This window comes from Aristolochia californica, unplaced genomic scaffold, assembly GCF_029961685.1.
Source record: "Aristolochia californica isolate CCGP_79_NKW_82.1479 unplaced genomic scaffold, dmAriCali1.0.hap1 SCAF_12, whole genome shotgun sequence".
Lineage (NCBI taxonomy): Eukaryota > Viridiplantae > Streptophyta > Magnoliopsida > Piperales > Aristolochiaceae > Aristolochia > Aristolochia californica.
Window position 1 is genome coordinate 18,291,007 of NW_027181793.1, and position 119,105 is coordinate 18,410,111.

Consider the following 119,105-nt stretch of genomic DNA (forward strand, 5'->3'; position numbering starts at 1 on the left):
AAAATAATATTATACGATATGATGATGGGTCAATGGGTGGTAAAATCCAATTGAACTAGGATTAGTAGAACCTACCACTACAAGAAAATTAATTTTTGTGGGAAAAATACATTTTATGTCCCAAAAATATAAACTATTGTTGGTGAAAAATATTTTATGAAAATATAATTTTTATAAAAAATTAATATCACCAACAAAAACTTTGATCGTTGAAATAAGGAAAGGAGACATTTCTACTAGAAACTATTTTTTCCTAGTAAATATTTTCCTTTTGCTACTCGGAAACAAATATGTCCTGTAGAAAAGTAACTTTTGACGAAGATACATTTCTCGCCATACAAGATAGGATAATTAACGATATAATGTGAATTTACTACTTAATATTTTTATTTATATAAAAAATTATAACTATTCAGAAGCAAAATATAAATTTTGCTAGCAATAGTTAATTTTAAGGGTGAAAGGTTTTTTGCTAAGAAATTCTTTATGTTTTTATTTTTTGAATTTTATCTTACAAATATGCATTAGTAAAATAATATGTATTTGTGAAAACATGTTTGAATGCAAAATATGTCATAAAACTTCAAGTTTGCGTTGTACCTCAAGTTTTGGAAGGAGTGATTTGCTCTCTTAAATAGACTGAGTTTCTGACATTTCTCAGTGATTCCTAAAACTCTAGTATTCAAATTTTCTTTATCTTCTAAGGGTGCTTCTTCAAGAATTCTTGACTTTCTATGAAGCTTGAGGTATTTGAGAAACTCGTATCAAATAAATGCTTTAAACCTTAAAATTAATTTTTCTTAAAGGAAAAATATTTGAAATACTAGATTTGCAATTGTTAGCTCAATTAAGTTTTGTTACCATCAAAATCAAGAAGGGAGTCAACACCTTGTTTTCTATAACAATAGATTCTTGATTTATGTGAGGTTTCCATGCAACGACCAACACTTCTTGACCAGATGGTTATTAAATCCACAATAACAACAAATCTGAGGAATAGATGAGTCTTTAGTGGCATCTTCAAAATTCTGGCCTCTACCTTTGCCTCTTGACATTATTTTTGCATCAGCCTCTCCTTGAAGTGAATTGTTCTCTACCTAGAGAAATCATAGTAGAAGACTACAACATTTGTCTTTGGTTGTTGTGACTTGCTTGGAATACAAAGCATGGTAGCACATATATCATGAAAGGTGAACTTTATAGTGGAACTTAGATTTTTTGTTTTGGCAACATCAATATATGGCTAAAGGTTGGCTAGACAAATAACTCCAATTAATTCTTCCCTTGCCTTTCTTGAATAACAATGTCTGTGGAATATCGCTGAGCTAACTTCCACTCTTGAAAAAAGCCTTTGAACTGAGCAAAATACTCATTTAAGTTATCTAAATGCTTGGTGTTATACATGATCTAGATACACGATAAAATCTTTGAAGATGTCAGTGCTAGAATAAAGTATGGAACATGTATCCCATATGATGTTAGTGGTTTCAAGATGAACCACATTGTTTGCCATGTATTCTTCCATATTATCGACAAACCAATTAATCATTAAAGTGTCTTCTATGAGTCACTTTTTGTAGCTAATATCTTCTTCATTAATTGAAGGAGGTGACTGACATGGTTAAGTGATCATCCAAGTCACGTGTGATGAGAAATCTCATGATAGATTGAGACCAACACAAATAATTGGAGACACCTTTTAAAGGAATACTAGTAATTTTCAAATAATCATGTTTGCAAAATCATAGGAATAATGGGAACTCTCAGCCATGATCGAAACTTAACCTTGAGGAGTTCAATTGACAACAAGGAAACAAGTTTATGTAGGCACAATTGCAAGTAGGAGAATGAGGTCTATGCTGAATTCAATGGGTGGAATTACCAAACCCTAAAATAGGGTTTTAGCCCAAAAAATAAAAACGGAATCTCTCAACTAGGAGGAGATTTGAATTGTCCTCCAAGAGTAGTTCTTTGAAAATTGAATGGCTTTCCAAAGAGACCCAAAATGCTGATTTTAGCATAAGTTAGAGAAGAAGACGAAAAAGTGTTTTTTTTTTTAGTATGAAGATACCTCACATGAATGGAGAAAGAAAACAACCATATACATTGCTCAAATCAATGAATAAATTTATAGATAGTAGATAAATTTTTTGAAAACAATAAAAAAACTTCTAGTTTGGTAGGGAATCTTACGAATAGGCCTTCAAACTTGTTGGAGAGAAATAATTGAGCATTTATTGGAAGACCATAAATTTAAAAAAGGTTTGTAGATTTGAAATTCCAAATTTACCATTTTAGAGAGAAAAGGATAAATTTTCCCATCTCTCATCTTCTCTCAAATCTCTTGGGATTCCTTCCTAAATCAAGCTCCATTGTACTTTACTCTATGCTCAAAGGATTGGAAGTTTGGATATCTCTGGGAGAATGTTATCTCTCCTATCAGGAGTAAGGTTTTCTTTTACTTTGTTTATTTTTACTTTCTCACCTTAGAGGTATTCTATAACCTCAATGTAGATGGGAAGAGCATAATCTAGTTGTACAAAGTCTTTTGGGAGAGATTTATCTTGTGTAATTGGGCATCACACTTGGCTTAAAGAGAACTCGATTCTTTTTTGCATGTATTTCAGCTAATAGAGCTTATTAATAAAATTTTCTCGAACAAGGGTTCAAGGGGGGTGATTACCATTAGGGGAACATCGAAAACCAAAAATCATTATCTCCTTGTGTTATGTGCTTATGTCGTATATTTCATACATTAATTTTACACTTAAGTAATTCTATATTCTCAATTGTCCCCCTCTTGAGAAGCCACATGGGCCAACAAGAACACGGTTTACTAAAACTTTTCTTGGTTGAAGAAGAAATTTCTCAAACACTTGTGTAGGCTGATTTGAAAAATTCTGCATATATGGCTTGTATGGCTGAGATCACCTTCTGAACTTTGCATGAAAATTTTGAACAACTTTAGAACTTAAAACCTAGAATCCCTATTCTGATACCATATTAGATTCTAGAGCTTAATCCATTGTAGAGGCTAGCGATAAGAAGATAAGAGAGAAGGAGAATTAAAAAGAAGTGAGAAGAAGAGAGAAAGAGAGAATGAGTGTGGAAGAGGAGAGAGGGAACAAGATAAAACTCAAAGGCTTGAGAGAGAGAGAACTTCCCCCCTTTAGTTTTAGCTTCTACGATTTAATTTTAATTTGTACTTGAATTGTTCTTAGTGTCCATGTTTGTTCATGACTGGAGATAGGGAGAGAGGGAGAGGAAGAAAGATTCAAATAGAGAGATCAATAATGAGAGAAGGGAGACAAGGAGAGGCACAAATTAACCAATTATCCAAATATATATACGAGTAATTCAGTAATTGTATGTGAGTGCTTGTATATTTGACATAAAATGTGATTTCAAGGTCCCTTTGTTAAGAATTTTGTTTTACATTGTAATGATTGTATTGGCTTAAGGGGGAAGTATGTGGAGCTTATAATAAACTAGGAATGCCAAGAATATGAAGAGAAAGTCAAAAGATTTTGGCAAATTTTCAAGAATTTCCTTTGAAAAGTATAGATTTGGAAGAATGTGTGCCATAATAGGTGTTAAAAGCTGTGATTATAAGTTTCCTAGACAACAATAATTTCTCAATGAATGCTTTACAATAAGTTTGGGAGCCTATGTATAAGTTTCCTAGACAAAATAGCCATTATTAGACCATTTACAAAAAAAACTATGCAAATGGTTGATCGATCGATGAAAAATATGATTGATCAAACGAGCTCCAATAGATATATTTTACCCTTATGGTTGATCATGCTTGATAAGTTGATCGATCAGGGTCATAGGTTGATGAATCAACCTTTATACATTGGCCTAGTAGGATTTTGGTTGATCAATCATGCCTGAATAGGTTGATAGATCATACTTTATAGCTTCTACCTATAAAATCTATATGATCGATCACATCCAAAGGGGTTGATTGATCACGTTTTATAAACCTACTTATTTGCACACTGGTTGATGGATCATGCCAACAAGGGTTAAAGGATTAAGATTTACGTAGATGGCTGCTACCAAGGTATGATCAATCATGCCTTATAAAGGTTGATCGATCATGTTGTTTTTCAGTGTATTCTATTAAGTTCACAACATGATTTAGGCTATTGCTAATGGATTTTCTAAAACATCTATATCCTTTTAAAAAAAACATGGTTTTAGAAAACAAATTCATGTCCTAATGTTCCAGTGCATATTTGTGTTTGAAAATTAGAACTTGGCTAGCTATCCACTTACATAGCTAGAATTTTTGAGATTTTTCTAATATGCCTAAACTCTAGGTCTTCAATTCTTCATTTTTCTCCAAGGTGTCTTTTCAATGTAACTTTACTCTTCATTTTGGCTTTGAGGTCTTTATGTTGAATTTTTTGATTCTTCCTGATAAACCTTATAGATGTATCACTTAAATATAAAGCATTTCAAATGTTATAACTTGCAAATTTACCAACTTACTTAGCTTAAGTTTTATTATCATAAAATCCAGGCATGAGTCAACCTAGGTCTATACATTTTTTATAGGTTTATTTGTGTATGATTATGTATTTTTTATAATTTGATGGTTTTGTAAATTTTAACTTATTTTTATTATTATTCCATTTATTTACCCAAATGGACATTCTATCATTCGATAAATAGGTAAATAAATGGTATATTAAACAACTTATTGTATACCAGTACTGCGATTTACCACTACACGATGTATAATTGAAATTATGAACGAAATAGCTTGTTTCGTGCCATTTATACCATTTACATCCCTACTGATAACAACAAAAAGGAGGAAAAGTATTAAGGTGAACAACATTAATTCACATGGAAAAATTTTGATTTGGGGGTAGTCTGGTGATTTATGAAAATTTAGAGTAAATTTTCTAAATGCTTATTTCCGAAATTTTTAACACGAATCATAAAGTTCATTGATTTAAACTAAAATTTTGTCATCATAAAGAAAAGGAAGAGATTGTGATGTGTAGGGCCTCTAAGTCTTATGATAACTAAAGATAGCTTGCAATCAAACTATGATTTGTGACAAATGTTTGGCAAAGAAAAAGGAAAATCCTCAAAGCCAATTCAAGTATTTAAAACTTTAAATTGAAGAAGAGTAAACAAAACAAGGCATAATAGGTAGGTAGTGTGGTCAATAAAAGGTATCAATTAGAGCGTGCTATGAGAGTTAATCTTGATGAACTTCCTTGACACATTAGAATCCAAATTCTTAAGGCTTACAAGAATTAAGAGTCCAAAGCAATGAAAGAAAAGAAGGCACGAAGATTCCAAGGCTCTTTATGCCTTTCCTGCTTTGGTTTCAATCGTGTAAGAATAGTTGCAGGTGGTTAGAAGCAAAAGGAATTTGAAGCTGGTCAAGTTAATTAAAGGGATCAAAGAGAAACCCAAGTAAGGAAAGTATGTTTTGTCCAATTCCTTTTCTAGAGGCAATCTCAATTCCTCCCCTTTCTCTGACCAGGTGACCCTGTTTAGAGCCCTCCCCACCCTAACTATATTTCACAAAAGTGAAGACTTTAAAAGTCGTTTTATCTTTCTAAAACTTCAAAAGGGGAGGAATCCTTTTTTGTACAGTCAAAATTAATAGATTATATTGACGGGGAATCATGTTTTGCTACCTTCAATTCGGTTTCTTTCATCCTTTTACGCGTTTCCATTGTCGCTTCCGCCGGTCCGCGTCCTCTCTCGTATAAATGTTCCCTGTGGGTCTTAACTCCCAGCGAACGAAACAAGAACCTGCCTGCTCTATTGCTCCTCTAACAGGGCTGTTTCAGGCTTTCCGGTGCGTGGCAACTGTAGACGCCGACGCTTTTCCCCGAGAAATCTTGTTACTGTAAACCAGCCTGCGATCGGTCCGCCTCTTGCTCGGTTCTTCTCTACTCTCTCTGCGCGTCTCCTGTTTCTTCGTCCTGTGTGTGTAAAACAAGAGTCAGCGGGCGCCCGTGGGTCAGCGGAAGGGACAGAAATGGCCGCCAAGGCTCTGATGCTAGTGTGTGCCCTGATGCTTTCTCTGAATTTCTCCCCGTCCTGCTCCCAGCAGCAACAGCTCACGGGCAAGAAACTACCGCACTCCATTTCTTCTTCCACAGCTATCTTCAAAGTCAACGGCAATGTGTATCCTCAGGGGTAATTGGTCATCGTCTCCGCAAGAATTTTTATGATTCTGTTTTAATTCAGGGGGGGATTCTATCTTCCTCGTCGGGAGTTTTTAACATGATTCGGGGTTCTTTGAGAAGAATGATCTTGGGTTTTACATTAATCGATGAATTTTTCCGTGAAATTTAGGATGTACTATGTCATTGTCTACATCGGTGATCCTCCGAAACCTTACTACCTCGACATCGACACTGGTAGTGATCTTACTTGGCTCCAATGCGATGCCCCCTGCATCAGCTGTACCCCGGTCGGTCTCTCTTTCCATCTCCCTCTCTCTTCACTCTTGTCCTCCTTTTCTCTCCATTTCTAATTCCTCTATTTGCTCTTCAGGGGCTTCCGCACCCACTCTACAAACCCAGTAAGCGGAACATCGTGCTGTGCAAGGATATGGCCTGTAAAACTCTGCACTCTCAGCACCCTTATCCCTGCTACAGGGATGATGACCAATGTGATTACCAGATCGAGTATGCAGACCACGCGTCCTCCCTAGGAGTCCTCGTCCGAGATCACTTCCTCCTTCAATTGGCTAATGGGTCAATCAGCAGACCATATCTTGCTCTCGGGTAAGACAGAAACAATCGCAGCTTTTTCGGCACCAAAATCCTCAATGTTTGGTCATTATATTCAATATTCGATGTCTGCAGATGTGGCTACGATCAGAGAAGCTCCACATCCGGCTCTCATGCCCCACTGGATGGAGTTCTTGGGGTGGGATTTGGCAAATCAAGTATGGCTTCACAACTCAGTGGTCATGGCGTGACAAGGAATGTGTTTGCTCACTGTTTTGGACCCAAGGGAGGGTATCTATTCTTTGGCGATGAGCTTATCCCTCGAGGAGTAACCTGGACACCATTGACTCGCAATACGTAGTAAGCATTTGCTTTTGTTTCTCATGCTTCAAATATTCTTTTTAATGGCTGATAACTCGATCTTTGCTTCTGCCAGTGGACATTCTGCTCCAGGTCCTGCAAATCTCATTCTCGGGAGATCCTCAAATAGCGTGAAAGATCTTACCGTTGTCTTCGACAGTGGAAGCTCCTACACTTATTTCTCCGTGCGGGCTTATCAGCCAGTCGTTTCCGCTGTAAGTGAAAACTGAGAAGAAAATTCTCACTTCGTAATCGACCCTCGCTAATGCTTCACCGTTTCGCATGTTTTCAGGTGGCGAAAGGGCTCTCTGGAAAATTTAAAGAAGCATTGGGTGATAAAACTCTCCCATTGTGTTGGACAGGCCCAAAACAGTTCAAGAGTGTGGTGGAGATCAAGAAGTACGCCAAACTGTTGCCGTTAGTGTTCAGTTTCGGGAAGAAGCAACAGCTCGAGATCCCTCCTGAAAGCTACCTGATTGTCTCGGTAAGCACCAACCTCAAGTGAAACAGACGAAAGTGAGAAAAATGAATGTAGTTTGAAAATATTCTTTTCTCAGGGTAAAGGCAATGTCTGCTTGGGAATCCTTAACGGGACAGAAATGGGTCTGAACGATCTGAACATCATCGGAGGTAACATTTTTTCTTAATCTTTGGATTATTCTGTGGCATTATGAACAAAAAAAATAAAAATAAAAATTTGACTGGTTCTTTTTGTGGTGTTGACAGATGTATCTATGCAAAATCTGATAGTTATATATGATAATGAAAACCGGCAGATTGGATGGGTTCCAGCAGACTGTGACAGGCTTCCTAAGTCCAGCCCTGCTCTCTTCTGATTTACTTCCTTTTTAGTGCAGTGGAAGCATCAATTCTCACACAGCCAATATTTTGTTTATTCAACAGCGCCGAGGAGTCTATATTCTACAACAATGGAAGTGATGATGAGAGTTTCCTCCAAGGATTATCTCGGCCATATCCATCAAGATGGGGAACTTGTAATTAATAATTGCAAATGAATGTGGGAGGCACATAATTCCTCTCCACAATACTGTAATATACAATACCTACCTACATAAAATTGCATTTTATATATATCCCTGATGTTAGAATTTTTTTTCTTCCAATTCTTGGTTCTTTACAATGTTGAAAGATGTTGGGGGAACAGGAAAAAACAAGCAGATATGAATGCCTTCATCAATAACTACATGTTAGAAAATTAATGTGCTGCCAATGGAATGCTCCACAGATGGGTGTTAATCACTGTACAAAATTCATGTGGAATACAATCTGTTGATGTATACGTACCTCAGGCACCGAACAGATATTTCTCTCTGGGTGAATGTGTATATGTTGATCAGACATTAACTTCGAAAGCCTTCAATTTTTTTACTGGAAAACTGCAACACCAAATGATGAAACCAAAAATAAGCAGAATCCAAGGTGATTATGGTTAGCACATAATCTGAATGATTTCAACTAAGAATTTCTTAAAATTCTATTAACAATTGAACGCAGATATGATGTGTGTGTGTATGAGAGAGGGAGAGAACATTCATAGAACTACCATCTCATGCTTACCGATCAATTCAACTTTGTTTTGAAAATGAATACAAGTATTTTCTTACATCAATTCAATCATTTTACTTCCTATTAACTCTACCCAAAAAGCTATGCTTATTTGGTGGAAAGCCAAGGTCATTTAACCCCGTATTTTTTCATGCATTGAAAAGAGACATTTTTTTTGTTTTTGTTTTAGAACAGTGAAAACAAATGTACAGTCTTCGCATTAGAAAAAATTGTAAGACAAACTACGCCAGAAGAAACAGAGCAAGAGATAGAATGTCTCCTAGAGGTCAAAACAAGACGGCACAAGAATGAAGATGGGTTTGAAGTCTAAAGCATATTATACAGTTATGAATATTTACGAAAAAAACACATTCTTAACGTGAAGAACAATATTTGAAGAGATTAATGAAGACAATTTCAATGGAAGGTTAATGTAAATTTCAAAACACAAAGTAGACAGAAGAATTCATATCCGGATATAACCTTTGCATGACAGATCTTAGTTATTGCCTCAACATGAAGGTTCTGCAGCGCCTCGAGAGTTGTAATATCCAGGCAAGAGAGATCCTCACCCTAGAAAACAAACATATTAAAAGATTCAAAAGTAAATCAAGAGAACCAACTAAAAAGAAAAAAAGAGAAACAATTGAGAAGTGAGCATATATATCTGACCTTTATTCTAGAAATCAATGTCTGCAGATCCTTAGCAACAAAGTTGTCCAGATGTGCACTTTCTTCTCCTTTGATGTTCCTTGTAGTGTTGCTATTACATATGCTTGTCTGAGAAATGGACAATGACTTTGCCTCTTGAAAGTTCTCTTCAGAGACATTTTCTACTTTCCTCATTTTTGCGATAAGAACCCACAAGTTAGCAAGTTCATTCTCCAAATCTTGTTCACGTCCTTTAGCAGCTTCTATTGTTTCCAGTAGCTCTTCTAGTCGTTCCGTCTTCCCTAATAACTCAGCCTCCAAAGAAGCTTCTCTCTCGCATTTCACAATAAGCTCTTTTTGCAACTCCCGAATCAAAATGCCATCTTGTGGTTTTCCATCAAAAGAGGGTGATCTATGTGAACAATTATTTTTGCTACTAGCCCTTTCTTTTGCCGCAGCCAAGTCACCAGTTAATTTTGCATTTTGATATGAAAGTTTCGTTACTTCTCCAGCCAGATTGTTCAGCTCAACTGCAGCAGCAGCAGCTAACTCCTTAGCATAAGATGCTTCTTCGGCAAGCTTTAGGCTGTGAATTTGAAGCCCATCTTTTTCCTCAATCAATCTCACATGCTCTTGCCTCAAATTCTCAATTTCAGCAGCCTAAGAAAGGACATGATATTACAAGGAAATCAGATATGCACAGTAGAAGGATTTACATTGGAAAGTTCCCTAATTTCCCAGTAGGACCACATGTAGCCATGTCACAATTATCCTACCATTCCATGTGAAATGCCACCAAGCAATGCAATTGATCTCCAAAGCGAGACATTATCAATGGTGATGGGACCCACCCAACAGGCCCCACACTAAAATAGTGGAACCATGACTCTGTTATGAGTATACTATTTTTCTATGCTGCCCACCATGTACGTTCCTCGTCAATAAATAGGACATATTAGCAAATGATGGTACATCTACTGCACAGCATGTTATGAGCCTTCAACAATGGATACACAGACCAACATTAAGCAGCACTTAGATAAGGTGATTACTAGATAGATTTACAAGTTTCATAAGACTAACAGATGCAATATTTTAGTGTGCACCTTTAGGTAGGTTAATATTAGCTGACCAAGACTGTTGAACTCATACACCCAAATTGAAGAAAAATTATAATAAGCTTGACAATAAGCTCAGATCCAGCCCAAATCTGAATGACCTGCACCTGTTCTTGGGGAGCTTGAACATCACCTAGACTGACAGCATCCTGAATCTAATTCTGCCTGTTGGAAATTTATTTGGACATGACCTAAGCATAGGAGCGTCCAACCCAGATCTTCCCATTTCAAGGCCTAATACGAATGTAAAATCATAGGAGGTAGGCTAGAATATGATGATTTCATTACATATATTTCATTTTTATTCCTTTTTTTGTTGTTAAAACTAAATTTCAAACTTTTCCAATTTTATATTAAGTAGAGATTTTAGTGATTTAGCATACTTTGTCTTAACTATAACAATAAACATACTGTTACTTTATCTTCATTATTATTTTATTTCCTTGTTACTTTGTTAGCATAACTTCAATGGTCCATCCTTGTGTAATGAAATCTTATTCTCTGATTCAGAGTTAACTATTAACTGTTCAAAAAGAAAGATTATGCTTTTCTCCTCCTGTCACTTCATCGGCAATTCTTCTCAGCAACCTTAAGTTTTTCAAGGGGCATTCATGACTCTTCAATCTTGAAGTGATGCAAAGAACTCTGAAATACTTAAAAGGAGCACCTGATAAATGGCTATTGTACAAATCCCATGTACATCATGAGATTATGGGCTTTTTAAATATAGATTATGCAGATCAAAGGTGGATATAAAATCAACTAGAGGCCAGTTTATGATCATTGGAGGTAGCTCAGTTAGTTGGAAGAGTAAGACCTAGACTGTGATTGCCTATTCCAGTGCTTAACAAAATATAGACAACTGACCCACATGACAAGTGACCTCATGTGAGTAAGATCAGCCTTCATGGATTTTGTTTTTGAGATTTAAGGATCCTATGGTAATGGTATGTGACAACCAAACATCAATTTTTATTGTCAGTAATCTAGTGTCCCATGAGAGAGCTACAGAGAATGAAGTGGATTGTCAATTACTATGCAGTGATAAGTCGAAGGATAGTAACACCTTGCAATGTCGGCTGATCATTTTAGAGATATTTGTGAGTAGGTTTTGTCTCAAGATTCTTACTCTTATCTTATTTTGATACTAACAAACGTTTCAGAACTGATTGAAAAAGAGACTAAGTTCATTCAAAAGAAGCAACTTATAAGTTGCTCGAATAAGATTTTCTTGTTCGACCAACATTTGAATAGCAGATACTCAGCCAAGAAAAATTGATCAATCAAAGATAATTTGGTTGACCAAAAAAATTGAAAGCAAAACTATCAGAAAGAAACTTGACTGATACACATTTGGGTGTTTGAACAACATATGTTCTGAAGTGGAAGAAAGGTGATCGATCAACTTTTTCTTGGTCGATCAAATCAGGCCAGAAATGTCGAAGAAGAAGATTTCAAGCCTCCATTCAAAAATCGTAGATCTCCAGATAATTTAGGAGGGTTAGTCAACTTGAAGTAGGAGATGAACTTCAGCCGCATTACTCAGTTCATCTAGTGGAGCACTGGACCAAGTCATCTCAATGACTCAAATGAAGCTGAACATCATCTCCACGTTATAATTTATGGAATCTGGTTTCCGCCCAAAATTGCCAATCATCCAGATGAATTAAAAGCCAGGGTTCAAACCCTCAACGTTTTTTTTTTTTGTCCCCTCTCTCGTTCTCTTCTCATTTTCATTTTTTTCTCCCTCTCTCCCGCACCACCTCTCTCGTCTCCCTGCACCCCTGAGGTCTTTGCTCCCTCTCTTATCTCAGATTCGCTCTCCAGCCTCCGTCTCTCGGTCTCTTCTCATTTTCATTTTTTTGGCCCTCTCCTGCACCCCCTCTCTCATCTTCCTATGCCTTCGAGGTCTCTGTTCCCTCTCTTCTCTCAAACTCGCTCTCCGGCCTCCCTTTCTCGCTTCTCCCTCTTTCTTATCCCTCTCGGGCTCCCTCTCTTCTCTCTCTCTTCTCCCTCTCTTCTCCCTTTTGGCCTCCCACTCCCTTCTCCCTCTCTCTATTCTCTTTTCCCCCAAAATACCTTCCGATTTCATTCGATTTCCCCCATTTCGATTTTGATTTTCTTCAATTTTGACATTTGGGCATCGATTGCTTAATTTCTACTTCGATTAGGCATCAATTTCCCCATTCGGCTTCGATTTCACCCTTCGGCTTTGGTTTTCCCCAAATTTCAGAAGGAATGACTAAACCCTAATTTTTTTTCATTAAATTAGTGTTGTATTTGATTTAATTTTAGTTTCAATGCCTAGTTTGGGGTTATTTGTGCATAATTGTGGGATTTAGTGTCTAAATTCTTGATTAGGGTTAGGGTTTGTTTTTAGGGTTTGGTGCTCGGTATTTAAGGGTTCTAGAATTAGGGTTTAGGGTGATTAATATTTTCTTTAGGACATTTTGGTAAGACCGCTTGAAAATAGCCTGATTGGCCATAGTATCCTTGCTGTAATTTTGATTATATTTTTTCTCTAAATTTAACGCAACACAACTAGATATGCCAGCTAAACCTTCATACACTTCAATGTACTTGATAACTAATTTAAATTTCATTAGGTATCATGAATGCCATTGGAATGCAAAATCCTGTACAAGTTTGTTCTGTTATTTTGCAAATTGCTGTTGGTCTTGGGACTTGCCTTGAACTGATCTTATTAAAAGCTTGATTACGATAAATATGTATATGAAAATTTCACCTTACTACTTGCCTGCATCACAATTAGATTGCTAAGGTTGTTTGTCCCCTCAAGCACCTCATTTTCTCTCATTAGCAGGCCTCATTAGCATTCGTCGATTTTAAAGTAAAAAATGTTTACAAACAACTTGCTTTCGTTTTTGCAGGGAAATTTCTTTGCCGGTTTTGCATTAGGATGGAGCGTTACAACATTTTATGGAATATGTGCATATCCATTCGATACCCTCCAGAGAAGAATGATGCTCACTTCTGGCCAGCCATGCAAATATCAGAACGCGTATCATGCCCTCCAGGAAATTGTTTCCCGTGAAGGTCCGGCTGCATTGTTTAAAGGAATTATTGCAAACATACTATCAGGGATGGCTGGTGCTGGAGTCCTGACAGGATATGATCAGCTGCATCGCATTGCTTCCGGATTTGGCTATGGTTTTGATCAATCCCTCAGAGGTTTGAAATGACAAGAGTGAAGTTCCTTGTCTGCACATTTGTTTCTAAATTGCTTCCTGCAAACTGAGGGTGGGCTATGAGGCATTGAGCCTCTGTATACATAAGCCGTCACTGGCTCCTATCAAATGTAAATATGGCTTTATATTTTAGTTGTTACATGGAGTAAAATTCGATGCATTTATGTGATGGTCACATGGGTCTGGAATTCGTCTTCTGTGCTATTTCCTTTTTGTGTGTTATGAGCTGACTATCAAAGGAAACTTTTAACTAATAGTTTGTCATTCTTATAATCATTCTCCATGCTCGGTTCTTCATTGGATCTCAGCCGGTTTAAGAGGTGGACACTAATTCCCAAATTTCAACTTTTCTTATGCACTCGGTTCATGTTAGCCAAATTCTTCTTTGGATAAGAGTCTCCAAGATACATGCTTTGCGATATTAAAATTTGGAGTTAGAGGACTATATAGGGGATTTGGGGTTTCAATTACTGGAATCACCATTTACAGGGGACTATAAACAGTAATCATTAACTAATATAACATATAATTCAATTAATTAGTATATTAATATATTTTAGTTATATAGTAAATTAATTATTCGTGTAGTAATAATGTTTGTTTTACCTAATTTAATGTTTAAGTATTATATTTTAATTAAGTATACTACTTTAATTATATTGTTTTACTAGTAGGCTAGGCGCAAGCGGCATTGAAACCAATCCGATATGAACTGGCCCTGAGCTGGTGGCATGCTGAAGGAGACCACGGCAGCACAGAGAAGGCGATCAAGACCATGGCGAATCAGGTTTGGAGGGATTGAAATGGTCTCATGATTTTGTAGGGGGAAGGGATTTGAGTTTTGTGGAGCTAGGGATGAAGGGGAGAGAGTAGGGGTTGGGACTGATTTCTTGGCCAGGGGATCTATTGGGTTGGGAGTGGGGCAAGGGTTGGTGGGGGCAGTTTTTTGGGTTGTTGGGTTTGGGAGAAAGGGGGCAAAAGGTGGAAAAGGGGGGTCGTCTGGTCGAGGAGGGTATGTGCTGGGCGGTGATGGGGAGGGAAGAAAATGGCGGATGGCGCGGGCTAGCTGACTCTAGCCGAAGCCGGAGTTGGTTGTTTTTGGGATGGTTATATGGGCCATGGTTGTGGAGTCTCTGTGTTGCGAAATTTTTCATTCAGCGCGGTTCCCTCGGCAGATGGTACGAAAATAGTACCTCCAGGGCCCGGACCAGAGTTTTCTGGTTCTAGACGACGTCCTCGGATCTTCATTAGTTGCTGCCGAGAAGGCAGTGCGGAAAGTAGCGCCAACCAACAGAAGAAAAGTGATGAAGGCACGGCACTCTCCTGTTTTTACTGCAATACAGACATTTTCGGCATTTCGAAGGTTCACCCGAGTGACCGTGATAGCCGTAGGGCCAAAAACGAAGTGCAATGGAGTCGCAGAGCCGCAAGGAGATCATCTTCTTCGGCTCCGGCAGTGAACAATGGTCCAGCCGGAGGCGTCGCCATCGTCATAGGTCGCTGGACCTCTGCTCAAGCTGTCCTCTCTGATATCACTCTTGGAAACACCAGAGGAGGGATGGAGAGGGGGTCGTATGGCGACAGGAGTCCCTCGGGCTTCCTCTGTGAAAGTTGCAGGTCGTCACCTGCTGCGGGAAGAGCAGGAGAGAAGTATTTCGACCTTTGGGTCATCGGAGGTGAGGGTCCCGATCAGAAAGAGTTTCTGATCGGAAGCTGCGGTTAGGCCTACCTCTTTGTCTCCCCGAAAGATCTCGGGTAGATCTGTTTCGACGAGCAGCAGGAGTGCTCGTCGACTCATCGCGACGATTTGCTGGCCATTGTCATGCCGGCTCGCCGACCTGCTGGTTCATGAGCCCCGTCGTCTTCCCGTCGCCTCTCCCTTCTCTCTTGTTCCTCTCGTAGTGTCTCTCGTTGCTCCTCTTGTCGCGACATTCGAATTTTTCCTATCTTTGCCGGCCTGGTCCAAACACAAATATTTGGTGCTTTGACTTTTAAATTTTGATCTATACATAGCATTTGCTGTTGGATGTGTGTTGCTCATTTTCAAATCCTCATACAATCAGTCGACATCGGATTTCGTGGGATATCTTGTGACATTGCAAGTCATTGAAGTGTTTCTCATCTCTCCTCTCACTCTAAAATTTGCTGGGAACTCTTCAAAGTACTGTTTGTTTTAAAATCATCAATCTTTAGATCGCTTTGAGCTGCTTGATAAATTGGTTGGCACAGCTGAACACTGGATTGTAAATTTTCTGTTTCTGAAATGTAAAATCTGCCTATAGTAGAGGCATAAACTCGTAATCTATGGATGAGCCTTGTGTAGGTAAATCAAAGTTACTGTAAACTTTGAAGTTGTGAGTATTGTGAGTGGGAACTTATATAGAGAAGGCATTAGTTGCATAGGGAAAAGTTGTAACTTGCCTTGTGTAGCCAAGGAGTGATTGAGAAAGGTTTGTATAGGTCTTGTCATTTGGCCCATGTGGCCAGAAGCTGTCATTAGGCTTGTATAGCCTAGTGTGGGGTGGTAAAGCCCCTTTGTGGGTATTGTTGTAACCTGGCTTGTCCAAGTAAAGGGAATAAAGGAAGGTTTGTGTAGTGTATATTTATGTAATTTCGCTTTTGTGGCCTTAAGTTGTAACTGTCACTAAGCATTTATAGATAGTGAGTCAATGCCAAAGTGCAAAGCACTTTGAGAGTGGATTAACAATCCAAGGTTGGGTTGCAAACCACTATAAAAATTATTGTGTTCATTTGTTTGGATTGATTGCTTGTTTTAATATGCCTCTGTACATATAGCATTCCATAAACCTTAAGAAAAGAAGTTGAAAATTTGCCACTAGATACACAAACACATTCAACCCCCAACCTCCCTCTCTGTATGTTTCTATCATCAGGACCTACAATATGATGTGTGAGTTTATGGGATTTTGCAACAAGCTGGAGTTTATGGTCCATCTTGAGGGGTAATGTGTGAAAATACAAGGTAATTTGGTTAAGTTCAGTATGTTATGGCAGTTTCCTCTCTTCCCAATAGGTGTATATTGGGTATTAGATCATGTCAAGTAATTGTAGTTAGATGATCCCTTTATTACCAATTTTTGTTGAGAAAGAGGCAATTCTCTAAAAAATAAAGAGAGGAAGAGGGACTATTCTGCCCCTTTGTATTAATTACACTTATGATAATGAAAAGTGGAGGTCAACTTTGGCCTCTAATGACACTGCCTCTCTTGATGGCAGTTCTCTCATCTCTTGCTCTCCTTTCCATCTTCTCTCCATCTAAATCAATCTATTTCAGATTTCTACAATTCATGCAGTCTCCTTATGATGAAACTCAAAACATCCATTTGCAAGAGATTCTCCACCAGTTACTAAATAATTGTACCCAGAATTTATAAGTACCTGTGTAACAAGATGAGAGTTTGCTGAAGGGTCAATAAAGCATCCCATCTCTTCAGGTGTAAATACTCCTGACACGACTCTTCTTAATGTATCACCATCACCAGGGGTACCCTCAGATGAATCTAAGCCATTCATCCATCCTCTATTTGTTTGTGATGCACAGTTCTCATTCTCTGTGCTTCGTCTGATTGAGAAGGAACTAAGTTGCTCCCTTAGTAGAAGAATTGTTTCCTGCATCTCCGCATTTTCGGATATCTGTACAATAGGAAAAGGGTCAGCATCTGATACATTATACTAACTGAACAGAAAACCAGAATCTTGTAAAGTCATTTTTTTTTTTTGAAAAAAAAAAAAGATTTTCTCACACCTTCATCTGAAGTTGCTCCTGAAGTATTCTATTATCTGCAGTCTTAATCTACAAGGCACACCACATAAAGCACAAAAACATAAAATAAAAAATGGCCCACATCATAAAGACAACCTCAAAAAATTATTCGTAAGCAAAAGATGCATACCTCAAGCTCAAAAGTTTTCTCATTTAACTGTGAAGTAAGTTTTGAGAGTGCCTAAAGAAACAAATCACGCATCAACCAAAATAGTACCAATTCATATACTTGCATGAAAACATGCTAGTTTTAAACCTTAGAATCCTGAGCATACCAGCTACCTTCCGTGTGCCTTGGGGCATGCTCTATCTCAACATAACAATGAACAGTAAAACCTAACTATGCAACTGACACAGTAGCTACCTGAGACATTTCCAGTCTATTAGAAGAGCGTGGGGTCACTTCAATAGACCCAATCATCCGCTGTTCAAGCGCACGCATTTGAAGCTTCTTTTCCCTGATTTCCTCCTTAAGCTTCTGCCTTTGTGCCTATTCCAAATATAGGGCAACCAAAATTAGAAGTTACTAGAAATTGATCAAACAGAGTGGAAATGACTTTGATGCAACTGTTGACATGCCTGAAGAAGTGAATCCTCAGGATTTTTCATTGCTTGCTCAGATAGACGTTTTAAAGAACTGGTGCATAATGCAACCTCCCCTGCTAACAACTTCACCTGCTCCCCAAGAAGGTCCATTTGATCTGTAATGGTGGTTCCCGTCTAGCCAAAAAAAGACCAGGAAAGACAGAAAACAGAAATGGTCACTGAATGCTTTCCTAACTAAGCACATTTAGCATCGCAAGGATTTTCCTTTTGTATATGCAACGTCATTCTCTTACCCAGTTAGTATATCAATGTTGATTGCAGGAGGATTCCTTAATGTTAACAATGACCATAAAACTTATATAGGGACTCGTACAAATCAAAGGAAGGGTGATTTATATAGTCAACTCCAGTATAGCTAGAAGAAGGGTACGGTGATCATCAATTGACAGGCCATTTAACTCATAACATTACATAAAGTTCAATTATCACAAGGAAAACAACTCATATCACAATAATCAAAGATATTCCAAACACATGCAAAAGAACAATGGAGGATGATTCAACATCAAGAATAATGTATGATACAACGATTAGTATTTGGCTATCCAGACTACCAGAGCTTATGATTTTCATTAAGAAGCTCAAGAGGCAAATACATTCTCTTATTTAAAGGCCTCACCACCGGCCAGTTTGAATACAGACAGTAAATATGTCTGGCCATAACTCCTTTGTGATTGTTGGTTTCAAATTGTCAAGTCTTAAGCACTTATAGAAATCATATATCTTTTTTTAATTTTGAAAATGTTGACATCATTAAGGTTGAATGGCCAAGACAGCAAAGAAAGCTGGCTGAGGGGTGAGCACAACAATGAGGCATTGATGATCTACCCCTGAGCTAAATTGTCAGCAAGACCATTAGCACTGTTTACATGAGTCCATTTACAAACAACATTAGTTGCTAGATTACAAAACTCATAACAAGCTTTCCAGTGACTCAAAGGAGGCCGAATAGACTTCATGCACCAGCTAATACTGCCTTGAAAATCTATGACCTGATAAAAGTTTCCCGTCAAAATTATAGAGTTTGCTCCAAAACAGGAGCGTAATTACACTAATATATATTGATTGACAGACAAAGGTATTTATATTGGCCTCAAACCAGAAAGAAACCCAAGAAAACAAAAAGTTCTTGTTCTCAAAAGGAAAACAAAATCACTCCTGAACCTAAACATCAAATACATTTATTAACATAGACCAATTCTAAGACAACCCTCAACAGATTAGGGTACAGTTGATGGATAAGTCATAACAGCATGCAGTAGAAACACATTACAAGATTTTGAAGCAAAAAAATAAAATTAAGATTCGTAATATTGCTAGTTTTTATCAAGATTTTTTGGCTGCATACCATTAGGAGTGCCAATTCTATGGCAGGTCAGTTAGCTCATGCTGAGTATCCCTGTTGGTTTTGGCTGTGGGAGATCAGATTACTCTAGCTGATCACATGTGATGTATTTTATTTTGTTTTTTCTTTTATTCTCACTGTTTTCAAGAAAAAGAAATGGTATTAAGAAGTAAAGTTTTAAACTCAGCAACTCACAGGTGGCAGCCGATGACCTCCAATACTAGCACTGAATAGCTCACCCGCTTGAGTTCTCTCAGGAAAGGAATCAACTACTGAAGGTGATTCCTCACCTCTTCTACTCACCGATTTCCTCCGTCCATCCTTCAGGTCAGCAAATTTTGACTGAGATGCAGGAGACCCACTAGTAGAACTCTCAGCGTCACCTGATACTAGTAGATGATCCGGCTTCTGCATTGCAGTGGCACATGTCAAGCAATTTCCAATAACCACAACAAATGAATGCCATGACATATTTCATAGAGTTACTGTTTTATACAAGCATATTGGTCCCAGTAAACCTTACTCCCTCCCAAATTATCAAGAACAGACTAGAAGAACAAATATTGGGCAAAAACACACGCTTCCACAATTATCTAATTCAAAAGAGTATGTACACACATCATGCTTTTTGTGACAACAAACTAAGTGTACAAGTTCCTGATCAACTTCAAACAACTCAAACTGCAAGCTCAACACAGTAAGTATGCATTTTTACTAACAATTTAATATATTAATCATAAAGGTTCCTCATTTGTATGTCAGAAGTTAGACAAGGAAATGTATCCATCAGGAAAAAGAATGAGAAAGGAAAAAACAGAAGGAAAGGGAAAATTAGTAATGCGCACCCTCAGCTTAAACCATCCAAGCATTCCACGCCTGCGCATTTTTTTGTCATCTTTAATAGAGTCATCTAGATAGGAAGCATCAGATCTTCCATCTGCTATGAAGTCTGAATCGAGACTTGCAAGATCATCATCAATTACAGTCTCACGTTTTCTATCAGGTAAATAAGCAAGCTGCATCAACAGGGACAATTCAGGGATAGGTTAAAATTTTATTGTTTCATAAGTGGTGTCATTAACTTCCACCCACAAATAAAAGGCATCTTCCAAAACTTGCCAATCAATAATAAATTACAATGACAAAGAAAACGAATATGTACCTCATCTTCTCCAAAGGAGTGCCTCCTCCTATGATTAGCCTTCTCATGAATACTGGGAGGCAAAGAGTTCTTTGAAGAGACTAATATAAGCTTTGTCAACCGTTGGATTCTTCCCATCAAAGCAGCTTTTTCTTGCTCCTCTTCTTCCAATCTAGATTGCAATTTGACTTGACCAGCTTCCAGCTTTAAATGCAAAAAAAGTATGTTACAGATCATTAAATGTTTGTCCAAAAACCAAAGGTATCATCAAGCTGGAACGACAATGATCAAATAGCTTTTGATGCCAGAATTAGCACAATGTTACTAGATGGACGTAAAAGTAAATATTCACTTATCATGACACAGAGAAATCCTTTAAGGAAAACAGCCAGAACAAAATATGGAGCAGCCATTATCCTATAAAAAAGTAAAAATAGAAACAAAAACAACAGTACATAATACCTAGTTTATTTAGATAATGAGTCCTGTTTAGACGAGAAATTGTATCCTGTAAGTAACTTGAATCCTACTCAAATTAGGATCTCTTTACGTAACAAAGATTTTATAAAAAAAAAAAAAAGTGCAGAGTCAACAAGGTTGATGTCCTCTCTTCTGAATTATCTCTTTATCTCTCTTCTCTTTTTCATTGTTCTACCTCTAACTCTCTCTCTCTCTCAGCCTGTTCTTCTCTACTATGGAAATCTAGAACACAACATCAGAAATAGTAGGCGTGAGCAAAATTGGAGAATTACATACATTGTTACAAGCCTAACTGCTCTGCATGATTTCTTTATAATTAATATACATCTCTAGTTGGATGTGTGAGGGAACTTCTGACCTTATTCTACGTTCAAAAGTTACATTCCTAACTTGCTACTAATGATAGCTTAGTGCTGAGAGGCTCAGTAGCACAAGAGAGTTGAAGTAGTTTCACATTTCTCAAGTAGACCAATGAGTGCAGGAGGTTAATAATAGTTGTAACACACATTTAGCTCTGGAAGTTTATGGTCCCCATGGAACATGATAGCTGTGAGATACTAAAAACAGAGACACTTAAGATGGTACAAATAAAAGGCTTTGATACATTTGCATGCATAAAAAGAAACACCTGAAGCTTCAAATTAACCAGATCTTCCTCATTACATGGAACCTGATATGGCTTATCCATAATACCCTGCCTTAATTGTTGGAGCTCTTGTTTTAAGGTAGAAATTTCCCTCTGGTACTTCTTTATAAGAGATTTCTCATCCATAATCTGAACATGGACAACAAACATTAGTTTTGGAAGAGAGCTGCTTTCACAGATTCAAATATGTAAATTTGAGCAATAAAGAAATTAAGAGAAGAGAGACAAGGAAGAATAGAGAGAGGAGAAAGGTAGAAGAAAACTGGGGGGAGAGCAGCAGCTGTCAGACATCCAGTAGATCCCTAATCTCTTTTTATTATATCACTTAAATGAATGTGACAACTAAAAGGACAGAAATGCCCTTACTACATGCATTTGCTGTGTATACAGCCACACAACACCAAAAACGAAATACAAAATATAACCAGATTGATGTACCACTATCTTATGATCTTCCTAATCAATAGAGTTTATGAATATATATATATATGTGTGTGTGTGTGTGTGTGTGTGTGTAATTACCAAAATACACTTGTTTCATATTTTCTTACAAAATAAGCAATGAAATTACAAACTTGACCTTATTTTGAGAAGCTTTGATTTCCATGTGCTTGCTCCTATGCGCAAATTTCAATGTATTATGTGTCTCTTCACTATTGCTTGAGGCAGGTGTAACAGTGCATATAAGCTGGAAAGTGTGTCCAACAGTTCTTTCACATAAGAAATCCATAAAACCCAATTATAGTAAAAAAAACAGAATCAAAATAAATAAATAAATAAATAAATAAATCACAAAACTCACAGAAACCCTTCCATGACCACTGAGAGATGACTGGAGCAAACGGGTGAGTTTTGAGTCCCTGTAAGGAATATGTGTAGCCTTACCATCTGTCAGCTTAGCAATCACCTGCAAACAGAAATGGTGAGTAAAAGCAAAAATTTCTAAATATGCTTGAAATCACCTTGCAGAAATAACGAAATAATCCTAGTAACTTAGACACATGTTCAAAGATGAGGAAAGAAAAATAGAGAGAGAGACGAAGCTCGAGCCCTAATGATTGAGCACTTCCCCATTATCAGAGATGATTCCAAAGCCAGGAAACATTGGTCCTTGGGTGTCTAACCCATTGAGATTCCATCCAATCAAACACAAATTACCAAATGTTTAGATGAGGATCTCGCAAACAGACTCATCTTTGATCCATTAAGAGGGTGATCCCCCATCAGGAGCTAATTTTAAATACTCTTAATAAATAGATGTTGAACTATGTAGAGGCAAATTGGTCATTTTATTATGTATATGTTACCCTTCATAGGTTAGATGTCTTTATGAGTATTAGATTCAGTTAGGTACACTTTTTACTTAAATCAGAGCTGTAACTATTGAGTTATAAGGTATGCAGAAATCAGGGGACTACTCATGTTATGTTTTTAAGAGAGTAAATAAAAAAGAGCTAGGGGGTCAACTTTTCCCTCTGCCTCAGATAATGCAGCTTTTACTCTCTCCTCTTCTTCTCTCTTGCTCCTGGGAAGAGAGTTAGGGGGGCTAATCATGATCTAGACCTTCCTATTGCTTCTGCGAAGGTTGTCCTTTCATGCACCCAACACCTGCTAGCGCAACACGCCTCATTTGATTCCTTGTCTTCTTCAAGTTCGTGCACTGTCTTTGTCCTTGTGCCCTGTTCTCATTTTATACAAAGGCATTGGCTTCCCCACATTGGAAGCAAGCCACATTATTATCTCAAGGTACATGGACACTATGATAAACTATCAGTGCTACAGTAATGGGTTACCATTGGGTGTACATAATGAAGTATAATGCAAATGGGTCTAGTGAATGATGAAAGCACAACTGGGGTTGTAGGATTGCACCCACAACTACAATGTTGATGTTTTTGGAACTTTCTCGTCTATGGCCCACGAGTGTGTGTATTTTGATATTTGTGGCAATAAGTAAGGGGTGGTCATTGTTTCAACTTAATATTAAAAATACATTTTTATATGGTGACTTGTAGGAAGAAGTGTACATGGAGCAAACTCTAGGCAATGTTGCTTAAGGTTAGAACAGTAAAGTGTCGATTGAAAAAGGCTATCTAAAGCCTTAAACAGAATCTAAGAGTATGGTTTAATACATTCAACAGAATTATCATGTCTTTTGGGTGTTCTAAGAGTCATTGTGACCATTTCTTGTTTGTGATGAAGAGGCCATTTGGGGTTGTGATCTTGATAGTATTCATAGATGATATTGTCTTGTTAGGAACTGATGCAATCCCTTAATTATTTCCTCGTTATTGCGGTGGCTAGACGCAAGGTTGAAATTGTTTTGTCACAAAAAAAGTGTCACTGATATGTTACAGGAATATAGTTTACCGGGAGCCAAACTAGTGGACACCCGTGCGAGTAAATCCAACTCTTTATGATGATGATAGTCCAGTGGATCAAGATAAGAGAATGTACAGAAGACTAGTGAGTAAGATTGCAACTGGGACTCAACCAGATATTACATTTGATGTGAGTGTGGTCAACTAGTTTATGGAGAAAGTAAGGTATTTAGAGGCTGCTCAAAGAATTCTAACATATCTAAAGAGGGCACCATAAGGCTTACTATATAAGCCACATGATCTGAAAAAGGAGTAATATAGAAGATTACAGATAGAGAAAGTGAGGGAGAGAAGAAGGGGAACAAAAATGAGAGAAGAGAAACAGAAATGTTCATGCTTGAACCCCATCTTCTTATATTCACATGAATAAAAGCCAATTACAAATATGCCCCTATTCACTTACACTTCACTTAAACTCTTATATCTCCCAATATACATACTCAAATTCATCAAATTTGAACTAGAGATAGACCAAAACATGCTGAACAATATATATCTACTCTGGAGATTACAACTAATATAAAATGACAAAACTACCTTTCAGTTGATTTTCTAACACTCCCTCTCAAGTTGGAACATATATATCCTAGTCTTAGCTTGCATAAAAGATTCAAACTCACGTTTACCCAATGATTTAATAAACACATCCACCAATTGGTCATTAGACGTAACATAGGGAGTGACAACTTCCTTCGTTACTGTATCTTGAATGAAGTGACAATCCACTTTAGTATATTTAGTTCTTTCATGGAATACCAGATTTCCTATAACGAATATGGCTACCTCATTGTCAGAGTACATATTCATAGGCTCCTCCCTCTATAGATCAAACTCTCTAACTATAGATCTTACCCACATCAATTCACTAATAGTATGAGCTATAGCTCTATACTTAACTTCAACACTAGATCTGGCTACAACGTTTTGCTACTTGCTCTTCTTGCTAACCAAATCACCTCCCAAGAACACAATAGCTAGTAGTAGACTTTCTATCAAGTTTTAACCCTGCATAATTGGCATCCAAAAAGGCTTCTATTTTCAAATGATCATGAGATTTAAAGAAAAAACATCTTTCCAGGCGACTCCTTCGAATATCTCAATATTCTCTGTGTAGCCACCATGCGAACCTTACGTGGGCAGTCCATAAACTGACTTAAAACACTAAGAGCAAAGGAGATGTCAGTGTTAGGAATAAGACACCCTAATTCAATACTAACAAGAGCAATAATAATCACAAAAGAAGAAATAATCAAGCACAAAAAACACAAGATTTATATAGGTTCACCTCAAGGTGAGACTACATCTTGTCTTCCGCCGCTACAATAATTCATTATGATGATGAAATAGTACAAAAGAAATCACACACACTCTAAGTGTTTTTCTCTAACCACTCTCTACAACAATTGATGATCCTCGATAATAACCCTAATAGCGACACCTACAAATATAAAGAGAAAACTAGGGCACCCTAAATACAAGTGTGAAATCCCCAAACTATCCTTAATGAAACAACAATTAATATATCGTGGACCGCGTGTCAACTCTAAGGCGTTAATTAGACTCCACAACTTAACAGTCAGGACTAGTGACTGTGGCATATATGAGTGTTCCAACTAATTGACAATACACTATCTTGTCATTAAGTTCATCACTATATTCATTATGAAGATCATGCTCAACCTCTATAAGGGTCTCCACTGGTTTAGCACCCAACAAACCATATTCTTGTAATATGTCTGTGACATACTTCCTTTATGTCAATACTAGACTACCCTTCTAGCTACCTAAATGCCCATAAAATATTTTAGGGAACCCAAGTCTTTGGTCTGAAAGTGTTTGGCCAAATGAGTTTTAACCTCCTCAATGTCTTTCCCACTACTGCCAGATACGAGCAAAATTACAATACTAGACTGACGCTTCATGATAAGAAAGGGAAATGGTCACAGTGACTCTAGAAAGGCCGATAGACATAACTATCTGATTGAATTTCTCAAACCATGCTCAAGGGCTTTGTTTAAGATCACATTTGGCCTTCTTAAGCATGCGTACCTTGCTCATATTCCTTTGAGCAACATATCTAGGAGGTTGCTCCATACAAATTTCTTCATTTAGGTCTCCATACACGAAGACATTTTTAATATCAAGTTGAGACAACAACCACACTTGGTTCATAGCCTCAAAGATCAAAATCCGTGTAGAGGACAATTTGGCAACATAGGGAAAAACCTCAAACACGTTAACACCATATGTCTAAGTGTACCCCTTGGCTACCAACCAAGCCTTGTATGTCTCAATGAACCCATCTACCTTATATTTCACAGTATACACCCAACCACTGTAGCATCAAAAGGTCAATCACATAATACCCAGGTGCTTCTGTCCAGAAGAGCCACCATCTCAACATCCATGGCCTACTTCCACTACGGAGATGAGAGAGCATCCTACACAAAATAAGGAATAGTGCAAGAAGATAGTGACAAAACAAACTGTTTGTACCGGTTTGACAGTGAATGAAAGAAAACAAAATTGGACAGGGTATACCATGTACCTATAAGCACACCTTTCCGAAGCACAATAGGAAGGTGCAAATCACTTACCTCAGAATCAGCAAGCAAGGAGGATTCAAGGCCTAGTGTGAGAGAAGGAACTGGAGTCTAGTGTTGAGCCACACGTTGTCTATGATATACCTGTAGTGGTTCTCTATAGTGGCACCAGATAAAGAAATAGGAACATCTTCCACAAAAGTGGGAAAAACTAATTCTGGAGGGCGAACACCGATCGATGGGAAGACATCACCTCCACAACAACTCACTGTGTCATAGCCGAGTTATGCCCCATCCGCATTCCAACTTACCTCATACAGTTAGCATTGGAACCGGTGACTCATTCACGTCCTTTCCTGCATCTCCCTTAAATTCAAATTCCAATTTCACTTCCCCAAGCCACTCACCTACCCCGTTTGCCAGCCTAAAAATATTAACACAGTCCAGGAGTGCCTGACTGTGCCGTCCCTTGTCTCAGACCCAGATTGTACACTCTGTCAGTAGAACTCCCCTCCCAAGGCCTGCCGCTTCGACTTGCTTTACCCCACCCCGACACTGCTATTACTCCTGTCAGCAGTACTTTCTTTGTCAGCCAACCACAAACAATCTGCAACTCCTCAGTCTCCATTAATTGCAGCCTACCAACCACACTGCCACAACCTGCCACAACCTACTACAACCATTAGCAATTCACTAACGTGTCCTGTAGCTGAACAAAATCCAGAGCTACCCATGGCAAAGACATCAATTAACGCTTGGCATCCGCCAATTAGTCACAAATTAAAGTCGCCTTTCTTCCCAACCACCCCTTCTTCATAATCAAATACTCTGAACAAGGTAGCCACCCCCTTCAACCTACCTTTCAGGAGATTCTCCCCCTCCACCCCTGCACCCCGTTCTTGAACCTGTATGCCACTTCAACTCTGAATCAGCTCATCAACCCCTAGCCTGACTATCCAAAAATTTCATCCGCTCCTCTCCTAGCAACTTATCAAAGACGAAGAAGGAGCCAGACAAGGAGGTTACTGCAGGGGGAATCCAACAATCCACCACAATTCCCAATGGATCCAACAACTAGGCGGATCCTTTTCCTTCTCGACTTGCAAAAAGTTCACCAAAATAGACAAACTTATCTTTTGGTGTATCAGTTCTAGGGAAGGGGGAGACATGAATGTATTATCACTCTTCATTTTGATTATATGTATAAAGGTTGACTCATCTCAGTCAGATAATTCAATGAATCCCTTCTACTCTTATCTTCAGCTTGTACTTTCCTCATCTTTGTTTCTACTGTATTTCTTTTAATTTCTTATTTCTGTCAGCTAGTGAACTTCTTACAAGGTGAACCGGCAGCTCAACAGATAACAGAGGAGCCAAAAATTCACAAAGAAATGCATAATGCATTTCCATGTCTGGAACTAAACCAAGCAGGAAGCTTCTGGTCCCCTTTCTTTTTGGAATTTTGATTACAAATGCACATAACCACTCAATTACCCCCTAGTGAGACTTGAACCCAGGACCCCACTCTAGAAACCCTCCCATGTGGGATGGATGTTTTAATTGTACTGTAAAAGTCAGGACCATAGGATAGCTTTTTTAGGTTTACTGTTTGTTATATGTTTGAAACTTATAAAACTTTCCATAATCACTATCCAGCCAATCCTCGTGCTTTTCGAAAAAAGAAAAAAGTGCAGGTTATAGACTTGAATCACATTCTCACCCACAACTTGAATTTAGGGAGACCATTCAGAGATCATAAATGACCAAGAAACAATGTTATCTCTCACCATGTTCTCGCCTACAATTTGATATTAAGGAGACCAATCAGAGATCATAAACGTCCAAGAAAGAATGTTATCTCTCAATGCAGCATCTATCTGGAATTTCAAACCTATGCCTGGTCTCATCTAGGTAAACAGATCTCAAGAACTTATGAACAAGGTAGCAGATTCCTTGGCTAAGAAGCTTCCAAATGAAACAGACAATGTTCAATCCCCCTAATTGTGCACTTTATCCTTACTTTTATACGGGGCATAGTCCAGAGATTCAACATTTTGTACCTTCTTTGGTCTAGCCACATACACCTTGGAGATATAACAGAAGGGTATTTCTTTCTTTTTCGTTACACCACGCAATTCATATTGTCAAGTAACATTTATTATTAAAAAATAGTAGGACAAAATATCCAGTTCTAGTGTCCCCACAAGGAAGTACAGGACTGGATACACACAATACGATCCTAATGCATTTTACCATAGAGACCATTAAAGACAATCATCAACATCTGTATATAAATTTTGAAGAAATATGGGGAAGAACGAGTTTCCTTACAGTTCCAAGACTCAATAAGCTTTTATTTATGTATGAACCTTCTTTTCTTCGGAGTCCAGTTGTTTCAGTTTTTGAACTTTCAGATCCTGCAAGATCAATTAAGTTCTGCAAAAGAATATTTGGAACAACAAACACAATATCCATAAAAAAAAAGAACGTGAAAAAAATATCAGGGATCTAACTCTGAAAACAAAAATCCTATGTTATCTCCAGGAGAACCTTGCAATATAGGCAGCAGTTGAATAAAAAACACTTACCAACTGAGATAAGGTTACATCTTCCTCCCCTTCGTTTTCACCACACGGACTGATCTCAATAGTCTAAAAATTTAAAAAGTTTCCATTATCAAGTCTGCAATGAAATAGTTAATGTCCAAATAAACAACAAAGAGACCATAAACTTTGCCAACTACATATTTCATGAAAAAGAATGGTAGAAGTGTAGGTTTAGGGCTTGAATGTAAGAGAAAAGAGAAAAACAAGAAGAAGAGAGTGAGAGACAAAGAAAGGTTGCCACAGACAACGTAAAACCCTGTGCTCTTTCTCTTTATATTCCTTCAAAAAGGCTTACAAAATGACAAGTATGCCCCTCTCTCTCAACTACAAAGAATAAATTTTATATTTATAAGTGACAAAAAATGAAATTAAGAACAAAACATGTATACAGGAAAAAAATAAGCTGATTTCATTCTCCCTCTCAGTCTTCTGGTATCAAAATTCCAGAGAATGCAAGATCATCCAATGCAGAGGCGATCTTGTCATGGACAGAATCTACATTCCCGAGAGTGCGGATGATACCTTTAGTTGGTCTATTTTCTGCAACAGTCTTCAACATCTCTTTCAGATGAGCCAAACTGCTGACCCAATCGTCCCTTCTGCTTCACCTACAGTCCCGCTTAGCAATCACAATCATCATTTTCCACCACTTCCAACCACCAAATAATTCAGCTGCAAGGATCTTGAATCAAGGGAAGGGAAGAATGAGACCATAATAGAGGAGTAACCCCCGACTGAGACCTAGATGGCAACCTAACCGCGAAAGAGAAACGGATTTAATTGGAAGCTCCATTGCATATACTTCAGGCCTAGCCATTAACGAAGAAGCTATGGGAACAGTGAAACCTGTGACCGCAGAAAATTCTATTGCAAACGAATCCTAATTATTCATTGGGTGGGATGGCAAAATTGACTAGTAACCAATTGATTTCTTCCGGGAAGTCGTGGGTTAACTCTGCCCTAGGAATGGGGCGAATGACAGATTCTGTCTAGATCGCTGCTTACTCTCTTGTTCTCACTAGAGCATCTTCAACCCAGAAGAATTCAATAAAGCTATTTCCTTCCCCAGACTATGGTTTTGCTGCCGTTGGTCATCTCCCTTGGTCCTCTCTCAAAAGCAGTCGAGAACCAGGTAACCTAGCATCCTCACCTATTGAACCATAGTACCTAGCTTCCCTTCGCTTTGTTCGAACCCGTTGGATCGATATCCAGTGGAACCAGTGGCAGAGACAGTTGGATAGGTACCCCAGAAAAGCTTCAGCTGCTTACCTTGAACCAATTGGAATAGCACTACCCATATAAGTATAGACTAAGACAGATCAAATTGGATTTAACCGGACCGGCCAGCATATGATTTTGCATCAGTAGTTTCAGTTGAAGACCTTGAGGCGAAAAACAAATCATCCAAGGTAAGCTCCTTCCTTACCGACCCCCCTCTCTAAGCCATAATTACATTGCCCGTTGCTTTTTCTGAACTGTCCCAATACACCATCTCTTTGCGCCTCCATCTGGCGGTGGTCGCTGAGGTCCTCTTGTCTGGCTGGGATCGAGATACTATTGCTTCTTGGTTCAAGGAATTGCTCAGGCTTGATTACTGGCTGACTGTTTCCCTGTTGGGCTCCCTCCGATGACACAACCTCTTCCAATCCTCCGAGGACAAAGCTGCTGCCCTCCGTCTTTCCCCGAGCGACCATGCTGGCCTTGCTTCCATATCGGAATGGCTTGCCACTCCCTCCAACAGTTCCTTCGGATAGTGGATCTCAATTTGGGGTTTGCCTACGGAGCTTTGGTCGGAGGACACCTTCAGCCGTATTGTCGGATCCTTCGCCAAGTTGATCAAGCTGGCGGACAACACTGCCAGTAAAGCCAGACTTGACGTAGCCATGCTTTTTATTGCCTCGCCACTACACTGAGAGGGCCCTTCTTTCTCCAAAATCATCGTGAGGACAAATTTCTTTTAGATCAAGATCTGCTTTGACAACATGTCCACTGCCAACTCTTTGGTGTTTCCTCTTATAAGGAGGGAAGTTCGTCCCCGCCGATTCCGACAACCAGCATCGACCGAGTCATTGCTCGACTGAGTCGACCCAACCAGCCCAGCACCTCGATGCCACCTCGAACTCATCAACCTCTCTGCCACACTCCACTTCAAATTCAAACCTGTCGTACCTGAGCCACTCTACAACTCTTGGGTTCCCAGCTGACAAACCTACCAATTCTGTCTACACCCTTGTCACTATGGCTGCCATCCACCTCTCCCTCTCATTCTGTCTTCAACTCTCTCTTCATTGCTTTTTCATGGTATCAGGGCAGTAGATCACATTTGGGAAGACTTTTTGTCAAGTTTTTCATCCTTTTGAAGCAGATGTCTACATAAAGGAAGGATCTTTATCCAGTTTTCAGCTACTAGTTAGTAAAAATCCATATTTTTTCCTTTTCTCTCTGCCATCACCCTAGGTTTATCAGTTCTACTGTTCTAAAAACAGATCCTGATGTTTTAAACTGCCCAAAAGAGATTTTTTTATGCTGATCTTAGGATGCGTACCAACTCTCAGACCTCTCAGTGCTGACATCAACTTCGACATCTGCTGATGTCAGCCCCAGTGTTGCTTTTTTTGCACTGTATCTTCTGGAACGTGATCCTTGCATTGAATTTCTGGATTTTCTGACCTACGCACATCATTTATCTGCCCTAACCGTAATTTCATGTGGTGGTGCTCACTTAAGCTGGTTAATTTGGAAATTTTGGAAGTTTTATTTGATCTGTTTGGTATTCTTATATATCTGATATAGCTGATTCTAGTGAGGTTTACTCTCCATCTAAAGAATCATATAATCCGAACGGTAAAGATATTATCACTATCACCTCTGAAAAGTTGAATGGTAATAATAACCTTACTTGGTCTAGATCTGTTAGAATGTACTTAAAGAGTAAGAAAAAACTGAAATTTATTAGGGATGACCCTCTTGTCCCTCAAGATGATGATTGGGAGGTTGAAGAGAGTCAAGTGATAACTTGGATTGTTAACAACATGGAATATACTATCAAAAATCAGGTTATGAACTTTGAAACTACCAAAGCTATGTGGCTATCTATGGAAGCTCTTTAAGGACAAGCGAGCAATCTTCCAGGGTTTACGAGCAATATACAAATTTCTTCGGCTTAAAAATGGGTAATAGGCCTATGACAAAACATTATGGTTCTTTTCTAAGTATTTGACAGGAGATCAATGTCTTTCGTCCATTCACTACGGATGAATGGGGAATCAGAAAACAGCAAATTCAGCTCTGTTGGAAGATAGGGCCCAAACCCACACGACCAAGGAAGGCCCACATATCTAAGAGTATTATAAGATGGGCCCAAGTCCATAAATAGTAGGACCCACCATGAATACCACGAGCTGGCATCTTTATCACATAAGTTGGAAGATCAAGAAGGACTGACAAAAGCATCTTTATCTTATGGTCATGTCCAAGAAGAGTTTTAATTTGAGTTATGTTTGTCTTTTATCTATATTAAGTTATTTAATTATGCTAGGACTTATCTTTAAGTGTTGCGTTTGGGAGTAATTGGGACAATGGTAGTTTTATTGTAGTTGGACTCTACTACCTTCCTCTGTTATAAATAGAGATTCATGTACTCTGATTATAACAAGTCAATGAAGTATTTCTCTTTTCCATTTATTCAACAAGCTCCTAGTGGCAAAATATCTAGATGTTTTGGGTGCTGAATTTGACAGCATTAGGGCACAAGTTCTAGCCTCTAATGAAGTACCTAACCTCTCTATGACCTTTAATAGATAAAAGCTGAAAAGACCGTTGTGTCTAAAGCTGGAAAAGATACCAAAGTGGGTGAAGCTACTGCCCTTAATACATCAGCTACAACATCTGGTTCCACTGAGACATCCAGAGGACATAGGGACTGGTAGAGGCAGAGGATGAGGACAAGGACGAGGCCGAGGAGATGGCAAATCTGAGTGCTAGCATGTTCACTGCGGATACACAAATCATTACTCAGATAGATGTTGGATAAAGTTTGGTAAACCTGCATGGGCAAACACCATTACACACGAGAGTACAACCCTAGGGTTTGAAACTACAACATCAATCCCACTTGTGCTCCAGATGAATTACAACAATTAATCCAGCAGCATCAACAAATTTATAGCATATGGCATAGATATCTATTCCTTCTACATCCTTGGCTCATACGACTCCTCCCACAGGATCTTGTGACGAGGAAGATGGTTAGATCCGCTCGTGAGAGAGGGGGTATACTATCTGGATAGCCACAACCTAAATAGTACTTTGCATGCACTACACACAACTGATTCACCTTTTCAGTGGCATTTCAAACTTGGTCATCCATCACTAGCAAAACTGATTCAAGTAGTTCTAGACTTTCCATCTAGTATTACCTTTCAATGTGAGACATGTCAACTGGGCAAGCATCACTGGAGTTCCTTTCCTGTTTCATCTCATAAGACAAGTAAACTGTTTGAGCTTGTCCACTCAAATGTATGGGGTCCTTGTCCTGTGACTAGTCAGTTTGGTCATAAGTATTTTATTTCGTTTATTGATGATTTTAGTAGACGTACTTGGATTTATCTCATGTGAGAAAAAATCTGAAGCCCTTGATATATTTCAACTATTTTATAATGAAATAAAGAATCAGTCTGCAACCTCCCCTAACAACAAGAGAATTGAAGAGGGGGGGGGGGGGGGGGGATGCACAAGTTTAGCACACAAATCAGCAGCCGAATTGGCTGATTTAAGTACATGAGACCAAGTACAAGAAATGTTAGTCACAAGGAATTATTCATCAAATTTCTTGTGTATTCACTCCACAATAAAATGGAATTGTTCAACACAAGAATCGTCATTAACTTGAGGTATCTCGCACTATGTTAATTCAAATGAATGTACCTAAGCCATATTGAGGTGATACTATTCTTACTGCATGTTTTATGATATATAGAATGTCGTCTTCTGCTCTTGATGGCAAGATTCCCATTTAGATTTTGTTACCCACTGCACCTTTTTCCCTATATCACCTAGTGTGTTTGGGTGTGTTTGTTTTGCACATATCTTAGATCCCTCCAAGGATAAATTGTCTTCTTGTTCAGTTTTTTTTTTTTTTTTTGAAATAGTGTTGTGTTATATTAACATGCTCATAAGAGCAAGTTACAACTGCTGTATCCTGCTATTGACGCTAATCACCTAGACATAGCAGCATCGCCAAACGCCAATCACGCCAGAAATTCAATATTTTTTTAAATGATGCTGAATTTTATTAAGGCAAAAGCTCAAGAGAGCAAGTTACAAAGGGGTGAAGCCTTCCCAAACAATAAGAGATTGCTGGGAAGTTCCAAATTTTGCCAATTTATCAGCCAAAGAGTTGGCTAATCTAGGAATGAGATTCCAATTCAATGAATAGTTGACACAATGTCAGCAATACAATCAGTGATAGGCTAGTGGCGCCAAGGGGGGGGGAGCTATCTTTTGAACACCAACTGATGACAGTCTTTGAGTCTCTTTCAATAATTAGCTAGAAATTCAATATGAAATTCTGTAACCTTCTAAACAGCAGCGGAAAGCTGCAATGTCGGCAAGATACAAAGCAACAGCGTCAAGCCGAGACTTAGTCCCACTTCCAGTGTGAAATTGGGTTCAAGGCCTATCCCAAAATGACTAGTCACCTTAGGAAACCTCTTCCCCAACTAATAAACTCATGATCTTTGATCTCACTAATCCATGTGAGACTATTCCTTAACACTCCCCCTCATGTGTAGGCACGTGGATAATTTGGGTGGACGCCCTCACGTGTAGGCACATGGATAATTTGGCTAGAAGCCCACATATAGTTGCTTTGATACCATGTTAAATTGGTTCCAAGGCCTATCCCAAAATGACTAGTCACCTTAGAAACCTCTTCCCCAACTAATAAACTCAAGATCTTTGATCTCACTAATCCATGTGGGACTATTCCTTAACTTCCAGAAATAAATCAACAACAGAAACAATCTTTCAAGGATGATAATGGAAATCTGGACTTGTTGGACCGCCAGATTAAGCTCACGTGATCAATCAAATAACATATGAAAAAGGATAGACAACAATAATCACAACTTTCAGCTAAAAACAAATTCGACGGCAATTGCAGCAATAAGCGATGTTCTAGAAGATGCAACACAGTAGAGACAACATGTTATGGACTCCATAGCATCAAGAGTGGCTAACCGGAGAAGAGAAGAGATGGAGTAAACTTGTATTTCAGTACCTTAGGGGTTTAATTGTAATTTGAAGTTCCATAAGGGTCTAATTGTAATTATAGAACCTTTGATGTTTTCCTTGACCTATTTAGGGCGTCAAGTGAGGGAATAGAGACAAGTATTGATCATTAGTCTAAATGAGATCAAGTTCTCTCTCTAAAGAGGCCTAAGGTTGGAGCTCCTTTCAAGGCTCACGTCATTCACCATTGGGCGTTCCAGGTACCCCAAATCCCTCCCTTCTTCGTCATTCAATCTAGAAGCTAGAGGAGATCGCCGGGTGACTCGATCCATGGCTAGAGAGCCTAACATCGTGGTATCAGACAGGACCACCCTTGGTGATTCCTCTTCCCCTGCAGAAATTCGAAATTTTGTGGAAGAAAACCATGCTGATCTACAATCTCAAATCAATGGCCTGGAGGGAAAATTCTAGATGTTCCTGTCACGCATGGAGGAAGGCTTCACCCAGCTTTCAGTCCAGATGGCATCCTCCTCACGTCCAGCAGATCCTCTCAACCCTCATCCAACGCCTCCACCTCCTCCCCTGCGCCAAACACCTCCACCTCCTCCCCTGCGCCAAACACCTCCACCTCGTGGGGGCCTCAATCCAGCACCCCCTACCGTGCCAAGGTACACAAAGCTTGATTTTCCAACGTATGATGGGTCTGGGTCCTCAGACCCTTTAATGTGGTTGCACAATTGTGATCATTTATTTTCCAATCAAGGAACTCTGCCCGAAGGCAAGGTTCAATTAGCCGCCTTCCACATGCTCGATGAAGCGCTTATGTGGTTTCATCAATTCAAAAACGAGTTTGTGGTCTAATATTGGGAATTTTTCAAAGAAAATTGTATGCTACGGTTTGGTCCTCCGCTTCGCAACAACCCGGTTGAGGATTTGGTCAATCTAAAACAGCTTGGCACTATAGAACAATATCAGAAATTGTTCCAAGAAAAACTTGCTCGTGCAAGTCATTTGGTTCGACCTGAACTTTATGTCAATTTGTTCACGGCTGGCCTGGTAGAACCCCTTCGCCTAGAAGTGGAATTGGAAGCCCCCACCTCCCTAGCCCACACCATGAATTTGGCAAGAGCATTGGACACCAAACAACGCCTCTTCCGTGAGTCCTTAAACAAACGTCCCCCTTGGCAACCTCGCCCACAGCCCCCTAGTCCTTATTCCACTCACCCCAGGCCTCCTCCCAACCACCCATCACCACCACCACCACCAGCCTTTACACCTCCACCGGGATTTATCAAACGTCTGACAAAAGCAGAAATTGATCAGAGAAGGGCTCAGGGCCTATGTTTCAATTGTGATGAAAAATTCGTCAAGGGCCATCTATGCAAAAGACTATTTTGGGTAGAAATAGAAGACCCCTCAGAGGATGACTTTCAGGAGGATATGGACCAAACCGAGGAGGAAACACCAGAAATCTCCCTCCATGCCATGACAGGCCTGCAGATCACCAATACCATGCAGGTCCATGCCACCATGAACCATCATCTCCTGCTCGCACTCGTGGACTCAGGCAGCACACATAATTTTATAAGCAGCCAGGCAGCACAACAGTTGGGGTTGTCACTACAGCAGAAATCAGGAATATCAGTCTCAGTGGCTAATGGTGACAAGGTCACCACTGTGGGTTTCGGTTCAGCCGTGCCCTTTACTATTGAAGGTCACTCCTTTGTAGCAGATTTTTTGGTCATACCGCTGGCTGGGTTTGACCTCGTTTTGGGCATTAAATGGCTACAGCAATTGGGACCGATTTTATGGGATTTCCAATCCCTGACCATGAGTTTTAACCAGGACACCCATCCGATCACCCTTCAGGGCAATAGCGCACAGAGGCCATGTAGCCTCCAAACACTTTCGTTGGATCCTTCCCAAGGGGATAACTTAGCTTCGTTGTTGGCCGAATATGCTGATTTATTTTAGGCACCTGCCGACCTTCCTCCTATACGAGAGTGTGATCACAGAATTCGTTTGAAGATGGGCACCGAACCAGTGGTAGTGCGCCCCTACCGCTATCCCCATGTGCAAAAAGATGAGATAGAACGACAATGTCAACAAATGCTACAACAAGGTATTATTCAGCCTAGTCATTTTCCTTTTTCATCCCCGGTATTGCTGGTAAAGAAATCAGATAAATCTTGGCGTTTTTGTGTGGATTACCGTGAACTCAATGCTCGCACCATCAAAGATAAATTTCCAATTCCAATGGTCGATGAATTATTGGATGAGCTACATGGCTCTCAATTATTTACAAAGTTGGACTTGAAATCTGGCTACCACCAGATTCGGGTTTATTCAGAGGATATCGAAAAAAATGCCTTCCGCACCCACCATGGTCACTACGAATTCTTGGTGATGCCATTTGGGCTATCCAATGCCCCGTCCATCTTTCAAGCACTTATGAACCAGGTATTTCGCCCTTTCTTACGGAAGCATGTCTTAGTTTTTTTTGACGATATACTGGTCTATAGCAAAACTTTGGGCAGCACACTTGCATCAATTGCGACAGGTTTTCACAATTCTCCGAGCACACCATTTATTTCTCAACCGTGCCAAATGTGACTTTGCCACATCCGAAGTAGCTTATTTGGGGCATGTGATCTCGGCCTCTGGGGTGAAACCAGACTTCAGCAAGATACAATCGATTATGGATTGGCCCACACCTCACTCCGTTACAGCTTTGAAAGGGTTCCTTGGTCTCGCAGGGTATTATAGAAAATTTATCAAAGAATATGGTCACCTGGCAGCGCCATTGCACAATTTACTGAAGAAGCATGCCTTTCAGTGGTCTCAGTTGGCAGACTCCTCGTTTAACAACTTAAAACAGGCATTAGCGTCAGCACCAGTTCTCCAATTACCCAACTTTGCCGAAAATTTCATCATAGAATGCGATGCATCCGGGGGAGGGATAGGTGCTGTCTTGCAGCAACAGGGTCATCCCATTGCCTATTTCAGTCGCCATCTCGCGCCTCACCATCACAAATTAGCCACGTATGAAAGGGAACTCATCGGTTTGGCCAAAGCCGTGCAGCATTGGAGGCCGTATCTGTGGGGAAGACCTTGTGTGATCCGGACAGACCACTGTAGCCTCAAATACTTATTGGAGCAGCGCCTTACTACATCCCCACAACAACATTGGCTCAGCAAATTAATGGGATTCGATTTTCAGGTGGAATACAAACCGGGTTATCTCAACAGGGCAGCAGACGCTTTGTCCCGCCGAGAACTAGAGGATTCACACTTGCACGCATTGAGCCACCCCAAGTCCCCTTTGCTGGACACAATCCGTAAGGATACTAGCCATCATCCAGATCTCCTTGATTTACAAGCTCAAATCGAAAACCATTCAAAGGACAAGAACTGGACACTACAGGACGGTCTCATTCTATATAAAGGACGCATATATCTTCATCCTTCGTCGGTACTCCTTCCTGCCATTACTGCCTCCTTTCATGATAGTACACATGATGGCCAGCAGAAAACATACTTCCGCCTCAGTCGGGAGTTTTATTGGAGAGGTATGAAGCGGGTCATTGCTGAGTATGTTGCAGCGTGCCAGATCTGTCAGAGGAATAAGTCTGAATCCTTACAACCCGCCGGCTTGCTCCAGCCACTTCAACTTCCTTCACAGGTATGGGCAGATCTCTCAATGGATTTTATCGATGGTCTTCCTCCTTCTGCAGGGAAATCTGTTATTCTTGTTGTGGTAGACCGGTTCTTGAAATATGCCCACTTTATGGCCCTCAGCCATTCGTATACAGCAACACAAGTCGCTCAACTCTTCATAGATAATATTGTCCCTCTCCGTGGCCTTTCGGAGACCATCACCAGCGACCGTGATGCTATCTTCACCAGCAAATTCTGGGGGGAACTATTTAAACTCCATGGCTCTAAGTTAGCTTTTTCTTCAACATACCACCCTCAAACAGACGGCCAGACAGAGGTGATTAACCGCACATTGGCGATGTATTTAAGGTGCTTTGTGGGGGACACGCCCCGACAGTGGGTTCGTTGGTTAGCATGGGCAGAGTATTGTTATAATACCTCATACCACACCGCACTGGGTACTACCCCTTTTCGAGTTGTTTATGGACGCGACCCTCCGCGCCTACTTTCTTATGAACCGGGGTCTTCTCGGGTAGCGGCATTGGACCAAGCATTAGCCGACAGAGATGCAATGCTTGCTCAAGTCCGCTTACAGTTACAACGTTCACAAGCAACTATGAAGCATACTTATGACAAAGGACATCGTCCCCTTTCCTTTGCACCTGGAGAATTTGTTTGGCTCAAACTTCAGCCATACCGCCAACTATCTCTTGCAGCCATCAAACGCCATAAGCTCTCTCCAAAATTTTATGGGCCATTCCAGATCGTGCAACGTATTGGGACTGTGGCGTATCGTTTGAAACTACCACCAGACGCCAAGCTCCATGACGTCTTCCATGTCTCCCTTCTCAAGCCGTTCAAGGGAGACTCACCACTGCTGCATACCCCTTTGCCTCCTCTCAAAGATGGCAGGTCCATGCCCACGCCCGCTCAGATCCTTCAAGCCAGGCGAGTGAACAACGCTTGGGAAGTGCTGGTTCGGTGGACTGACAAAGAATTGATAGAAGCCTCTTGGGAGACACTCGAGTCCTTCCAGACTCTATTTCCCACTTTCGAGCTTGAGGACAAGCTCTTTCTTCAGGAGGGGGGTGATGTTATGGACTCCATAGCATCAAGAGTGGCTAACCGGAGAAGAGAAGAGATGGAGTAAACTTGTATTTCAGTACCTTAGGGGTTTAATTGTAATTTGAAGTTCCATAAGGGTCTAATTGTAATTATAGAACCTTTGATGTTTTCCTTGACCTATTTAGGGCGTCAAGTGAGGGAATAGAGACAAGTATTGATCATTAGTCTAAATGAGATCAGGTTCTCTCTCTAAAGAGGCCTAAGGTTGGAGCTCCTTTCAAGGCTCACGTCATTCACCATTGGGCGTTCCAGGTACCCCAAATCCCTCCCTTCTTCGTCATTCAATCTGGAAGCTAGAGGAGATCGCCGGGTGACTCGATCCATGGCTAGAGAGTCTAACACAACAGCAATAAGAAAACATCCAAAACAACAAGGTTCCTTGATTGAGCAGAGAGCTGAGAGTTGAGAATAGAGAGCAATACCAGGCTGGATGGAGCAGAACACGTCCACTAGACAGAGGGCAATACCGGGCTGGCTTTCATCCAGCGGAGAAGCGGAATTCAAGTGGCAATTTACTATCAGCTATCAGGGGCCCTCGTGATAGTGAGTTGGAAGGAGGAATATATCATGGACGGATCCAGCTGCTGCTTTACAGGCAAAATTTTCCGATGAAGGAGACGTGCTTTATGTTTTTTCAATGGATTATCGAGCAAAGCTGACAGGCAAAAGTTTCAGAATAAAAATTGAACCTTTACTTGAAAAATCAAAGGTTATATAGTTTGGCGAAGAAAACAACGAGACAAAAAAATATTTGTAATTCTAAAAACAAACCATAACTACGAATCCTGAAAATCAAAGCTCTGATACCATGTTGATTTTTTTTTATTTTTTTTTTGAAATGTTGCTGATTTTTATTAAGACAAAAGCTCAAAAGAGCAATTTACAAAGGAGGGAAGCCTTTCCAAACAATGAGAGATTCTGAATTTTGCCAATTTATCAGCCAAAGTGTTGGCAGATCTAGGAATGAGATTCCAATTACAACTGAGTAAAAGATACAATGTCAGCTATACTATCAGTGATGGGCCAGTGGCACCAAGGGGGGAAGCTGTCTTTGGAACACCAACTAATAACTGTCTTCGAGTCGCCTTCAATGATTAACCTGCCATGGAGACGATCCTTGAAGATTTGGAGGCCGAACAACAAAGTACTAACTTCAGCAGTATTAGAATCGGCAATGCCCACCAGACCAGCATAAGAAAGAATAGGGTCTCCATTGTGACCTCTGAACACACCACCTGCTCCAATCGGCCCAGAACATGCAATAACACTACCATCAAAATTCAGTTTAATGCAGTCGCAAGGGAGAGGATCCCAGATGGCCAAACTTGGAGTTCTGCTGGGGCCAGACATGTGAGCGATCAAATTCCAATTTTCCCGCAGGGAAACCCCCAATAGAGTGGCAAAATCCTTCCTTGTATGAAGCCAACTCGAGATGAGACCAATGACATGAGATGAGGCCAATGACAAATCGCCGACGGATGGCATCAATTTTGGAGCAAACGAAGGCCGGACAGTGTATGAATGATAACAGATAATTTGGTAGCCCAGCCAGACAAGACTTGAGGAGAGTGAGACGCCCCGCTATTGATAAGAGTTTACCCCTCCAAATGGCTACCCTCTTTTAAATTTCTCAATGAGGGGCGACCATAGTGACGTCGAAGGCCGAGAATCAAAAAGTGGGAGCCCAAGATATGTAGCCTGCATATTTCCCACAGAGCATCCCAAGTAGTCCGCCATATCCCAAAGCCCAGCTGGATCAATGTGGTAGCCAAGAAAAGTGGTTTTTCCCCAGTTTATGTTCTGACCGGAAGCCAATTCAAATAATCCCAGCATGACACACAATTTTTTTATCTGATCCATAGTACCAACCTTGAAGCAAATAGTATCATCTGCAAACTGGAGAATCGGAATATCAAAGTCCGTGCAATCTGTCGTGGGGAGGAGTCATCCCATGTTCTTGGCCGAGTAGATCAAAGAGGATAGATATTCTGCTACCAAACTGATTCCTATGGTTCCCTTAAAATACCCACAAACTGTTCCGTTGAGAAGGACGGAGTTGCTTGCAGAGGAGATGCAACTTTGGATCTAGAAGCGCCATTTTTCCCAGAATCCCATCTTCCCTAGGAGGGTGTCCAAAGACTTTCCAGTTAACTCTGTCAAATGCCTTTTCGAAGTCAAGCTTGAGGATGAATCTTGGGAGTTTGTGGACCTTGAAATGATGACTAAGTTCATGATATGCCATGGCTGAATCAAGAATGTTTCTTCCCTTAATAAAAACACTTTGGCCATGGTGAATGGCAATAGGGAGGACTGCCCTGAGTTGACTAGCAAGGAGGTGCGCAATCACCTTATATGCACAGGTGGTGAGACTGATTAGCCAGAAGTCGGATGGGAGCTTTGTCCCATCTTTTTTAGGGATGAGGGCGATGAAAGAGGCTCCAATACTCTTATATCTGATGCCATGATGATAAAAGGAGTGGACGGGCCATGCCAGAAATGTCGTCTCTGATGAAGGGCGAGCAATGGCGATAAAATTCCCCGTTGAATCTATCTGGGCCCGGAGCACGATCCAGAGGAAGACCAAGGGCTGCAATTTCAATTTCCAGACTAGAGAAGGGGAGCTCGACGAGATTAGCTGCAGCTGATGGAATAATCTGGAGATTAACCCTTTGGAAGAAGGGGCGGACTAGCTGGTGATTAGAGTAAAAATTTGCCAAAAATTTCACTAGTGAGACAGAAATAAGGGCTCGGTTCGAGGAGGTCTCACTAGTTGACGCTGAGCATGGCAATGCGATTGGCCCTTTTTCGTGCAAAGGCAACTACATGGAAGAATTTAGTATTAGCATCCCCATCAAAGAGCCATTTGAATCTTGCACTTTGTTTCCAGTGCAGTAACTCATTGTAGGCAAAGGACTGCAATTGCCCTTGAAGGGCATACCTCTGAGAGACTTCCGGAGAAGAGAGACCTCTGGCTTCCTCCTTAGAGTCGAGAGCGGCTATCTAAGTAAGGGCATTGGCTCTCACAACCAAGGAAAAGGCATTCTTTTCGGAGGCCCAGGACCGCAGCAGTGGTTTACCGGCAGCCAATCCCACTGCATCCACTGAAGCCGAGCCGGGCTCCTTTAGATGCCACAACTCGCGGATGTATCCAAGGGGAAGAGAAGCCGCCTTGGTTTCTTGGAGAACAACAACATTTGCCTTGGTAGAGGCAAGAAGGTCCCGAATGGAGGCGCGACAAGGCAAGGACGCAATTCCACGAACATTCCAGGAGAGAATAATCATTGATCATTATTCATCTTCTTTGACTCCTCAGATGGATGGTTATCTCCCGAGAGAGGCTCCGTGAAGACGATGCCCATCACCTAGGTAAGTTCTACTATCTAGGTCCAGGTTTTTGGGTCGTATTTGTGTTGTTCTGATTGGAGAGCTGCCACAAACACTTGAGCTCGTTCACCCGGCTCTGGAATGATGAAATCTCCCGTCTCTGGGTTGCAGGGGTATCGAATGGTGGCATTAGGTCCTCGCTGTAGAAGCTATCTTTGTTGACCTCTACCTCGGCACTGGTAGGTGACAACGGGAGGGGGAGAATTATTTTGCCTGTGAGCACGGGGAGCGCGTTCACTACTTCCGGACTTTGCATCGGAGAGGTAATTTTCAGGGTGGGGATTTCTCGGGGGGGGGGGGGGGGGTGAGAAGTTTGTGGAGTGTGGGGGGCTGGAGGGGAGCCACTCTGAGACCTCAATGAAGCCTGAGTTGGTATGGGGTATGAGGGCAAGAGCCGTAGAAGACTCTTGCTGGGTTCCGAAATGAACAAGCCAAGTTTGGGGACAGAGATAGGAGATTCTGGGAGTGTAAGGGAGGTGAAGCTCATCAATCAGCCAGTGAAGAATGCTTGATTTGATGACGTCGAGGGATGTTTGGACGAGAATGGAGCGAGTCAAAATTCTGCACCCGTCATGGAGAAGGTTTGGTGGGATTTGGATGTTTATGTGAGACTAGGGGGTACTGAGGTATGGTTTTGGGGCAAATCAGGAATTTTCGGGGAGGAGGGAGTGCTGTTAGGAGCAGGAGGGGATGTCAGGGGGGTGATTTGGTGGCGTTGGGTTGCGGGGAGGAGAGGTGGGAATCTTACCCTGGCATCACCGGGGAGATTGGCGCGTCTGCTGGATCTAGCGCCGGGGAGAGGCTCTGGAGTGTAGCGGCTAGCACATTCCAGCCAAAACCCAAGTTTGTGGCCTCGGGTATGAACAATCTGGCCAAAACGGAGGTTCCTCTTCTGTGGGTGACCCGACATTCCTGGCAACCACATAAGTCACCGAGAAGAGAAAAATCGAGTCCCGTGACCAGAGTTCATGGGATTTTTCAGTTTCCGTGGTAGCTCTTTGGAATTGAAGCCTGAAGTTGTGGATCGCTTCTACTGGGACGCGGATGAATGAAAGTTTTGATCCGTCGGCTAAGGAGATACGAATCACCGGACCAGATTTTCGGACGACTCTTGCAAGGGTAACTCTGCATTTTCCGTTCCTGAAGCGGAAAAGATTATTTCGCTTCTTTCGGCGAGAGACCGTCGTCCAACAAGCTTCGTAGTCCTCTGTCGGAGCCCCAAAAAATTCGCCGGAACGGATCCGACCGTTCGTGGGTTTTTCTTCCTCGCCATGGAGAGACATTTCTTCCATTTCTTCTTGTTGCAGCATCATTGCGTCTTCTACCGGTGTCGGAAATGCTTGCGGTAGCCTTGCCTGAGTGGCGGTGGTCGTCGGGAGTGGTCCGGTCGCCGGCTGTAGGGACGACGACCGTCGGGGGAGCTCTCTCTCTCATTTTGGGGTTTTGGCACATGTTAGCAATTTCGAAATGATTGGCGCACAATATGATCGCTAACGACGCACGATACGATTGTTAACAGTGCACGTTAAACGAAAAAAATTGCCTAAATCGCTTTGGTACTTAGAAATTGATACACTCATATACCATGTTGATTTTCAGGACTCCATAGATTTAGCTCATGGAGAAAAGGAGAGAGGGACTCATTGGGAAAAAAACAGGAGGAAGAAGAGGTTATGGACTTATTGTCCTAACCCTCCCTCCTAAAAATCAATTTATAGATTAATCAAACTTCAATATTACAATTTTGCCTCTAGAATTTAACCTAACTACATCAATGTCATCTTTATGAGATGACTCTTTATTTACCATCCTGCCATCATTGTATGGACCTTCTCCTTGGTCAATGGGCCTTGAGCCCATCTTCCACATCTATTGGATGTGTGGGTCTTCCTTGGTCTTATGGGCTTTGACCCATCTTCCAACACGGATATGTGGGCCTTCCTTGGTCGTGTGGGCTTGGGCCATCTTCCAACAAAATCTTTGAGCACACTGAGGCCAGACACTGAATAAAAGACATGAGGTAATTGGGCAGCCCTGCCAAGCATGACTTTAATAGGGTAAGTTGACCCACTTTGGATAGGAGCTTGCCCCGCCAAGTGGCAAGTCTCTTCTCGAACTTCTTAATAAGGGGGGACCAAAGTGCAGTAGTGGGTTGAGAATTAAAAGAGGAAGACCCAAGTATGTAGCTGGCGTGTTCTCCAGAGTGCCCCCAAGAAATTAGCCATATCCTAAGCATTGCACCATCAATGTATATATATATATATATATATATATATATATATATATATATATTTAAATATTTATTTATTTAAATAAAAAAGCTCAAACTTCCAGTTTATATTCTGACCCGAAGCCAATTCAAATAGGCCAAGAACAGCCGTTAGTTTCTTGATCTGATCCATGGTTGCCCACACCAAAGCAAATGGTGTCGTCTGCAAACTGAAGAATGGGAATATCAAATGCCTCAAAATCAGCCGTGGGGACGAGCCACCCTAAACCCTTGGCTGAATAAATAAAGGAGAAAAGATATTCCGCCACCATGTTGAAGAGCAAGGGGCACAAGCGGTCCCCTTAATGGATGCTCCGAGTTCTTTTAAAATAGCGGCACACTGTTCCATTAAGAAGCACCGAAAACTGGCAGAGGAGATGCAACTTTGAATCTAGAACCAACACTTGTCACCGAATCCCATTTCTTCCAAAAGAATATCCAAAAGCTTCCAATTAACTCTGTCGAATGGCATTCTCAAAATCTAGTTTGAGAAAAAAACCGGAGACCTTCAAAGTCTTGAAGTGGTGAAGGAGCTCATGACATGCCACAGTTGAATCCAAAATATTCCTCCCTTTAATGAAAGATCTCTGCTCCTGATGAATGGCAACCGAAAGCACCGCTCGGAGACTGTTGGCCAGGAGACGGGCAATCACCTTATAAGTGCGGGACAGTGGTTGAAACTGTGAATCACCTCCTCCTCCACTGTGACTTCGCCTGGAAGATTTGGACCTACATGATTGACAGCATGGGACTCAGCTTCTGCATCCCGCTTGACCTGAGCACCACGTGTCGTTTCTCTTCAGGAACCCGCCTGCCCAGTCTGGGCAAGCTTCTGCTGGCTGCCTACATTGCTTTCGTTCCTTGGTGCCTCTAGAAGGAAAGGAACTCCAGACGGTTTGACTGTACTTTCCGCTTTGGTGCTGAGGTTTCCTTCTGCCACTGGGCTCATATCTACCTAGATCCACACCCGAAAAGAGTTTGCCTACCTCTCTTGTGCCCCGGTCCGCACCAATTGGAAGATTATTGTTCATATGTCTGTCCCCATTACTCCCCGCCGAGTTGCTGTTTGGGAGCCTCCTCCCTCTGGATATTATAAACTAAACTTTGATGGTAGCTCCTTTGGAAACCTGGGTTTGGCTGGGTTTGGTGGGGTGATTTTCGATACAAGGGGCACTACCATCCTCTCTTATTCTGGCCCTCTCGGAATTGCTAACTCAACCACTGCTGAACTTTCTGGTCTCCTTCACGGCTGGCGAATTTTTCAGAACCGCTTCAATTGTCCCCTTATCATAGAGGGAGACTCCAAGATTGTCATCGGATGGTGCTCCACCTCATCTTTCCCCCCATGGCGTCATTGGAGATTTTTCTTGATATTTTGGACATTGTATCCACCATTTCTTGTACTTGGTCTCATGTACTTAGATAAGCCAATTCGACTGCTGATTTGTGCGCTAAATTAGCTCTATCTCCCCCTTCCTTCAATCTCTTGTTGTTAGGAGAGGTCTCCCTTGTTGTATCTTCTCTTTCTTTGAAATAAAATTATCAACATTTAAAAAAAAACATGATAACATAGAGGTAATGATTGTTGTGAATATAATGACGTGGTATTATTATAGATAGAGAGACTTTGTAAAGGAGGAAAATTTTGGGTGCAATCAAGGTTGTCTGGACTTAGTCTAGCCTCCTTTTCCTCTGAATAAATAGGGATAGAGATCCACTTTGGCCACTGACCAACATTGCCTTTCTGAACAACAGTACTCCCAGTTTTCTTCATCCTTCCTTCTCTTCGGCTTGAGATATCTATTTCAGAATTTCACACATTATAAACATTAACACATGAAGGCCCTATTAGTGCCCAGTGTAAGTGAAATGTATTTCACTTACATTGGGTAAAAAGAGCCAAAAGCCGTTAGTGCCCAGCGTAAGTGCAGGGGGAAAATAAAATACAAATGCATTTCACTTTCCCCCGTTTTAGGCATAATGGGAGGGAAAGTGAATTCAGAGGGGTCGAGCTCTGAATTCACTTTCCCTCCCACAATTACATCGGCCTCGGGTTGTCGGGAAGGAAGCTCTATCGAACGAGGGTTTCGGAGAAAAAAAAAATTTCTCTCGCTCGCTCGCGACCTTCGGAGATTTCAATCGCCCTCTGTGCGACTTGTCTCCGGCGCTCGACTCCCTTCCTCTTGCCGTCCCCAGCACCGACGACCTTCGGCGACATCTCTCCCCTCTCTGCAACCTCTCCAGCTCCTCCCTCACTCGCGACCGTCAGCGATTTCAATCGCCCCCTCTACAACCTCTCCCCGGTGCTTGACTCTCTTCCTTTCACCGTCCCCAGCACCGACGACTTCTCTCCCCTCTCTGCAACCTCCGTTATTCGTTCCACTCGTTGAGTGAGGAAGACGAGCTACAGTAACTCAATGCAACGCACGCCATAATTACTATTATTAATTTTTCCTTTTAAATAACCATTTTTATTATTTATGTTCTGTTTTATTTTTTTTATAATCTCGTTTTTCTATTTTTGATTTTATATTCATATTTTGGACTTTTTCATTATGCAATACTTAGTATTTAATTACTTCCCAATTTTATTCTTTAATTATAAAGTATAATTAAAACTAATAATTTATTTTTATTTTCTTTCATTCCTTTTAAAATAATTTTAGCTTTGTTTAATGTTTGGGTCAAGTGGAGTTTCTAAACACTCAACCTAACCTTGAGCCATATTTTTAAGAACTCAACTCTACCCCGAACCTTTAACCTTAAACCCCAACTTCTAATTTGACAAAAAAAAGGCTAAAAAATGGACCTAGATCTACCCTGTTTCCCCATCCTAATTTGACAAATATTTTTTGTGTTGTATTTTTGTATGTACAATTGTAATTTTTTTATATTAAATAGGTGATTGAGTTATATTTGTATTATTTTTATTTTTATTATTACGTTGATGTGTAGTACACTGTGTAGTACGATGTTTGTATAATTATTTCATATTTAGATATTACAAAATTAAAATTTGATTACAATTTTAATAATATAAAAGTAAGTATTTGTTTAATTATTATATTTAATATATTTTATTTATTAACTAATATTAATTTAATTTTCTGAAAGTCAGATAGGTCAAAATATTTTATTTAATAAATAATCTATTTGCACTTTACACCACACTTTCTATTGTGCACACTAACACAAACAAGTACTTTACACTACACTTTACATTGTGCACACTAATACAAACAAGTACTTTACACTGCACTTTCCATTGCGTACACTAACACAAACAAGTACTTTACTTTCCATCTCACTTTCCCTACCCACTTTCCCCCTGCACTTACATTGTGCACTAACCCCCCCGAAATGTCCTTTATTCACTCATTACCTTCTTTTCCATTACCACTTCAAACAAATGCCGGAAGTATTGATCTTTCATATATACTATTACTAAAAGATTTCGCTGTCATAGTAGATAACTTTGTTTCCTTAGTAAAATGACTAGTACGTCATACAATAAGAGCATACTGCAGATGTTTGCAAAGAAATGCATAAAAACGAAAATAAAAAAGTTGATAGATAAAAGAAATGATCACATAAAGCACAGACATCTCTCATGTACCTAACACATTCAAGCTGTTTCACAATGAATATGAGGAAAGCATTAGTATCAAAAGAATAAATAAACATGCACAGCAAGAAGCATCTGAAATTTTCAACAAATAAAAACATCGAGCAACTTAACACTAGAAACTACCGGCATCAAAAGAAAAATGTCATTTAAAGAATCAAGATAAAAGCAATTCATGCTATTTAAATAACAATTAAGGCAGTTACCAATGTGAAAATTGTGTGGCTGCGACTACTGAGTAAATTAAAATTATTAGAACCGACGTGTCTGTGCTCTGCAACCACAAATCCCACATATTAATTAAGATCCTTTTTTTCATTGAAAAAATAAATTATTAAGAAACAAGAAGAGAGACAAAAAGGAGCAAATGAAAGCTGCATAAAGTCACTTACAACAGATTCAAACAAGGAAGGGAAGTTCTTCCTACCATTCTAGGGCCCTACTGGAATTAGTGATTCAGCCGAAGTTGAATTCAAGTTCACAATTTTATTTTTCAAATGGGAATTCAAGACACTATAGCAAGGAGTCAAGCTGTACAGCCAGAGATTCTCAGCTCCAATCATAATTGAGGGTGATTCTGCAATTACAGTCAGCTGGATGAAGGGTCTTCTCCGCCTCTAAGGAGGTTTTTGCATATATTTGATTAAATCTAGGATATTTGTTCATCTCTTAACATAACTGGACTGCATGAGCTGCAAGCTGTTAATAATTATCAGAATTTTGGCCAAGGAGAGGAGTCCCACCAATTTAGCAGTTCAATGCTCCTCTCGTAGTGTACGTTGATTTTTTTCCCCCTCTCTTTGTAAATTCATCATCGATGAAAGCTTACCACTATTTCCAAAAAAACAAAATCCGATCAAACAAAAACAATCTTAACTGTTATGCCTAACGATGATTTTTTATTATTTGAAAATGATAAGAAATTCCATAAAAAGATAAAAAGGAGATACAAAATTTTACAAATAGGCCAAAAGCCTGTAAGTATAAGAAATAGATGGTGACTTACAACCACCCCAATACTAAGAATAACAATGAAAAAAATTAAAAAAGACAAAAAGACAACCAAGTATGGCTCCCAACATGGCGATAGTGTCTCTGAGAGTTGCGACGCTGAGGCCAATGCCTGTGATAGGGAGGACCTTCGTCACAACAGTCCCCCTGTCCTCCGGTGACCGCGCCAATATCCGAGACGGGGAGCATCCACCTCTCGAGAAACATTGACTGATTGATGATGAGACGAAGAAGAAGAAAGACAGATCCACTATTCCAACCACCTTTTCTCAGATTTTGCCGGCGGTGAGGTGACAGAGATGAAGACAATGATCAGAAAACCTTTTTTTCTGATCCAACATCTAGGTTTTCCCCTTCTTTTGACGAGATGCGACGGATCACAAATCTTGGCCCCTCTGCAACGTACCCAAAAAAGACGACGACCAATCATTTGTGCTTAAGCAGCTTTTCCAAGCAAGTTGGCATTGAAACAATGCCAGAGAAGACGAAGATGACCGGTACGAAGATTTATGATGCTCTGGAGCAGCCCCACGATGCAGCCCAGAAGCCTGCGATGCAGTTGACTGTCGATGCACAAGCTGATACTGCTGAAATGGAAAATAGTGAGTGGACATCTGTCGGAAAGAGTAAAGGGCATCGGCTACTTCTCAGTTCAAAAACGGAAATCTTCCGTCACCTTGACAAAGCTCTAGCGACTGTCCGACAGCATCATACTTGTCGTTTTGACCAGTGGCGAAAAAAAAAAAATCCTTTATCAGCATTCCAGTGGTGGCGCTCGACTCATTCTACAAGCTTTTTACTCGGGTAACGACGGAGCCGGTAACTCTCAATGCCTCTCGAGGGCTCTGAACTGGAAATCTTGCTTTCTTCATCTCTGTGACGAGCTCCTGAGGCCGACGCGAATGTAAAATCGTCCAGCATCACGACAATAAGATTATGGCTAGTCTTTTCATACCGGAAGCGACAAATGCCGCGTTTCTCAAATGCCTGAGCACCCAATGAGAGATTGCTGGGAGGTTCCGAATTTTGCCAATTTATTAGCCAAATAATTGGTTGATCTAGGAACGAGGTTCCAATTACAATGAATGGATGACACAATGTCAGCAATACAATTAGTGATTGGCCAGTGGCGCTAAGGAGGTGAGCTTTCTTTTGAACACCAATTGATAGTCTTTGAGTCGCCTTCAATAATTAGTTTGCCATGGAGCCGCTCTTTAAAAATTTGGAGGCCGAATAGAAGAGCACTCACTTCAGAAGTATTTGAACCAGCAATACCACCGGCCTTGCATAGGATAGAATAGGGTCTCCATTGCTGTCTCTGAAAACACCACCAGCTCCAGTCAGCCCAGGACAGACAGCCTAAAGCACCGCCATCAAAATTGAGTTTGATGTAGTCGTAAGGGGGAGGATCCCAGGTGGCCATAACCGGATTCCTACAGGGGCCCACCATGTGCGCTATCAAACTCCAATTTTCTCGAAGGGAGACACCCGATAGAGAAGCAAACTCCTTCCTAGAATGTAGCCAGCTCGAGATAAGGCCCACTGCCTGAGAAGCTATATTATCCGGGTTGCTAGCCTTGGAGTTGAATTTCCGGTTGTTTCGTTCAAACCATATACTCCATGGGACATGCGCAAGGCATGCCAAGAGAATTATCTTGTCCAACTTAGGAAGGCGTATCCCCATAACCATCTCAAAGGTGCCGAAAAGGTCCTGATGTAGCCCCATTTGGAGACCAATCTTCTGAAATATCTTCATCCAAACTTGCCATGAAAAGTCGCAATGTAAGAGTACATGCTGGATTGTCTCGTTGTACACACCACAAAGGGGACAAGTGCGATCGGGGGCGGTGTAACCTCTTTTATGGAGGTTGTCAAAGGTGAGGATTTGTTCCCTGATGGCCATCGACACAAAGAATTTGATTTTATTAGGCGCTGAGAGCTTCCATGCTAGGTTTGCCTTGTGCTCATGCATTTTGTAATCTTGTTTTCTAATGTGAGAGTAGGCGGATGCAACTGTGATTCGGCCATTAATACTGGGTTTCCATGTCAATTTATCAACTACAGGCTCACGAATAGAAGTGTTGCTGAGTCTGGAGAGGAAAGATCAAAAAGTCGTATTTTCCTCATCATTTAATCCCCGGTGAAACGTAAGACTCCATGAGCGATCTCTCCAAGAATCAGCCACTGAGCAAGAGAGGTCCCTCGCCACCCTAGAGAGCCCCGGGAAATCCTTGGAGAGGGGGCGGGGACCGCACCATTCATTTGACCAAAAGAGGAGGGTTCTTCCATTGCCTGTGTAAATGGAAGTTGCATCTCTGAATATTGGGAGGAGCTTTTGAATTGATTTCCATATCGGGGATAGGAGCCGAGTAGTGCCATCCTCCTTCCACCAGGCACCCGAAGGTTGAAGATAGAACCTGACCATATCACCCCATAGGTTGTTATGCTTGATGTTGAAGTTCCAGATCCATTTGAGCAAAAGGGCATTGTTCATCTCCTTCGTAGGCCGAATGCCTAACCACCCCAATTTCGGGGCATGCAAATATCCTTCCAACTCACCTAATAATATTTGAAGGTGTCCACTGATCCTCTCCAAAGAAAACGTCGACGAATGGCGTCAATCCTGTTGCAAACGGAGGCCGGACAGTGCATGAATGATAATAAATAGTTTCGCAGTCCTACCAAACAAGATTTGAGGAGAGTGAGTCGCCCACCAGTAGATAAAAGCTAGCCCCTCCAAGCAGCTAGTCTCTTCTCAAATTTCTCAATAAGGAGGGACCAAAGCGTCGCCGAAGGCCAAGATTCAAAGAGTGGTAGTCCAAGATATGTAGCTGGCAAATTTTCCACTGAGCACCCCAAATAGTTAGCCATGCCCTGAAGCACAGGTGAGTCAATATGATAACCTAGGAGGGTGGTTTTCTTCCAGTTAATGTTCTGACCAGAAGCCAGTTCAAATAGTCCCAATACAACACGCAGCTTCCGGATCTGATCCATAGTACCAACCCCAAAGCAAATTGTATCGTCAGCAAATTGAAGGATCGGCACATCAAAGGCTGCACAATCTGTCGTGGGGAGGAGCCAACCCAAGTTTTTGGCCGAATAGATCAAAGATGATAGGTATTCCGCTACCACATTGAAGAGCAAAGGGGGAAAGGGGGTCTCCCTGCCTGATTCCTCTGGATCCCTAAAAATAACCGCAAACCATTCCGTTGAGAAGAACGCAGTAGCTTGCAGAGGAGATGCAACTTTGAATCCAGAAGCGCCATTTTTCCCCGAATCCCATCTTCCCCAGGAGAGTGTCCAAAAGCTTCCAATTAACTCTGTCAAAAGCTTTCTCAAAATCAAGCTTTAGGATGAATATGGGAAGCTTTAAAGCCTTAAAATGGTGGATGAGCTCGTGACATGGCAAGGCTGAGTCTAATATATTTCTTCCCTTGATAAAAACACTTTGGCCATGATGGATGGCAATAGGGAGAACCGCCCTGAGGCGATTAGCAAGGAGGCGTGCAAGCACCTTGTAAGCACTGGTGGTGAGGCTGATCGGCCGAAAGTCGGAAGGAATTTCTGCCCCTTCTTTTTTTGGGATGAGGGCAATAAACGTAGGTCCGATGCTCCTATATCTAATGTCATGCTGATAGAACGAGTGGACCATGCAGGCAATATCGTCTCTGATGAAGGGCCAGCATCGACAATAGAATTCCCCATTGAAACCATACAGACCCGGAGCACGATCTAAAGGAAGATCCAACGTTGCTTTTTCAATTTCCTTACTGGAGAAAGGGAGCTCGATGAGACTAGCTACGGCCGAAGGAATAGCCTGGAGATGAACCCTTTTGAAGAAAGGGCGAACCAGCTAGCCATCAGAGTATAATTCTGCAAAAAAGTTCACAATTGAGTTTGAAATAAGGGATCGATCCGAGGTACTCTCACCATTGACGCTGAGCGCGGTGATGCGGTTGGCTCTTATCCAAGCAGAGGCGACTACATGGAAGAATTTAGTATTGGCATCCCCCTCAATGAGCCATTTAAATCTTGCATGCTGCTTCCATTGCACGAGCTAACTATGAGTGAAGGACTGCATTTGCCCTTGGAGGGTGTATCTCTGAGTTACTTCTGAGGAAGAGAGGCTTCTAGATTCCTCTTTAGAGTCAAGAGTGGAAATCTGAGAAAGGACAGCGGCTCTCTCGACTGAGGAAGATGCCTTTCTCGCAAAGGGCCATGATCGCAACAACGACTTTAGCATCTTGAGCTTGGTTGGGTAATTCCACTCGGTCGGGCCCGTCACGACCATCCTCTCCCAGAAGGACTGGATAGAGGAGTCAAAAGAAGGGTCCGCCATCCAAGCATTGTTGAACTTGAAAGAGGGGGGGGGCGGGGCAACTCCAGAAGTGGGTATCTACCATAATCGGCCAATGGTCGGAAACAACCCTATTGAGGACTTTGCCTGTGGCATTGCTTTATAACTGAAGCCAGTCGTTGTTGGCTAAGAAGCGGTCAAGCTTGGAGATGACCGGGGGTTGTCTGCCATTTGACCAAATGAAGGCCTTCCCAGATAGGGTAACCTCATTAAGATCCCAACTGCCAATAAAGTCTACAAATAGCCTCATGGAGGTAGTGATTCTCCGAGATGGCGGGGATTTCTAGTGGTAGAAACGGGTAACATTGAAATCTCCTGCAAGCATCAAAGGAATGGGCCACCTTTGACAAGTCCTCAAAAGGTCATCCCAGAAGAGATGTCTCTCATGGTGTCTAGTAGGACCATACACACCCACAAGGCACCAAATGTTCCCCTATCCTGTCTCTCAATTTGATTCCGAGCGAGTAAGTGCCACAGCAGCAATCGATCACCTCAATGGTATTAGTGTCCCACACAATCAGAATGCCGCCAGTCGATCCAATCGCATCCACAAAAATCTATCCAAGCTCCTTATGAGGCCACAAATCACGGATATATCCAAGGGGCAAAGAAGCCGCCTTGGTTTCTTGAAAAATAGCAACATTTGCCTTGGTAGAGGCAAGTAGGTCCCGAATTGCGGCACGACAATGCACGGATCCAATTCCTCGAACATTCCAAGAGATAATGATCATTGATCACTAGTCTTCTTCTTGGACTTCTCAAACAGGTGGTTATCTCCCCTGAGGGGCTCCGTGTACCTTGGCAAGCTCCACTATCTGTGCCCAGGTTTCTGGATCAAATTTTTGTTGTTCAATATGAAGAGCAGCCACATACTTCTGATATCTTTCACCCATCTCTGGAAGGATGAAATCCCTTATCTCTGGATTGTAGGGGTATCTAGAAGTAGCCACTGGGACCATCCTGGAGAAGCTGTCTTGGATGACCTCTATTCCGGCACTGGTAGGTGGCAAGGGGAGGAGGAGGAATTTTGGGGTGGGAATATCTCGGAGGTGGAGAGGGAGAGTTCATTTTTTGAGTGGTGGTTTTAATTGGGGGGGGGGGGGGGGGGGGGGGGGGACACTGTGGTTTTTTTCGGGGGTAATGTGGGAAGGTGAATGACAGCTGTAGGTATTTGGGGGGTGGAATAGATTCCATTAGGGATAATATCTGTCGTGGGTGGATGGTATGAAAGGCTGGAGGGAGGGACAACCAAGGAGGCAACTAGAATAGAGTCTTCGCCAATTGTAAGACTGGCTGGTTCAGGACACATCTTCTAGGGAGAAGAGGTCGGGGTTGCTGCTCTCAATGTGTGGAAGGTTGTGGAGAATCTCTGGATTTAGTTGTAGGACTCGAGGTCATATTTCTGAAATCTTGCATATATGCCAACTCAATACGAATTCAGAATTGGGTATTATCCACCATAATGTACCGGAAGTAACGTCCTTCGCAAGGATGAATAGTATTGATGAGGATCCGAGCTTCATCAAGACGATGTCAGTGCTCAATAAGGGGGTCCAGAGCGATTTTGTCACCAAACTCCGAGATGATGCTCGTGAAGACCTCATTGTGCCATAGTTCCGCAGGGAGGCCGGTGATTGTAGCCCACTGCCAAAATTGACTAGAAGGAGTCTAGGGGAGGCATTCTGATATCCCAATGATGCCCAAGGGGGCGTGGGGGTGTGAGAGCAAGGGCCGCATAAGACTCTTGTTGGGTTTCAAAGTGAACAAGCCAGGAATGGGGGTTGAGGTAGGAAATTCTGGGTGTGTAGGGGAGGTGAAGCTCATCAGTCAGTCATTGAAGGATGCTGGATTTGACGATACTAGAGGTGTGGACTAGGATAGAGCGGGTTAGAGATTGTTGCCTTTTATGGAGTAAGTTGGGAGGGATTTGGATGGTTTGGGATTTTTCTGAAGGAAGAAAGTGTGTAGGAACATGGTGTTCTGAAAAGAGGATCTAAATGGCTGGGTTAGGTCATTTCGAAGGGGCGGGGGGGGGGGGTGAGGAGGGGGAAGGCTTGGGTGGTGCCGCTGGATCTAGGGGCTCCCCATGCCAGAGTCTGCGCCGGAGAGAGGCTCCGGATGGCTTCTTCGAACTCTTTCCAGCCAAATCCCATTTTGGTGGCCTCGGGAATATAGATCTTGGCGAGACTGTTGAACTACGCCAATGGACGACATGGCATTCTCTTTGTCCTCAAAAGGAGCTCACCTACAAGAAGAAAATCGAATCCTGTGTCCAAAGTTCACGGGTTTGGTTAGCTTCGTTCGTGACTCGTTGGAACTAAAGGACGAAGCTTGAAGTGGCTTCCATCGTAACACAGATGAAGAACATCTTCGATCCGACGACAGAGGAGATGCGAATCACTTGTTCGGAGCTCTGGGCAACTTTCTCCACTGTAACTCTGTTTTTTCTGTAGCTGAAACGAAAAGGGGGGTTCCTTTTCTTTTGCCGGGAGATCGTCTTCCAGCTGGCTTCGAAATCTTCCGTAGGAGGTTCCGTTGGCTCGTCGGAGGGAAGATTCAAGGTTTCCGAGCGTCTGGCTTGACCTTTTTTTGGATCGGAATTTCTCTGTCTTCTCGAAAAGTCAACCTCTTTCCGTCGATCGGCGTCGGAGAAGGAGTCGGCATCCTTGCCGAAAATATGCCGTCGAGGGTTCCGGTCACCGGCCGCAGGGACAGTGATCGGAGAAAGATCTGGGCTCATTTTCGAAAAGCGGCGCACGTTAACACATTCAAAACTAACAACGCACATTACGCGTTTCACCGGTGCACGTTACCCTTTAACGTTAATTTCTCTCCGAAATCTCCCAAATCACCTCTCTCACGCTCACTAACGATCTATATTTACTTTTTCAGCTGCAGCATCACTGTATTGTCATCAACAATGCCTGCTTCTGGATTTGTGTTATCTTTGTGGGAATGGATGATTTCATGCATGGTGACTCTGTAAATGAGTCCAATTTCTCAGCTTGTTACCACCAACGGCCACTCCGAGACCCAACTCCACTAAGTCATGACTTGGATCTTGATTATGTCCAGACATGCACTACTGGCTCCCACCCTGAGGTTCTGACAGAGCGCAATCAAGGCCTAAACCCTTCCTTGCAGCAGCTATCGGATCCCCCCAATCGTATCGACAATGTTGCCACCACCCATGGCTTTCTGACAGGGACAGCCATACTTTGTTTCCCCACCACATGCGAAATTTCCTTTGCCCGTAGACAAGACCACCCAACACCTCAATACCCAACAACCACCACATAAATTACCCAAGCAACCCCGTGCAGCCACCTCACCCCATCACCATGCGCCTCTCAGCCTAGACCTATTCCCCTTCTCAGACCCCCTTCTGCAATGTCACCTTTAGCCAATTGTCCCCCTCCTAGGCAACATTTTTTTGGAAACAGTGATGATTTTATTACAAAGAAAAGCAAGAGAATACATCAAGAGAGACCTCCCCTTACAACAAGAGATTGCAGGGAGGGACCCAATTTAGAACATGAATCAGCAGCCGAATTGGCTGATCTAAGAACATGAGACCAAGTACAAGAGGTAGTGGAAACAATGTCCATAATATCAAGAAAAAGCTGCTAGTGATGCCACGGGGGGAAAGTGACAGTGGAGCACCGGCCAATGACGACTTTGGAGTTACCCTCCACAATAAGCGGACCTCTGAAGCGATCTTGGAAAATGCGAAGCCTGTGGAAGAGGCCAAAGTGCTCAGCATTGGTCGAGTCCGCAACACCAAGAGTATGAAATAATAGTTGTGTCTAGATCAAAAGTCACCCCCCCCCAAAAAAAAAAAAAAAAAAAAACCAGCCAACCCCGGATTCCCAAAAGCGCTACCGTCAAAGTTGAGCTTATAATAACTGATGAGGGGAGGCTCCCAAATAGCGACCCGGAGAGACGTAGAGGGAGTGGACACCTCAGCAATAATCTTCCAGTTGGTGTGGAAGGGGCATAGGAGAGGCACTTTTCGAGTGCGAATCCAGGTAGAGATAAGGCCCCTAGCAGTGCAAATCACCTTAATGACAGGTCCCAAAAACCGTATAGAATTCCTCTCCATCCAAAAGCACCAAGGGATGTAAGCGACGTAATCAACTAACAGGAGCTTACCAAGGCTAGGGAGACGAGTGACAGATGAGAAATGGAACATGGTGCTGAGGTCGGGGGGATGCATAAAGTGAGGCCCATGCTATCAATCATAAAAATCTAGACCTGCCACAGTGGAGGAGAATGTAGCTGATAGTCTCAGATTCCACCCTGCAAGGGGGCAAAGAGGGTTGGGAACAATGTTTCCACGCCTAATAAGATTGCCAGTAGTGAGAATCCTATTGCGGCAAGCACTCCTGAGGAAAATTTTCTCCTTTGGAGGAGCCAAGAGCCGCCAAGCAAAAGCAGCTGGGTCAAGGCGGGAGGCTGAGTCCAACCCATAAGATGACGATAGGCTGAGGAGACCGAGAAGCGCCCATTGTCATCAAGAAGCTAGATCAGCCGATTTGTCACCAAAGGATGAACCTTAACACTGCCAAGACCATCAATCATGTCACATGCAAATATGGCCTCCACGTCAGTAAGGCCACGTCTCAGATGGAGATCCCAGGAGCCATTCCCCCATGCATCGGAAACCAAGAGGTCACGACAAGAGGTGATTTGAAGAAGAGCTGGGTGGAAAGAGGCATGAGGACCATTGCCCAACCATTAATCTGTCCAAAAGCGAAGGCTGGAGCCATCCTCAATAAAGAACCGAATAGCATCACAGAATGTGGCAAACAAATGAAACATGACCTTCCAGATAGGTGAGAGGTGATGTCTGCTGCTGTCAGTGATCCATCTATCACCAAAACACCAAAGCTTGGAGGCCACCATAGGCTTCCAGGAGGCTCCGGAGGGGGAGTTGAGTTTCTAGAACCATTTAAAAAGCAAGGTCTGACCCATTTCCTTGGTGCATTTGATCCCAAGACTGCCCAAGGACTTCGGCATACAAACATCATCCCAACTAACAAGAAGGTAACGAAACTCATTACCAGTGCCACACCACAAGAAGTGTCTCTTGATCATGTCAATGCGCTAGCTAATAGAGGCGGGGCAAGGAAAAAATGAGAGAAAATAGTTGGGAATACCGCAAGGCACAAATTGGAGAGTCAGTCTATCTGCCTTAGAGAGCATCCTACCCTTCCAAGTGGAGAGTAGCCGCTTAAGCCGCTCAATGACCGGGGCCCATAATCCCATCTTGGGCCAAAAATCAGTAAGTGGAAGGCCCAGGTAGTGAGAGAGGGTAACTGCAACCGAGCATCCCAGAGTGTCTGCCATGTGCTGAAGCAGGGAAGGGTTAATATGGTATCCCATGATGGTCGTCTTTCCCTAGTTAACCTTCTGACCAGAAGTGATCTCAAATAGCCCAAGAACGGCCTTAATGTTATGAATTTGATCAAGCGTGCCAACACCGAAGCAGATAGTGTCGTTCACAAACTAGAGCAAGGGAATATCAAAACAACTCTGGTCAGAAACGGCCTCGAGCCAACTGATACTACGAGCAAAGTAGAACATAGATGACAAGTACTCTACAATAATGTTGAAGAGGAGGGGGGAGAGGGGGTCTACTTGCCGAAAGCCACAAGAACCCTGGAAGAAACCTCATATCGTGCCATTAAGAAGCTAAGAATTTGATGTCGAGGAGATACAACTGCGAATCCAAATCTCCATTTGTCTCTAAAGCCCATGCGTTGTATAATGTCATTCAAAAGAGACCAGCTCACCCAGTCAAAGGCCTTCTCAAGATCGAACTTGAGGACAAACCTCAGTAGACCTAGTTTGACAAAATGGTCAATAATCTCGTGTGCGGCCATATAGCTGAATAGAGGATGTCCCGACCTCTAATGAAAGCTCTTTGACCCTGTGGATGATAGTGGGAAGAATAACCTTGAGCCGATGAGCCAAGATATGAGCAATGATTTTGTACGGGCTTGAGACAAGGCGGATCGGTTTGAAGTCATGAGGACGTTCAACACTAGCTTTCTTAGGCATCGGGGCAATAAGAGAGGCACAAACACTCTTGAAAGTGATCCCTCGGCTGTACTCTGTAAAATTTTCCATTGTACCTGTCAGGCCATGGGGCCTCATCTCGAGGAAGACCCAAGACCGCATCCTCGATCTCCAAGTTCGAGAAGTGAGGCTCAATGAAAGCCACCAAGGTGGGAGAAATCGAAGTGGAATGGAGCCTAGTCAGGTGGGGGCGATGGTGGCACTCCTCTCTATAAAAATCTGCAAAAAAACTGAGAAGAGCGCCAGTAATAGAGGTCCTATCCAAGACAACTTAATTGCCGACAGACAAGGAAGTAACCCGGTTAGTCCTTCGGCGGGCCAAGGCAATTGCATGGAAGAACTTCGTGTTGACGTCGCCCTCAGCCAACCACTTGAAGTGGGCCTTTTGCTTCCACTGAACCTATTCAGTGTGAAGAAGACTGGGGAAATTGCATTGTAGGGACATGCGGCTGAAGAATTCCGAATACGTAAGGCTCCTTTGCTCCACAATCACATCAAGGGAAGCGATTTGAACTGGAGAGATGACTTGTGACAGGTGGCATTGAGGCGACGCTGGGACTTGAGTTTTTCTTTGAGGCACTTCAGCTTGCACGGGAGGGACCAGCCATCATAGTGGGGTTCTCTAAAGGCTCCCCACCAAGAGATGACGCTATCAGCAAAGTGCTTGTCTGCCAACCAAGAGTTGTCAAACCGGAATGGGGCAAGGCCCCATTTGTCAAGTTTGGTGTCAATCTGAATGGACCAATGGTCAGAGCCAACACGGCCCAAGACCGAACCGCAAGTGTTCCCGTAGAGCTGGAGCCAGTCACCGTGATACACCCCGATAACCAGAATAAAGAGTTTCAAGCCAAAGAGAAATAAATCACGAACCCTCGTTGCTGAAATCGAAATAAATAACCTCCTCGAGTAGACGATGATTCCGCGATAGCTTGGCAAACCCAACCTCGCGCAGGCGATAACCTTCCGATCACGCCAAGCTACTCCGATAACAGTAATCCCCGATGGTGAAAGCAAAAGCCACAAAAACGGAAACTCCGAAATCGGAATCCCAATCGAACTCCACTAAATCAACAAGATAACCACAGGTATTTGAGAGACAAGGACTCTCCCTGAGCACAGTTTTGTAGACGGAACGACGCCCCTTCCTCTCCCTCGGCTCCCCCTCTAAATTCCCTCCCGAAACCACTTAACCTTCTCAAATTTCCAAAATGCCCCCGACCAATTAATCACCCTCTAATCGCCCTCTAATTATCCTTTTGTTTACTCCTTCTAGAGTAGGTAATACTAATGTGGGGTCTATCATTACCCCCCGCCCAAACTTTCACCTTGTCCTCAAGGTGAAAAGCAGGAAACTAGAGCCTCATTGCCTCAAAATCCTCCCAAGTAGCTTCAAACTCGGGTAGGTTCTTCCATTGCACCAAAAACCCCATCCGTTGCTACCCATTTTTGTCCACTTTGCATATATTCAAAATCTATTTCATCTTTTTATATTTGGGGGTACCGATATGGGCGAACACTTACCGGTGAAGCTCCCTCCTTCAAAGTTATGGCATGCTCCTTTGCCCTTCGTGGTGGTAACTCTTGGGGCATGGCAAAAACATCCCCGAACTCTGTCAAAACTTTCTTCACCATCGCTGTCATATCCTCCCTCGGTGGTGACGCTGCCACTGCGGTATTGCCCAACTCCACAAGAACCCCATGTCCCTCATGCTTGATAGTTCGCATCATCGCCTTAAGTGAAACCAAACTTTTGTTCAAGGAGGGATCTCCCTGTAACACCACCATCTCATTACCCAATCTAAACTTCATAACATGTGTTCTCTAGTTCGTATATGTGCCTCCCAAGGTTTCCAACCATTGTACCCCTAAAATCACATCCGTACTTCCCAATTTCAAAGACAAAAAATCCTCCACTCTCTCTATTCCTTGAAGAGTTAATCGAACCCCCTCACAAATTCCTTCCCTGGGCAGTGCTGCACCTGTACCCAATTGAACGCCATACTTTGCTGTTGGAGATAAAGGCAAGGGCAGTTTCTTGACCACTGTGGTGGAAATAAAATTATGGGTTGCTCCTCCATCAATAAGTACAATAATTGGTTGTTCTACGATGCTTCCCGCAATCTTGATAGTCTTTGGAAGTATTAATCCTACTACCGAATTCAACGACACCTCCACTATATGAGCAGCCGTGCTAACCTCGTCCTCCTGCTGTTCACACTGGCCATCGACGCTATCCTCCATAACTTCTTCTTCCAGTTCTTGTAAAATCAGCACTTGTAGGTCCTTGTTTTTACATCTATGCCCAGCTGAGAATTTTTCATCACAACGGTAGCACAAACCCCGCTCTCTCTGGTATTGGATTTCGGCTTCCGCGAGTTTCCTGAATGGCGTCCTCTTCTCCACCCCTCATGTTTCGTCGATTCTGCCATGGACGTGGTCCTCCCATTACCCCCAACTATGGTTCCCGCTGGTTTTGGAGTACCCAGCCCAAACCGAGTCTGCTTAATAACTTTATTTTTTTCTTCCAACTTTTGGGCCAACTTCATGGTCCTTCCCAACCCATTTGGCTCCAACACCCTCACCTCGGCCCGAATTTCGGGCTTAAGCCCATTAACAAAGTTGGACTTCAACACCTTTTCTGGAATGTCTTCCAATGTGGATGCCAAATCCTCAAATCGCCTTCTGTAATCTCTCACGGTGGTCTCCTGCTTCAACGCTAGAAATTTCTCATAAGGAGAGCCGTCTTCGGAACTTCGGAACCGTTTTAGCAATAAGGACTGAAATTCTTCCCAATTCATGATCTCTCTCCTGTTATTTTCATACTTGCACCATTTTAATGCCTCCCCTTCAAGACATACTACTACGGCTTCTAGTTTTTCACAGTGAGATACCCAGTTCAGCGAGAAATAGCGTTCAGCTCTATAAATCCAGTCATCTGGGTCTTCTCCCTCAAAAATTGGCAACTCTAACTTTCTGGGCCGCACTTCATATCGACTCTGCCTATTCCGATCAGCCTCGCCACTGTCTCTTCCATGCCTGATACCTCTCTGGATCGAGTTATCGCCCACTGCCGAGTCCAGCCCCTGTCTCGCCGTCCTACTCTGCGCATTCAGATTTCGGTTGAGCTCCTCTTGGGTATGCAGGAGTTGCTCAACACGCCCTATCAACGCCGTCAACCCTTGTTCCATGGCTGGAATCTTCCGGACTTCTTCCTTCATCGAGCTCACCTCCTCCCTTACTGTGCTAACAATTCCTTCCACTGAATCCACCCTCGACTCCATTCTGGTAGTAGCCATGAGGAAGCTTTTTTTTTTTTTTTTTACTCTTCTTCTCTACCAATCGTCGAAGTCGAAACTCCCCTCGACTCCCGGCAAACGACGCTTCCAATATCCTTCCTGCCAAAATCGTAACAGAACCCACCTTCGACGAGCAGACAACGCTCCCGAAGCCTCTGATATCTTTTGATTCAGTAAGCCGAAGCCTTGAATGCCACCGAAATCGAAAAACGGAAATTCCTTTTCACTGCCGAGCTCCAGATGCGAACCCAGCCAATGCTCTGATACCAAATGGTACACCCCAATAACCAAAATAAAGAGTTTCAAGCCAAACAGAAATAAATCATGAACCTTCGCTGCTGAAATTGAAATAAATAACCTCCTCGAGTAGACGATGATTCCGTGATAGCTCGGCAAACCCAACCTCACGCAAACGATAACCTTCCGATCACAAGCTACTCCGATAACAGTAATCCCTGACGGTGAAAGCAATAGCCACAAAAACGGAAACTCCGAAATCGAAATCCCAATCGAACTCCACTAAAATCAACAAGATAACCACAAGTATTCGAGAGACCAGGACTCTCCCTTAGCACAGCTCTGTAGACGAAACGACGCCCCTTCCTCTCCCTCGGCTCCCCCTCTAAATTCCCTCCCGAAACCACTTAGCCTTCTCAAATTTCCAAAATGCCCCCGACCCATTAATCACCCTCTAATTATCCTTTTATTTACTCCTTCTGGAGTAGGTAATACTAATGTGGGGTCTATCACACCGATGGCAAGGAAGCTATCAATCTTGGATAGGATGGGAGGCTTCTGCCCGTTTGACCACGTGAACGTCTTGCCACAGAGGTTAAATCTCTTCCAATTCAAAGCTGCCAGTAAAATCTGCGAACTGCCTCATGGTGTTGGAAATTCTGGAAGAAGGGGGGGATTTCTCCTTGCAGAAACGAATATCATTAAAGTCCCTGGTAAGGAGCCATGGAATGGGCTAGTGGGTCAGAAGATCGGTGAGCTTTTCCCAGAAAGAGCGGCGCTCCCGGTAACGGGTGGGACCATAAACGCTTGCCAGTCCCCAAGTGAATCAAGTGCATCTGTCGCGGAGCTTGATTCCTCTAGAATAGGAACCAATCAAATGATCTAAAACCTCAACTACAGATGAGTTCCAAAGCAGAAGAAGGCCTTTGGAGGAGCCATTTGCATTAATAGTGTTGGAAGATGGGCTCAAGCCTACAAGCTCATGACAAGAAGCCCACATGTCAAGGAGTGGCATATGTGTAAAATATGGTACTTTCCATAAAAGTGGCATATGTGTAAAATATGGTACGTTCCATAAAAGTGGCATATGTGTAAAATATGGTACTTTCCATAAAGATGGCATAGACGTGTAAATATTTGTTCCTTTTATGTCTTCTTCTTCCTCATTGATCTAAAGTTCTTCTCATGGGATCCTAATTTCTACAAATAGCAAGTCATTCCAAGTTATTACTACCCCAAAGATTATGAACAAAAGTGTCAGAAGGATTCTAACATTTGGATTCTTGGAGGATTACAATAGAAGGGCGACTCCTCTAAAGGAGGCTTCGTACAATGGCTCTCATTCGGGAACCAATTCTTCGTACATTCCAAGAGATTACAATCATTTATTGCCTTTTTTGCTTACTCCTAAGGCAGCCTTGCTTCCCGAGCATTTATCACTATAAATCATGCCCATTTTTGTAGCCGGTTCGGAAATACGACTCCAAGTTTCTTCATCGAACTGGTCTCACTCCAACTACAAAGCCAAGTAAATTTGCCAGTTCATATCTGCCGGAGAAGGGAAGCAAAACTCTCCAAGGACCATATCCCCCGACTGTTGGGGAGGGCAGCTGGATTCCCTGGGAGGGGGAGTATGGGCACGGGCAGCAGAAGCAGTGCCGGTGCTGATAGGTGGCTACCGGAGGTGGTGAGTCACAGGGGGCTCAGTCGTGGTAGGGGTGGCTGCTGGCCAGCCAAGCAGTCTACAGGGCTGGCTGTGGATCGGGCTGTCAGCCTGGGGACGCGTCGCTGCTGTTGCCACTAATGAGAGAGACAGAGTCTCCCACAAGACCTCCAAATGTGATACCAAGCCAGAGGGGAGACAGGTCGGAGGAAAGTCGTCCCAGAGTGGACGCAACTCGGACAGATGAAGAGTCGGGCTCAGTCGAATCGTTGGCGTTCTGTGGTGCTTCAGTCCAGCCTGCCAGAGGGGAGACAGGCCGGAGGAAAGTCGTCCCAGAGTGGACGCAACTCGGACAGATGAAGAGCCGGGCTCAGTCGAATCGTTGGCGTTCTGTGGTGCTTCAGTCCAGCCTGATTAAGAGTACTGAAGTAGCTGGCGATGAGGCCGAAGATGCTTTCTTCCCAAAGCTCGGGTGGGAGGCTCGTAATCTGGACCCATTGACCGAGGTCCCATTGCTGCAGGGAGGGATTCCAATCCTGGACAGAAGTGATAGTGGCAGAGGCAGGGAGCCGGTTTGCCATCCAGCGATCGCCGATTGAGTGGAAAAAAACAATCCACTCGCGCAGGCACAGATAGGATGCCAACGGGGAGTAGTCCAAGCGCAGGTGACAAGTGAATCAATCTGAGATGCATTGACCCTCTGTCAGAGTGTTGGAGGTGACCAAGGCAGCGCAGAGGGAGATGATAGATGTCGGGGTGGATCAGGTTTCGTGGGATTGAAATGGTCTGGTGATTTGGTCTCGAGGGGGGGGGATTGAATTTTGCGAGGCTAGGTGTGGAGAAACAAAGTCTAAAGTCGGGGCTGATTTCTGGATTGGGAGGTTTGCTGGGGTGTTTGCTGGGGTGGGGGTTGGGCAGAGGGTGGCAGGGGCTGTTTTTGGGCTTTAGGGGTTGGGAGCAGAGGAGGGTAATCAAGTGGATGGGGAGGTCTGGTACTGGGCAGTGATGGAGGCGGGAGGAAATGCCGAATGGCGTGGGCGAGTTGTGTCCAGTTGAAACCGAAGTTGGTGGCCTCGGGGATGGTTATGCGGGCCATCATCGTGAGCTCTCTTTGCTGTGAAATGTGGCACTCTACGCATCCACCTCGACAAATAGTGCGGAAAAAAAATCTCCAGGGGCCTGACCAGAGCTCCCTGGTCCAAGGTGAGGTGCTGGAGTCCTCAACAGTTGCTCCAGAGAGCACTGTGAGGCCGGCTGAGACGGGAACAGTGATGAAAGCACTACGCGCGCCAGTCTTCACGGTGATGCGCAGGCAGGGGGCGTCACAGAATGTCACCTGAGCAATCGATGCTGAGGTGGGACCATAGGAGAAGAGAAGAGGTGTCATAAGAGGCATCACAGCTCTCCAGGGACATCGATGCCTCTGATTTCAGTGATGTACGGTGATCCAGGAGGGACCATCTTCCTCTTCACCAGATCTCAGGGTACCATGCTGCCTATTAGACTTGCAAGTCTTCTCTACGTCGACGGAATCAGAGTGGGAAGCATCAGGAGACCTCGAACCAGCTTCCTCTGTTGTTGCAGGGTACTGTCGTTTGCGGGAGGGGAGAAAAACCGCCTGACTCTATCCACAGAAATGGCATCAAGGCTGGTCTTCCCGATCGAGAATAGCGATTCCTTCCCCCACCCTGGTGCCGCTGGGGTCTCTTTCCTCGGCCTAGTCTTTATCGGCGAAGGTCTCGCTCACTGCTCGACAATCCTTCCTCTCGCGTCGAAACTCTCTCCCGTGTCGTGACTCTCTCTCGCATCGATCCTTCCTCTCTCGCTCATTCTGATTTTCCTCTCTTTTTGCTCGTCGCACCTCTCTCCTGACTCTTGCAACTTATTAGCAAACCCTTAGAAGAGCAGATGGCTCCCCCTCCCAGCCAACTTTTGGATCATCCTTATCCCTCGCACTCCGAATCTAGCTTTAGAAATCGCCATCCTCCCCAACCTCCACAGCAGCAAGCTATCCCCCCCCCCCCCCCCCCCCTCTCTCTCTCTCTCTCTCTCTCTCTCTCATTGCCACATATCAAAGGAGAAACTATGGCCAGCCACGACAACTTCTACAAGGTGAACCTACAGCCAAGTATCTTTATCCTTAGGACCCAACCACTGGGCTCTACATTGTCCCTGAGCCAGGCGAGCATGTTCAAACATACATTGAGGCTCTTCAATCCAAAAAACACAAATTTGATGAGGAGGCATGGGCCCAAATGATGGAGATGGCCAAGACTATGAGTATTGTCTGTTCAGGGCCCCTCCCTAGAGATCAGCAGCCCCCAAAAGTTCGAAAGAAAGGTGGAAAATGATTATAGTCTCATGGAACATGCGCAGAATTGGCTCTAGACGGCAGGGGTCAATTATCAGGAGCCTTATATCTTCCTCGAAGGCTAGCATTGTGATCCTTCAGGAGACAAAGGCTTCTTCTCTTGCTCATTCTACGGTGCGTGACATCTAGATACTGAGACTTTGAGTGGACTAAGCTCAACGCCATCAGCTCTGCTGGTGGTATCCTTATTATTTGGGACCCTCGGGCTATCGAGGTGTCTGAATCAGTACAGGGGACTTTCTCCATTGGGGCCAAAGTCCTTGACAGAGGCATTGGCAGTAGATGGTGCCGCGTTGGTGTTTATCGCCTGAGTGTCAGCTTTTTTGGGAGGACCTGGGCAATATTTGTGAGTTGTGGCAGCTCCCTCTCCTTCTTGCGGGGGACTTCAATGCCACCCGCTATAGCCATGAGAAGAGACTCAGGCTAGTAGAATCGCTATCTCAGGAGCAAATCCTGGGCTGTGGATCGGAGAACAAAACACAATGATGAAAAAGGTTTTCTCAGCCAACTTGCTGCCCTCGATGCTGTTAAGGAATCTCAAGGTCTTTCAACCAGTGAGCTAGGCCTTTGCTCCATCAATAATCAGATGCAAGTTTTTGATCAAAATGAGCTCACCCGTTGGAAGCAATTAACCAGTTTTTGGTGGCTCTCAGAGAGGGACACTAACTCCAAATTCTTCCATGTTGTTGCTTTTGTCAAGCGCCAGACTAATCGGATTACCTCGCTGTGTTAGCTGCGAGATAACATCCAATTGGACCTCCATTACTAACTATTTAGTGAGCTTTTTTGCAGGTCTCTACACAAAATCTAGTCATTCGAGGCCACTTATTCAGAATGTCCACCTAAAGAGAAACCTTGAAGCGGCCGCCGGTCTAATTGTGCTCCCTTTCTCGGTGCGTGAAATTGAAAAGGCTAGACTTGTGACAAAGCCCCCGGCCCATGGAGAGCTCTACCACCACTGTTGGCCCACCATAAAAGAGGATGTTACTGCCATGGTTCATGATTTTTACCATCGAGGGATTCCCTACCGTAGAATGGGAGCCTCTTTCATTGCTCTAGTTCCCAAAAAGCAAAATGTTGAATAGCCCTCGGACTTTAGGCCTATAAGTCTCACCACGAGCACTTACAAGATCTTAGCCAGACTGCTTGCTAACCGGCTTAAAGTTGTTGTTTCTTTGATCACTCATCATGGGCAATGTGCTTTTATTAAGGGCCGGAATATCCTCGACTCTGCCATGTTGAGCCATGAGCTTCTGCACCATTTCAAGATGAAGAAGCTCCCCTGGTTTGTGCTAAAGTTGGATTTTGAAAAGGCCTTTGATAGGGCTAATTGGCGGCTCCTCAACCACCTTCCGACTAGAATGGGATTTGGGCAAAGATGGCACTTTTGGATTCACGGCTACATCTCCTCTGCCACCTACTCCCTCATTAATGGTACTGTTAATAGTCTATTCAAAGAACCCGAGGCATCCGACAAGCAATTCAAACAACCCAAGGCATCACAACTACATGGAAGCTCTCTGTGTTAAGCAAAACAAAATTCTTTATGTGGACAGCTATAAAAGGGAAGATTCTAACCACTGACAACCTATTCAGGAAAGGCTTCACAAGCCCATATGCGGTTTGCCCTCTCTGTGATGCATGCAATGAATCAATCAAACATGTCCTCCTCCACTTCTGTTATTCTTGAAAAGTTTAGATGGGTGTCTTTCAGAAGATGAATCTTCAACTCACCCTCCTGCATGACCTCATTGGAACCATCCAGATGGTTAGAGCTACTTAGCTTGCCAAGCTGAGAAAGATCCTCCTCTCTGCCTGTCTTGCCCATATTCCCTGGTGCATATGGCTTGAGCGCAACAGCCGATGCTTTAATCGCAAGTCCAACAGCATTGCGCGCTCCATTGATTTGGTTGTGGGTCTCATTTCAAATTGGCGTCACTCTCGGAGTGAGTTTTCTTCCCTCATGGGAATGCCACTCGTAGTAATTGGCGTATCGTCGCCCACATGACGGGCCTGACCAAGGCTCCTGGCATGGTAGAGTGGTCCCCCCCTTCTGCGGGCAGCAACAAATTGAACTTTGATGGTAGTGCTCTGGGATGCCCGGGTCCAGCTGGTTTTGGCGGCGCTTTTCGCAACTCTTCAGGTAAGGTCATTCTTTCTTATGCAGGTCCTCTAGGTCTTGCAGATTCTACTACAGCTGAAGTCTCTGCCCTCCTCCACGGTCTGAGCATTTTCAAGGAACGACTATCCGGTCATCTCCTCATTGAAGGAGAGTCCAGTGTTGTTATTAGTTGGGGATCGGGATCGGCCCCTCCCCCTTGGTGCTATTGGCCCACCTTGCACTCCATTTCTATTGTTGTAAAAGTTATTCCTTGTTCATGGAACCATGTAATCTGTTCGGAAAATTCTTTTGCCAACAAGTTAGCTAAAACTGGGACATCCCTCACTATAAGGAATGGTCTCCCTCGATGTAATTTTCACTGTTTAATACAATTCTCAACACTATTTCAGAAAAAAAAAAACAAATCATAAAGGAAATTAAGGTGCCACCAATGGATATGATTTCCTCACAACAAGAAGTTGCAAGGAAATGGCAGAATGCTCTAAATAAATCTGCCACACAGTAGCACCACACAAGTATGACAAAAGATGTTCTATATTAAATCTTGTAAGTTGCAAGGCTCTATACCTTCCCCAGATGCAATCAATGCAAGGGCATGCGCAGGAGAAAGTACAACCTCCTCCTTAATACCCTCCACATATGTTCCCTAGATGAACACAAAACACACCATAAATAAAAGTGCAGAAGGAAGCATTTGTAAGACAAGAGGGGGTTCCATATACGGGTTCACCATGGTTCCTCCGAAGGCCACATTGGGGAAATGCCAAAGGTGGCACCGGTATCAAGAGGAGCAAGGTATTCTATCTAAAAAAGAAATTCCTAATTTTTCTTTATCTGGTTCTTTTATTAGAAAAACACAAACTGATTCCATGTTCTTGCTCCAATCCGACCGTAAGGTTGCAAAGTGCAAGACTTCAACTACAATACCTGTGAATCTTCCCTTATCCTCAAGTTCTGGCCAGTAGGATCAAGCAGGTCATTAATAACCTGAAAAAAAAATACACACACAGAGGATAAAAGAAACATCAACAACTACTTAGAGATCAAATCATTTGACACTCTTGATGAATTTACAGAACACCATTTAACATTCAGAAAAACTGTGTATCTCTGTGGACAGTTATGGTGATAAGGGAAACAAAAGTGAGTTGCTCACCACAGAATAGTTTTCTATGTATGCAAGGTTCAGAATAACTGAAGTTTTGAAAAACATGTAAAACCTCTGACGTTTTAATGACCCATGGAAGTCCATGGTTCATTATTTAAAGATAGTTATCTTTTTGTCATTTTGGAGAACAGTGACACTGTTTTGTTAACTCTAACAGCTACCACTACAAGATAAAATAAAATATTATAAAAAAATTAAAAAAAACTAGTGGCCTTATGTGGAGCCAGGGAGAAGAATCTTCACTGGAGATTGTCATAGGTGAGTATTCCGTTTCGGGCACAGCAGTTGAAGATTGGAGACCCCATCATAGATGTATTTTCCTCTTTTCTTTGCTTTTCTTCTCTAGATGCTGGTTTTTGTTGTATAGCTTTGAATATTCCTTTGTCCTTTTAGTGAAGTCTTACCATTTTCAAAAACAAAGCAATTCCAGAGCACGAGGGTCATACTCTAGTAACTTACACAAGTCCCTAGGAAGTAGTGGCCCCATCTAGTCGAAACTCCGCTCTCTTCTTCAACGAAGTCAAGATCTCCCTGCAACACCTCTAATACCTGATAGCAATTGAGAGGGACTCGATGGAGGTCATTGACTAGATGAAGGCGTAAGGCCCATTGGCTCAGGGACTCAACTGCTACTTTGGAGAAGCATATATTAAGCACATTTTAATTACAGGATTTGCTGCCTGAGGACTGTCAACTCCTATCTAATTCAATAGCCAAAAATTGTGTGAACAAGCAACACCTATTTAGGGAGAGGCCTATTTAGTTTTCACTGTATCCTTTTGTTTCTCTCATTTTCCTCTTTGTTCTACTATCTCTGTAATTTCTCCTCTCTGTTTTCCTCTTTTAATATAAGTTTCCATCATCATTCCAAAAAGAAAAAGAAAATAAACAAAGAGACAAAGAAATGACTCTACAAGCACAATTTCATGCAAGGGAAAGCAGGATATGTGTACCTCATTGTATATTTCCAGGTATGAAACACGGAGAAGAAACTCCCGCCCAGGTGTCTGAGTCACCAGAGAAACATTACTCACGGTTTGCCAAAAAAGTAAAATAGCACAAAAACAACCTCTAAGTAGCATACAGAACATGTTGGTACCTCTTGTATAATGCCAAAGACATCCTTTACTGCTAACGGGATAATCCCAGGAGACTTTTGCTCCCCCTATCATGCAAAAGTTGATTCTTAGAACAACTCTAAAGCATTTGTTAAAGAAAAAGTACCCAATCATTAATTAACCATGTTTACCAGTATACTGTTCAAGTTTATATATAGCAAATATCAAAACGAAACTAAACAGTTTGGATGATATTAGAGAGTTTTGAATCTATTTAAGTTGTAGCAGCAGCAGCTCATGAAGTTTAATGGCACTGCCAAAACTTGATATGTACCAATTTACTTTCTTTAACTTTTTTTATACTAGGGACCTAAAATCTAAGTGTATATATTAGAAATTTTACACTTTTCTTTTATTCTTGCTGTTTGTAAAGAGGAAGCCCATCTAGCAACTTTTATTTTAGTAGATTGTTTGCCTTGAGAAAGTCTAATCTGTAAGTCTGTCATAAATGAGTCTTTCTAGACAACAGACTTTCCCCAATATAACTTTCCTTAAAACAATTGCTAGCTTGAAAGAGAAAATGTTCCTTGTTTTGACTTTCCAAAAATAGATGACATTAAAAATATGATTTCTAAACAGCTTTCTTCCCTTTCCTTGAGTAAGTTTCCATATAGAATTTCTGCCCTCTACATCATACTCCCCGAGTTGGAAGGAATTTGTCCTCACGTTCACAGTTTCATCCTTTTTTAACCTTCTCAGTGGAATAAGATGCTGATCCAAATCATTAAAAGAGCCCTGGACATTTTCACCTTTTCCGATTGAAACAAATACAATTCCAAACTCCTCTATAGAATCAGAAAATAGATCGAATCAAAGAATATTAGGACATGTTGTTGATTTTGGCGCCAGCTCTAAATTCTGAGCAAGAATTACTTTCAAATCATCCACTATAGAGTGTAGGAGTTCCCAAGGCAAAGGGTGCCCAACTAATAAGTGATCAAAATCCATAGATACCACGTCATACCACACTTTGTCCTTGTACTCACTACCAATAGAAAAAGAAACCAACCTTTTAGATTATTTCCCTCCTAAGACCATGTATGTTATGAACCCCAATGTCAACCAAGTCAGGCCATGTTGATCATAGGGGACAGATTAAACAAATAAGGGGGAAATGCCCAGTCGACCAAACCAATAGAGTACGATGACGTCTAGGATCAATGTATGCAAGAATCAAGTCTAGGTTCAATATATGCAAGAGTCGATTTCAACCGAACAAGGAGACAACAAACTTGCAATAGAAGCAAGCTAGAGCTCGAGTTCAAGAGTTCAAGAGAAGAAGGAAACAATGCCTTGGCCAAAAAGTCAGGTAAGGAGCCAGGCAAGAGTTCAAGCAAAGTTAATCATTGAAGGCGACTCGAAGACGGTTATTAGTTAGTGTTCCAAGGACAGCCTCCCCCTTGGCACCACTGGCCAATCACTGATAGTATTGCTGACATTGTATCTTCTTTGCATTGTAATTGGAATCTCATTCCTATATCAGCCAACTCTCTGGCTGATAAATTGGCTAAATTCGGAACTTCCCAACAATCTCTCATTGTATGGGAAGGATTCCCTCATTTGTAATTTGCTCTTTTGAGCTTTTGTCTTAATAAAAATCAGCATCATTTCAAAAAAAATAAAAAAAAATAGAAGGGGTGGTCTGCCATGAAGAAAAGTCTCAAGTAGGAGAAATCTAGCCTTATGATTGGTGGTTGTATGTGTCTTAGTGAGCAAGCTATTGAGTCTTTAAATTGAAAGGCCTTTGAACCATAATCATCCAATTCAATACAATACTGTAGCTTATGCCACCTCGAGCATAGTTAGTCAACTAGGTACTAATACCCGAATTAAAGGTTACTATCCCCATGGCTTCCGAGCTTCCCCTCCATCTTTTATCTTCTAGCAGCTGCCCCAACGATACCTCAACTCAGCTCAAGCTCACCACTTGCCAAAGACCCATCATGAGTGCAGGTATCTCAGCCACTCAGTCACCATTTAGTCAACCACTCATCCACAAGAGTTCTGCCATCACCAGGTCTCCTTCCCCACTCAACACCCTCTACACTACTTGTCAAACCATACCCTAGGACTCTACATGAAGCCATAAATTGCTTTTTGAAAATGTATACCTTTTCTAACTTCACCTAAGTGACATACCCAAGAGGTGACTCCATATACACCTCCTCATCTAAGTCCCCATTTAACAATGCATTTTTATATCCCGTTAACATAAAGTCCAACTCTTGGTTATAGCCACTAAAACAAGAATTCAAATAGAGGACAAATTGGTGACAAGGAAGAAAATTTCAAATATGTCAACTCCATAAGTCTAATTATATCCTTTAGCCACAAGACGGGCTTTACATCGTTGAAGTCACCCATCATCCTTATACTTTAATGTATATACACAATGGCATCGCACAACAACAAAACAGAAGGTAGATTACATATGTCCATGTCCTATGTCAAGTAAAGCATCCATCTCTACGTTCATAGCATGTTTCCCTTAAGGAGACAACAACACTTGTTGCATTGAAGAAGCAATAGTACACAAAGACAATGATAGTGCAAACTACTTAAAGGACACAAACTTAGAAATGGCAAAGCGAGTACATGCACGGACACCAATAGAGAGATGCAGATCACTTACATCAAGAGCAACAAATGATGAAGGTGCTGACACAAGTGGAGAGAGACCTTTGTTTGGTGTTGTTAAGTTGGGTCCACGACCTATCCCAAAATGACTAATCATCTTAGGAAACCTCTTTCCCAACTAATAAACTCAACATTTTTGTTCTTACTAATCCATGTGGGACTATTCCTTAACACTCCTCCTCACGTGTAGGCCCTTTGGGCGCTCACATGTGGATAATTTGGGTGGAGGCCCACATACGAGTACTTGCTCTGATACCATGTTAAGTTGGGTCCATGACCTGTCCCAAAATGACTAGTCATTTTAGGAAAACTCTTTCGCAATTAATAAACTCAACATATTTGGTCTTACTAATCCGTGTAGGACTATTCCTTAACAGGTGTCTTTGGAGATTTCTTACATTGATAAACTTACAATGGCTTTGATTCTACAACCAATGGAAAAGGACTACAAATCTCCTCAAAAAGATTAGGAGCAACATGATCGGTATTAGGAGTGATGGGTAAAAAAGAAGACCCTGTCAAAAAATATGTGACATCTTCAAAGAACGTAACATCAGTCAATACAAATGATTTTCTAGTAGAAGGACAATAATATTGATCCCTTCAGTGTATATGAGTAACCCAAAAAAATACACTTAATGGCTTTGGGAAACAATTTATCAATAGTAGGACCACAAATGGACAAAATAAACATAGCCAAAAAACAAGGACAATGAGGGAATAATTCAATATCAAACTTGAGAACCTATAAAGAAATTTTTCCTCCAAGCACTGAGGAAGGCATCCTATCGATGAAAAAATAGGTTGGAAGAACTGTATCACCCTAATAGCACTTGTATAGATGCATATAAAATAACGTATTACGTGCAACCATAAGTAAATGATGGTTCTTCCTTTTTGCAACTTCATTTTCCTATGCACAAGAAGATTAATGAATAATATCAATAGTTTGACAAAAGGAATCAAATTTATGGTTCATCATAAAATATGTCGAACTTGGTAATCATATTAAAAATTGAATAAGAAATGAATTAAAATGATTTATATGTACAATAGAGTATCACTATATTAGGTAACTACCTATTCCTAGAGATACAAATCAAAATCAAATAAAAAACCAACCCCTACAAATCAGGAATTACAATCACTAGAGAAAGTATCATTTCAAAAAAAAAAAAAAAAATACTAGATAAAGTCAAATATTTTTTATTTTAATTTTTGAAGGATGTATAAAGTATTCTTAAAGAGGGAGAAAGTATACAAACCTAACTAAGCAGACTTCCTCCACAACAAGGTGTTGGAGTGAAACACCCAGCTTAGCTTGAGAGTCTGCCAAATGATTGGCAGAGGGATGTGGTTCCAAATATAGTTCAAAAGAGAAGTTAAATTACATATTTCAAAATAAATATCCCAATGCCGCCAGGGAGGAGAGGTTGACTTTGCACACCAGTCAATGACAATCTTGGAGTCGCCTTCAATAAGGAGGGGGGCCACTAGATGGCCTTGGAAGATTCTGAAGCCAATTGAGTAATCCGGAAAGTTTTACAATGGTAGAGTCGGAGACTCCCAGTGGCCCAACAAAGGAGAAAAGGAGACGACAATTTTCATCCTAGATTACTCCGCCAAATTCAGCAGGACCAAGACAACCAAAGGCGCTACCATCAAAATTTAACTTATAGTGACCCGCCGGTTCCCTCTAAGATTAGAGCCGTTGAGGTTATTGAATTCCTTTCGAGTCATGAGCCAGGTTGAAACTTGTCCAACAATATTATCTATCGACATTTCAATAGGGGAAGATTTAAATTTGAATTTTTGGCTATTTCTTTCCTTCCATAAGGCCCATAGGATATATGACTTATGCAACAAGATATGAGCAATTTCCCAAGCTTTGGGAGTCTAACACTGGTAACTAAGAGAATAGTGGATGGTAAATTTTGGGAGGAGCTCCGGGATCTCCTTGCCTCTACTAAGGCAAATGTTGTTGTTCTTCAAGAAACTAAGGTGGCTTTTCTACCCCTTGGATACATCCGTGAGTTGTGGCACCTAAAGGAGCCCGGCTGGGCTTCAGTGAATGCAGTGGGATCGACAGGCGGTATCCTACTGATGTGGGACACCAGTATTACTGAGGTGCTTGACGGTCGCAGTGGCTCTTACTCCCTTGGCATCAAGTTGCGAGACAAAGGTTTGAGGAACATTTGGTGCCTAGTTGGTGTCTACGGCCCTACCAGACACCATGAGCGCCACCTATTTTGGGAGGATCTATCGAGGATTTGTCAGAAGTGGCCTATTCCTCTAATGCCTGTGGGTGACGTCAATGTCACTCGCTTCTGCCACGAGAAATCCCCGTCGTCCTGGAGAATCACTACCTCCATGAGGCTATTTTCTGATTTTATTGGGAACTAGGACCTGGACGAGATTGCCCTATCTGGGAAGACCTTCACTTGGTCAAATGGCAGGCAACCACCTGTCCTCTCAAAGTTGGACCGATTCTTAGCCAGTAATGATTGGCTTCAGCTCTACAGTAACGTCTTCGGCAAAGTGCTCAATAGAGTCGTCTCCCAAAATGACTAGCCAACTTAGGAAGCCTCTTTCCCAACTAATAAACCCTTGTACTCACTAATCCATGTGGGACTATTTCTTAACACTCCCCCTTACGTATAGACCCTCTTTTTGTGGCTCTACAAGTGGATAATTTAGGAGTAGGCAGTTTAGGTGTAGGCCATCTTTTGTGGCTCTACAAGTAGATAGTTTAGGTACAGGTCTACATATGAGTACCTGCTCTGATACCATGTTAAGTTGGGTCCAAGGCCCATCCCAAAATGACTAGCCAACTTAGGAAACCTCTTTCCCAACTAATAAACCCTTGCACTCACTAATCCATGTGGGACTATTTCTTAACACTCTTTCTCTCTCTAGGTTGAGGATTATATGCATTTTTTCTCTTAACTATACATCTCCCTCCCCTTTTGGATTATTTATTTTATAAAAAGGCTTTCAACTTATCGCCCACGAAACATACATAAACAAATATATCAGAGATCCAAATGCAATTCATTGCCCTTTTTGCCTTTTCAGAGATTTGAGGATTTGGACAACATTTTAAAGATTGGTTTTCGAAACATTGAGAATCCAAGAGGGCAACAGAATCTGTAGAATAACAGGATAAGAAATCACATGTCTTACATGCATTGTGTGAGTCTTTCCACTGCTAGTAACTCCATAAGCAAATACTGTACCTGCAGAAACAACTCAAACTTAATCCAAAATGCTGCAATTATCTAAACTTGGGCTCATCACTGTCTTCATAGGCTGCAGAGTTGCACACCAACCTTATGGCTTTTTGTTATTAAAAGATGAGTAGGTTTACCAAAGAAATAGGAGATTAGAAAGCAAGCTACCCTCAAAATATATTATAACAAGGACTTCCACCACTAGCTCAGTCCTACTACATGATTAACTAAAAAGAGGCATGCAGCCAAGCGATAGAAAATACTATTATAAACCAGTGTGAAATCTTTGGGCATTGAGTGCAAAACTCTTCAGGAGTATTTCCAAATCAAGTTTCACATCTTTTTTCATGTCTTTCTTAATCTTTCTTCTCTCTTCTTTCTCTAAATTTCCCTTTTTCTTCCCTAAGTTGGCCAAAACAAGGAAAGGTTCCATTTTGAAGTTACTGTAGTGCTGATAAACTGCAACAGTGTAATGTTACCAATCAAATTAGACTAGTGCAATACTAAAGAAAATTTTAGGGTTTGTTTTTTCTTTCCCTTTTCAACCCTAATTTTTTTTTAATTTCGATGTCTTTCTACTTTACACACTTTTTTCTAAATCTTTTCCTCTTTAAACCCTGTTATTTTGGTTGGGTAGTTAAATCTAATAGGGACAAACCTGAGAATTTTAAGCCATTATCCCGTTCCCAAAACCTTTGTCAAGCCAAAGAATCCTTCAACCTATCTTATGCATGGAAGGTTCACAACTACAAAAAGTTATTTTCATCTTCTCTAGTATCTTCTCCAGTATCTTGCTAGATGAGCTTGCAGCTGTTTAGCTTAATTTTGGGCTAAGTTACTATTTCTTGTAAATTTTAGCATGCAATAAAGTTTTAATTTAACCCCAGATTAATCACAACATCCCCATCCAGTAAACCTTTTTTTTTATTCTGAATTCTCATGCTGTCTTAGATCAATTGCATTGTCCTTTTATCGAAAAAAAAAAAATTGCATTGTCCTTCACCAAAGATGAGAAATCATGAGAGCTAATGTTGTTACAAGCTGCATTCAGATTTGAAGCCAGCTCTAGGATCCCAAGAAAACCAAGCTGGGCCTACCAGCTCACCATTAGGGAATAAACCAACAGAATATGTTGTCACCATTTCTACTTCGCTGTATAATGCTCAAGGTCAAGATTCCGCAAAAGCTCCAATGCCATGGTGAGTCCTATAGACAAAGACATAGGAGGCAATGCATTTTTAACTATAGTTGTTGGATTATTAACTCTAGATCATTGTCCCATATCACCAGAAATCGTACTACGTTTCTTTATAATGACAAGAAATTTCAATGAGGAAAAAGAACAAACAAAAGGCTACAAGAAGGCCAAGTCCTATATAAAAATGAAAAACTAAGGTGCCCAACACCCACCGCTATAAGAAAAATAACAAAGAAAACTCAAGAAATGAAACATCATTCATGAAATTAAAATGTCACCAATGGGTACGATTCCCCCATAACAAAATGTAGCAAGAACACACCATAACATGGTAGTTAAATAGCCCCCCAGGAATCCAAGAACCTCCTAACTTCTGCTAGTCATGTTGGTAGACCCAACTTTAAAATAGTTCAAACAGGGTACATCTACGTGAAGCTCCACTTAAAATTGTCCACGTCTAGAAGCCATAAGGAGCACCCACACATTCGGGGAGTATTAGAATAGTCTAGAAAAATCATATGCTTACTACTTCAAAAGACACCTAACTTCAGCCAGCTATGATGGCATAATGTCGAGCCATCTTTAACAACACTAATGAATCAGCCACACTATTCATTGCTTCACAAAGTACGAGGTCCGTCTATCTGATAGGGCCATATGTTGCAGTTTTCTTTTTCTTTTTTTTTTTTTTTTTTGAGAATAATGAAAATTTCATTAAGAAGAGGAGAAGGAATTATAAGAGCAAGAAAAAAGGCATGCTGAAAGGACCCAAAGCAAAAACCACAAAAGTTACATCAAACCCATTAAAAGCCAAGAAAAGAAAAAGAACGATCAGTGCACATCAAAAGGAAAAGCACCTCCCTCTATAATATGCTCCAAAGGAACTCCTTGATGAAACCAAAGAGTCAGCAATAAAATTAGCGTTGGGCACCAAGCGAACCCACCTAACTTGAAGATTAGAACAAATTTCCTCAATCTCATTAGATATGTCCAGGAACCTCCAATGATTCCTATTCCAAGATGGTTCAACCAAAGAATCCCCCTGTATCACCAAGGGGCACAAGTACCTTAGTTGGAAAACCTGAACCACATTGAAGGGAACGAACCTCAGCCTAATTGGAGTCACATTGGCCTAAGGGTGCAGAACACACATTAATAATGTAACCCAAATGATCCCGAAGACTTCCCCACCTCCTGCAGAGACTGGATTACCTCTAAAGCTACCATCAATGTTTACTTTGGACCAGGCTTCCGGGGGAGGAGGTCCCCTGCAATAAAGGAGGGATACCGTAATCAGAAGAAGCTGCTATATCTCTCCAGCACATCCTCAAAACAGAACTTGTCAAAGTTTGAGAACCAGAAAACTTGCTAATCCAAAACAGTGTCTTTCAAAACTCCACCAATCTATCTACTTTTGTAATTGAAAGTTATATTAGATCTTTCTTTTCAAAGAGCCAGAACACAACGGCAAAAGATGACTCCCATAAGATTTTACCATCCTTAGAAAGAGACTTTTTCAAAAACTGGCACAGAAGATCTGAAAACATAGATGAAAAACAGACCTGAAAGCAAAACTTGAGCAAAAAGGAACTCCAATAGGACCCAGCAAACAGACATAGAATACAAATATGGTTCACAGGTTCCTCTACATCATTACACAGCTTGCTATTTGTATTAGCAACCATTTGACCTTTCTTTGCATGCTAACCAGTTGTCAAAATCTTACCTTTTTTTTGAAATAGTGCTGAGTTATATTAAAAAGCTCAAAAGAGCAAGATTACAAGGAGGGGGAACTGTCCCAAACATTGAGAGATTGTTGTGATGTTCCAAATTTAGCTAAGCTATCAGCAAAGGAATTGGCTGATCTAGGAATGTGATTCCATGTACAAGTAATTGAGGATACAATATCTGCAATAGAGGAAATAATTAGTCAATGCCACCAAGGGGGGGAGACCGAACTGGAGCACCAACTAATGACAACTTTAGAGTCCCCCTCAATCAGTAGTTTCCCGTGAAGACCGTCATTGAAAATTTTCAATTCAAGATGTAGGGCAGTCACCTCGATAGTGTTGGAATCAGCAATACGAACTGGCCCAACATAGGAAAGAATAGTCTCTCCACTATGATTTCTGAAGACCCCCCACACCGGCCAGTCCGGGGCAACCCAAAGCCCTTCTGTCAAAGTTCATCTTAATGCAATCACTAGGGGGAGGCTCCCACTCTACCATGACCGAAATCTTTTGAAGACCCGCCATATGGACCAGAAGACACCAATTCAATCAAAGGGCAACACCGGCCTGGGGGCAAATTCCTTCCTGGTATAGAGCCAGCTAGAGATCATACCCACCGCGCAAGAGACCGTACTATCCAGGTTGCTGAACTTGGAATTGAATCTCCATTTGTTTTGCCCGAGCCAAAGACGCCATGGGATGTGAGCAAGGCATGCATAGAAAAGAAACTGGCAAAATTCTAGGCAGACGAGTCCCCAACACTATCTAGAAAGTGTCGAATAGATCCTGACGAAGGCCTACTTGAATGCCAATTTTCAGGAAGATTGCTATCCAAACTCTCTACGAAAAGCCACAGTGCAAGAGAACGTACTGAACTGACTCCTCACAGAAGCCACAAAGAGGGCAAGTACTATCAGGGATTATAAAGTCTCTCTTGTGAAAGTTGTCTGCAGTGAGGATTTGCTCCCTGAATGGTTTCCGTATGAAGAATTTTATCTTGCTAAGCAATGAAAGTCTCTAGACAAGATTTGCCTTGTGCTCAGGCAGCCTGGGGTCATCCTCCCTGATGTGAGCATAGGTTGAGGCTACTGTGAAGATACCATATGATGCTAGGCTTCCAAATCAATTTATCTTGCATTCGCTCCCGAATGGTGGTACTACTGAGGCTGGATAGAGATGAGCAAAAGGCTATAGGTTCATCGTCATTCAGGCTCTGACGGAAGAGAAGACTCCAAGACTGATTACTCCATGATTCCGCTACCGAGCACAATAAGTCCACAGCAATCCTGGAAAGCCCGGGGTACTCCTCAGAAAGGGATTAGGAACCGCACCACTCATCAGCCCATAAAAGAAGATTTCTCCCATTTCCAGGGTAGAAGGAGGTCGCGGCCTTGAAATTTAGTAGCAGCTTGTAAAAGGATTTCCAAATCGGGGATAGACAACGAGGAGCGCCTCCCTCTCTCCACCAATGGACTGGGATCTGAAGATAGTAACTCACCATATTCCTCCACAAATTTCTATGATTGGCATTGAGATTCCAAATCCACTTAAGAAGGAGGGCATTGTTCATGTCCTTTGTAGGTCGTACACCCAAACCACCCCTAGCCCGAGGCTGACAAATCTTCTTCTAACTAACCAAATGATATTTGAATGTGTATTATGAACCTCTCCATAGGAAGCGACGGCGAATAGCATTTTTTTTTTTTAAGAAGAAGAAGAAGATGTATTAATAAAACGAAAGAGAATTACAAAATTTGAGGGAGCACGTCCCTTACAACCAGTGATTGTAGGGTAGCTCCCTGCCTGGCAAGCACATCAGCCGCCGAATTATCGGATCTCGGAATGTGAGACCAAATACAAGGAACAATTGAGGTAATATCTAAAATTTCTTTAAAAGTATCCCAACGCCTCCACGGAGGAGAAGATGCGTTCTCACACCAACCTATCACCACTTTGGAGTCACCTTCAACATGGAGAGGCCCCCTACATTTATCTCTGAAGATACAAAGACCGGAGAGGAGACCATGCAATTCAGCAGACGTAGAGTCTGATATACCAAGGGGTCCGGCATAAGTGAAGAGCTGATTACCGGAATGGTTTGAAATAACTCCTCCGAAACCAGAAATACCAGGGTTGCCAAGAGACGAACCGTCAAAATTTAACTTTAGGAAACCAGGATCAGGAGGAGACCATTCTCTCATGACCGAAGGTTTTTTCCCAATGTGCATCAATGCCAAGTTTCTCCAATTTTCACGAATGGAGAAACCCAGATAAGGAGAGAAAGCTTTCTTGGTTAATAGCCAAGTTGATATTTGCCCAACCACTCTGTCTACAACTCGGTCTAAAGATTCACTTTTTGCATTAAAACGTCTTCTATTTCGCTCATTCCAAAGACCCCACGAGATAAAACTAGTACATGCAGAGAGCATCATCTTTCCAAGACTCGACATTGGGGTACCCATGAGAGATTTACTGAACGAAAGCAGATCAGCCGCCATGCAGAGCTGAAAACCAAACTTTCCAAGAATGTTGATCCACACCTTCCAAGAAAAGCTGCAATGGAGAAGAATATGACTAGTAGTTTCATTTTCAGAGTTGCAGAATGGACATATGGGATCCACTGAAGGGTGACCTCTTCTTCTCAATACGGCTGCCGAGAGAATTTTACCTTGACAGACACTCCACATGAAGATCCTTACCTTCGGAGGGGCACATAAATGCCATACAAATTTGATTTCATTCACCCTCCAAGCCGAGTAACCACTGTTTAAAAAGCCATATGCTGATGAGACCGTGAAGGAACCCTTTTTGTCTGGCCACCAAATGAGCTTGTCAGCCTCCAAAGGACGAATTTTAAACGAAGCAACAAGATCCATCAATCGACTAGCCTACAAAGCCTCACTATCCGAGAGACCTCTTCTAGGATGTAGATTCATGTCCCCCCCCCCTCAAAAGCTTCTGCTACTGATATCTCTCTACGAGTTGTGAGAAGATAAAGACTCCTGAATGCAGCCTGTAGGGGCTCTTGCTCAATCCACAAATCATCCCAAAACTTGAGCGATCTACCATTGCCTGCATAGAATCTACTAGCCGAATGGAATTTTGGAAGCATAAAGTATAATGCCCTCCATATTAGGGAGAGGGCTCTACGATTCCCACCAGACATCCACCAGTGAGGATCCCCACCCACCTTTGTGAGAACCATTTCCTTCCAAAGATTTGAGGAGTGAATATTAAACTTCCATAGCCATTTCAGCAACAAAGCTTGATTCATATCTCTAGTTTTCCGAATTCCTAGGCCACCCATATTTTTTTGGCATGCATACTTCATCCCAGCTAACCAGATGGTACTTGAAAGCATCAATCGATCCCCTCCATAGGAAACGTCTTTTTAGCCTATCCCCGAGTTCCTTTAAAATAGCCACACATTGTACCATTTAGAAGCACCGAATAACTGGCTAAGGAGATGCAGCTTTGAATCCAGAACCTCCATTTGACACCAAATCCCATTCTTTCCAGAAGAATATCTAAAAGCTTCCAATTGACCCTATCGAATGCTTTCTCAAAATCTAGCTTGAGAACAAACCTGGGAAGCTTCAAAATCTTGAAATGATGAAGGAGCTCATGACAAGCAACTGAATCTAGAATGTTCCTCCCTTTGATGAAAGTACTCTGCCCCTGGTGGATGGCAACCCGAAGTACTGCTCAGAGACGGTTGGCAAGGAGACGGACAATCACCTTATAAGTGCTGGTGGTGAGGCAAATAAGCCAAAAGTCTGAAGGAAGCTTTGCCCCGTCTTTTTTGGGAATAAGGGCGATGAATGAAGCCCCTATACTCTTGAAAGCTATGCACCAGTGGTAGAGAGAGTGTACCATATGGGCTATGTCTTCACCAATGAAGGGCCAGCAGTGACAGTAAAATTCTCCATTGAAGTCGTCCGAGCCCAGAGCACGGTCCAGAGGGAGCCCCATAGCTGCTTTCTCAATTTCTCGACTGGAGAAGAGGAGCTCAATAAGATTGGCGGCTGCAATATGGATAGCCATAAGATTGACCCTTTGAAAGAAGGGTCGAACTAACTGGCCTTTAGTGCAAAGATCTGCAAAAAAAAGCTCACCAAATTGTTAGAAATAAGGGATCTGTCGAAGGTAATCCCACCATTGACATAGAGCAATGTAATACGATTGGTTCTTCTCTTGGAAGTGGCAACTGTTAAGTTGGGGATTTCACACTTGTATTGCAGTTGCCCTAGTTTTCTCTTTATATTTGGGGTCGCCGCTATTAGGGTTATTTATTGAGGAGTATCATCAGTTGTGGTTGAGAGAGGTTAGAGAAAAACTCTCGAGTGTGTGTGATTTCTCTTGTAAACTACTTCATCATTATAGTGAATTATTGCAACGGAAGAAGATAGGACATAATCTCCTTGAAGAAAACCTGTATAAATCTTGTGTTTTTTCATGCCTGTTTTTTATTCGTTTGCAATTATTATTGCTCTCATTAGTATTAAATAAAGCGTCTAATTCCTAACAACAACAGCATGAAAAAATTTAGTGTTGGCATCTCCCTCTAAAAACCACTTGAACCGGGCCCTCTGCTTCCAATGCACAAGATTGCAATGAGCGAAGGCTTGTAGTTGCCCATGGAAGGCATAGCGCTGAGCCGATTCAGCAGAGGTCAAGCTTCTTGACTCCTCATCAATGTCAATGGTAGCCACCAGAGCAAGGGTGGAGGCTTTCTCCGCCAAACGGGTGGACTAGTGCTCAAGGGCCTAGGAGCGTAAAAGGGGCTAGAGAAGTTTGAGTTTCACTGGGAGGGACTACCCACTCGAGCCGACAGCAACAATCCTCTTCCAAAAGAGCTGGACCGAAGAATCAAATGTGGGTCATTAATCCAAGCATTGTTGAATCGGAATGGCGGGAGCCCCAACTGCCGAAGTGAGTATCCACCATGATCGGCCAACGATCCGAAACTGCACGCCAAGGACTTTGAGGGTTGCATTGTTATAGAGTCGAAGCCAATCCTCATTGGCGAGGAATCTATCAAGCTTCAATAAAATAGGGGGTTGCCTACCGTTGGACCAAGTGAAGGTTTTCCCGGACAAAGCAATTTCATCAAGCTCCCAGCATCCAATGAAGTCGGCAAAGAGCCTCATAGAGGAAGTGATTCTCCTAGATGGCAGGGACTTCTCATGGCAAAACCAAGTCACATTGAAGTCCCCAGCAAGCAACAAAGGAACTGGCCATCTCTGACAGACCGATAGTTATCGGTGAGATTTGATATTCCTAAATTAGGACATTTAGCCTTTCTCTTTATCTCCCAAAGAAAATTATTGAATAGCTTGCAGAAATGTCTTCCTTCACACTCCCTTCTTTGGGTAATGCTTTTTGGAAGATCGTTGGAGTTGTTATATGGTGCTTGTGGCTAGAAAAGAATAATAGGGTCTTTCCAATGAGATCAACTTGGTGTTCTTACTAAAAAATCAGTTCACATGGTGCTCATATACAAATGCCTTCATGAATTATACAGGTGCTGCCTTAAGACTCAACTAAGAAAATGTTGTTGTATGCAATTCTGCTGTAAAACAGGTCTGCATGGAAGGTTGGACTCCCCCACAGTTAGACTTCTACAAATTCAATGTTGATGGTAGTTAAAGAGGAAATCCTGGACCATGGGGGTTTGGTGGCATCATAAGAGATCACAGGGGTTGTACCTTGTTAAGGAATAGTCCCACATGGATTACTGAGTACAAAGATCTTGAGTTTATTAGCTGGGAAAGAGGTTTCCTACAGTGATTAGTCATTTTGGGATGGGTTTTGGACCCAACTTAACATGGTATCAGAGCAGGTACTCATGTGTGGGCCTGCACCTAAAAACTATCTACTTGTAGAGCCACAAAAGAGGGCCTATACCTAAACTATCCACTTGTAGAGCAACAAAAGAGGGTCTACACCTAAACTGCCTACTCCTAAATTATCCACTTGTAGAACCACAAAAGAGGGTCTACACCTAAACTGCCTATTCCTAAATTATCCACTTGTAGAACCACAAAAGAAGGTTTATACGTGAGAGGGAGTGTTAAGGAATAGTCCCACATGGATTACTAAGTACGAAGATCTTGAGTTTGTTAGTTGGGAAAGAGGTTTCCTAAGGTGGCTAGTCATTTTGGGATGGACCTTGGACCCAACTTAACATTACTATGCTATTCAGGACCTGTTGGACCAGTAATGCTATGGAAGAAGTACTGGCAATTCTTCAAGAACTTATTCTTTATTGTCAACACGTCAACCAGCCATTAATCATCGAAGGTGATTTTGTCATAGTAGTCTCATGGGGTAACAGTTTAGGGTTCCACCATCGAGATTTGATTGGCACATCCTTCAAATTTACAGATCTAATGATAATTTTACAGATTGTCAGGCAGCAAGTGCTTCGTTCAGCAAACTCTTTGGCACATACTCTTGCTAAAAAATGAATCTTACACCAACAACCAGTTGAAAATTTAGCCATAATATGAACTATTTCTTTCATTTGTTTTATTTTCCAATATACTAATATAGGGTACTAAGTATGTAAGGCTCCTTGCCCATTTTTTCTTTTTAATAAATCTTGACAGAATGTTTAAAAAAAAAGGTTTATTGGCACATTTTTGAATGAAGGTGGATAATCTAATCCTACTCCATCATGAGAGAGTAGCCCGTATTGCTTAGGATCCTACTAACGATCGCAAGATAAAGCACATCAAGGTAGATGGACTTTGTCCATGAAAAAACCAATGTGATGTGGTCTCTACTCATGAAACAATTGATGCGATGTGATTTCTACTCTATTATTGTCATCCAAAATCAGTTGGCTAATATTCTCAGAAAACCTGTCAGCACTTACTCCAAGACAATTTGTCGCAAGTTAACAACATCAATGTGCATCTCCAGCATGAGAGGAAGTGTATAGATTAAGCCTAGGAGAAGTGAAGTGTACAGGTTGAGTACTAGGGACTTAAGTGAATTTAGGGTTCTGTAATACAATATGGAGAACTAGCAGCAAAAGGGGACTACAACTACTTATTTGAGGAAGGAATCTATCTATTTAGCTTTTTCTACCATCCGTATTTTTGCAGCAAGTGAAAATAAAATCACGGGTTTTATCAGGAGTAAAACAACAAACACAGTTACTCCCAAGCCAACCCAAGTCAAGGTAACAAGACTCCAATTTGTATTAATAGAAATAAAACATTTTTAAAAAAAACCAAGCATACAGTCAATGCGATAGAGGGATAAAAAAAAACCTCCTAAGGCCAAAAAACTACAACAATCAATAACACAGAAATTAAAAGGGTATTAAATGAGTTACCATTAATTCCTTGCATTGCACCACTTACAACATGCTGTGCAGCAACATCATAAACATGGCGTGTGGTGGTTGCTGGCCCAAATACTCTATCTACAAAACAACATAAATGGCATAAAATTTTTTCCTTTGAAAAAAGTTATCATATTACTATCATGTTAAAAAAATATTTATTTTATGCAAATAAAGCTAGGGTGGTTCCATTAGAAAATCATCATAGAAAGAAAAATAAAAGCATAGGACATATACTAAAAGCTGAGATCTTTTTGCTTGCAAGTAAATGAATGTACAGACCATAAATTAATGCCCAGCTAGCAAGCACTGAAAACAATAATTTAAAGAGTGGGTTTCACACACAAAGTGTAGAAGTGAAAGAGAAACAAGATCTGGAAAATTCTATACTCAAAATTTTCTTTTAGAAGACGACAAGTATCCTACTTGTAAGACTTACTTGCTCTTCAAGTAAAATTGAGCCCAGTTACACCTTAAAACAAAAATAAGACACAAAAGACCAACTAACTAGGCCCACCACATCCAAATACAAATAAAACCTATTAAGTAGTCAACCAGTAAAAGAAACAAAACAAAAGTATGGACTAGTATTTGTGGGCTTCCTTAAGCCTAACAAGTTTAAGCTTTGTTATATCTTTCACTCCAACCACATGCAAGGCCTACTACATAAGTACATCCTGCAAGTGGAGAATTTGTCCTTTGTGAAAAAGTGATTAAGTTACAAAATAAGATGAAAAGTATAAAGAGAAGGAAAAGAAGAGAGAAGAGCAGTTTTACATTGTTAAGTTGTGGAGCCTAATCAACACCCTACGCCGAGTCGGCATGCGGATCGACCTTCGCGATAAGGTCGTCGTGGGGGTTGGAAAGGGGGCAGGAAGCCCCCCTCCTGGGAGTGTGGGGGCAGAGCCTCCGCTCGGTCCACGATATATTAACTACTGTTTCATTAAGGGTAGTTAGGGAATTTTATTTTTGTATCGCGGTTGCCCTAATTTTTTCTTTATAATTGAGGGGCAGTGCTATTAGGGTTTTCTCACCACCGAGGAGTTGGGGTTGCAGCCCGAGAGAGGTTAGAAAAAATACTTGTAAGTGTGTACAATTTCTCTTGTAAACTATTTCATCTTTATAGTTAATTACTGCAACGGCAGAAGACAGGACATAGTCTCACCTTGAGGTGAACCTGTATAAATTTTGTTATTTGTTTTCGTGTTTGTTTTTATTTTCTTCCGCGATTATTATTATTGCTCTCGTTAGTTTGGAATTAGGTCATCTAATTCCTAACAAGTGGTATCAAAGTTCGATGGTATGGATGTTGCGTTCTAGAGGATGCAGATCGAAGATTTTATGTACAGTAAAAAGTTGCACACACCAATTTTGGATATGAAACTAGAAAGTATGAAAGATGATGAGTGAATATTTTAACACTGCCGAAGAATATTGCTCACAACGTGGCGTCGGAGAAAACCATAGCGGGGATGATGAATATTTTATCTGACATGTATGAGAAGCCTTTCGCAAATAATAAGGTACATCTCATGAAAAAACTCTTCAATTTAAAGATGACAGAAAATACATCAATGGCATCACATTTGAATGAGTTTAGCACGATTGTAAATCAATTGACCTCTGTTCAAATTAAATTTGATGATGAGGTTCGTGTTTTAATTCTTTTGGCATCTCTGCCAAATTGTTGGAAGCCTATGAGGGTTGCGGTCAGCAATTCCATAGGCAATGGGAAGTTGATCTTTAATGATGTTCGGGATACCATTTTTGCAGAGGAAGTTTGTTAAATTGGGTCCAACGCCCTATCCCAAAATGACTAGCCAACTTAGGAAACCTCTTTACCAACTAATAAACTCAAGATCTTTGTACTCACTAATCTATGTGAGACTATTCCTTAACACTCCCCCTCACGTGTAGACTCTCTTTTGTGGCTCTACAAGTAGATAATTTAGGAGTAGGCAGTTTAGGTGTAGGCCGACTTTTGTGGCTCTACAAGTGGATAGTTTTAGGTGTAGGCCCTCTTTTATGGCTCTACAAGTAAATAGTTTAGGTGCAGGCCCACATATGGTACCTACTCTGATACCATGTTAAGTGGGTCCAAGGCCCATCCCATAATGACTAGCCAACTTAGGAAACCTCTTTACCAACTAATAAACTCAAGATCTTTGTACTCACTAATCTATGTGGGACTATTCCTTAACAAAGTTCATAGAAAGGACTCTGGAGAATCGTCAACATCTAATTCTGCCCCAAGTGTCGATACTAGGGACAGGAACTTCGAGAGGAATTCCAACAAGGGCAACGGTAGAGGGAAGTCAAGGAATGGTAGAAGCAAGTCCAAATTCAGAAGGAATGTGGAATGCTGGAATTGTGGCAAGTCTGGTCACATAAAGAAGAACTGCAGAGCACCAAAGAAAGATGAAAAGAAAAAGGATGCTACAAATGCGATGACTGAAGAGTTACAAGATGTTTTACTCTTGTCAGTTGATAGCCCTATTGACTCTTGGGTGTTAGATTCAGGAGCTTCTTTTCATACCACCGCACATCGTGAAATCATGAAGAATTATGTTGTTGAAGATCATGGGAAGGCGTATCTTGCTGATGGAGAACCTTTGGATAATGTCAGTATTGGTAATGTTAATTTGAGGATGTCAAACGGGACAGTGTAGAAAATTCACAAGGTGAGACATGTACCAAAACTGATGCGTAATCTGATCTCAGTAGGGCAACTTGATGATGAAGGTCATAATGTGACTTTTAATGGTGCTGCTTGGAAAGTCACTAAGGGAGCTATGGTTGTTGCACGAGGAGTTAAAACTAGAACGTTTTACATCACTTCCAGTTGCAGAGACACGGTTGCAGTTGTTGATGTTGTTATTGAATCTGATTGTGGCATTACAAACTCGGTCACATGAGTGAGAAGGGAATGAAAGTGCTTCAGTCCAAAGGGAAGCTACCAAGGTTGAAAACTGTAAACAACAATTTGTGTGAAGGTTGTATTTTCAGCAAGGAGAAAAGGGTTAGCTTTTCTAAGGCTGAAAAGGAGCAAAAGACAACAAAATTGTAGTTAGTTCACACAGATGTGTGGAGACCTTCAACTATTACTTCCCTTGGTGGTTCTAACTATTATGTGACATTTATTGATAATGCAAGCAGAAAGGTATGGGTTTATTTCCTGAAAAGAAAATTTGATGTCTTTGATACCTTCAAGAGATGGAGAGCAATGGTTGAGAATGAGACAGATTTGAAGGTAAAGTGTCTGCAGTCAGATAATGAGGGAGAATACATAGATGATGATTTCAAGTGGTCTTGTGCTGATAATGGAATCAAGATGAAGAAGACCATTCCTGGAAAACCTCAACAAAATGGTGTGGTAGAGAGAATGAATAGGACTTTGAACGAGCGTGCTAGGAGCATGAGATTGCATGCAGGGTTGCCAAAGATGTTCTAGTCTAAGACTATTAACACCGTTGCCTATTTGATCAACAGAGGTCCCTCAAAATACCAGAAGAGGTCTAGAGCGGCAAAGAGATAAATCTTTCTTTCTTGAAAGTTTTTGGTTGTGTTTCTAATATTCATATTGATTCTGCTGTTAGAAATAAACTCGATGCTAAATCTAAGATATGTTTCTTTATTGGCTATGGTGGTACCGAGTTTGGTTATCACTTCTGGGATGACCAAAGTCGTAAGGTTATCAAGAGCAAGGATGTGATCTTCAATGAAGGTGCCTTGTATAAAGACAGGTTGAGAACAGAATCTGAGAGCACAAGTGATAAAGCCAAGAAGTCTAAAGTGATTCAGTTGAGAGATCTTCCAATTATTGAGATGGAGAATATTACTTAGGATGACCAGGAAAATCTAACCCCCAGAAGTAAATCAGAACATTCCTGTAACTGAACTCAGGAGATCTGCCAGAACTAGCAGACCACCACAGAGGTACTCCCCTACACTAAATTATATTATGTTGACTGATAAAGGTGAACCAGAGAGTTATGAGGAAGCCATGCAAGCTGATGAATCAACCAAGTAGGAGTTGGCCATTCGGGATGAGATGAATTCACTTTTATCCAATCAGACATGGCAGTTGACCGAGTTACCAAAAGACAAGAAGGACTTGCAGAATAAATGGGTGTACCGAATAAAAGACAAACATTATGGCAGCAAGCAGTACAAGGCAAGACTGGTGGTAAAGGGTTTTCAACAAAAAGAAGGCATTGACTACACTGAGATTTTCTCACCAGTAGTGAAATTGACACTATTAGAACAGTGCTTAGACTAATGGCAAATGAAGACTTGCACTTAGAGCAGTTGGATGTAAAGACAACATTTCTTCATGGTGATTTGGAGGAAGAAATTTACATGATGCAGCCGTAGGGTTTCAAAGCACATGGAAAAGAGAAAATGGTGTGCAAACTTCAAAAGAGCTTGAATGGTCTTAAACAAGCTCCTAAACAATGGTATAAGAAGTTTGACACCTTTATGAGTAGTAATGGTATCTTGAGGTGTCAGGCGAATCGTTGTTGTTATGTCAAGAAACTTAATGACTCCTACATCATCCCACTGCTATATGTTGATGACATGTTGATAGCAAGTGCTTGCAAATAGGAAATAGATAAGTTGAAAAAGGAATTGTACAAGAAGTTTGCAATGAAGAATTTGGGTGCTGCAAAACAAATCCTTGGAATGAGGCTTACTAGGGACATTGATGTCTTGAAAATGTCACAAGAAGAATATGTGAAGAAGGTGTTGAGCAAATTCAACATAAATGATGCAAAACCAATGAGTACTCCTTTGGCGAATCACTTTAGGCTATCTAAAGAGCAGTCACCTTCTATAGAGCAGGAGCAAACCAACATGGTCAATGTGCCTTATGCTTCTACTATTGGCAGTCTCATGTATGCCATGGTGTGCACTAGACCAGACATAGATCATGTAGAGGGAGTTGTGAGCAAATATATGAGTAATCCGGGTAAGCAAGATTGGGAAGCAGTGAAGTGAATTCTCAGGTATTTGAGAGGCACTGCAGACTCAGCCTTATGTTTCAGAAAGTCAAACTTGGGATTACAAGGTTATGTAGTTGCTGACATGGCTGAAGACATTGATGGCAGGAAGAGTACCACTAGATATGTATATACATTGGGTGGTACAGCAGTTAGTTGGGTCTCTAAGTTGTAGAAGATAGTTGCTCTTTCCACTACTGAAGCAAAATATATTGTCATGACCGAAGCCAACAAAGAGATGGTATGGTTGCAGTCCTCTAGGAAGATTTAGGTCTCAAGCATGGGAAGAATGTGTGGAATTGTGACAGTCAGAGTGTTATTCATTTAGCAAAGAATTTTGCTTATCATGCCAGAATGAAGCACGTATAAGTGTGTTATCACTTCATCAGATTGGCTCTAGAGGATGGAGTCTTAGCACTTGAGAAGATTCAAGGAAGTCAGAATTCGGCTGATATGTTACGATTGAGAAATTGAAGTTGTATGCAACTTCAGTTGGACGTCTCTCTGAGGATTGAGATGATGTTGTTGTTGCAGATGAGATATTGGCGATGGATTAGTCTCCAAGTGGGAGATTGTTAAGTTGTGGAGCCTAATCAACACCCTACATTGAGTTGATACGCGGATCAACCTTCACAGTAAGGTCACCGTGGGGGTTGGAGCCCTCCTCCTAATGGTGTGGGGGCAAAGCCCCCGCCCTGTCCATGATATATTAACTATTATCACATTAAGGGCAGTTTGGAAATTTTACCCCTTGTATTGTGGCTGCCCTAATTTTCTCTTTATAATTGAGGGGCGCCGCTATTAGGGTTTTATCATCACCAAGGAGTTGTGGAGTTGCAGCCTGAGAGAGGTTAGAGAAAACACCTGTAAGCGTGTGTTATTTCTCTTATAAACTATTTCATCTTTATAGTGGATTACTGCAACGGCGGAAGACAAGACGCAGTTTCACCTTGAGGCAAACCTGTATAAATCTTGTTGTTTGTTTTAGTGCTTATTTTTCTTTTCTTCCGCGATTATTATTATTGCTCTCATTAGTTTGGAATTAGGGCATTTAATTCCTAACATACATCTGTTAAAGAAGCAATTATAGAAGAGTCTTACATGACTCTCATATGAAGAAGTCTCAAAGAAGGAGAACTAATATGGTGGAATGTGAAAGGAATCTAATGGAAAAAGTTTCACTGGAGTGTTTTAGTCGGAACAGTTTTAGTTATTTTAGTCTTATACTCATGTTCAGTTATTTAATTATTCTAGAACTTATCTTAAGTTATAATCAAGTCAATGAATTATCTCTTTTTCAAAAATTCAACATGCTATCAAAGCAAGTAGTTTTGTGAGTTGACTTGGTCAACCCTCCAAGATAATGTGATCCTTTTCTTATCTGTTATCTCTATTAGTTTAGGTTTGTGTTCTTCTTTTTCTTCCTCATTGATGTTTTTTAATCCCAATGCCCATTTTTCCTTGACGTTTGTACCTCTATAATATTTTCTTTATACTGCAAATTATATATTGACGGAAAGGATTTTGAATCTAGTTTCCAACAGAAAAAGGATTTGGCCAATTGGAGTTTTCGACAAAGAGAAGTCGACATCTAAAGCAACAAAGGTTAAACAACAAGAAATATTTGAGCAAAAATAGAATGTTTTGTTTTTCGAGGCATTTTATACCAGCAAAAACAAGACTTCATATGAAAAATTATATCTCTAAAGAAAGATCTTTGAGTCTAGTATTCTTTAGAAACAAGCCATTTGTGATTCTGAGTTGTATCTTAGGAAATATCTATATTTGAAGTAGAAAAGGTCAATTCTGTCGAAAGTCTCTCTTTTTTCCTTATTTCTTCATGCATTGGCATGAATTGTGTTTCCTTTTATCATAGAGAATCCTACTAGGTCCTCAGAACATCACCTCTCTACCACTACTGATAAGTCCTCACTTCAATCTCAGATTGCTGGCCTCAACCTGATTGAGGAACAAAGGTGTCTCACTTATGCTGAATTCTCTAATCACATTTCTCTCCAAAATAAACTTCAATCCATTCTTCACACTGAACGGATGCAATGGAAGTTGTTGGGCTTTCTTTCATTCTATTGCCTCGGCCCACCGGAGGACTAACCAAGCCACTTCTTTGACAATAGACAATGAGGTTACTTCGGATAGGGCCTCTATTACTGATGCTCTTCATAGTTTTTTCACATATCTTCACAAGGAAGACTGCCACCACCAACTCCGACTGCCTCACCTTTGCTTCACCTTGATCTCTCCTATCTTGGCGGCCTTTATTGAGCTCCCTTTCTCGGACCTTGAAGTTGAGGACACTGTTATGGGTCTCCCCCGAGATAGGGCCTCGAGCTACCTTGAGGACGAACGTTATCTCCATGGTTCGCAACTTCTATGATCGTGGCATCACTTTTAAAAGTATCGGTCCCTCCCTTATTCTTTGGTGCCTAAGAAAGCCAATGTTGAGCATCCGCACGATTTTAGACTGATTAGTCTTGTCTCTAGCAAGTACAATATTACTGCTCGCATCCAGGCTCGTTGTCTAAAGGTTGTTCTTCCACCACCATCCACTACAGTCAAAGTGCTTTTATCCATGGCCGAGACATTCTTGACTCCGCCATGGCCACTCACGAGATTATTGATCACTAACCTTGAAAAGGTTTTTGACCGCATGAGCTGGTCCCTCCTGGATGATATCTTACAACGCATGGGCTTTGGTGACCAATGGAGAGTTTGGATTCAAAGTTGCATCTCATCGTTCCCATACTCTCTACTTCTCAATGACACTGTTTGTGGCTTCTTCCATGGTTCCCGTGGCATATAGCAAGAAGACCCCCTCTCCCCACTGCTCTTCAATATTATTGCCGAGTACCTGTCCTCTATGTTTGACTCTGCTCGTACCCTTGGGTGGCTAAATGCCGTCTCGGACCAGAGTTACTTTGATATTCCACTGCTGTAGTTTGCTGACGACACTATTTGCTTTGGTACCGGCACGTTTGATCAAATCCACAATATCAAAGCCCTACTTGGCCTATTTGAGATCACTTCTGGTTAGAATATTAATTGAAGGAAGATAACTATTATGGGTACCATATCGACCCCCCTCTTCTCTAGCTTATGGCACACTCTAGGTTGCTCGATTGCATCTCTCCCATTCTCCTACCTCAACCTCCCTCTTATTGATAGCAGGCCTCGGATGGGGCTCTAGGCCCCAGTAATTGAAAGGCTTGAGCAGCAGCTGTCTACTTGGAAGGGTAGGCCTCTCTCCAAAGTTGGCAATCGCTTGTGCCTTGCCCCGCCTCCATTTGTTGGCACATTGATCAAGAGACTACTTATGTGGCATGGCACCAGTAATGATTTTCACTATCACCTCGTCAACTAGGATGATGTTAGTATGCCGAAGTCCTTGGGCGGTCTAGGGATCAGATGTACCAAGGAGATGGGATCTGCCCTCCTACTAAAGTTGTTTTGGAAACTCAACTCCAGATTAGCGGCCTTCTGGAAACCGATGGTGTCCTCCGAGCTCCGGCATCTTGGGGTTACATGGATCACAGATGGCAGCAAGTGTCATGTCTCCTCCATTTTCAAAACCATGTTCCATCTATTCACAGTCTTCCGCTCTGCCATTCGTTAATTCGTTAGTGATGGGTCCAACCTTTGCTTTTGGACTGATTGGTGGTCGAGTTATGGTCCTTTTGCCTCCTCATTCCCCCCACTTCTCTAGCTTACCACTTGTCGTGATCTCTCTATTGCCGATGCTTGGGGTAATGGCTCCTCGGGCCTTCGTCTGAGGTGCTGCCTCACTGATGAAGAAGCCACTACTATCTGTGACCTGATTAACAGACTTAGTGGTATTAAGCTTTGCATGTGGCTGACCGGATGATTTGGCTCCCTTTTTTTTTTTTTTAATATTGGATGATTTGGCTCCCTTAAAACAATGGACTTTTCTAGGTTTGCTCTACCTATAGACTCCTCATGGGATGGACTAGGCTCCCTGCCACTCATCCGGCTGCCATTGTTTGGCATCTCATGGCACCCCATCGAGTGAGATTCATCCTATGGAGTGTCTGCCACAATAGAGTCCTCACTGCTGACAATCTCATCCGGCGTGGCAATTCCTCTTCTAACCCCCATTGCCCTTTTTTGTGGATTAGAGTATGAGACTGCTTGTCACATTCTTCTGCACTGCTCCTTCGCCTGGTAGATGTGGACTTCACTGCTTAACAGTATGGGTATCCAGTTTTTCATCCCTCAAGATTTGAGCACCATGTGTAGCTACCCCTCTAGGTTCCTCTACCCAACCTAGGTATGCTCCTCTTATCTGCCTATGTTGCCCACATCCCTTGGTGCCTTTGGAAGGAGAGGAACTCTCAACGCTTTGATTGTGTTTCTCACTCAACTGCTAAAGTCATTTACACTGCTACGGGCCTCATATCTACCTGGATTCGCACTAGAAAGGAATTCAAGTCTTTCATGTGCCCCTCTTCGTACCAACTGGAAGGTAATGCTTAGATGTCCACTCTATCACCCCCCCCCCCCCCCCTGCCGATCATTTTAAGCTCAACTTTGATGGCAGCGCTCTCGATGAATCCTGGGATGGCAGGTTTTGGTGGGGTGATCTTTGACCTAGCAGCTCAGCTATTATCTCCTACTACGGCCACTCGGCATTGCTGACTCGACCACGACGGAGATCTCGGGTCTCCTCCATGGCCTTCGTATCTTTCAGAATCATTTCAGTGGCCCACCCATTGTGGAAGGGGACTCCCAGGTGGTCATTGGTTGGTGCTCATCTGCCTCATTCCCTCCATGGCATTGGCAAACCATACCCACAACGCAAGAAACCGTACTATCCAGATTGCTGAACTTGGAATTGAATTTCCGATTATTTCTCTCGAGCCAAAGACACCAATGGAAGTCAGCAAGGCAAGCAAAGAGCAGAAGCTTGCCAATTTTAGGAAGAGGAGTCCCAAGCACCATCTGAAAAGTCCCAAGCCCATCTGAATGCCAATTTTCTGGAACTAAACGCTACCACTTGCTCCTTTGTGTCTTCCTTTTGTATTCATCTTTTTCTCCATCTTTTTTTTTTATTTCTTTGTTTTTATTTGCACCCGAAAAATGTTTAATAGTTACTATAATACTGAACTGAACAGTAACCAGTAACACTGATGACGATATATTAATCATGAAATGCCAGGGTAGTCTTGCGTAGGAGGATTCAGAAACGCACAATGACAAAACCAAAAGATCTGAAGACCATGCAAAGACAGAAATAAAAATTTTTAAGTTTCACCCAAGGACTGAGCAAACTAACTTACAAAAAGCTACTTCAGCAGGACCAATTGATTAGTCCATGCCAAATAAGTCACTTTTGGAAGCAACATGGCATTGGTGACACCAAATTTCATACAAAAAACAAGTAACAAATTTCTTCTAATTAGCAACACTTAAATCATCCTTGCCTTTTTCACGGAAAAAAGAAAAGAAAGAAGGATACTGACCAAAACCATAAGCTATTGCCGGATTGTACTCGTTCCGAACCGTGCAATCCCCATCAGCGTACCAAGCTATCTCGTCTCCCTTATTTATCTCCCTTGGACTTTAAAATTAACACAGCAGCAACATATGAACCCAAAACGAAAACGCAAATTGTCTTTAAGAATAGACAGCAAAGTTTTTCAAAGCAAAATGATGGCCAGAGCTAAAAAAAATCCAGAAAACAACCACACTACAACAAACAGAACCGAAAATCCAGCCACAACCTCGCCGGAAGAGAGAGCGTGTCTAACCTGAGAGGGCGAAACCGGACAGTGACGGTGACATTCTCCTTAGGCATGGTTAAATCAGGCCGGTCGGAGATCGGAGTGGCTGGGCGCGACGTGGAAGGCTGAGATACAAACGGCGTAGGCGGTCGACCACCTCCTGTCGGAGTAGTTGGCCGCCCGCCACCCTTTCCCGCCAGTGGTGGCGGTTTTCTCTGCCGGAATGGCGAAATGCTGCTCGACGATCGCTGCGGCCTTGAGCTTACGCTCGACATTTTCTTCACAAAAGGCGCAAAAGGTACAGGAAAATGGCTTTCCGAGCAATAAAGTCTTCGTTAAAAAAAAAAAGGCTTCCTCTGTCTTTAGGTTTGGAGGTAAAAGAAAGAGAGAGGAGGGAAAGGCCGAGGATGGCAGAGGTCGCCGACCAAACTCACATGTTGTCGTTCGCTGCCGTCTTCCATCTCAATTCTGCCCCCGTGAATTTTTAATGAGAGAGAATTTTACTGTAACAACCCTCAGAAACGGCGATTATTCATTATTTGCAACCAGAAAAACCGCGAGGGCGAATCTCCCGCCACGCACGCCGTCTGAATCCGATGGGCTCTGCCCCACTGGAGTCTGGAGAGGGTCTCGGCCATCTCCATAAGACGCTTTTAGCCCACCCACAGATTAAAAGAACCGCCTCGGGCCTCTAGCTGGGTCTCGAAGCTTATAATGAACAAAGGCCCATTTCTGTCGATAAGAGGCCCACTTTTCACTTTCTAGGTGGGTCTCATTGGATGAGGAACGGCTGGTTTGCGCGGGTTAGATTAAAAAAGGAGTTAATTTAACATAACTCGATTTTAGTAAAAATACATTTCCCTTCACCCTACAAGATGGTGATAGAAAATTCTTTTGAAAATAGTTTTAAAATTATTTTTTTTATTTTTATTAGAATTTATTTTAATTAATATACATGAATAGTTATATAAATTATTGTAAGATATGTATAATTTATTATTTAATATTTTTCATCCTCACCCCATGAACCTGATTTAATACGCATTCTCGCAAAAACACATTATCGAATGGCATAAATCAAATTCATGGAATGGAATGAGTTTTAAAAACCTGACTAAACCCAACCCACATTTACCTCTACTTAGATATATCAAAAGGAAAATAGTTTCAGATATTCAAATGTTGATTTTTTTTCAAATCAAATTATGTTTTTGTTAGCCTTTTTTAAATATTGACATGGATTTCATCCTCCCTAGTAGGGTGGCATCGAGCCGAGTCGAGCCCGAACCTGTCTATGTTCGAACCGAGCTTGATTTAAATATTTCGAACTCGAGCTCAAGCCAATCCTAGCCTCGAGCCTAAAATTGTAATGGAGCTTGAACCTAATAATTATAACCGAGTTCGAGCTGGAGCTCGAGTCAAGTTCGAGTTCCAAACTACATTTAAACTTTGCATAGAAATACAAGTTAAATAAATTGTATATAAAATTATGCATACATTTTACATTAAATTGGACATAACCTTTGTATATTAACCCTGCATAAAATTATGTATACACTATGCATAAAATTATTCATAAAAGTTGCATAATTATGCATAAAATTTATTCAATAATCAAACAAAAAAAATATTCTTTTGATAAACAATGATAGTTTTGTCCATTTCACCTAAATTTGAAGATAGAAAACATAAAGGAATTAATGGTATGGTTTGAGTAAGTTTGAACAAGTCCAAAAAGTTAAGTACATGCTTCAACAACTTTGTTCATTTGAAGGGTATTAAGTCATTCGAATGACTGTAGCCATAATAGAGTAGTAGAAAAATTGCAAAAGAAAGTCATTTGAATGGGGTAGATTTATTAGAACAACCTCCATATAAATAAAAAAATAACCCAATAGTAGAAAGAAAAGAAGCTTAAAGTATTTCGCATTTGAGAAGTAAAATAATATTATAATCAACAATTGTTGGGCAGAGCATGTGTTAAGATCCCTATTCCACCTAAATTTGAAGATAGAAAACATAAAGGAACTAATGGTATGGTTTGAGTAAGTTTGAACAAGTCCAAAAAGCTAAGTACATACTTCAACAACTTTGTTCATTTGAAGGGTATTAAGTCATTCTAATGACCGAAGCCATAACAGAGTAGTAGAAATTTTCTAAAGAAAGTCATTTGAATGGAGTAGATTTATTAGAATAATCTCCATATAAATAAAAAAAAAACCCAATAGTAGAAAGAAAAGAAGCTTAAAGTATTTCGCATTTGAACGGTACTCTCCCCAAAATTCAAATAAAAAGACACGAAAAAATGAAGGTCTTAAAGTGTGTTCATGTAAACGAACTCAATTCAATTGAATGAACAAAAGAAAAGATATCAATGTGTAGTGGTCAACATTGCACAGCTAGCGCTCACTAGCGCACAAGTCCATAGGACATTAGGGCACTAACATAAGCCATGCCCTATTGCTACTTTGTGCGTAGACCTATAGCAATAGAGTTTGATGCATGACAGGGGCATGTACGCATGAAAGCAAGTGGGCTTGAGTAACAGGAGTAGTTGAGAGGGTTCATATTGTCAAGCTAAAGGGCAGTAATTTTGTATGTGATCATAGTATTTCACATAGTCTCGTCCCTACTGCATTGAAGAGTAACTATGCACATGTTCTGGTTCACTAATAAGGAAGATAGAGTTGGGGTGGAGGTCTACAATGTGATACTTAAGTATGAGCCAGGTTTTGAAAAAGAAAAAAAATATTTTCCTACTCTATGCCTTCGAAAAATACGACACTTGGGTGTGAAGGCCTTGATTAACTCGGGTACCAGTTCTCTCTCTTACCACCACACCAGCCCAAAGTTGTTTTTTCTTCTTCCTCTTTGTATTGAATCTTTCTTGGAGGAGTTCTTGTTTCATTTCTTCGACCTTAGTTTGATCTCCTCCTCTTATTTTTCCTCTTGTGTTCCATTCCAAACAAAGGTAGGAAGGAGCAAGTCAGATGTCCCCTTTTTCTCTTATCCCTAGATAGGTCAAAAAGTTATAAAACAATCTTTCAAACTTAGATTCCGAATCACTAGGTTACCAAATCATGTACGTGACTTACCATTGTGATTAGTTGCTCAAATCAAGAATTTTCAGTTTTTATTATCAATTTTTAGTCTCTTTCAATACCTAATGGTTCTATTTCAAAATGTTAGAGAGTTTTTTTTAGTTGTTTTTTGCCTCTATAGTGTCCACAAAGTCACAAAAAGTGATCCACAAAGTAAACCCTAAACTCAATCCTTTATTTTTTTTAAAAATAGTTAAGTACATTGATCTTATACTTTGAAATCTCAATTAGTATTTATTTTCTTTCTTCTATTTTTGAGCATATTACTTCAAAGTCCTATACTTACAACATATCATATTATGCCTAAAACCCTTTGATAGTGCTTCTATATTATATTGGTCTTTGCATGAACCGAGCACACTAAGTTATTCTCTTTGAAAGCATTGTGTGTACATGCATAATCTTTGTTGATCATTTTAGCAATCCTCTTGAAGACAATTCTAAGCCTTCATCCTCACATGGCTATCCAATCACCTGGACCGTTGGTTGATTCTAAAGTAAGCTCTCTTTCTCCTATTATTTCTTTTCCTTTTGTACCACAATAAGGCATTCATTCCATAACTATTCGAAAAAGCCATGTGTTCCACCACCGTCTCCACTTCTCATCCCATTTCCATTATTGTTTCTACTCATTAGATGTCTTCTAGTTGTTGTTTTTTCTAGTAGCATTGTCTTCTATCTTTCTTCCTAGATATTATTGAGATACCTTATAACATCCAAGGTAGAAAGTAACTATGGAAGAGGAGATGGTAGCCGTGTATGAGAACCACACATGGGATTTGACATATCATCCATGTTGGTTGATTGCATATCACCTATGTTTTTATATTTTGGGAGTGTGTCTAATTGAGTACTTATCCTTAGGACACCTTGATGGAGGAGACAATTACTACTACATTTTTTTGTTTCAAATTGAGATCATTGTTACCTCCCAACATGAGTAGCAGAATAGAAGGAGAAGTATGAAGAATGGGGTTGGAGACAAAATCTACCATGAACGACTCTACAAGTTGAATAAAGTCAGGTCACATTAATTACTCTATTGATTTGTGTTAGGAATTAGACGCCTAATTCCAAACTAGCGAGAGAAATAATAATAATCACAGAAGAAGGAAAAAGCAAGCCCAAGAACAAAACAAGATTTATACAAGTTCGCCTCAAGGTGAGACTACGTCCTATTTTTTTACTGTTGCAGTAATCCACTATGAATATAAAATGGTTTACAAGAGAAATTGGACATTTATAGGTTTTTTTCTCTAACCTCTTCTTGGCCGTCAACTGATGATCTTGCTCCGGGTGATAAAACCCTAACAACAGTGCCCCTAAATATAAAGAAAAAATTAGGTCAGCCGGATTACAAGTGTGAAATCCCCAAACTGCCCTTAATGAGACAATAATCAATATATCATGGATTTGACAAGGGTTCCGCCCCCGAACCCCTAGGGAGGAGGGCTTCCTGCCCCATGACAACCTTACCGTGAAGGTCAATCCATGTACTGACTCAGCGTAGGGCATTGATTAGGCTCCACAACTTAACAATTTGATGTACATCCTCTTCTTATTTTCTTTATGTGTAAGAATTCAGATTGGAAGTTGAATACTACAGTGATTGCGTCTCCTTTCAAATTTTACATTTGAGAAGAAGAAAAAGTATAATCTATAATAAAGAATTACATGTGTTGTGGTCATCAAATTTTATGTGACTAGGATATCCAAGTAAGGGGAAAACAAGATGAGAACAAGGTGAAGACTACAAGTACAATGTGAATAAGAACAAGATCAATCAAAGAAAGTCAATGAAAATTTCATTTTCAAGCCACACAAGATTAAAATTTCTTTTCAAGCAAACAAGTTTCTTCACCAAAGTTATTTTTAAAGTGGAATTACAAACACCAGCTTGAGGGTGAGTGTTAAAAGACACCCATGTGTGTAGAGGTAGCATGACTAGTAAATAAGGAAAACTTTCATAGAGATGACATATAATTGTAATTTTTCAAGCTCAAATATGTCCTCTTATGTCTTTCTTCTTTTGAATCATGCAGCCCTAATGGTATCATAGTCATTGTAAAAATGCTCCCTCAATTATAAATAAAACCTCAAGGCATGAGGTTAAGCATTCAAGACTCTTCCTCTTGGCTCAAATTCGTCCTTATACCTCTCTCTTTTCCTTTTCTTTCTCACCCTTGGTTGGTTCTCTCTTCTCTTCCCAGAGCTAAACTTCTTTTCTTCTATCCTTCTCTTGAGATCTTTTGTGTTTATTTGTTGACCCTAGAAATCAATGATATCAACCAATCCAGTCATTCACTAATGCACACTCTATGCCATAATCTTTTAGGTCTAACAAATGCCCAAATAGTATTTGTCTAATTGCATTCATGTACTCTTCTTTCAACCCTCATTATGGGCACATTACTGTGAAATGATGTGGGCAACATCTTTCTTTTGTCCTAAATTTTTTGTGAAGGTAAATCTCATACCCACTAAGACATGCATAATCACAATTCAACTAGTAATAGTGACCAAGCCAATATTAAAGTACATATCATTAACATGCTGGAATAATAAAAACTTTATGTTGTTACCTCATCATCCATACTTTCTCAATCATCAATGATCTGATCTCCTCTGCCTCTATTTGCAACTTTCTTACTATTTTATTCCTTTTTCGTATCTTCTTTTCACCCTTCTGTGGAAGTTTCATCTTTGAAACTCTTGAGGGAATTATGGTGAAGGCTGATGAAAAATATGATTATTTCACAACACTTGCATGAGAAAGATCTATGAAGTATGACAATCACGATAGAAACACTAAGAGCAAAAATCCAAACAACCATGACAATTAGTTAAAATAATACAAATAAAAATTGAACAACAAAAAAAGGGGCAAATGTATAATAGAATTGACAAGTGAAAAAAGGCCAAACTTCTAGTTTTAATTTAAAACAATGGTTGATTGGTGCGGAAGAGAAAATATTGACAAATTATGTATTCAAATTTTATGAAAATTAATAATTCTATTAAAAACAATATCAACTTTACCAAGTAGGACAATAAGGAATATCAAAAATGGTCTTGCCTAATATCTTATAGAACTATTGTTCTAGGAGAGGGCTTCTCACGAAAGAGGACGTAGAGATGGTAGCAAGGATGATATAGGAGGAGACTAGACAATGTTGGGGAGGAACATAGGTTAATGGAATAGGGAAAAAAAGTCATGATGAGAGAGGAAAAAGGGTTTATAATAAAGATGGAAGAGCTATGAAATTTCTAGACAAAGAGGAGGTCAATGGATTTGCTAAATCAAAGATGGTTGCGTACTTGTCAAAGAGATAGGGTCGATTAATAATTGTGTAGTTGGGATTAAGGCCTATCCAAAATGATTAGCCAATTTTTCCTAGCAATTGCTATTATACATCTCATTGCTCTAATTTGACTGGTTATTAAGTTAGTGCAGCCTTGCTTATATCATAGTCCACTACCCATGTAGACTGATATAATGCCAAATAGGGGAAAAAATTAATGATCACTAAGATGAATTTCTTGTTGTACACTCCATGCTATTAGTATAGTGAGGAAATTGATTTCATCAATGTGCTAGGGGGATCTTTTTGATTGTCTATGATCCAAAATAAGTACTATTTAGTAACAACAACAAACTTGTATCCGACTTTTAATACGTTTGTAGGGAAAGGTCCTAATTAATGTGGTCTAAAACTTCTAACTTTCCAGGTATATCTATAAACATCTAATAATTACATTTAAAGTGCACTCTCCATTCAATCTTTACAATATCTTATTGTTCTAGAGAATGTTTAAAAGCATCAAGTAACTATAAAAACATATATCAAAATAATGGTAGTATGTCCCCTAATAAGATATATTATAGCTAATCAGAAAGTTTCAAAACTTCTATGTATGGGATGATCGAGTATGAAAGGCATTAAGGTGCGAAATTTACAAAAAATGGGATAGAGACCATTCGATCACACACAAGTGCTGATCAACGGTCCTCTTTTACTTTCACATGAAAAGAGAATGTTTACCCCTCACTCTTCCTCTCTGTGCACTTCTTCTTTCACTTTTCGGTCCTTAATCTCTTCCTCTACTGCTGTCCCTGTTCATTGCCTATCATCGAGCCCTTCCTCTCGAGTGAGTCACCATCCCAGTCCTCCTGAGTGAGTTTGTCATTGTCCCAACCCTTTCTTTTTCTTGAATAATTCATCGACACTCAATCTTACCCTTAGAATTCATCTATTCAAGTATTTTCTCTTTTGGTGGATATTGATTAAGACTGTAAGATCTATTCTATTCCACTTTTCTTTATTCTTCTATTTTCTTTTAATAAAATGAAACAAGGTTGAATTGGTTGTTAAAAATACCTTTTCCATTGGATTGTATTTCTGGTTTTTCTTTCTTTTCTCTTGCTGCTAGTTTTGTGTTTTGATCAAATCTCAATTTTTATTGTTAAAAATACCTTTTCTCTTGCTTATGGTTTTGTGTTTTGATGAATTGGCTATTAAAAAATACCTTTTTGGAGCTTCTGAATGAAATCTCAGTTCTAATTATATCTATATATATAGGTTGATCCAATATGTAAAGTCATTTGGTGCAAAACATGCGAAACAGCTATCTCAGTCGTCTGATCATGATCAATGACTATATAGCCGTTTCGCATGTTTCGCACCAAATGACTTTTCTTCTTCTCCTCCTAAACCTTATCTCCATAATTGTCCTTCTTCTTCTCACCCCTTAATCCTCTTCTACTTTGATTATACATCATGAAATCCTAAGTTCAATATGATATCAGAGTGGGCAAAGATTTGATGTGGAAATGGAGAAGAATATGGAGAATAAATGGAGGAAAAAGAAGAAAAAGAAAAAAATAGAAGTTTGTCATTTTCCCTTAAGTACTCCTTCCCAATTCTTGTTTTTAATAAGGTATTTCACTCTCTTTACGTATTTTTCATAAAGCAAAATATATACCGTTGGAAAGATAAATTGTTAAAATCCATTTTTTCTAGAAAGAGAAATCAACATCAAGCTTCAACTTTTGAGCTTTTTTATGCAATCAAGAACTAGACTTTATATGGACAATTATATATCCAAATAAATATCTGTAAGTATATTTTCTTACTTATTCAATCAATTCTCAATCTGAATTTTTTTATGGAGATATCGATCTCGGAAGAGTCAATAGTCTTGTTGGCTAAAGAATAAAGAGTACTCAATTTGCCCAGATTACAAAGTTCAAAATCTATCAGATTATTTATCTCAAAAGAAGTATAGTTTCAAAAGTAGAAATTTTCATATTAATCTGATCTATATTTAAGGAGATATTTGCATTGGAAGAACCAAAGGTTATGCTAGTATCTCTTGCATGTGAAGATCCGAATTTTGCCGAATTTTTTGCTTCACTTTTTGAGTTGCTGTTATTGATAAAAAATATCGGGAAAGTATCTCATGATCTACCCTTGGAAAGTTTTTGTTTATTAACTAACAATATATGGAAAGAATCTTTAGAAGATCATCTTTTTTAAGAACATTTCTTGATTTATTTGTCAAAGAGAAGAAGTGTTCTATTCTAAATTATGGCAACTTCCAAAAAAAGTAGTTAGTTGATTTAATGCTACAAATTATAGAAGTATCTATGTAAGGAGATTCTGATCTAGGATCATATTCAAAACGTCTATTTCTTCTCTAGTTATGTGAAATCCTTGCAGCATATTAACAAAATGTTGGAGCATCACTCGGTGTATTTATCCCTTTATGAAGTGAGCAACATCACTCAACCTATCACATAGTGAAATCCTTTCAAACTATAACTAGTCTAGCCTCAGGCTTTGGTTTCAGTTTTTATCTTGCCATTCAGAATCGGTTTATTATGTAGTTACATATCTAAGCATGAAATATATTAAAAAAAAGGACACTTATGTCATTGGTAGTTAATTAGTTGGTTTAATATGGCTAGATCTGGGTTTGGTGTCTGAATTAATCACTGATGTAGTAAGCGTGGAAGTAACATCCATTACTATTTTATTCACTCTTCTCTAGTTTTGAGAAGACCTTGCAACTGCTCTTGGAACCAATAGCACTTAGTTCAGTAATTCTTTTTGCGAAGATTAACAACACTCAGTTCAACTTATTGGCAACTTATTACTCGGTTTTAGCTTATTATAAGGTCCACATCTTCCTTATTGAAGGATGGATTTGCTATAGATTATCTTATGTGTCCTTATTGCTCTTAAGGACTTTTAATATTTATCAGTTATCTACTACTATATAACAACTCTTCGGTTGTTTGCATTGGGTTCATTATTTAGTGACTGTTGTCAACATTGGTTCATGTGATGAAGAATTTGAACTACTTCAAAAGTACAACACATGATGTCCCCAAATTTTTCACCTATTGATTCCCCATTATCCTTTTATTATTTAGCAACCTTTATTTTACCATCCTTTATTTGACTCTCGTTTACCCCCTTTGGCCAACCCTTTTTGGTACATTGTTATGGTTGGTCCTTTTGTATAAATGGGTATTTTTAAGTCCATCAAAACTTTTTATTGGTACCCTTGGAGTTTTTTATCTACGTCTAGTGAATGACAGGCATTACCCACTTTAGTGATTATTATCACTATATTTGTTTGAAATCATTTGAGGTTGGTTTCAATGTATGTTTATCACCCATTTCTACCATTTGAGAGTTTGAGCCCAGTTTCATACTTACCATTGGGACACCGTGATGGAGGAGATTCTTACTACATCGATGTTATTTTTTCCAAGATGGGATCACTACCATTACCTCACAACTTGAGGGGGAGATTTGGAAGATTTTAATATGTCAGAGTGTCATTGATGTAATTAATTTATGTTTTTTTTGTCTTTTTTTCACTATTATTAGGGTGAATGGTATAATATTGGTACTTTTATCGTTTATAACTAGAGCTTAAAGGGGATGGTTTGAACTATTGGAAGATGGGCCCAAGCCCACACAACTAAGGAAGGCCCACTTATCCAAGTGTGTGGGAAGATGGGCCCAAGCCCATAAGACCAAGGAAGGCCCATACATTCAGGAGATGTAGAAGATGGGTTCAAGGTCCATAGACCAAGGAGAAGACCCATACAATAATGGCAGGATGGTAAATAAAGATTCATCTCATAGAGATGACACAAATATAATTATTTTAAGTTTTAGGGGTATTATTGTAATACTATAGTTTGATTAATCTATAAATTGAGCTTGAAGGGAAGGTTTAGGACAACAAGTCCATAACCTCTTCTTCCTCCAATTTTCTCCTAATGGGTGTCCCTCTCTTTTTCTCCTTGAGCTAAATCCATGGAGTCCTAAAAATCATCATGGTATCAGAGCATTGATTTTCAAGATTTCGGCTGTAGTTTTTCAGGATTCATTCTCCTTTTTTTCATAGTTGCTTGAACTTAATATTTTTTTATTTTGTTCCTCATTTTTACTGCTGCCCAGCATTACACAGTGCTATTTTTTTTGCCTTCTGATCATCATATATTTTGTACAACTCCTCTACAGTGGGTTCTTGTTGCTTTGGTGTTTGCTTCTCTCCGTTGTCGTGCTTCGTGACTCTATTCTTGAAGGTTTGTTCTAGAAGATCAAACGAATTCTCCATGGAGGGAAGAAGGCAATTACAAAACATAGATTTATATTGCATTGAGAAAGAACGAAGAAGGAAGACCTTTCTAAACTCAGGAAGGTTCTATTTTTTTGAGAAATTTATATGCGTGCAACCATTGTGATTCTTCCATTTTGGAATTCAGAATGAAAAAGCTTTGTTGTTTCTATAAAATAAGTGTTGGTCGTAGGCAACTTCTTCATCAGGCGACTTCCTCGGAATGACATTTTGTTGTACAACATCTCATACAAGACGACACCCCTCAGAATAGACTCTGAACAGAAACATCGGCTACCTGCTTCTCAATCAAAAAATCCATCCCAGGAACCAAACAATGTGAATTGGCCATCTGACGAGAGGCCTTGTTTCCTCCCGATCGTCACGGGAGACGATTCTATTTCCAGCGCATTACTTCTCTCTTTCTTGCGGCGGTACTCTTTGACAGCCATTGATTCTAGTCCATCTTTGTTCTGTGGATGACATATACAACACCAATATCCTATCATAATTTTGGGATTTTTCTGCTTGGAAGTTTTTGTATTCCAACACGTTGTTTTCGAATTGATTCTTGTAGTCGTATATATCTAGCTCAAGCTGTCAAATTGTTGTTGGTATCTCGTTGGTTGACATAAATCTAGCCCGAGACTCCAAGAAAATTTCTGTTGTTTGGTTTCCACGGGAAGACGATGATGCCGAATTACAATTGTTCTTCACTGGCCTTTCCATAACGAGTTCATTGCCAGCTTCAGAAGATGATGATTCAGTTGTGTTTCTATTTTTTGCTTGTCATGAAGATTTATTGCTAATTCTTTGGGATATATCTCCTTTGCTGGTTTCCAAAAATTCTCTTGCTTAGCTTCATCGCCAGCTGGTCCTACTCTGTTCAGAAGTGGGGAAGATGACTTGCCAAAATTAATATTACACCAAGTTAGGAAACTTGGTTTTAATCACTAGGCACCACTTTGTTGTGGTAACCCAGCGAGCCGAGCGACTCGGACTGTGCAATTTGTGAGCCAACTCGGTCGGGTCAACTAACTCGATCCAATTTTTTTGTGCCTATAGATATTTCTTCTGCTACTTGGCTATATTGGTATACTATTTTACTCAGTGTGACTCGGTTCTTTGTCTCTGATTGGATTATTATTTTGAAGTATGGGCAGCATATTATTTGGTGCAGATACTCGCATCGGATTATTTTATTGGTCCTTTTATAAGGATTTTTATTATTTGGTACGTCTTAATGGGCCTTAGCCCATTTTAGCTGCTGCTATTGTCTCTTTGGATGAGATATTATTATTGAAGGACTTCTCAATTGCTGATTTTTATCAGCATTGGCTATTGTATGATGAAAAAAGCCAAGGTGGCCCCCAAATATTATCTTTAGGGTGATTACCCATTACCCCCCTTAATTGACATTTATTACTCCTACCATTTAAGAATCAGTGTCATGTGGATGGACACACTGATGAAAAAGTTTTATTACACTTTTGAGCACTGCGTATAGACCCACTGCCTACAGAAGATAGGAGTGTGCCCTACATCCAACATGAGTTATAACTGGAGATTGGAGTGATGTCATACGGCTTGGAGTGATTTTACTCTCACTTATCTTATGTCAGTTGGGCCTCATGGAAGAGATCACCAACGTGAGGGGGAGTATTGGGAGATATGGAGGACTGCCATTTTATACGAGAAGATCCTATACAAAATTTACAAAAAGCTAGGAGTTCATGATGTTCTCTCATCCAGCTTGAGGGGGAGTGTTGGAAGATGGGCCCAAGCCCACATGACTAATGAAGGCCCACATATCTAAGTATGTGGGAAGATGGGCCCAAGCCCATAAGACCAAGGAAGGCCCACACATCCAAGAGATGTAGAAGATGGGCTCAAGGCCTATAGACCAAGGAGAAGGCTCACATGCTCATACAATGATGGCAGGATGGTAAATAAAGACTCATCTCATAGAGATGACACATATGTAATTAGTTTAAGTTCCAGGGTATTATTATAATATTATAATTTGATTAATCTACAAATTGAGCTTTAGGGGAAGGGTTAGGACAACGAGTTCATAATGTCTTCTTCCTCCAATTTTCTCCCAATGGGTGTCCCTCTTTTTTTCTCCGTGAGTTAAATCCATGGAGTCCTAAAAATCAATATGGTCTAAGTCCACAACCCTAATTCTTCAACCTCTTTCTTCTTCTCCTCCTAAACCTTCTCTACACAACTCTCCTTCTTCTTCTCACCCCTTAATCCTCTTATACTTTTATTATACATCATGGAATCCTAAGTTTCAACAGGGTTAAAGTTGTTTTCCTCTAGTATTTCTTCAGTTTATCATCTCTTGTTTTCATCACCTCAGAGTAATGCCTAGACCTACTACCTAAAAAGTATAGGAGTGTGCCCAACATCTAGCTCAAGTCAAGTATTTTATTCGTCACCCAAGAGGTGATTTATGTTTAAGCTACCCTTAAAAAGAGAGTAGTCTCTTTGTTGTTCCCTAAATTTGGGCTATTTTTCTGCCTTTAAAATTGAGGGGAGTGTGTTTCCGACTATGATCAATTTGATTGGTGTATAGACCTATCGTACGACTTGGAGTGATTCTTCCCCCATATTGTGTTTTGTCTAAGCTGGGTATTTATGTCCTTTTTTATCCCTAGGTTGTGGGGAGAAGTAGAAGAAGTACAACAATGAGATATTTTGATCCATATGTTGTGGTAATTTTTATGTGACCAAAATATTCAAGAAAGGGGGAGAACAAAAGATGAAGATTTTACATCTATGAATTTTTTTTTTTTTTAGCAAATGAAGATTGAAGACCAAGAATCCTTCTCTTTGTAAGTTGAAGTTATAAACTCCAACTTTAGGAAGAGTGTTGAATAACAAGTATGAAAAAGTCTGACATGACTCGAACAACAAGATGTCTCACAATGACAGAATTAATATGGTGGAGTCTTACAGGAGTGTCAATAGGATGATATCTCATAGAAGTGTCTCAATTAAAAGTGTTTTAGTTATGTTAGTCTTCTATTTATATTAATTCATTCAATTGTTCTAGGACTTATGTTTTAGGGTTTAACTTTGAATGTAAATGGGACAACGGTAGTTTAATTTTTATTGAATTCTACTAGTTTTCTCTATTATAAATAGATGTTCAAAGTACTCAACTAAAAACAAGTCATTGATGTATTTTTCTTTTCTAGAAATTCAACAACTTTGAAAGTGGCCATACTTGTTATCATCCTTTACCCAATCTGCCTTGAACCAGTTCATTTAGATGTAGCCACTGGTCCAAATTCTTACCAAGCTATAAAAAGCAAAAATCAACGAAATAGGTAAATTCATTTTTTCAATTAAACTAGTCTTAGAAGTCATCAATGTCAAAAAATTTCAAAATAATTGATCTTTGGAGGTTGAACAACGAAAATACAAGAAACAATAAGTAAAAAAAAATATTTACAATGGGAAGCTCAAACCAATGTCACCAAATAGCTGACCAAGAAAATTAAAAGAGTTTAGTACACAAAAAGAGTAATATGACTCTATTGGGATTTGAAACTAGGTCTCCAGTGACCCGGTGCCATACAGTTAGGCCATAGAGTCTTCTCAATAGAATGGAAAAATACAACTAGTATACAACTCAAAGAAGCTAGTTATATATACAACTAACACCTCAAGGCATTTTCAAAGAAAATAGTCATCTCTAGGCCCTGCAATAGCATCATACACTTGTGAAAAAAATGAATTACAACATCTAAAAATCCATCAATTCTTCTTATTATCCTAACAAAAACATACACCTAGCAAGAATATCAACATAGGCTAAAACTCAAAAGGCAATTTTAGAAGTATTCATAACTATATGATGGAAAAACTTACTTTCTCCAAGCTTATTAAATATGCTAATAAAAAAATTAATCAACCCATTTCTCAAGGGTTTTCATTGGTCTGAAACTGGCACATATAATGAAAAACCAGTTAAAAGTTTAGGTTGGGTGGGTATCAAGAATTTGGAGAAAGGATGTTATAAGAAAAAATGTCAAAATTGAAACCTCCACTCAAACAAATAGAGGGATTAGTTAACTTCTCATATCCTACACAGATAACCCTCAACACTTCATATCTCTCAAGTTTTCTTAGAAACAGAAAGTAAATAAATATTTCTTGTAAATAGAAAAAAAGTTTCAATATTCATCAATAAATAAAGTTTTGGCTTGTTCATGCTTCAATTGTTCTCTGGCGTACTGAGGACTTGGGAGAAGGCACTAGACCAATCTGTAGGCTCATCTTGAGAGTCGACTTTTTTCCTCTGCTTGCTTTGACTTGAATTCAACTATATTAAGGGCAATCTTTAAACACTCCACCTCAAATTTTGCTAGAGTTAGCTAAAGCTCCATCAAATTTTGTTTTGTTCTCCCTATTATTATTAGACCGAATGAAGACAATAGGTTTATTTTAGCTCTTGTACAACTGAAAGATAAGTTGGTTTCAAGAATAATTAAGAGCATACCCATTTAAGTGGCTATTAAAGTGAGAAAGATCTTTAGAAGGGCTTTGGTAAGTAGTGGTGCTTTCTCCAACACAAGCACAAGAATTATTGGAGCTAGGTGAAATCAAGATGTCCATATGTAAACATTATTCAGACACCATTAAAAACTAATTGCTAATCAAAGATAGGAAGAGCCATAAAGATCCGTAAACCCCAAACCCCCATAATGACTAAACTCTGAGAAAAGAAAACAAGGATAGTAAAACTATAATTATTTTGTAGATCGATATGCTCTAGTCTCTATTTTAAACATCTAAAGATGAATTAAATCCATTTATGGCGGTGAAACAAACTTCACTAGTTTCCCCATGTTAAACACAAGCACATATCAACTAATAATATTAATCAACCCATTTTACTTCTAATCAGACTATCTATAAATGCAGGGAAACCATTATTTTGTCAACAAACTATAATATTTTCAACCCCATCTCATCTAGTTCAATAACAATTTAATGATACTTTACAACTGAAAATATCCTTTAATACAAACAGTGGTCAAAACTGATCATAAAAAAACATCGTTAAGATAGTTTATTTTCTCAATCCATAAAAAATAGTATTAAAAAATATGTCAAGTAGGGGGTAAAAGGTAGCCTTTATTTGGCATACCTTGTAGCTTAATCTGTCAATATTGTATTGCAACCCTTTTGTTGAATTTAGGACCCCTTTACTGATATCTCGAGCAAGGTGAGAGAGGGAAAAAGAAAAGGAAAGGGAGAGAGAGCTATCGGGTAGAGAAGAGAGAAGAAAAAAGGAAGAAAGAGTTTAGGCCAGAAAAGAACTCTTCATGAGAGAGAAGTGGAAAACTACTTCACTTTGATGATCTATTTCCACGTCCAAGCACCTCTATTTATAGTAGAGGAAAGTAGTAGAGTCCAAGTACAATTAAACTACCTTCTCCTAATTACATTCAAACTATAACTCTTAAAGATAAATCTATCATAAAAAAATAGCTCAACATAATTAGAAGACTAACATAACTCAAACTAAACCTCTTCTATGAAGATGTGACCATAGGATAAAGATGCCAGCTTGTGGTCGTCTTTGTGGGTCCCATTTGATCTTCCAACTCATGTGATAAGGATTCTAGCTCGTGGTATCTTTGTGGGTCCCACTTGATCTTCAAAACTTCCAACTCATGCCAGCTCGTGCAACCATGGTGGGTCCCATATTGTAACATTCCCCCTCAAGCTGGGGGTGAGAAAACATTGTAAACGCCGAGCTTGCTGTAGATGGTGGACAAGATCTTATGAGTGACTGGTTTGGTGAGAATGTCTACAACTTGACTCTGTGAAGATATATGTTTGAGAGATAATATGCCGGTTTTAAAATTTTCTTGTATGAAGTGGCAGTCTACTTCAATGTGCTTTGTTATCTCATGGAAGACCGGATTTGATGTGATATGTATTACTGCCTGATTATCGCAATATAGATCCATAAGATCTTCTTTATAAAATCCCAGTTTAGTGAGAAGGGATCTGATCCATAGAAGCTCACTAACTGTGTGTCATGGCTCTGTACTTTGCTTCTCCACTAGACCGTGCAACTACATTCCTGTTCTTGTTTCTCCATGTAACCAAGCTCCCTCCAATCATTGTACAATATCCCGAAGTAGATTTTTTGTCATCAGGGGATCCGACCCAATCTGCAAGTAAGAATCCTTCTATGTTGAAGTGACAATGGTTCTTATAGAGAAGCCCTCTTCCTAGAGCTCCTTTCAAATATCGCAATATTTTTTCTAGGGCTTGCCAGTGACTGAGTTGTGGTTTGTGCATGTATTGACTTACCACATTTACTACATAAGATATATATGGTCTTGTTACATGGAGATAAATAAGTTTTCCACATGTCTTTGATATTTTTTAATATCCACATCTTCTCCAGTACCTTCACATAATTCTGTATATGAGTCCATAGGGATTTCTACTGGTCTACACCCCATCATTCTTGTCTCCTCTAGTAGATCAAGGACATACTTCATTTGAGATAATACAATCCCATGTCTGGACTGTAGTACTTCAATACCCAAAAAATATTTAAGTAGTCCAAGATCTTTTGTCTTGAAATCTGCACATATTTTTTCCTTGGTTTCCTGGATGCCCTCGGGATCACTACCTGTTAAAATAATATCATCAACATATATTACTAAAATTACCTTGCCTTTAGGTTTTTTTTTTAATAAATATGGAGTGATCTACGCAACATCTGTGAAATTCAGCCTGTGTGAGGGATTGGCTAAAATTTTCAAACCATGCTTGAAGAGACTGTTTTAGACCATAAAGGGATTTCTTCAATTGATATACTGACTCCCCCTCAACCACATAACCAGGTGGTTGATTCATATAAATTTCTTCCTTGATATCCCCATTAAGAAAAACGTTTTTCACATCAAATTGATATATCTGCCAGGAAGAATTAGTCGCCAGAGATAATAAAATACGTGCTGAGTTCATTTTGGCCAAATGAAAAGAATATTTTCTCATAATCAATTCCATAACATTGTGTATAACCTTTAGCAACGTGGCAAGCCTTAAGGCGAGCAATGGACCCATCCGGATTGTGTTTCATTGTAAAAACCCATTTGCAACCGACAAGTTTCTTATCTGATTGTCATATAGAGCCTGCATTTCTTCGTCCATTGTCGCCTTCCACCCTATATTTTTGAGATCCTCCTGATAGGACTGTGGGACTGATATAGAGAAGATAGATGAAAGAAATTGACAACATAAAGGGGATAAATGATGGTGAGACACAAAATTGGATATGGAGTGAGAAGTAGAGGGCCTAGTGCAAGTTCTGAGTTCTTTTCGTAGATCAATGAGCCTAGTATCATATTGTGGGCCAAAAATAATAGGAGAAGATGGACTTACCTCGATGGGATCCATAAACTCAGCAGGTGTGGTGTTAGCCAGTGTGTATGGGGGTTGAGCAGTTTCTGTAGCACGGGGCACAACCGGTTGAGGAGAATTTGGTACTGAAGATAGACCTGGAGGAGCATTGTCAAAATAGTATGAAGAGTCTTAAAAAAAAGTGACATCCTTGGACATAAGTAAACATTGGAGAATGAGATTGTAGCAAACATAACCCTTTTGTATGAGAGAGTATCCTAAAAAATACACTTGATAGATTTGGGATCAACTTTACTGTGTTGTGGGGAGGTAATATGAACAAAACATTGACAGCGAAAGACTTTCAAGAGAAGTGAAAAATGATCATCATGTGGAAACAATAATGAGTATGGGGATTTATTACCTAGAGCGGAAGAGGGTAGCCTATTTATAAGAAAACATGCAGTAAGAATGGCATGCGGCTAATAAAAGTACGAAACTTTCATGGGATATAGTAAACTGCGAGCTACCTCAAGAAGATGACGGTTCTTCCATTCTGCTATACCATTTTGTTGAGGGGTGTAGGCATACGATGTTTGATGGATAATGTCATTTTCTTGACAAAAGGAGTCAAGGTCTTTGGAAGTATATTCTTTGGCACTATCAAACCAAAGTACTTTTATTTTCGGACCAAACTGAGTGAGTAACATAGCATGAAAGGATTTAAATATGGATGGTATTTCAGAACGTTCTTTAAAGAGAAATAACCAAGTGGTACGAGTAAAATCATCAATAAATGTAATAAAGTACTTGATTTAGGAAATATTTGTGACACTCATAGGTCCCCATACATATGCATCAATGAAAAAGCAGTAATACTTTTAAGTTTTGGACGAGGTGAGTATGTAGTCCTCTGGTATTTACTCAGTTGATAGACTGCACAATTTAACTCTGGTCTCTCTTTAAGAGTAGGAAAAAGACGATGAAGAGATTGTGTGGATGGATGTCCCAACAGGCTGAGCCATAGACTTGTCTTCATTTCACTGGTTGAAATAGTATTTTAGGCACGTCCAGGTAGTAGAGTTCCCCTTGTTCACAACCTCCACCAATCACCTGCTTCATTATAAGATCCTGAAACACACAAGAAGTGGGTGAGAAGGTGATGGAGCAATTAAAATATTTTGTGAGTTGAATAATGGATAAAAGATTCA

The 119,105-nt window shown here is 40.8% G+C and overlaps 2 protein-coding genes across 2 annotated transcripts; one reads left to right on the forward strand and one right to left on the reverse strand.

Moving 5' to 3' along the window:
• The first annotated feature begins 5,786 nt into the window (after nt 1-5,786).
• LOC137945170 (aspartic proteinase Asp1-like) lies at nt 5,787-8,194 on the forward strand. Its single transcript, XM_068790943.1, has 9 exons — nt 5,787-6,177; nt 6,337-6,454; nt 6,538-6,770; nt 6,852-7,076; nt 7,153-7,291; nt 7,369-7,560; nt 7,634-7,706; nt 7,803-7,890; nt 7,980-8,194. The coding sequence occupies exons 1-9, from the start codon at nt 6,017-6,019 to the stop codon at nt 8,077-8,079; spliced, it is 1,329 nt and encodes a 442-aa protein (XP_068647044.1). The 5' UTR covers nt 5,787-6,016; the 3' UTR covers nt 8,080-8,194.
• LOC137945169 (kinesin-like protein KIN-7E, chloroplastic) lies at nt 8,123-100,221 on the reverse strand. Its single transcript, XM_068790941.1, has 25 exons — nt 99,800-100,221; nt 99,512-99,609; nt 89,008-89,097; nt 78,688-78,740; nt 72,849-72,914; nt 72,703-72,756; nt 71,509-71,568; nt 71,149-71,227; nt 49,650-49,717; nt 29,135-29,197; nt 28,878-28,982; nt 22,425-22,529; nt 22,203-22,310; nt 21,605-21,751; nt 20,518-20,700; nt 20,201-20,371; nt 19,551-19,763; nt 17,984-18,124; nt 17,769-17,894; nt 17,535-17,585; nt 17,387-17,434; nt 17,020-17,274; nt 9,315-9,953; nt 9,126-9,215; nt 8,123-8,473 (listed from the first exon to the last, which is right to left on the reverse strand). The coding sequence occupies exons 1-25, from the start codon at nt 100,045-100,047 to the stop codon at nt 8,438-8,440; spliced, it is 3,297 nt and encodes a 1,098-aa protein (XP_068647042.1). The 5' UTR covers nt 100,048-100,221; the 3' UTR covers nt 8,123-8,437.
• Nucleotides 100,222-119,105: the final 18,884 nt, after the last annotated feature.

Bases quoted from the DNA above. Each gene is read 5' to 3' on its own strand.
- LOC137945170 (XM_068790943.1), top strand. From the start codon at position 6,017: ATGGCCGCCAAGGCTCTGATGCTAGTGTGTGCCCTGATGCTTTCTCTG. The intron at 7,077-7,152 runs GTAAGCATTTGC...TGCTTCTGCCAG, and splicing joins CCATTGACTCGCAATACGTA to TGGACATTCTGCTCCAGGTC. The intron at 7,891-7,979 runs GTCCAGCCCTGC...TTTATTCAACAG, and splicing joins GACTGTGACAGGCTTCCTAA to CGCCGAGGAGTCTATATTCT.
- LOC137945169 (XM_068790941.1), bottom strand. From the start codon at position 100,047: ATGTCGAGCGTAAGCTCAAGGCCGCAGCGATCGTCGAGCAGCATTTCG. The intron at 29,198-49,649 runs GTAACTGCCTTA...TTAAATTTTTAG, and splicing joins GCCACACAATTTTCACATTG to ACTATTGAGATCAGTCCGTG. The intron at 17,275-17,386 runs GTGTGAGAAAAT...CCTATTGTACAG, and splicing joins AGGAGCAACTTCAGATGAAG to ATATCCGAAAATGCGGAGAT.